At 39.9% G+C, this 115873-nt stretch overlaps 7 protein-coding genes across 13 annotated transcripts; 3 read left to right on the top strand and 4 right to left on the bottom strand.

The window, feature by feature from the left end:
- Positions 1 to 9167: 9167 nt before the first annotated feature.
- On the bottom strand, positions 9168 to 27650 carry LOC117305402 (sodium/hydrogen exchanger 10-like). Its single transcript, XM_033790272.1, has 20 exons — positions 27413 to 27650; positions 26522 to 26769; positions 24779 to 24944; positions 23773 to 23889; positions 23122 to 23392; positions 21142 to 21285; positions 19791 to 20044; positions 18786 to 18970; positions 18114 to 18257; positions 17553 to 17711; positions 16802 to 17068; positions 16396 to 16587; positions 15530 to 15731; positions 15072 to 15220; positions 14361 to 14486; positions 13787 to 13885; positions 12731 to 12907; positions 12048 to 12185; positions 11005 to 11121; positions 9168 to 9958 (listed from the first exon to the last, which is right to left on the bottom strand). Exons 1-20 carry the CDS (start codon positions 27648 to 27650, stop codon positions 9527 to 9529), a joined length of 3825 nt encoding a protein of 1274 aa, XP_033646163.1. The 3' UTR covers positions 9168 to 9526.
- An 8492-nt stretch (positions 27651 to 36142) lies between these two features.
- LOC117305196 (secretion-regulating guanine nucleotide exchange factor-like) lies at positions 36143 to 49949 on the bottom strand. The gene is made up of 10 exons (XM_033790011.1): positions 49847 to 49949; positions 48655 to 48784; positions 46886 to 47035; positions 45714 to 45793; positions 44624 to 44813; positions 42439 to 42510; positions 41060 to 41242; positions 39940 to 40124; positions 37330 to 37366; positions 36143 to 36695 (listed from the first exon to the last, which is right to left on the bottom strand). The coding sequence occupies exons 1-10, from the start codon at positions 49877 to 49879 to the stop codon at positions 36526 to 36528; spliced, it is 1230 nt and encodes a 409-aa protein (XP_033645902.1). The 5' UTR covers positions 49880 to 49949; the 3' UTR covers positions 36143 to 36525.
- Positions 49950 to 50240: 291 nt separating this feature from the next.
- On the top strand, positions 50241 to 64234 carry LOC117305473 (nuclear transcription factor Y subunit alpha-like). 5 transcript variants are annotated; one of them, XM_033790347.1, is made up of 8 exons: positions 50241 to 50319; positions 51735 to 51875; positions 52707 to 52859; positions 54552 to 54737; positions 55929 to 56081; positions 58687 to 58860; positions 59814 to 59987; positions 63298 to 64234. In XM_033790347.1, exons 2-8 carry the CDS (start codon positions 51768 to 51770, stop codon positions 63454 to 63456), a joined length of 1107 nt encoding a protein of 368 aa, XP_033646238.1. In that variant the 5' UTR covers positions 50241 to 50319; positions 51735 to 51767; the 3' UTR covers positions 63457 to 64234. The 5 variants fall into 5 exon arrangements, with proteins under 5 accessions (XP_033646238.1, XP_033646237.1, XP_033646235.1 ...); XM_033790346.1 differs by having other exon boundaries at positions 54546 to 54737; positions 55935 to 56081; XM_033790344.1 differs by having other exon boundaries at positions 54546 to 54737.
- Positions 64235 to 67631: 3397 nt separating this feature from the next.
- LOC117304930 (forkhead box protein M1-like) lies at positions 67632 to 75403 on the bottom strand. The gene is made up of 6 exons (XM_033789569.1): positions 75327 to 75403; positions 73246 to 74245; positions 72075 to 72166; positions 71601 to 71759; positions 70973 to 71315; positions 67632 to 70320 (listed from the first exon to the last, which is right to left on the bottom strand). Exons 2-6 carry the CDS (start codon positions 74210 to 74212, stop codon positions 69347 to 69349), a joined length of 2535 nt encoding a protein of 844 aa, XP_033645460.1. The 5' UTR covers positions 74213 to 74245; positions 75327 to 75403; the 3' UTR covers positions 67632 to 69346.
- A 236-nt stretch (positions 75404 to 75639) lies between these two features.
- LOC117305284 lies at positions 75640 to 82124 on the top strand. The gene is made up of 4 exons (XM_033790127.1): positions 75640 to 75738; positions 77393 to 77590; positions 78588 to 79565; positions 81965 to 82124. Exons 2-3 carry the CDS (start codon positions 77432 to 77434, stop codon positions 79515 to 79517), a joined length of 1089 nt encoding a protein of 362 aa, XP_033646018.1. The 5' UTR covers positions 75640 to 75738; positions 77393 to 77431; the 3' UTR covers positions 79518 to 79565; positions 81965 to 82124.
- An 837-nt stretch (positions 82125 to 82961) lies between these two features.
- LOC117305299 (transcription factor ETV6-like) lies at positions 82962 to 92119 on the bottom strand. 2 transcript variants are annotated; one of them, XM_033790149.1, is made up of 4 exons: positions 87538 to 87572; positions 86121 to 87249; positions 84897 to 85050; positions 82962 to 83604 (listed from the first exon to the last, which is right to left on the bottom strand). In XM_033790149.1, exons 2-4 carry the CDS (start codon positions 86160 to 86162, stop codon positions 83267 to 83269), a joined length of 534 nt encoding a protein of 177 aa, XP_033646040.1. In that variant the 5' UTR covers positions 86163 to 87249; positions 87538 to 87572; the 3' UTR covers positions 82962 to 83266. The 2 variants fall into 2 exon arrangements, with proteins under 2 accessions (XP_033646040.1, XP_033646039.1); XM_033790148.1 differs by lacking the exons at positions 86121 to 87249; positions 87538 to 87572 and adding an exon at positions 91570 to 92119.
- A 6594-nt stretch (positions 92120 to 98713) lies between these two features.
- LOC117305312 (twinkle protein, mitochondrial-like) lies at positions 98714 to 112650 on the top strand. Of its 2 annotated transcripts, none has more exons than XM_033790173.1 (13): positions 98714 to 98772; positions 100496 to 101184; positions 102205 to 102461; positions 102904 to 103070; positions 103686 to 103842; positions 104445 to 104566; positions 105216 to 105387; positions 105950 to 106084; positions 106933 to 107006; positions 107504 to 107618; positions 109386 to 109577; positions 110015 to 110143; positions 111881 to 112650. In XM_033790173.1, the coding sequence occupies exons 2-13, from the start codon at positions 100533 to 100535 to the stop codon at positions 112100 to 112102; spliced, it is 2394 nt and encodes a 797-aa protein (XP_033646064.1). In that variant the 5' UTR covers positions 98714 to 98772; positions 100496 to 100532; the 3' UTR covers positions 112103 to 112650. The 2 variants fall into 2 exon arrangements, with proteins under 2 accessions (XP_033646064.1, XP_033646065.1); XM_033790174.1 differs by having other exon boundaries at positions 98734 to 98772; positions 100513 to 101184.
- The last annotated feature ends 3223 nt before the right edge of the window (positions 112651 to 115873 follow it).

The raw sequence follows: 115873 nt of genomic DNA, 5'->3' as shown, positions 1-115873 counted from the left end.
ACAAGTTGTAGACAAATATTTCCCATGAGTTGTGACTCAGATACCACAAGTTGTGACTCAAACTTTACAATTCTTTGACTCAGAATCCACAAGCTTGAGATCACAATCCACCAAAAAAAAAAATTGACTTAAAATCATAAGTTCGTTGGGGTTCAGAATCAAAGCAGGCTTGTATGCTTCGTTTTTGAAAGGGCAAGGGCACCAAGGCATTTTCTCTTTGGCAAAGGGCACCCTATGAGGAAATTGTAAATTTCTACTGGAGCATTTCAAGGGCATCAAGGCAATGACAAGGGGCAACGGAGGCTCCGTGAAGTATCAGGCCTGTCAAATGATCTAGATCTTGGGTCTATCGACCGGTTGGGTGTCAACTAGATTTGCTGCTCATAATTGTTTTTCGGAGTCGGGGTCACAATATACCAGTGTTGTAGTCGAGTCTACACCTTTGAGGCCGAGTCCGAGTCATGGGTCTGCGAGGCCGAGTCCGAGTCATGGGTCTGCGAGGCCGAGTCCGAGTCATGGGTCTGCGAGGCCGAGTCCGAGTCATGGGTCTGCGAGGCCGAGTCCGAGTCATGGGTCTGCGAGGCCGAGTCCGAGTCATGGGTCTGCGAGGCCGAGTCCGAGTCATGGGTCTGTGAGGCCGAGGCCAAGACCGAGTCAAATAACTCGAGGGGGAGGGGGAGGCCGGCCTCGAGCCCCCGCAACGCTGCAGTAAACCGAATAGCTTTGACACCAAAAAAGCCAAACCAAACGAGATTTAACCATTATTTTGTTGACATGAAATAGTGTATTACTTTTTTTGTTGAGATACTTTTATTAATTTAAACTTTATATATAATTTTATGCAATGTATCCAATTTGTGGATATCACTTGTGTCAGCGACAATAATGATTAAGAAATCCCTATTGTGCATTAATTTTCAGAGTTCTTCAAAGTTTGTTTTAGATTTTATTTCTTTTTTGGAAAAACAAGGGGATGGCAACGAATACAAATTAATAATTGATTCTGAAATAGACTTTTCTGCATCCATGTAACTTTTTTCAACAACGGGTCCTTAGTTACGTTGCGTCTACCTGTGTGCAACTATGTGACGCACCACATAACTTCTTTCGTTTTCATTTCTTTTAACAATTTCATTTGAAAATAAGTATGACATAATAATGATACAAAATGAAATGATAATTGTGTTGTAAATATTATTTGGGAATCTAAAGGTTAAGCGAAATATATTGTAGCTTCTTACAAAACAAATTAAAAGTAGATGATATATCTAAGGTTTTATTACAATAGTAACATGATTTGAACAAGTGGTTTTCTTTTTACAATTTATAATCAGTTGTCAGTTTTCTTCTCAAAAACAGTTTGAAGCCATTTTGTTTACATAACGAATGGTTTTGAAGTCTTTGGTGTTGCACGTGGTTTGGGAAAGTGCACAAAATTGCAAATTACATTTTGTTTTTACTTTGGGTTTCTTATAGTGTAGTCTTAAACGTTTATTGTTCTGTGTATTCATTATAAGTTTGCCATTAGTGAGACGCGTACAACAACAATGAATAGCCAATTGAGTTTAACTAAGAAATTATGTGCAAATTATTGTGGGATTTGAGGCATTGCATGGTGAGGTATCAATGTACATTTGGTTTCTGGTAACACATGTATCTACTTGCTGTATAGTTTGTTCCATGTTTTGATTTTACAATCGCCGTTGCCCAGTGGTTAGACTGCAGGGCCCAATTTCATAGAGCTGCTTAAGCAAAAAATGTGCTTAAGCACGAAAATAGCTTGCTCATATTACACATGTTACTGGCAAAAAATCTCATGCCATGTACATTGCTTGTGACTTATATTTAGCTGTTGTTTACTTTACCATTACAAATGAGTGGAGTCCTAGCCGGTAATCTGATTTTACAAAGCAAAGATTTTTTTGCTTAAGCAAATTTTTTTTGCTTAAGCAGCTCTATGAAATTGGGCCCAGGACTTGCACGTACAGGATTCGAATACTATACCATTATAGCTAACTGTTGATTTCACTGTTGACTAGTCCTAGGAGTTATTAAAAACTTAAGGATAACAGACCTTTGTAATAATGTCACCCTCTTGGTCATGTTGCCTGTTTTCTATAACAGTAATGAGTGGTAACATTCATATCACATGGCACCTGACTATTATTTCGTCCAGCCTCATTTTGGTTACATGGGTTGGAGTGAAGTCAAGATGGCCACCCCGTGATAAGGGTCTATAGTTCTAAAGTTGAGACGATTAACTCGTGGTCTAATTTAAGATAAGACTAGTCTTAACTCTTTGTGAAATCCACCACAGAATAAGTATTTTCGTATATTGAGTCACAATTTCTTGATTTGTGCAATTCATAATCATAAACATTAAACCAATATTGTATAATTATGGGAGAGATTGGTTGTTGCCAGTTTGGTGTTAATCCTAATGTGGGAGTTTGTCTAGTTCTCTCTAAATTTAAAGACAGTGGACACTATTGGTAATGATCAAAGACTAGCCTTCACAGTTGGTGTATCTCAGCATATGCATACAAAAAAACTGTGAAAATTTGAGCTCAATCGGTCATCGAACTTGCGAGATAATAATGAAAGAAAAAAACACCCCTGTCACACGAAGTTGTGTGCGTTTAGATGGTTGATTTCGAGACCTCAAGTTCTAAATCTGAGGTCTCGAAATCAAATTTGTGGAAAATTACTTCTTTCTCGAAAACTACGGCACTTGAGAGGGAGCCGTTTCTCACGATGTTTTACACCATTACTTGTCACCAAGAAAGGTTTTTTGCTAATAATTATTTTGAGTTATTACCAATAGTGTACACTGCCTTTAAAAGAGTGAAAAATACCACTCTTTACATTTCGAGTTGTCCCAAAAATGGCTCTTTAAAAAGAGACGTGGTTATTTTACTCTTTTAGAGGGGTTTCACTCCAGGACAGAGTGAAAAATCATTCAAAAAGATGCAAACTTTAATCTAAAAGAGTGGAAGACCACTCAAAAAAAAAAGCTGCCCTCGTATATGGCTCTTCAAAGAGTACTTTTTCACTCTTTTGCATAAAGGATTTGGACGGGAGGATCATCTAATAAAAAAAATTAAAATATTTATGTACGCAATGGTAATCTGTGAGAAAATTTTCTGTGTAGACCTTTTCTTATCGATTTATTTTATTCACGATATATCGCCGACAATGTATCGCGATATTTGATATAATCGCGATTAATGAAATTTTAAATCAGTCTTAAAACTCCAAGTGAAAGTTGAAGAAGAGTCCTAGCATCAGAGAGGTGTTCTAATGACCTATTCTTCTGGTTTTACTCCAAACCTATGGGGTGCAAGATGTCTCAGCTAGCAAATACATCGCGATATTTAATCGATATATCGATATATCGCGATGGTTTGGAATCGTTTTACTGTTATAATCCCATATAAATGTAGATGAATACAATACAACTAACATGTAAACAATTTCATTTAAAAAGGTGGTTGCGTTTTTGAGATACCGCCGGAACTCCAGAGCGAATTATGTCCACGCAGAAAAGAAGGAATACACTATCGAACGCTTCTCAGATTCAAATGTTGGCCATACAAAAATGATGACTTTTTCAAAACCATATTATAATTTCTATGTGAACTATTTCTCAAAATGCTTGAGAAAACCATTACAAACTGTAAAATCTAGGCTTATAACCATTAGGTTTTTCTGCCACTAATTAAGAGTGATTAAGCCCCAACTAAAAGTATCTTCCCTTTCATTATATCTAGGGATGTAGATTGTCACATTGAAATCATGTTCCCCACCGAATTACAAAATGAAATATATTTAATACTAATAGGCATATTAAAGAAAAAATAGAGTGCAACAAATAGGGATTTATAAAAGTTGTGTGTAATTCACGCTATTATCTTGATTCGATTTTTTTCCCGGGGGGGGGGCAGGAGTTGGGTAAATGTTGTGTGTTTCTGCTTGACACATAAAAGTCTTAAAAAGTTAAAAACACAAGCATTGTGGACTGCCTCACGTTTCGATCAAGCACCTTTTTTGTTTTAAACAAAAAAAGCTAAACTGCTAAATAATATTTGGTTTAATACTATAACGCCATTACATGCATTATGGTAAAAACGTGAGACCAGTCGCAATTTGTTTGCGTTTTTGCAATTTGTCGGTAAACAGTTTTGCAACAGCAAAATTACATCATTCAAAAGTAAGATACCATGCCACTTATGATTATTTCATATTGCTGCATAGAACAGTTGTTGTAAATATTACCTTATTTGTGTGGGTATATTTAACGGGTTAAAACAAATTATGTTATGCTTTATGTTGCCTCATTTGATTTTGTTTTTATTTTGTACCGATATGATGATGTAGAAAAATTAAAATCATAAATAGTGACTGAAATATTGCGTTATTGACTCTTTTTTTCAGGCCTCCTTTGTTCGCTACCCTCATAAGAAATTAAAATATAGCTCATTACACTATAACCGTCTCATACATAAGTGACTTGCATCCGAATTAACGAAACGCTAGGATTTATCTTTCCCAGTTCTAGCTAGGACTGACTCTTGTTGGGTTATTCTGTCCGACGTGATAAAATAAGACTATGTCCGTAACAAAGAATGTGTCCCCAGGCCCCAGGAATTAGTGTTCACACAGACGGAACTTCAGTGGGACATTTTCGGTAGGTTCGATACACATTTTTCAGTTTTTTCGGCCTAAAAAAAATTACGCAGCAGTCTTTTTTTGTGGGGGCGACCTCTGTTATTTGCAACGACCTTTAATTTATGTTAATTTTGAGTAAATAAATCAAATGTAAATGTATAAATTCAACATGACAATTTGACTCCAGCTTCAAAAACCAAGGAAAAATAATGTTCAATGACTTGAACTTAAATTTGAATAGATATTAGAGAAAGCATCACTGGCTTCGACCATTATGCTACCACAGAAAACCCTTGAAAACTGTACTTCTTTTTGACCTGCAAAACTGGGCCCAATTTCATAGAGCTGCTTAAGCACAAAATTCTGCTGAAGCAAAATAATCAATGCTTAGTAAAATCAGAATACCGGCCAAGACTCCACTCAATTGTTATGCTAAGTAAACAACAGCTCAATACCAGTCACAAGCAATGTTTATGGCATGAAATTTGTAATGGTAACATGTGTAAAATAGGCGAGCTATTTTCGTGCTTAACCAAAATGTTTGCTTAAGCAGCTCTATGAAATTGGCCCCTGTTCTAGACACCATCAACATAACACTGAACATCCCTAAATTAAAATAAGAGCATTTGATAATCACTCATGTGGTTTCCGAGATGGCGGTCATGCTGTGACTGTCAACAGCATAAGTGAATAAGCATCATGTTTAAATATCACAGAACATTCTGCTGGTTTGGGGGAATAAAGCTTGATTAGGTCTTCGCTTACCGTTTGATGCCTTCAGCAACTGTTTACCTTTGACATCATAGATCCATAGACAAAACACACAATATTCCAAAGGCTGTTAACGTTAGTTCTGTGCAAAAAGTTTTCTTGAATTCAAAGTCAGCACGACGTTTCTTGAAATTCAGAGTCAGCTCAAAGTTCTGCGTTGTCGATTTTCCTCAAATCACAATCACATCCACAGACAAGTTGTTGAGCTTGAAACATCTCCAACTCCATGGAGCCATCCATTGGTTTGGCCCGAACTGGTGGTGCTCCCTCCCCGCTGGTAACGCCTGCTATAGTGTCCGCCCCCTCGACAATTTCGGTCCAAGTTCTCACGCATCAAGTTGTCAAAGTTTTGGCCGTGCATTTCCACTAACCCTCGGCCAAGGTTTGAAGGAAGCTTCACGCCAACCATCATGGAGTAAGCTCGAAGAAGGGATATTATTTGGCATTGTCAAGTATTTCCGAAAGTTCCGATTATCGAAGAAGAATATTATCCCTCGAAGCTATCAGCCGCTCGCAAACTCAACATAAAAGCTGTTGTTTTCAAACAAACTTCTTGTGTAATATCAACAAAGGCGAGGCTGTGAAGACATTTTGCTACTTCCATGGAAACCCATACAAGACAAGAAGCGTGGCAACGAAGTTTATCAGTTGCATATTTTGTTGAGTAGATAGACAATCCATGTGCACTCACGCAAAACACTAATCTAATTGAGTGCTATCGTCCCCTGGCCGGCAGCAAGCCACACAAAATCTCTGTTGACTGTGACTGTGCCAATGTAGGTAACAATGGTACTTATTTTGTCCGTCTTTCAGGTGGAAATACAACGCAGTTTATCCAGAACGCGACGTTAAAATCCGGCGACGAAAAGCCATTTTCCCTTCTCAAAGCACTGTACAACACTACATCACTGTGTTGCTGTTTATAGCTTTTAAAAAACGCGCGCGCGTTAAGACCTAATTTGCATAACAATGAAACTCGCTTTTAGGCAGCCTGGCATTTCGTCAAAGGAATGTGAAGGCTCTTCCAATGTACAAACCTAACCCCCTGCTTGGCTATATATAACCATGGAGCCATGAAGAGAAGGTGTGTACGTTTAGATGGTTGATTTCGAGACCTCAAGTTCTAAATCTGAGGTCTCGAAATCAAATTCGTGGAAAATTACTTCTTTCTCGAAAACTATGGCACTTTAGAGGGAGCCTTTTCTCACAATGTTTTATACCATCAACCTCTCCCCATTACTCGTCACCAAGAAAGGTTTTATGCTAATAATTATTTTGAGTAATTACCAATAGTGTCCACTGCCTTTAAGAAATATGAGAGGAGTGGGCCTGTTTTCCTTGTAAGGGCCAACAGTGGACAACCAATTTAACCCAAAACCTGGAGAGTAAAAACAGAATTTATGTTCAAATATCTGCTGTCCCTTTTCAAAATGTTCATCTGGGGTAGATTTCACACAAAAATTAGGACTAGTCTTATCTCGAGTTAGGACGAGTTACTCGTCCTTACCTAGGACTAGCCATACGTTTTTAATATCTCCTAGGACTAGTCCGAAGTTAGGACTAGTCCTTACACTTTGTGAAATAGACCCCTGCTATCAGAAATTTTGAATTTTACATTGCATCATACACTGGCGATCTGAAAGTGACCAAAGCAAATTAAAAAATTTCTACTAGCAGAAAATTTGGAACGAACATTTAAGACCAAACCAAATTTCAAAATTTCCTTAAACCGATGTGTGTTTAGCAGTGTATAATCAGTACTTTCCCGAGTTCTGTGAAAAAAATCACAGGCATATTACTCGGGTGGGATTCGAACCCACGACCTTAACAATTTTAGAGGGTGTCTTACCAAATAAACCACCGAGATTGCCCGGTAGCTAGAGGCAGTTCGAATCCTATATAGCAGCGTGCTGCGGGTATCGCAACGATTCATGTTCATTGGGGTTAAGAATATTAACTTTGGTTTTAACCGAAAATGTACAGAATTTGAAAACAGTTTTTCTTCACTGGAAATGTAGTTTTAGAGAGAGAGATTCAAAATCAATTCAGTTCCGAGTTCTGTAAAATAAATTACAGGCATATTACTTAAAGACACTGGACACTATTGGTAACTGTCAAAGACTAGTCTTCACAAACTAACACAAACCTGTGAAAGTTCGAGCTCAATCGGTCGTCAAAGCTGCGAGATATTAAGGAAAGAAAAAAAACTGTCGCACCATGGTAACAAGAAGTTGTGTGCCTTCAGATGCTTGATTTCAAATTCTAAATTTGAGATCTCGAAATCAAATTTGTGGACAATTACTTTCTCGAAAAAAAAAACGTCACTTCAGATGTAACTGTTTCTCGAATTGTTTCATATTACCAACCTCTCCCCATTACTCTTATTAAAGAAAGGTATTATGATATAATAATTATGTTGAGTAATGACCAATAGTGTCCACTGCTTTTAAATCTTACTGCATTTTCCCATTGCTTTATATCAAAGAGTGTGGTCAGTGACCTGCAATCCAATCTATTGATTACACAATAATGAGTGAATGTAAAAAAATAGTTTGTAAACTATAAATAATTTAAAAACACAACAAAACAAATTATGAATAAACTTTAGAAGCATTTCATTTCAGTCTGTACTTATTTATATAGCTCAAATCCTTTATTTACATTGTATTTTTTTTAAATTCATTTAACAAAAAAATCAATTATTGTGCATCAATTCTGGATTCCTCTGGTAATAAATAAAATAATAATATTTTGCAGCAAAAGTTACTTGGTAAACAATTGATGAAAAGATATCTTTCTATAGATTGTAGCTGTGAGAAATCAAAAAGTTTGAGGGGAATTTTCAAAATCCCCCAACCCCCCCAAGACGAAAACATTTACTTGATCTGATTGGCAACTGGTGGAAACTTAAATTACATTTTTTTGTATGACTAGCAGCCAATTTCACGAAACACTAGGGTTAATCCAATCTCGAGTTACGACGAGTAACCCGTCCTAACTTAGGACGGGTTCAGTGTGTCCTACGTCTTCGGATACGGAACTTAACTTGTCCTTAGTCCAAAGATTAGTCCTAAGTTAGGAAAAGTTTGGTGAAATCGACGGCTGACCTTATAACTTGACCACTCTAATAATGAACCAGATTAAGACTGTGGCACGCCTCATAGCAAAGTACTTTCCCCATGCTTGGGGACAACAAAAAAACAAAAATATTTCTTTTGTTGTACTTTCCAACATTATAAATTGAAGAAGAGATGTCCTGGCCAGATAGTGATACTTTGCCGTCATGCCCCCGGTCATTGCCTTCGTGCCCTTGAAGTGCTCCAATAGAAATTTACAATTTCCTCATAGTGTGCCTTTTCCTGGCGAGTTTAAAACAGGATACTGAAAATACACCATCTAGTCAACCAAGAATTTCCCATTTTATTCCGCCAGCGAGTTTAAAGGCACTGTACACGATTATCGAAGACCAGTGTTCTCACTTGGTGTATCTTATCATAAGTATAAAATAACAAGCTTGTGAAAATTTGGGCTCAATCGGTCATCGAACTTGCGAGAAAATGATGAAAGAAAAAACACTCTTGTTGGACCAATTTGTGTGCTTTCAGATGGAATAAAAGACTTCTAGTAATACTTTAGTAATACTTTAGTGAGAAATTACCTCAAGTCTTTCTAAAAAACTACGTTAATTCAGAGGGAGTTGTCTCCCACAATGTTTTATACTGTCAACATCTCTCCAATGCTTGATACCAAGTCAGTTTTTAAGTTAATATTTGTTTTGAGTATGCGGAGCCTCTAAAAATACACCCCAGTCAAAAAAGCATTGCCATGACTTCCTCCAGTACGTTTAAAACAGGCCGAGCCTCTGAAAATACACCCCAGTCAACAAATTTGCCCTACATATTCCTCCAGCAAGTTTAAAATAGCATGCTGAGCCTCTAAAATACACCCTAAAGTCAACCAAGAATCTGCTATATTTATTCCTTTCGTGATTCATTCAGTCAGGTTACCAATCCTTGACAGTAGACCCAAGAATATTCCATACATGTATGTATCCCTTTCAGTGTTTCACAAAATCAGGATACCACTCCTAGACAGACTCATCCACATACGTCATTCCACCTTGACCCGTCACCGGAGAGGGTTGCCTTTTAGGATCAATAGGTTCAAGAACTCTCATCTTGATGCCTTCTCTTGGAGGTGGCATGATTACTTTGACCCTCTCTCTTGAAGTATTCTTACTGATCCCACCGCTGCCACCGACTACGGTCCTGGAGTTTTGCAAGCGTTGCACAGACGTGTGTTGTAGACACACGTTGCTGCGCATACCGGCGATTGACATCATGGAGGCTTGAGCACTAATGATACCCTCTAGTGCTGGTAGTTGCATCGCACTGCTCGGGATCACCAGAATCTTTGGATCGTTCTTGTCATCTTTCTTGAAGGTCAAACGGTGAACAGATTTTGGAATGATGTGAGGAGCAACGATTTCGTCCCGAGTGTGTGCGTTTATGGCTTTACCCTACGAGGCAAAACAAACAAAACTTATTCAAAACTAATGTTCACCACTTTTTATGTTACTTATCAGTGAGGAAGGAAGAAGCCAATATAAAATAAAACATACTTTTGAATATTTCACCCCTGTTAGCCTTTTTTGGCTTGTTTATCCATACTGATAATTCCGATAAAAGACTCATTTAACTTGATTGCATCACATAATTTTGTTACTGATAAAATTATTATACCTTGGCCCAATTTCACAGAGCTGCACAAAAAGTAGCTAAGCACAAAAATAATATGCTCAGCATAATAAAGGTAGCCAGCCAAAATACCATTTCTCACCATATGTGACTGGTTTCCCGCTCATTTCTGCTCAGCAGGAACATGTTAAGCACTATTCTTTGCTTAAGTAGCTCTATACGCCTCTTTAAATACTTATGCATGACGTCATAATTCTTACCCAAAATGAGGCTATGGGTGCACGTTCCCCATCACTTGCAGTGGCTGCGCCCATCGCCTCGTTTTGAGTTAGCATTGTGACGTACCTCATGCATAAATATTAAGAGAGGCGTATACATACATACATACATGTACTGCGCCTTGAACACCCAGTTTGGTGGAAACGTGCGCATTACAAGTCTTATTATTATTATTATTATTATTGTTATTATTATTATTATTATTATTATTATTATTATTATTATTATTATTATTATTATTATTATTATTATTATTATTATTATTATTATTATTATTATTATTATTATTATTATTATTATTATTATTATTATTATTATTATTATTATTATTATTATTATTATTATTATTATTATTATTATTATTATTATTATTATTATTATTATTATTATTATTATTATTATTATTATTATTATTATTATTATTATTATTATTATTATTATTATTATTATTATTATTATTATTATTATTATTACTTATAGGGCATTTGTAGAGCGCCACTACGTCAAGAACGCAGCGCATTAAATTGGATACAGATAATGTTGCAGTAGTTGAAACTGGGTTAGAGAAATTGTATTGAAGAAAACTCACCTGAATCAAAACAATCTCATCCACGTTATCGTCAATATTGAAGTTGTATCCTTCTTCCTCAAGATCAGGTACGTACCCTCTCTCCAGATGAAGCTTCACCCTCTCCTGGGTCCAGCCCTGTCGGAAAACAACAGAAATAATCATGGTATTATTACAGCACTCTTACGAGTGAAGTCTTACCTCTCACTGGCGAACTTGTTGCCATCACACAAATCAGCCATTAACGACACTGGACCCTATTGGTAATTGTCTAAGACCAGTCTTCTGACTTGGTTTATCTCAACATATATGCATAAAATAACAAACCTGTCAAAATTTGGGCTCGATTGGTCGGTGGAGTTGCGAGATAACTATGAATGAAAAAACACCCTTGTCACACGAAGTTGTGTGCTTTCAGATGCTTGATTTCGAGACCTCAAATTCTAAACTTGAGGTCTCGAAATCAAATTCATGGAAAAGTACTTCTTTCTAGAAAACTGAGTCACTTCAGAGGGAGACACGTTTCTCACAATGTTTTATACCATCAGCCTCTCCCCAATACTCGTTACCAAGTGAGGTTTAATGCTGATAATTATTTTGAGCAATTACCAATAGTGTCCACTGCCTTTAAAAGCAATCCGGGGGCCTTTCTCAAACCTCAGCTCCGTCTTCAGCTTGTAGGCTCCGCGCACAGCGTACGCAGTGGAAATGCACAGGGTGGTTCAATTATCAGCAGAACAGAACGGAGCCTGAACCGAAGGCCAGGCCGAGGTGTGACAAACTCTGACAAACCTCGGGTCTGTACACACCGGTTTTGGACAAAGCAGTATTTAACACGATCTTTCCTATCTAATCAAAAGTTCATGAGGAAAAAACATGAGGCTTTGGGCGTCAGTGAGAGTTTACTGACACAAATATCAACAAAGTTTCAGAGGTTCTTGTTTATGATAACGAAGTATTGGTAAACAGCGTAAACTGTTACGCAATTTTGAATCATAAAAATGTCCAGTGTCTTTGACAAACGTTGTTATATAGGTGTCAGAATTAATATTGACTGTATATACCTGGAAAGCAATCTGTTCCAACATCAGCGGTGTTGCGATACGGATAGCAATGACTCTCCACAATCGATAGAGAAGAGACGGATGCAGGGTAAAAGTATCTAACGCAGTCTGCATGTCTTCAAGGTTGATGTAATATACCTGGATGTTAACAAAGCATAAACCAATACCTGTTAGTGCCAAAACCATCTCCTTTTTGTGTACAGCGGCCCCTCTTGACAAGAAGTAGTTCCAGGCTGCGGCCCTTGCGAAAAACAGCCTAACTTAAAAAATATATGTTTTACATTTAGATCATTTCTGGGTAAACTCGGAGCGTTTTTCAATTTCAAAGTTTTAAATGCATACTATGTATGGTTGTGACACTAACATGTCCTATCTCATCCTCTGTTTACACTATTGTCCCGTTTTTTTGTATACTCAGTACTTTCCTGAGTTCTGTGAAGAAAAAAAAAACAGAACAGAGACATATTATTCGGTTGGGATGCGAACCCACGACCTTTCACTGCTTTGTCTAATATGATTGACTTCATTTTGATGATCACTGTGTGAAATCGTAGATTTATACTGAACAATAATATCTTTATTACACATTATTGCCTGTATAAGATGTGTTAATGTGAAAACAAAATAACCCTCGAACCCTTTTGAAACCTTGAAACAAAGACAGCCAATCAATGATGACTCACCTGTACAGCTGTTTCGCAGACGACCGTAGCGTTGCGAGGCTTCAATGTCAGTACGCCCATCTCTCCAATGACATTCCCAACCGACAGATAGTCTTCAAACTGTCCTGGTCCCGAATTGACGGTGACTGAGTGGTGACTGGCTAGCTCATGGTCCAAGTATTCGCTATGACCAAACAGCTGTAGAAGTCAAATTGAAAATAATGATAATACACATTACAACAATAATAATAATAATAATAATAATTGTTTTTATTGCAAGGAAGGGACAAAGTTTCTGAGATATGAGACCTAATCATTAGCACCATTTAATGGTTCACAATACAAGGTGCTGTGGCGCAATATGCTGCCAATCCAGCCAGGAACACCGGGGCGAACCCCTTCTCTTTTCGATAAGTGCACTGGGTTCTTTTACATGCGTTTACACAACACATGGGACAACGACAATACGTCCCGCCCGAAGGACGAAGCAATGCGGCAAAGATCAGAGCTCTTTAAAGTATTTGTGGTGACAATGAATAAAAACCATCAATAAGTCTGCAACTGCTCTGAGCCAATATGGCTCATTAGAAAGGCCGGTGTTTATATCCGGTTTCATTAACATTAAATACTGAGAGTGTTTCTTATTTCCCCCTGGACACCAGTCCATTGCAGGTTACTCCCTATAGGGCCCAATTTCATAGGGTTGCTTAAGAACAAAAGTAGCTAAGCGCAACAAAACGTTGCTTACCAGAAAGAGGTTACCAGCCAAACTACCAAGTCTGTATAATTTGTAACTGGCATTCTGCTCATTTCTGCTGAGCAGATACTTGTTACGCAATATTTTCTGCTTAAGCAACTCTATGAAATTGGGCCCAGCTCTCACCGGTACCCATTTGTACTCCTAGGCGGAGAGGAACAATTAAGAGAAAGTGCATTGCTCAAAGAAACAAGTGGTGAACTGACGAGGCCAGAATTTGTACAGCTATCATTTTTAAGAAAAACTGAAAGTGTCGGGATATCAATTAAACAAATCCTGAAATTATAAAAAAAAATTCCTAAAAATATTATATTGCTTACCTTGACTAGTCCTGATACAATGAGGTAAATCCCATTTGGTACGTCACCCTCCTTCACAATGAAATCCCCGTAGTCAAAATGGAGGAGCTCAGCACATGACTGTTTGGATGTAAAGGAAAAGGTACTCAAGCAAGATACAGAATTAAACACCTAGGAAAAAATGAACCCAAATTCATGGCTCCACTTACCTAAATTCTTTTGCTTAAAGCAACGAAATTTGGCTTGCGGAAGCAGGGAATTTTGTGCTTACGTCAAGTGTATTTCACAGGTTAGCAAGGATTTGAACTGCCTCTAGCTATCAGGCTATCACGATGGTCTAGTTGGTAAGGCACTGCTCAGTTTCAAAAGTCGTTCGTTTGAATCCCACCTGAGTAATATACTTGTGATTTTGTTTTCACGGAACTTGGGAAAGTTTTGAGTGAAGAGTATTCGGTGCTAACGCACAGGAGTGTAAGGATAAAACCAAAATGAATACTCTCTAAGCATGTTTACGCAAGTAGGTGATGTACATTTCACAACATTGTAAAGTGCGCAATATAAACGACTAAAATCCTCTATTTATTTATTCTGTTACCTTGATGAAATCAATGAGTTTCTTATCTCCTTCGATCCACGGTACATTCTTAAGTAGATTTTCAGGAGGTGGAGGTGGGATGCTCGATGGTGCATTCATCAACTGCTTCATCTTTATCTCAACAACCTGTAAAGATTATACAGGAAAAATTAACTAAGTAATTTATTTATTTATTTGTTTTTTAATTAAAAGAAAACCCTGGACACTATTGGTAATTACTTGAAACAATTGTTCGCATAAAAACTTACTTGGTAACGAGCAATGGAGAGCTATAGATGTATTGCACTACGCGTCATTAACCACCATATTTGATGTATTTTATACAAGAAAAGTTCACGTGTGTACGCGCTGCACATGACACTTGTGCACTATTCACGAGTAAAATACATCAAAGATGGTGGTCAATGATGCGTATTACAAACCATAGTATAAATCATTGTGAAAATAGGCTCCCTCAGAAGTAACCTAGTTTTTTAGAGAGGTTTTCTCACTCAAATAATAAAAGGTTTATGTTTGTGAAAACGTTTGATACAACTGTCCCTAATACGTTTTTTTTAGATATGGCAGACACAATGCTACAACACGATAAGGTTCGGGTAAATTTGTGTGTATACACAAAAACCAAAAAGTACACTCCTATCAAGTCCGCCATACCTCAAAAAGACTATAATGTCTGGGTAAAGTCAGGTTAAACTGGGTTTTTTTATTTACCTTTTCCAGTTTGTGTGTCTCTGATTCATCAATGAGACCAGCTCCTTGCAGTTCTCTGATAGTATCTCGTGAATGGTTGAGAACGGTGCGAATGGCTTGCCTCGTTTTCACCGACACTGCTATTCCTGGATGAACACGCTGTAGCATTCCTGTGTACATTAAAGGCAATTTCCCCAAAAACATGGTAGGGTAAAAACAGAATATATGTTCAAATATCTGCAGTCCCTTTTCAAATTATTTTGTCATCATCTGCTATCAGAAATTTTGAATTTTACACTTGCATCACGACCCACACTGGAGATCTGAAAGTGACCAAAGCAAACTTAAAACTTCTACCAGCAGAAAATTTGAACGAACATGCCAGACCAAACCAAATTTTAAAATGTCCACTTTTGGTCACTCTATTTTTTTCCTCAAAATATTAAATTTGTGTCAGAGGGCTAGCTCTTACCACTTACCTAGCTCTCTGATGCATTCCAGTCTTGATGTTTCCGAGACGTTCTTGAGGTGACCTAAGATGTTCTCATTGTCCACAAGACGATCAATCAGCTTGCTGACTTCTTCCTCGCCGATAACGAAGCCTTTACCGACGTCGTAGCCGAGGGAAAGCTTCAGATTGATTCGGCCATTCACTATGTTGATCAGTTTAGGAATAAGAACCTGACATGGGGGGGCGGATTTAAATAGATTTTGTATTTTAAATTTTCGCAAATGATTCTTTGTTGGCAGGGGCCGTCCAAAAAGGCAAAAGTTAAAAAAACTGTCATCAGAGCGTTGTGCATCAAGACTTTACGAATACAGGCGCACTATAGTTGTTCTTATTGTTTGCGGAATCAACATATGTGTGTCTTGCCAGGTAGAGTTTGTTCTTTAGAGAACTATTTTGCTTTGTATTCTAATACCACAGAGTAGATTTTCAGAATTCGGGAGACTTCTCAGTTCTGAAACGAACTGCCATACTCTTAAAACTACTACCTGGGCAGAAGGTAGAAAATCGGCAGGGACTATACTTCTGGATCGTCAGTGGATCGTTATAGATAGTTCCCACATGACGTAAATCGGCCATCTTTACAGATATTTTGGAACACACAGCCTTGCGTTTTACGCGAGAACGGCGTGGAGCACGAGCACATACCACAAAACTCGTTGCCTGATTGGTTATAGTAACCAGCATGGTTGCGTTAATAAACTGAGCGTTTGACGCGCCTGCAAGCCAAAATGCAATTTTGCCAGTGAAGATGGTGTCTATTTCAACTTATCTATTAACTTCACTACTTTGTTTTTATTATTAGTAGTATTATTATTTTGTTATTGCCACATTTACCTTAAATAGGCGGAGCATTCTGAGACCCCGGAGTAGGCGGATGAGTTTGACGACCTTAAGGACGGCCGGATTGAATCCTTTGTTGTCTCCGATGACCTCATCCAGGATGATATCGATGAAGGACATAATGAGAATGAACAAATCAAACTTATTCCAGTTGCTGAATATGTAGTAACGACGCCAACCGATCACCTACATGTAGACAAAGTTATAATATTTATCGTTTCAAAAGCATATTTCTGATAATGAAACCAATGATGACTCAAAGTGTTGTAGCCACTGAAATGCCTGTCTGAGTTAGCATTGTGACATACCTCATGCATAAATATTAAGAGAGGCGTATACTGCCAGCAACTTTTTTGCTAGCAAAACCAATTCTGTAATGTTCCTTTGAATGCAATCTTACCTTTACAAATGCTTCTATGGTGTAGAAAGCCGTGAACACGTAGTTGCTGATCTTCAGCCCCGGCTTGTAGCTGGTGTACAACGGATGATCCTCTTGCACGACAAACGACATGATGATCGGGATCATGTTGAGAACGATGACGGCCATGATGGTCACCTCAAACACGACGTGACTGCTGAGTTTGAACATGAAACGTTGAATCCGGAAACGAGCCGCCGGAAGCTCCTCAACCTTCTTGACGTGGATCAACTCTTCCAGTTTGCGTTTCTGAAGACACCAAGTAATAATAGTTAAGGGATGTTGTGGCCGAGCGGATAAGACCACCGAATTCAAGCTCTGCTGATTCTGTTCAGCAGAAAGTGGGTTTGAATCCCCGGTGTGACACTTGTGTCCCTGAGCAAGACACTTAACAATAATTGCTTCTCTCCACCCAGGGGTATATGGGTACACTTGTACCTGTGAGGGCAGAGATGGTTCTTGTGATTGATTTAGCCCCGAGAATTTCATAGAGCTCCTAAGCAAAAGAAATCGCTTAGCATGAAATTTCCTCCTTGATAAAAACAGGATTACCAACCAAATTTCTATTTGTTGCATATTGCTTGTTACTGGTTTTCAGCTGTTGTTTGCTTATCCTGAAAATTGCGTGGAAATTTGGTTGGTAATCTTGTCTTTATCAAGGAGAACATTTCATGCTAAGCAAATTTTTGTACTTAGCAGCTCTATAAGAAATTGGGCCCAAATCGTTACTCACCAAATACGGATACACCCCCTTGATCTCCCAGTTTTTCTTGAGATCTTGTACGCTTACAAAGCCCTCTATCTGATCAGCTGCCGTCTCGGTGTACCCGACCAGGACTCGAACGGCCTCGCGAGAAAGCATGCCGTGTTCAAACTGCTTCCAATAGCTCACCTATTCACCGTTGGAAGGCAAAGTACACTATTGGTTATTACTCAAAATAATTATTAGCATAAAACATTACTTGGAAACGAGTAATGGGGAGAGGTTGATAGTATCAAACATTGTGAGAAACGGCTCCCTCTGAAGTGATATAGTTTTCGAAAGAGAAATAATTTTCAACAAATTTGATTTCACGACCTCAAAATAAGACTCGAAATCAAGCATCTGAAAGTACACAACTTTGTGTTACGAGGGTGTTTTTTCTTTCATTGTTTATCTCGCAACTTTGACGACCAATTGAGCTCAAAATTTCACAGGTTTGTTACTTTATGCATATTATGTTGAGATACACCAAGCGAGAAGACTGGTCTTTGACAATTACCAAAGGAAGATCAAATAAATTTGTCTAAGAACCTGTTCTGCTTTGAGCATGCGTAGTCTGGCTTCGTCCATCATTTCAGCATACTCTGTCGGTGACGGTTCATTGAGCACATCGGTGTGACACATAGGGCAGACACTTGACTGCGGGGCAAGACTTAATCCCTCCCTGCCTAGTTTCTAGTAAAATAATAAATGAAAAAAAATGAAACGCTCAGAAGGCAAAGGTCATAAAGGTGTTAAATTATTTGGCCTATTTCTTCAAATGAAGAGTGTGCACAAGGCTAATAAGATTGAAAGTGTGAAAAGTTTTATAAACAGATTTGCGAAAATGATTTTGGGGTTGCGTTGAACAAAGACAAATTTGAAACGCTTAGAAGGCAAAGGTCATAAAGGTGTTAAATTATTTGGCTTATTGCTTCAATGAAGAGTGGGCACAATGCTAATAAGATAAGTATAAAGGTTTTATAAACAGATTTGCACATAATGATCTTAGGGTTGAACAATAACATATTGTGCTCTCTCAAGGACCAGCTTGTTCGGGGATGAATAACATGAAAAAATTACCGTATGAAAATGACATCGAAAAACTACACTAGTAAACAAGCAAAATAGAATCAAAATCAAAGTGCAGTACGTATCTTGCCTGCCCGGAAATGCCATTGAATGCACAAGAGGTCACGTTTTCCATATTACTAGAATACTCACACCATCTTCGAGGTCGGTCTTGTACGGATCGTGAATATCAGCCGCCTTCACGGCGATCGTCCAATCAGCATCAGCCAAGAAGCGATCTGCCTTCAGCATCGCAAAAGTTCGAGCCTGACCCTCTTGGATCCGTTTGACGGCGTTCGCCATGGCCAACCGTTTCGGTATGGAAATGTCACTCATACCTTTAAAAAGAAAATGGAATTTTTAGATCGCAAACGTCCGAGCCTGACCCTCTTGGATCCGTTTGACGGCGTTCGCCATGGCCAACCGTTTCGGTATGGAGATGTCACTCATACCTTTAATAAGGAAAAATGGAATTTTCAGGGAAATATGATATTTGTGCTGGAGGTGAAACTGCTAAGTATAAGATACCATAGGGTGTGAGCTGGGCAATGATCGTACACATGCAGGAGGCACCGTGAGTTGATTTGGGTTAAAGCCATTGGACCCTTTCGCTACAGAAAAATAAATAAAAGTTCACAGATTTACAAATAACTTACATGGTTTACAGAAGGTAGTGGTGAAAGACTTCTCTTGAAATATTATTCCATGAAATGCTTTACTTTTTGAGAAAACAGTAAAACAATATAAATTCTCGTTAGCGAGAATTACGGATTTATTTTAAACACATGTCATGAACCGGCGAAACGCACGGATACAAGGGTGGGTTTTCCCGTTATTTTCTCCCGACTCCGATGACCGATTGAGCCTAAATGTTCACAGGTTTGTTATTTGATATAGAAGTTGTGATACACGAAGTGTGGGCCTTGGACAATACTGTTTACCGAAAGGGTCAAATGGCTTTAAACAGCTGAAACAAATGAAGTGATGTAGCCCTAACCTAGAGGTGGCCGTCTAGCTGGTCTTGTGATGAAAGGCAATTTATCAAAATAAAAAATGTTTTGCATATTTTGTCTGATATGAAATGTTTATAATAAGGTTATCTGAATGATTTATTAAAATCATGGAACATCCCTCTGCATTCCACAATAATGGACTCACCCAGCATCCTCAGCAGTAGATGAATGGTCGTAGCATTAATCAATAGGGTCAGTATCACTATTCCAGAGGTGTGAAACAACACCTTGCTGCCGATGGTCTGCGAGTCAAGCTCCTCAGATTGCGCGACGAGGAGAGCCATTGCTAGACCCACGGCACCTCGGAGGCCACCCCACGTCATGATGACGCCATTACGCCAGCTCAGTCCATAACCGATACGGGAGAGAATTGGGCTGAACATTGCAATCACCATTCCCCTGAGAAAATGAAAATAGTCACTTATTAAAAAATTTAAAAAACTAAAATGATTTGTAGCTTTACTTTAAAGGCAGTGGACACTATTGGTAATTACTCAAAATAATTATTAGCATAAAACCTTTCTTGGTGACGAGTAATGGAGAGAGGTTGATGGTATAAAACATTGTGTGAAACGGCTCCCTCTGAAGTGCCATAGTTTTCGAGAAAGAAATAATTTCCCACAAATTCTGATTTTGAGACCTCAGATTTAGAACTTGAGGTCTTGAAATCAACCATCTGAAAGCACACAACTTCGTGTGACAAGAGTGTTTTTTTTTCTTTCATTATTATCTCATAAGTTCGATGACCGATTGAGCTCAAATTTTCACAGGTTTGTTATTTTATGCATATGTTGAGATACACCAACTGTGAAGTACCAATAGTGTCCACTGCCTTTAAATATTTACAATAATTTCAGCCTTTCTCAAGCAATTAGATCAAGGAGCCTACAAACCAAACAGAAATGGAAATTTCAGGAGAATAATTTGAATGACTCAAATTTTCTTTTCAGTGTAATGCTTGCATGTCCATTCACATCTTCGAGGGGTTTCAGGCACTCAATAAACCCAGCTACAACCACTAGAAATAACATCTTATTTTTTTTAGTCCACTTGTATAGGCTGCCATTGCTCTGGTCAAACAATGAAAACAGGCAAGAACATACGCACCGCACAAAACATTTTGAAATAAAATGCACAAGTGTCATGACCGGGATTGGAACCCACACTCTGTTGCTGACAACACCCCTGGGCCCAATTTCATAGCGCTGCTAAGCAAACAAATTTCCTTGGCATGAAATTTCTCCCTCGATAAAAACAGGATTACCAACCAATTTTCCACGTGACTTTTAGGATAAGCAAACAACAGCTGAATACCAGTAACAAGCACCATGAAACAAATGGAAATTTTGTTGGGAATCCTGTTTTTTATCAAGGATGAAATTTCATGCTAAGCAAATTTGTGTGCTTAGCAGCTCTCTGAAATTAGGCCCAGAGCTTGGGTCCAGTGAACTAGACTGCTCGGCCTCGAGTGATGTTAGGAAACCATAGGAGCTCACCTTATGATGTTGATGCCAATATAGAGCGCAAAAACGTAAAACCAGTCGATGGGATCTACGTTGGCGAGGGCGTGCTTCGTGATGACGAGACCTACCAACATGAAGATTAACGTGTTGGCTAGGTAGGCAAGCATCTCCCAAAATCTAAACGATCAAGTATAATAAATGCAGTGTTAATGACAAGGAAAAAGATACAGGGCACAAGGCACAGGGTACAATTAGGCCATAAAGGCCCAGTCGGACAGCAGCGATAACGAGAATGATAACGATAACGATGCCAAGAGAACGCATTCTATTGGTTGAATGAGCATGTGCGAATTCTGCTTGGAGCAATTTAACCAATAGAACGCATTCTCTTTGCATCGTGATCGTTATCATTCTCGTTATCGCTGTAGTGGGACGGGGCCTTAAGGTACAAGGTACAAGACAGGCACAGCACAGGGCACAAAGCCACTGCACAAGGCACACAGTATTTGACACCTGGTAGAAGGCACACAGTATTCAACACATAGCACAAGGCACACAGCCAGAGCACAAGGCAAAAGAAACACAGCCCAAAGCACAAAACTCTTGGCACAAGACACAATCACACAGCATACGATGCACGGCACACGGCAGAAGCACATGGCACAAGGCACAAGGCATATGACACACGACACATGCACAAGCACACGGCACAAGGCACAACGCACGGCATATGACACAAGACACAAGACACAAGGCACAAGACGCAAGCACACAGCACAATCACATGGCAGATGACACACCACACATGGCAGAAGGCACTAGGCACAAGCAAACAGCATACGAAGCACGGCACAAGAAACAAGCGCACGGCACAAGCACATGGCAGATGACACACCACACATGGCACAAGGCACAAAGCACAAGACGCAAGCACACGGCACAAGCACACGGCACAAGGCACAAGCACACGGCACAAGGCACAAGCACAAGACGCAAGCACACGGCACAAGGCACAAGCACAAGGCACAAGCACACGGCACAAGCACACGACACAAGCACACGGCACAAGCACACGGCACAAGCACACGGCACAAGCACAAGCACACGGCACAAGCACACGGCACAAGCACACGGCACAAGCACACGGCACAAGCACACGGCACAAGCACACGGCACAAGCACACGGCACAAGCACACGGCACAAGCACACGGCACAGTCACACGGCACAAGGCACAAGCACAAGGCACAAGCACACGGCACAAGGCACAAGCACAAGGCACAAGCACACGGCACAAGCACACGGCACAATCACACGGCACAAGGCACAAGCACAAGGCACAAGCACACGGCACAAGGCACAAGCACAAGGCACAAGCACACGGCACAAGCACACGGCACAATCACACGGCACAAGGCACAAGCACAAGGCACAAGCACACGGCACAAGGCACAAGCACAAGGCACAAGCACACGGCACAAGCACAAGGCACAAGCACACGGCACAAGCACACGGCACAAGCACAAGGCACAAGCACAAGGCACAAGCACACGGCACAAGCACACGGCACAAGCACACGGCACAAGCACACGGCACAAGCACACGGCACAAGCACACGGCACAAGGCACAAGCACAAGGCACAAGCACACGGCACAAGCACACGGCACAAGCACACGGCACAAGGCACAAGCACAAGGCACAAGCACACGGCACAAGCACACGGCACAAGCACACGGCACAAGCACACGGCACAAGGCACAAGCACAAGGCACAAGCACAAGGCACAAGCACAAGGCGCACAAGGCTTGACTCTCATATGCAAGAACACCTTCACCTCCGTACTGATTGAGGTTCTCTCCACGTTCAAGATCAGCCCAAGGTACAAGGTACAGGGTACAGGGTACAAGGTACAGGGTACAGGGTACAGGGTACAGGGTACAGGGTACAAGGTACAAGAATTAGCGTAGGCCTACAAGGTACAAAACACAAGTAATTTGATCCAGACAAACTCACCTATGCAAGAACACCTCCACTTCCGGACTAATTGAAGTCCTCTCAGCATTCACGATCAGCCCTAGAACAACCACAGCAAGCACACCGGACACCCCGAGCACCGATTCTCCAAAGTAGAAAGTGAGGTACGTAGACGCCAGGGTGATGGAGATCTCTACCATCGCATCGTTGAAGATGTAGGAGAGCCACATGGTGGTGATCTTGGCCATGACTAAGCCGAATAGCGGACCGCCGAGTGCCACTCGAACAAAGTACAGAGTGATGCTGGCCGCTGAATCATGGTTGACAAAATATTAAGAAAAAACACGCTTGTCACACAAAGTTGTGTGCTTTCGAAGTTGTGTGCAAGAAGTTGTGTGCAAGAAGATCTCAAAATTAAATTTTGAGATCTAAAAATCAAATTTGACGAAAAAAAAATTACTTCTTTCTCGAAAACTACATTACTTATGAGGGAGCCGTTTCTCACAATGTTTTATACTATCAACGGCTCTCCATTGCTTGATCTAGTATGTTTTTTAATGCTAACAAGTATTTTGAGTAATTACCAATAGCGTCCACTGCCTTTAAAGGAGCTTTTTCCCGTCTCGACTTTGGCAAAGAACCTTTATGAAATTGGGTTCTGTGGTAGCAGAGAGGTAGAAACTGGCTTACCTGTTGCACCATGGTTTGGTACTGACATATCTTTGAAGACGTAGAAGAGAACGATGGAGCATCCGTCATTCAACAGCGATTCACCTTCTATCATGGTACCAAGTTGCTTAGAAGCACCTGTATTTTTAAATTTAAAGGAACATTACAGAATTAGTAGGAAAACAAAATCGTGAAGATCACAGATTTACATAAAACTTACACGGTCTAAAGATGATGATAGTAAAAAAACATCCCTTTAAATATTTGTGTCTGAAATTTCATATTTCATGAAAAATATATATAGTCTAACTTCGCGTTTGGAGTTTATCGTGCAGTGAAGGATAAGAATGAACTATAGTAAAATAATAGTAAACTTGGGGGAACAGCCACATTATAATTTTCTTTTTATGGAGCAGGCCTGTTATGGAGTGTTGGCTCTGAAAAGAACTGTTTTGGTCTAGACGTTTCCAAGAGTATTATAGTATCTGCAATCACCACATGATATCAGTTTGCAGGCTGGCATTACAAAACATATACATACATACTGCACTTTATTTTGTGCAACTTGTTTCTTCATGGTTGACTTTTGTTTGTGTTTACCTGTATAATGATAATTTTTGTAAACATGACAAGTTTGTTCATTAATTAAAGGCAGTGAACACTATTGGTAATTCTACGTAACGAGTAATGGGAGAGGTTGATAGTATTAAAACATTGTGAGAAACGGCTCCCTCTGAAGTAATGTAGTTTTCGAGAAAGAAGTAGTTTTCCATTAATTTGATTTCAAGACCTCAGAATTAGATTTTGAGGTCTCGAAATCAAGCATCTGAAAGCACACAACTTCGTGTGACAAGGGTGTTTTTTTCTTTCAGTATTATAGTATCTCGCAACTTCGATGACCGATTGAGCTCCAATTTTCACAGGTTTGTTATTTTATGCATATGTTGAGATACACCAACTGTGAAGGCTAGTCTTTGACAATTACCAATAGTTTCCAATATCTTTTTTAAAAAAGTGGTTGACTTACCAAGATCTTTCAGAAGTGCTACCACAGCTACTGGGTCTGTTGCACTCATGATAGCGCCAAACATCATGCTAACGCTGAACGACCAGTTGTACGAGAAGACGTACATAGCTAGCACTGCGGTAAGAGCTGACGCTACAATCAGACCTAGGATAGCCAAGATGCACACCTAGAAAGAAAGAGACAAAAAACAGACACCTTTTAAACCAACAAATTTGTGAAGCAGTTATTTATGCGGCACCGTTTGTCAATTAATTGTTTGACAAATCCTTGTTATGGTTTACATACCAGTAAAGTATTTTGAATGTTTAAGTTTATGGCTTTCAAACCATGAACATGCAATAATTATACACATTTCAAATCATAGTTTATAAACCCTGAACATTTAGGCATGTAAACCACGAAAATTAAAGCATCAAAATATCAGATGAACTTTCGAATAAAATGCAAGGAACGGTTCTATTACCAAATTTCATTATGGTTTTAAAATTATTGAAAAGATTATTAGATTAGATGTTTTCACAAGGAAGTTATACATTTGAATTTGTGACACTAAACGAAAAGATAACCGTCAACCGTCAGTGATAGAATTTGTCTTTGGTCTGGGAAGTCATAAAGTTGAATTTGAGACATTGAACGAAGAGACAGACACCCATCATCAAATGTTAGTGAAAGTAGTTCTTGTTTTCCATCGGTCAAAGAAGTTGTAAACTTTAATTTGAGACACTGATGAAAACGAAACACCGTCACCGGTTAAGTAAAACAGTTTACTTTTCAGTTAATGAAATTAAATTGAGACATTGAACGATGAGGTAACTGTAAACTATTAGTAATGTTGTTTTCATTTGGGCAAGGCTATCAACAACTGTTAATAAAACTATTTGTCTTTTGGCCAAGGAAGTATAAAGTAATGAACTTTAATTCGAACCAATTGAATATAAACGTAAAGGAAACGTCATCAACTGTTTCCCTTTGAAGAAAAAACAACAACCAAACAACAAGGAACAACAACATCTCGTTGAGTTGTCAACCACCAGTTCTTTTCAGAAGCAACACAACTTAAAAAGAGTTAATGGCCTGACGTTTCGACCCTAGCAGAGTCTTTTTCGAAGGCTAAATGACAACACAACAATTATGTTTGACAACACAACAAACATGTTTGGCCATTTTAGCCTTCGAGAAAGACTCTGCTAGGGTTGAAACGTCAGGCCGATAACCTTTTTTTGCATTTATACCCTGGGTCCATTTGGTTGGTAAGTTGTTTGCAACAGCTAATTCTATTTTCACAACTTAAAAAGCAAAGTTTAAAATCCTACTTCAATTCAATTCAATTCAATTTAATTCAATTCAATCAACACTTTTCCATAGTATTGGTAAAAATAAAAGAGAACAATAAACAAATAAGGTACAATTATTTTAGTCAAAGACGGTCAAGAACAGATCAAGAAAATAATTAATGAAAATGACATGAACAAAAACGTATGGATACGGATCAAACCAATTTGGAGGCATTAGGCCGAATAAAACTAAAGAAATATACAAAACTAAAGAAATGACAGCAAAAACAAAAGCAATCAAACAAACGTAAAAATTAACAATCTAGCTCAACGAGGACGAAATAAAAATGCTAATAAGACTAAAATGAAAAAAATAAAAATAAAATGAAAAACATTCCTATATAACAAACACTACTCAATAATATCAAGACCTTTGAACACTTTTTATTTCATTTCAAATCCAACTCACCTGTACAAAGCTCTTCATGAAGGTATGTACATCCATCGCAAAAGCAGACTCAAATATAAGTACAGGTAGAAAGATGTGCAGCAGAAGATGCGGGTCCATATGAGCAACTGATGAGGTGTAGTTGTTTATCTCAGGCACCTTCTCAGAGAGCAAGCCAAGACATACACCCAAGATGAGAAGGACCACTGTGTAAGGGATGGGTACCTTCTGAAGAAGTGTCCGCACAAGAGCTGCAAAGGTAATCAATAATAATCGGTATAATATTTGTTAAATTTGCATCGGGGGTAAAGAATATTAATTTTGTTTTCTTACCCATACACCGATGTGTGTTAGCACTGTATACTCGGTACTTTCCCGAATCCTGTGATATTTTTTCCCAATTCTGTAATGTTCCTTTTAAAAAGGGAACACGTTTAGCAAAAAAACAAGTTTTACAAAAATAGTAACGAAAACGTCCTGAAAAGCAGTTCCGGTTGTTATGCTAAAAAGACGCCAATTTATAGGCCTCTAACAAAGTTTTAATAATAATTATTTTTTTTCAAGAAAGAACCGAACAGTTTTGCGTTATTCTAGATAATTAAATTTTGCGTGAATTGTGTTCCCGGTTTCGTCCCGAACCTCTTACTTGTGCCTACCACGGCCTACCACCTACTACCGTGCGTGTTCATTTGGTTGTACATAGATAGGCCTATTCATCACTAGCTTTAAAAATGTCCTTTCTCTTTCAGGATTTTGCGCCTGAAATCAGATTTTTTTTTTATAAATTCCCTCAAAACCGCTTTCGATCCAAACAAGAAACAGTAGTTCTAAACGACTAAACTTTAAAAAATAGTTTCTCTTTTATGATTTTGCGCCTGCATGAAATCAGCATACTTTAATTATATAAATTACCTCCAAACACGCATGATCCAAACAGGAAACATATCTCATACGGTGGCGAATGTGCGTGCTGTTCTGACGGCTCGTGGTCGGTTGCGTTGGGGCTGCTATCATTGGACTCCCCCGGCGGGGCCGTCGTGACGGGATGCCCGGCGGCATCATGTTCAACCGAGCCCCCTACATCGTAAAAATAAATCGCCGCAACTCCTAAAACGGCCACGTAGAACGAAAGCCCCAAACTAACTGCCATTGGCAACACTTTTGGTTTATTCCTCCAAATATATTGAAGCCATTTTGCAAATCAAAATGTAGCTTTGGTTGTGTACTCTTTGGATTAAATGTTATTCAACGGGTCCCAAAACGGAGCGCGTATGTGTGTGTGTATCTATGAAGTATTTTTGTTTTGTTCCAACTTTCCATCAACCAAATTCTCTGAAAAGCACGTGCCAATAATGACAAGTTTAAAATGCGCGCGCTATTGTTCTATCTACGTGACATCACAATATGTTTACTGCGCTCTGTGTGGATACGCTCCGCGGTATGACATGCGCGCTCGATGATAAGAAAACTAGACTGTGCAAATCTCGAGCGTATTCAATCATGCGTTGAAGCAATGCACGTGGGACCAAAGAGGTCCCAAAAATATTTGAATGCTCACGAGACATGAACGGTTTATACACTCCGCACTTTTGCTTAAATTAGAAGTTAATGTGCGAGTGGTCGACCCACTCCCAGGACCATTAAATGGTTTGACGTCATGTGCAGGGCTCACCCTATTTGTTGAGTGGGTCACTTTTGGTTGACCGAGGTGCATGACGTCACGACGAAAAACTTTCTTAATGGCCACCAATTTGTTTGTAATTCGACTTTTTGAACTGTTAGTATTTTTGTAATGCGAAGATGGGTACTTTTGTATCACTGTGGGTTTGTACGCTATTATTTTACGATCTTTCGTGAATCCGAGCACAAAAAGAAAGTAGTTCCGGTCCCCCAAGATGCACTAGGGGAAGTTTGCGTTCGATTAGCTTATTTCAATGGTTCGCTTGGGTGAGCACCGGGGTCACCCGGGGAAGATAGTACATTGTGAGATTGCGAACGTGTGAGTGGGGTTGAAAAGTCTCCTAATCACCGCAGGGCAGTGCAACAGACACTGCTGACGTGGGAAGGATGTAGTTGGCAATGGTGCATGCTAGGCAATTATGTTTAAAAATTCTGTTTCAAGAACTTACGTACACTAGACTTGCGGTTGTCACAGTGATAGCGTAACACCTCTCCCGCGAATTTATACGCGATATTGCTGTTGTCAAGGGAGACTGCTCTCGCGAGACTCAGGCCGTGTCTGAAACGACGACTTCGGCTACAGCTACGTCTAGATCAGCGCTTTTACCAGTGTTGAAAAATAGCAGACGCGCGCGATCTATAGCTGTAGCCGAAGTTGCCGTTTCGGACACGGCCTCAGGCTCCCAAAACTGCCCGTATGCAATTAATGGCTGCACTATAGTGCTTAATTGTGCGATTTTGTTTTTCTAAATCATCGTTTCAAAAAGGCAATTAAGGAAGGCAATTCTATTAAAACTGCAGAAAACACATTGCGTCCCGTAGTCGCCAGAGGAGTAGTCTTGCGGGGAGCTAGTGTACGTATAATAGTCCCGCGTGAACATCACAAGTTTGGCGAGATAAGGAGTGATATCACAACATACAATTACCGACGTATCCACAAGTCTAACCCCGACAAAAAGAAAGACACACTTTCAACAAGTTGCTACTTTAATATACAGATTTATATTGAATTCATTACATGGAGATATTTCAAACATGTACATCTGGGCCCAACTTCATAAAGCCTGTAAGCACATAAAACTTGATAAGCACAGAAAAAGTATTGCTGAACAGAATCAGGTCACCAGCCAAAATTACAATAAGTTTCACTGCGACAACTGGTGCACCCACTCAATGTTTGCTTAGCAAAGAAAAGTGTTAAGCAGTATTTTCTGCTCAATCCAACAACTTTATGAAATTGGGCCCTGATTATTAGCTAGCCTGTGTTATATATTCTCTCCTTTTTTATTATAGTACAAAACCTTTTCAAGATTCCTTTGTAATTTTTAATAGTGATGATCTTTTATACAATATTTGACTGCACTGAGAGTGAACATTATTTTCATATCTGACGATCTTATAATAGACAAAATAATATTTGAGAAACTCACGCAAAAAATTAGAGTCTTTAAACGCAGTAAAGACTTCACATACAAAACCTTTAGTGTTTTTTTTGTCATGGGTGTCTTCGAAATCAAGGATTTTGCTATGTGTGCGTCAGCCATTTCAGAGCCTGTCTTTTAAGTATGTGGTTTTGAAATTGCAAAAGGAGCAAAATCCCGTGGTTTCGAAAATGTACGTTATGCACATGGTTTTTGAATTGGATAAAACATTGTATATATACAATATTGTTAGAAACGGCTTCCTCTGAAGTAACACAGTTTTTGAGAAAGGGGTAATTTCTCACTCATAAGATAAAAGACTAAAGCCTTTAATTAGGCACCTGAAAACACACACATTTTGTGCAACAAGGTTTTTTTTTTTTTCCATTATTCTCTTGCAACTTCGATGAACATTTTAGTCAAAATTTTCATGGATTTGTTATTTTACGCATATGCATATGAGAAGACTGGTCTTTGACATATACCAAAGGTGTCCAGTGCCTTTGAAAACGACGTCAAATGACGTCTGTGTTACATCAATTTTATCAGAATCTCAAGATCAAATCTTGTTTTCGGTCTTATGCTTATAACAATGCTCTGCAAAAAGTATGACTATGCAAACAATTATTTCATTAAAGCCAATTTCCATAAAGCTGTCAAGAGCACAAACTTGCATAGCAACGACACATTTTGCTGAGCAATAAATTTTACCAGCTTATGTCCAGTCGTGTAGACTTGCTACTGGCACCTAAGTTGATTTCGTTAAAGGCAGTGGACACTATTTGTAATTACTCAACATAATTATCAGCACAAAACCTTATTTGGTAACGAGTAATGGGGAGTTGTTGATAGTATAACACACTGTGAGAAATGGCTCCCTCTGAAGTATCATAGTTTTCGAGAAAAAAGTTATTTTCTACGAATATTGATTTCGAGACCTCAGATGTAGAATTTGAGGTCTTGAAATCAAGCATCTGAAAGCACACAACTTCGTGTGACAAGAGTGTTTTTTTTCTTTCATTATTGTCTCGGACGTAACTTCAACGACCAACGGATTTCAAATTTTCACAGGTTTGCTATTATATGCATATGTTGAAATACACCAAGTGAGAAGACTGGTCTTTGACAATAACCAATATTAATGTCCACTGCCTTTAAGCAAGTTCATCCGCTGAGCAACTTTATGAACTTGGTAATAATAATTATCTTACCCCTAATTTAATCGAATGCACTGTTCAGCTTTACATTGGCAGTGCTTGCACTTTTAAAACAGGTATACTGTGACTTATGCCTAGTCTTGCTTCTCGTGTCTAACATTGGCTTAAACACACAAATAGTTCATGCCTAATCAAGGCTTGAATAATATTTGTTTGACTTGTGCCTAGCCTATAGACCATGTGACCCTTGGTTACAATAAGTGTGACCTTGTACATTCTTTGGCTAGTCTGGCAGGCAAGATACTGCACTGGTCCTATGGGAAAGTTGACATTTTGTGTCATAATTTCCACATCAATCCAAGAGTTACAAAAGTCAAAGCTGGACAAGTTTTGAGATGTGCCCCCCTTTCATCATATCAAAAGTTGATACGAATTGGACAGTGCAATCTCCATAAAATATAGGATTTTATGTTTTCTTCCATTAGGCTCAGTACAAATCGTGCCAGCAGGAAGCGCAGGGTTCGATTTCACAAAGCAATAAAACCCATCGTAAGACAAACTTTCAGAATTACCATAGTGATTTTTATTGTGACATCACACTTTACTAAGCAACTACGATCGATTTGCAGTTACGACCAATTTGAGTTTTTGGTGAAATAAGGGTGGCTCTTTTGTAAACATGTAATGTCACAGGTCACATCGTCTATAGGCTTGGTATGCATCGTCTATAAGCTTGGTATGCATGGTCTATAGGCGTGGTATGCATCCGGGCCCAATTTCATGGCTCTGCTTACCACCGAATTCTGCGCTTACAATGACGATTCCCCGCTTACGTGCAAGCGCCGAGTTTCTGCACTAGCCTTGTAAGCGTAGAATGCCTAATAACGTGGAGAACGCACGCGCAGAAGCCCAAATTCGCCGTTAACCCGTGAAAAATGCTTGCCGTAAGCAGAGAATTCCTTGCTTCCGTAAGCGCCGATTCTGTGCTTACGGTAAGCAGAGCCATGAAATTGGGCCCAGCTGGTATGCATATAATCAAAACATGCACATATTCTGCAAAATGTTATTGGTTGTACAACCTGAATACTGATTCAAACAAAACACTGCAGGGATTATTTTGTAATTGATGAATTCTGATCAACGAAATGCCATCAATTTTCAAAACTCCCTTTTCAAACATTGAAAATAACAAGTAAACAAGAACAAGGTGTAGAGGAACATAAGTTGAAAATAAATGAAAACATTCTAAAATATTTTGTCAAAGGATGACAGGATTTCTTAAGTTCATATGAAAATAGGTGAGTTAAAAAAGTTGGAAGCAATGAAAAAGAATACAAAGCTGTTATAAGTACAACAAAGGGCAAGTTTGAGTGCACACATTTAGTTGACCCGTGATTGACAACTGACCAGCCACATACATGCGCAGTGACCATAGAAACATAACCCGGAGAAGGCCGAGTGTCTCATTGTGCGTGTGGTTTCATTGTGAGACCATTTTTATGGACGCGCATACGCCATTTTTGTTACGCGTGTGAATGGCAAAATATTTTGCCATACGATGACATCATTATTGACCAATGAACACACTAGAAACCGTCTATGTGCACTGACATCTTGCCATTTTGCCATACACGCGTCTTACACGGTGATCATTTTGCCATACATGCGTATCGCGCGGTATCGATGCGCCGCGTCCACAGACGACACAGAGGGTGGCCGAGCTCAGCATTCTCCGGGTTCTATTTCTATGGCAGTGACACACTCATTCATGTCATTCGAACAACTCATTTGGAAGTCTAGTCAACCATCGGTACCATGGTTTTAAAAATCCAATGCCCTCAGCCTGCACCTTAGTGCCACTGGCTGACACATGTTAGCATAGAACAGGCTATCGGAACCACGGAAGAAACCATGGGCTCGAGGCTGGTTCCAAATGGTCAACCACAGTAGTCGACCAATGGACGACTAGTCTGGGTCGAGTCAAAAAAGTCAACCTTTAGTTACATGTAATTTGAGATTCAGACATTATGGTTCCTAAATATCCTTTTTAGCAGTTCTATTTTCATAATACATCGGACTACAAAACAATATAATAAAGGGATAAAGAATAAACAAACAAATAATCAAAAAAAATTAAAACTTTGTAAATTTAAAGCGATAATTTCTCAAACCAATAGGTATGAGTTTTATATGTTACTATGATCATTAAAGATATAATTATAGATTGAGGAAAATACTTCGGCAAACATTTTATAATGGCAAAAAAAGGAGAGCTTCGAACCAAAAAAAAAAAGTAAAAAATTTAGAGATGTCAACGTTCCCTTAAAACTGGTCTTTGACATAAACCAATAGTGTCCAGTGCCTTTAAGCAAACTACTATATTATTAATGAATCTGTCACTCGGTGGTTTTATAACAGGACCAAAGATACAAGAAGCAGTTTGTTCACATGGTTCTCCCCGGGTTTTAAAACAACCGGTTGGGCATTCTGGATCCATATTTTAAGATGTTTTGCCGAAGCAGGGGTATGGGTTAGGAATGCTTCATAATGTCTTTCTACTTAGTGTTAACCAAACCTTACTGTGCAAACTGGAGAATTCTATATGGATTTCTTTGGGTTTAATTGATGAAAACAAGAAAACAAATAAATATCCTTTTGTTTAAATGTATCAGCCAAAATTTGCAGCATCTGCACTAGCCTTGCTCAAGGCAGTGGAGTTATCGCTCTGAAAAAAACCACGCTGCTCTTTACAAAACCCACCCGTATAACACATCGCACGACACGACGCCCCATACACATCCGCATGTGTCGACCGTTCTCCGCATGCGGTTAGTGGTACAAGTGCGGATGACTTGTGCACAGTAGTCGTACAACGGGTATTCAGCGATGTGACAGTGTGTATACGGTTGGGTCGTGCGGTGTGATTACACACACCACGCACAGTGTATACGGTTTGGTTTCAACACCGTCTTTTTTTAGAGTGATTAATGCGACTGCCTTGAGCAAGGCTAAATCTGCACGCAAATCACGCAATTAGACCAATATGGTAGCGTGTGGATGGACGGGGAGAACCTTGCATCATTAAACAAGCAGTGTTTTCTGCTAAACAGCTAAATAAATTGGACCCGTAGTGTTATAGACCCCATGCGGCCCTCCAAAAACGTGAAATATCAACCGCGGTTAAACCGCAGGCACGCCTCAAAATTTCCCTTTTCAATTTACCTTCATAAAACCGAACCTCACTACATTAACCTTCGCCAACACCAACTTCTTTCCTTGAATGTTGATGAATTTAGTGCAGCAGAACCAAATCATCCACTTTTAGCTTAGGGCCAGGGCAAACCAAACATTTGGATGTTGTGTTTACATTTTGATGGATTTGTAGCAGACACCTAGCCAGAATTGTCAGAATGCCAGAATTTTGCGACTGTTAGCATAAATTGCATCTGTACCCTTAGTTTACATGGTTTAGGGCCATGGCAAACAAAACATTTGGGCGTTGCATGTGCAGGCCCCATACTTCAAGGAGGCAATGAGGGGCGATTGCCTCCAACCCCACCCCCCTCCCCGGTCATTGCACTGGTGCCCTTGAAATGTTCCAGTAGAAAATTACTTCCTCATAGTGTGCCCTTATAACCAAGGAAAAAATGCCTTGGTGCCCTTGGCCTTTCAAAACTGAAGCATACAGGCCCGTTGTGTTTACCATGCTGGAGGAGTCTTATTAATTCGTGATAGACCCCTATCCAGAACGTCGGGCTCCATCACAAAAAATGTTGCTGCTGTTATTTAGCGAAACCTGCAGGAGTGCGATAATTGCCCAATGTGCCAAATTTGGTTGATTCAAAATGGCATCAATTTGTTCTTGTTAACATTGAACGTGCAATTACTTTGGCTAACGTCGCCATTTTCGTTGCTTCTGCATTATTTTCCAGGATTATATCCCACAATGCACCGTACTTCCTGGCTCCAGACCAGCCCATCTTCAGCCATGAATAATAGCCCTGGTAACCAGCCTCCTGCAGTCACAACTCTTATTGTTGTCCAGCAGGCGCCAGACTACTGCAGACTTCACCGCTGCTGTCTTAAACCTCGACTTATTAAAGTCCATTATGTTTTGAAAAAATCGTTAACAAAATTTAATCTATTAATACCAATAACAATTTAACAAAAGGATAAACATGAAAAATTCTGAATAAATGAATAGTACGAATAATGAATAAATGCAAAAAGATAAAAGTGAACAATAATAATGTCAAATGTTACCGACAATACTGCCATCGTTGTTATTTCTACTTACATACTTGTACTACTAGATAGTTTCTCCGTAGCTGTGAGCAAGGACGTGAGTTGTATCATAGATGGTTTATAAATTGTAAAAGTCTATAACGCCAACGTGACTGCAAGGACTTGGGTGCACTCCACAAAACGTTACATGTCTTTGATTGCCGAGCCGCGCCGTGTGTTTATGCGCATGCCCGACATGTTTTTGGCGAAAGGGAAGGAAATTTTGGTCTTGCCAAGGTCGGGTTATTCTATCATGTTTAAGGAATCTCCATGAGGTAAAAGTCTCTCCTCTGTGAACTGACTTTTACCAGAGTGGTTTAAAGGCAGTGGACACTATTGGTAATTACTCAAAATAATTATTAACATAAAACCTTACTTAGTAACAGCTGTTGATAGTATAAAACATTGTGAGAAACGGATCCCTCTGAAGTAATGTAGTTTTTGAGAGGGGAGTAATTTTCCACGAATTTGTTTTCGAGACCTCAGATTTAGAATTTGAGGTCTCGAAATCAAGAATATGAAAGCACCGACTTAGTGTGACAGGGGTGTTTTTTCTTTCATTATTATCTCGCAACTTTGACATCCGATTGAGCTCAAATTTTCACAGGTTTGTTATTTTATGCATATGTTGAGATACACCAAGTGAGAAGACAGGTCTTTGACAATTACCAATAGAGTCCAGTGTCTTTAAGTGCCTTGCCTCTTTATCAAGTTAGTTTTGTTTCAGTGCTTAGAGGTTAAGAGCACCAAATTCAAACTCTGATATTTCTGATTCAGAGTGTTGTTTCGAATCCCCAGCCGTGACACTTGTGTCTTTAAGCAAGACACTTAACTATTGCTTTGTCTTTCGGATGGGACGTAAAGCTGTTGGTCCCATGTGTTGTGTAACCAATGTAAAAGAACCCAGTGCACTTATCGAAAAGAGAAAGGGTTTGCCCTGGTGTTCCTGGCTGTGGCTACTGAATCCGCCGTAGCACCTTGTAAACCCTTATAAGGTGCTACATAGCTGGGTCTCAGAGTTCATCACTGCAATAACCTATCTTTCTGAAAGTTTGTATATACTTTTGCAAAGTTTGCCTTGAGTACCTTGTTTGGTAGACATGTGCACTATATAAGACTTTGATACTATTATTATCAGCAGAGTGTGAATTCGAGTCCCAGTCGTGACAAGCGTGTTCTTACCCTTGTTAGGTTGATACTATGTTGCGCTTTACAAGTATTATATTATTTTATTTAAGTCATTGGGGGTAAAATGGTGTTAAACGTTGCAGCTGCAACTGTCTTTAAACGGTTTAGAAGGAAAAAAAACATGGCTACCAAGTAGAGCCATGTTCAATTGGGTAACGTTTGTTAGTAGTACAAGCAGTAGTAGGAATAAAAAAATGTCACCATGCAGTACTCACAGAACCGCGGCCAGCAATTGTAGCATCAATGACCTATTCCCACCTAGGAATAGTAGAGATTCAGTCTGGTGCCAGTCTCTTTACTCACATCCTTGGCACAGGGCGAGGCAGTGGCCAGCCCCACAGCCTATTAGTACTGGCTTCCCGCCGAGGCGGGTGTCGACTTTCTTGGGGATGCGGAGGTCAATGACCCGCCCGTCACCACACATGCCGTGCTCGTTCCATCCCCACGCAAGAAGAACCTGGTCCTCTGAAATAGCGGAAAAGACAAGATTACTTACTTATTAAAGACACTGCCGTTGAAATCACAAAACTCTTCCTAACTTAAGACTAATCTTAGGACTTAGGACGAGTCCCAACCCTGCACTGTAGAATGCAGACCTAAAGATTAATCCTAAGTTAGGACGAGTTACTCGTCCTAACTCGAGATAAGACGAGTCCTAACTCTTTGTGAAATCAACGGCTGCACACTAACGGTAATTGTCAAAGACCAGTCTTCTTAATAAACACCCTTGTCATACGAAGTTGTGTGTTTTCAGATGCTTGTTCTGGGGGGTCCAAGAACAACAGGCTAGTTTTATTCTTATATGCCAAGTTCTTCTTGAGTTATTGCTCAAACAACATTTTAATTAGTATTGTAAGGGTCGTGGATTTGAATCCCACCCAAGTAATATGCCAGTAATTTGTTCACAGAACTCAGGAAAGTTCTGAATATACAGTGCTTTAAACACACATCGGTCAATATGGCTAAGATCAAAATGGGTATTCACGGTCAATATGGCTAAGATCAAAATGGGTATTCTTTATCCCCGATGCAAATTGAACATCCACAAAAAGAAAGATAAGCCCTTTTATGTTTCTCAAGAATCTTGATTTTTTTTTACCTGTAATTGCCAAGTTGTGCTCCGCTCCACATGCGACCTCAAACAAATCAAAACAAGATTGTATGATAAAATTTGCACTATACAAAAAAGGGTTGGTTCATGCAATATGCAAAAAGGAGGTGCAGGAGAAGCCGATGCATTTCTAGAGTTGTAAAATCAAACTGACTCATAGCTACCGCAGAATCTCAGTGTTCTAGTTGGTAAGACACTGCTCTAGAATTGCAAGGGTCGTGTGCTCGAATCCTACCCGAGTAACATGCCTGTGATTTTTAGTTTTCACATGATTCGGGAAAGTACTGAGTATACAGTGCTTTAAACACACATCGGTGTATGGGGTGGTAATACCAAAATTAATAGTCTTTATCCCTGATGCAAATTTAACATCCATAACGTTGCGGTACCCGCTGCTCAAAACATAAGATTCAAACTGCCTCTAGCTACCAGGCACTCTCGGTGGTCTAGTTGGTAAGACACTGCTCTAGAAAGTACTGAGTGTATAAGGGTAAACCCAAAATTAATAGTCTTTATCCCTGATGCAAATTTAACATCCATAACGTTGCGGTACCCGCTGCTAAAAACATAAGATTCTAACTGCCTCTAGCTACCAGGCACTCTCGGTGGTCTAGTTGGTAAGACACTGCTCTAGAAAGTACTGAGTGTATAAGGGTAAACCCAAAATTAATAGTCTTATCCCTGATGCAAATTTAACATCCATAACGTTGCGGTACCCGCTGCTAAAAACATAAGATTCTAACTGCCTCTAGCTACCAGGCACTCTCGGTGGTCTAGTTGGTAAGACACTGCTCTAGAAAGTACTGAGTGTATAAGGGTAAACCCAAAATTAATAGTCTTTATCCCCGATGCAAATTTAACATCCATAACGTTGCGGTACCCGCTGCTAAAAACATAGGATTCAAACTGCCTCTAGCTACCAGGCACTCTCGGTGGTCTAGTTGGTAAGACACTGCTCTAGAAAGTACTGAGTGTATAAGGGTAAACCCAAAATTAATAGTCTTTATCCCCGATGCAAATTTAACATCCATAACGTTGCGGTACCCGCTGCTAAAAACATAGGATTCAAACTGCCTCTAGCTACCAAGCAATCTCGGTGGTCTAGTTGGTAAGACACTGCTCTAGAAAGTATACAGTGCTAATACACACCAGTGTGTATGGGTCAAACCAAAATTAACAGTCTTATCCCCGATGCAAATTTAACATCCATAACGTTGCGGTACCCGCTGCTAAAAACATAAGATTCTAACTGCCTCTAGCTACCAGGCACTCTCGGTGGTCTAGTTGGTAAGACACTGCTCTAGAAGGTACTGAGTGTATAAGGGTAAAACCAAATTAATAGTCTTATCCCTGATGCAAATTTAACATCCATAACGTTGCGGTACCCGCTGCTAAAAACATAAGATTCTAACTGCCTCTAGCTACCAGGCACTCTCGGTGGTCTAGTTGGTAAGACACTGCTCTAGAAAGTACTGAGTGTATAAGGGTAAACCCAAAATTAATAGTCTTTATCCCTGATGCAAATTTAACATCCATAACGTTGCGGTACCCGCTGCTAAAAACATAAGATTCTAACTGCCTCTAGCTACCAGGCACTCTCGGTGGTCTAGTTGGTAAGACACTGCTCTAGAAAGTATACAGTGCTAATACACACCAGTGTGTATGGGTCAAACCAAAATTAACAGTCTTATCCCCGATGCAAATTTAACATCCATAACGTTGCGGTACCCGCTGCTCAAAACATAAGATTCTAACTGCCTCTAGCTACCAGGCACTCTCGGTGGTCTAGTTGGTAAGACACTGCTCTAGAAAGTATACAGTGCTAATACACACCAGTGTGTATGGGTCAAACCAAAATTAACAGTCTTATCCCCGATGCAAATTTAACATCCATAACGTTGCGGTACCCGCTGCTAAAAACATAAGATTCTAACTGCCTCTAGCTACCAGGCACTCTCGGTGGTCTAGTTGGTAAGACACTGCTCTAGAAAGTACTGAGTGTATAAGGGTAAACCCAAAATTAATAGTCTTTATCCCTGATGCAAATTTAACATCCATAACGTTGCGGTACCCGCTGCTAAAAACATAAGATTCTAACTGCCTCTAGCTACCAGGCACTCTCGGTGGTCTAGTTGGTAAGACACTGCTCTAGAAGGTACTGAGTGTATAAGGGTAAAACCAAAATTAATAGTCTTATCCCCGATGCAAATTTAACATCCATAACGTTGCGGTACCCGCTGCTAAAAACATAAGATTCTAACTGCCTCTAGCTACCAGGCACTCTCGGTGGTCTAGTTGGTAAGACACTGCTCTAGAAGGTACTGAGTGTATAAGGGTAAACCCAAAATTAATAGTCTTTATCCCTGATGCAAATTTAACATCCATAACGTTGCGGTACCCGCTGCTAAAAACATAAGATTCTAACTGCCTCTAGCTACCAGGCACTCTCGGTGGTCTAGTTGGTAAGACACTGCTCTAGAAAGTATACAGTGCTAATACACACCAGTGTGTATGGGTCAAACCAAAATTAAAATTCCTTATCCCCGATTCAAATTAAACATCTTTAATTGCAAATTACCAAATAAAATATTACAATACCTGAGTGCAATTCTTGAGTAGCGGCACTTCCTCCGGGACACAGCTATTCTTGCTGGTACTCCGCGCTGCACTGTCCCCGCTAGCGTCTACTTCCTCCTCTTCAGCTTCATCACTTCCCTCGGACTCGGTTAGCCGTCCGAGCTGGCCGTAATCATTACGCCCCCATGAGACCACGGTACGGTCATCTGTGTTTCACACAATGATACCAAATTAAAATCATTATGATGTCTGCTTGTGTGTGATGCTACGAGTGTTACATTTGAGTACTTTTCAGTTAAAGACAATAGTCACTATTGGTAATTGTCAAAGACCAGTCTTCTCACTTAGTGTCATTGTATCTCAACATATGCAAAAAATAAAACTCAATTTGAGCTTAATTGGTTGATGAAGTTGCGAGATAATATTGAAATAACAAACACCTTATCACACAAAATTGTGGGCTTTCAGATGCTTGAATTCGAGACCTCAAATTCAAAATCTGAGGTCTCAAAATCAAAATTTGCAGAAAATTATTTGTCTTTCTTGAACACTACCTCACTTCAGAAGGAGCCGTTTCTCACAATGTTTTATACTATCAACCTCTCCCCATTACTCGTTACCAAGTAAGGTTTTTTGCTAATGATTATTTTGAGTAATTACCAATAGTGTCCACTGCCTTTAAGTACCAAGTAATGTCGAGTACGAGGGTGACCGAAGAATACTACAATCCCAGCCATATCTCTTAAGGCAACAACCCCGTTCAATTGGCTCTCATTGCGCGGTCTGCGCTACGGCTCCGGTTAACAAAATTGTAGTCCAGTACTTTTGAGTGTGATGTATCAGGTCCTGACAAGTGATAGGGTGGCCGAGTGGTTCTTGGGTACAAGTACTCTGGCCATCTAGGACAAGTGCAAGTGTCTCAAAAACATTGATACCTCAAAGGGAGCCGAGGGAGCCGTTTCTCACAATGTTTTATACTATCAACAGCTCTCCATTGCTCGTTACCAACTTCGCCTTAATGCTAACAATTATTTTGAGTAATTACCAATAGCTGAATAGTGTCCAGTGCCTTTAAAACAATTGAACAGTTTCAAAAATCAAAGGTATATGTTCCCTTTAAGGCTCTACACTGTCAACTTACCTAAGATTGCTACCATATGCGTCCATCCGGAGTGAATCCTTGAGACCGATCTACCACCAAACAGCTCCCTACTTAAACACTTAGGCTTGGGTATGATGTCCTTCTTGCCTCCAGTCTCGCCAGAAGGCTCCACTCCGAGCTGCCCACGTTTGTTTTCTCCCCAGACATATAAAAGTCCTTCATCTACAGCAACAAAAACAAAAAAGTTCATGAGGGAAATTTTTCACGTACATAATAGTAATCAATTGAATCCGCCTCCAAAGTGCTAAGCAGCATGCAGCATAATAGTCCATCTTTCTCCAGAAGACGATCACAGCATACTGATCGAAACGTCGAGTTGAAACCAACCGTTCTTTTCAGAAACACACCAACTCATTTAGAGATACTCATTACATGGTGCTACTGCAAACCTTTCCATATCGTATTTCCACCATGCACAGTTTTAAATCCTACAAATCATTTTAATGTTTCCACGTTTGTTTAATAACTTCAACTACTTGAAATCTGAGGGAAAACGATTCAAAAAAAGAAAGCAAAACAAAATAGTCCACTAACTTCCCCACTCCTTTGTGCACTAATTTCCCAATAGGGTTTGTGTACAGGATTAAAGTTTTTACCCACAGAGGGCACTATTTTAATAATTTAAATAACTCACTAGTGTGCAAGGGTTGCCCTTGACGAATTACACATACATGTCAGGACTATCAGAAGTACATCTGGGCAATAATTCAGGAAGTTTCAGAGGGCAGAATACAACACTAAAAAACTAGCGCCCTTTGTGATGATTATCCCACACAAACAACATAACATGCCTGCACAATGGCATGCAACAAAATCCCTCGTTGTATTCTTTATCATTTGGCAAGGTGTGTGGAGGGACCAGAATGGGGGTTAGGGATTGGTTGGCAGGGTGTGTAGAGGGACCCGAATTGGGGTTAGGGAGTGTTTGGCAAGGTGTGTAGAGGGACCCGAATGGGGGTTAGGGAGTGTTTTGCAGGGTGTGTAGAGGGACCCGAATGGGGGTTAGGGAGTGTTTTGCAGGGTGTGTAGAGGGACCCGAATGGGGGTTAGGGAGTGTTTGGCAAGGTGTGTAGAGGGACCCGATGGGGGTTAGGGAGTGTTTGGCAAGGTGTGTAGAGGGACCCGAATGGGGGGTTAGGGAGTGTTTTGCAGGGTGTGTAGAGGGACCCGAATGGGGGTTAGGGAGTGTTTGGCAGGGTGTGTAGAGGGACCCGAATGGGGGTTAGGGAGTGTTTGGCAAGGTGTGTAGAGGGACCCAAATGGGGGTTAGGGAGTGACAACATGGATAAAGTAGTATGAAATCACGTGTTGAATGAATCGAAAGGTACTATAGCGATATACAGTACATAAACACTTACCTGATAATGCGACGCTGTGGTTTGCCCCAGCGGCAGCTTGCACAATCTTCACCTCTTCTTCACCAAAGTCCACTAAAAATCAAAATCAAAACTTAGTCAGACTTAGATATCAGTAAAACATTATTATGTAAATTGTGTCTTCGCAGTTTTTTGTTCCAAATATAAACGTTTTAAGGAGACACAATTTGCAAACTTCTGCATCAATGATGTATCAGGTCAGCTAACGGTTGATCAAACTCTGTGCCAACATATCTCACACTTTTCAGTCTCCCCAAGTAAGCTTGGGCGATATCACGATATTATCGAATATCGCGATATTAATTTGGAAACGATTTCGGTTCGATTTGCTTTAAATCGAAATATCGATATATTGCGATATATCGCGATATATCGTGATATCGATTAAGTATCGCAATATCGCGATGTATTTCCTAGCGGAGTAAAACCAGAAGAATAGGTCATTACATTGTATAACACCTCTCTTATGCTATGACTGTCTCTTCTACAACTTTCACTGGGAGTTTGAAGACTGATGATGTCAAATTTAATTAATCGCGATTATATCGAATATCGCGATATATTATCTGCGATATATCGTGAATAAAATAATTTGATATCGCCCAAGCTTATCCCTAAGTTTCAACTAGAGCAGGCCAGTCGTAACGTTGAGACCAATTAGGAACTCATTCTGCAACAGTGAAGGTAATACGCCTCTCTTAATATTTATGCATGAGGTACGTCACAATGCTAACTCAAAACGAGGCGATGGGCGCAGCCACTGCACGTGATGGGGAACGTGTGCCCATAGCCTCATTTTGGGTAAGAATTATGACGTCATGCATAATTAAGAGAGGAGTATAATGAGAAGTCCACGCGATCCACTAAAGCAAAAGTAGTAGCCCCGCAAATTGTCTACATTCCGCCCGGGTAGTACTTAAGGAACACTTTGCCTTGGAACAGTCGAGTTGGTCTTTGAAAAGCGTTTGTCTCCGTTTGTTATAAAATGCATGTGGTTAGAAAGATGTTGTATTTTAATACAATGATCCACACAAACATGCCTCAAAGTTGCACGGTTTTCCTTTTAACTCGTTTGACTAACACGGTCGGCCATTTATGCGAGTCAAATTTTTTACTCACATAAATGGCCGACCGTGTCAGTTCGCAAAGTATGAGGTAAACCACGCAATTTGGAAGCAAATTTGTGTGAATCATTGTATTCTACTTTTAAAACATCTTTACAATCTTATGCATTTTCTAACAAGCGGTTACAAATGCTTTTTATAGACCAACTCGTCCGATCCAAGGCAACGTGTTCCTTTAATAAGCAGGATAGTTCTTTTGCAGAACTGAGAAGTCTCTCCCTAATTCCGAAAAATCCATTCAGCAGCAGTAGAATATATAGCAAGTCAAGTTCTGTAAGGAACATAATCACCCCGCAAGTAGATACACATGGCGTTACCACAAGCTAAATATACATCAAACTTCATGTTGTCACCATTGTCACAAAGATCCACCCAACTTTTAAATGACAATTACTATTTTATAGGCAGGGGCCATTATCTTGATAGCTGCATTTTGCGTTTCACGTAATATACACGCCCTTTTCCAATGTAAAAACATGATATGCAGTAGGGTGTTTAAGCAGGACATCTCACTTTTAGGTTTTATGAAGAGACTGTTATCTTTGACTAATTACTATGGCAATTAGCCAATATAAAAGACACTAGTTAGTCAACGAACGATAGGTCTTTAAAATGAAAACCATAGCTTAAAGACACTGGACACTAGTTGTAATTGTCAAAGACCAGTCTTCTCACTTGGTGTATCTCAATATATGCACAAAATAACAAACCTGTGAAAATTTCAACTCAATTGGTCCTCGAATGCAAGATAAAAATGGAAGAAAAACACCCTTGTCACATGAAGTTGCAGATACTTGATTTCGGGACCTCAAAAGCAAATTTTGAGGTCTTGAAATCAAAATCAAATATTTAAGTGGAAAATGACATATCTTTCTCAAAAACTACGTGACTTCAGAGGGAGCCTTTCTTCACAAAGTTTTATACTATCAACAGCTCTCCATTGCAGTTTTACAGTTTTAAGCCAAGCACAATGAAAAAAGGTAAATCTCAATCAAGCAATTGGAAAATGTGGGTCTTCGTAAAAATGGTTTCCATGTGCTTACCTCTTTCAGGTTTATTTGACCTCTCTGGCGTCTGACCCACTGACCCTTGACCTCCTGTCTGGGTCTCGAGCCTTCCAAGTTGACCTTTGGATCCACTCCCCCACGACCAGACCTGGCCATTTTCCGTTACGGCCAGTGAATGCCTGAGACCAGCGGCAATATCTGTAATCTTATAACCTGGGGGAAATTCCTGCAAAATAATATGGAATTAGAATACTGTAAGAAACCTAAGTGGGGTAAAGTGTCGGACTTAAAGGCACTGGACACGTTTGGTAATTATCAACGACCAGTATTCTCACTTGGTGTATCCCAACATATCATATGCATACAAAAACAACTCTGTGAAAATTTTGACTCAATTTGTCATCAAAGTTGCAAGAGAATAATCAAAGAAAAAATATCCTTGTTGCACCACTTTGTGTGCTTTCAGATGCTTAGTAAAAGGCTGTAGGCTTGAAGTCTTTTATTATTTGGATAAGAAATTACCCCTTTCTCAAAAACTTTGTACTTCAGAGGGAGCCGTTTCTCATAATGTTTTATACTATCAACAGCTCCCCACTGCTTGTTTCCGAGTGTGTTTCTATGGCAACAAATTTCTTGAGTAAATTAGTTTCAGGCTTAGGAGATCTATCATTTAAACACAAAAGACACTATTGGTAATTGTCAAAGACAAGTCTTCTCCCATGGTGTATCTCAACATATGCATAAAATAACAAACCTGTGAAAATTTGAGCTCAATTGGTCATCAAAGTTGCAAGATAATAATGAAAGAAGAAACACCCTTGTCACACGAAGTTGTGTGCTTTCAGATGCTTGATTTTGAGACCTCAAATTCTAAACTTGAGGTCTCGAAATCAAATTCATGGAAAATTACTTATTTCTCGTAAACTACGTCACTTCAGAGGGAGCCGCTTCTCACAATGTTTTATACCATCAACCATTACTCATAATCAAGTAAGGTTTTAAATGCTAATAATTATTTTGATTGATTACCAATAGTGTCCACTGCCTTTAACATTTTAGACATCATTGTGTGGCATTAAAGAAAATTTGAAGGATGAAGGAAATTTTGAGGATTTGGAAAACTTACACCTATTCTGGCAGGACAATTTGTCGTGTGGGCAAGTTGACCAAACATATTGGAGCCCCAGGAGTACAAACTTCCTGCATCTGGAAAATCACAATATCAAATATTTTAGTAGAAAATTACTTCTTTCTCGAAAATTATGTTACTTCAGACGGAGCCAATTCTCACATTTTGATGTTAAATTTGCATCAGGGATAAAGAATATTAATTGTTTTTTTTACCCATGCACCGATGTGTGTTAGCACTGTATACTCAGTACTTTCCCGAGTCCTGTGAAAAAAAAACACCTTTGTCACACGGAGTTGTGTGCTTTCAGATGCTTGATTTCGAGACCTCAAAATCTAATTCTTAGGTTTCAAAATCGAATCCGTGGAAAATTACTTCTTTCTCGAAAACTACGTTACACCAGATGGAGCCGTTTCCCACAATGTTTTATACTATCAACCGCTCTCCATTGCTTGTTACCAAGTAAGCTTTTATGCTAACAATTATTTTGAGTAATTACCAATAGTGTCCAGTGCCTTTAAGTGCCTTGCTTAAAAACACGCTTGTCACGACTGCTGATTAGAAACACCACAGTTTGAATTTGGTGCTCTTAGGTAATGACACGCAACTAACTTGATAAAGAGGCACAGGCACTTATGGAAAAACACCCTGGGGTGGCTTCACAAAGAGTTAGGACTAGTCTTATCTCGAGTTAGGACCAGTTACTCCTCCTAACTTAGGACTATCCATGCAATTTGTGTATCTCCTAGGACTAGTCCTAAGTTCGAACTAGTCCTAACTCTTTGTGAAATCGACCCCTGGTCAAAGTCACTTCAAAGAGGAAAACATTTTCCCTCATAGAGATTCCTAAAACATGATAGATAATAGGAGACTTTCCAACGCTAGGTGGCAGCAGACATACCGGGTAAATTTCCATTGTTTACGTAGTTCTGAACATGCGCATAATTCTGAGAACAATGGATTTACCCGGTAAGTCTGCTGCCCTCTATCGTCCCAGAAAGTCTCCCATTACCCGACCCTAACAAGACCAAAATTTCCTTCCGCTTTGGCCAAAAACACGATGGGCATGCGCATAAACACACCAATAGTGTCCAGTGCCTTTAACTACTGTTGATAATTATCAATAAACAAATAAATAAATAAACAAACAAATCAATCAAAACCCTCACCTGTTATTGCTAGAGTGTGATCCCAGCCACACGCTATCTTAGTAACAAACGGAACCTCTGGCACCTCAACGAGTCTGTACATATTTTGCGTGTGGCCTAAACCAAGCTGGCCTTTGAAGTTACTGCCACACATGAAGACTTTACCTTTATCTGTCATGCAAAAAATTCAAAACAAGAAAATAGAATCAGCTTTTATAGAATCCAAGTCATGACATTATACCCTTTCGGTACAGGAAAAAAAAAAAAAGTTCACAGATTTACAAATAATTTAAAGGGTTTACAGAAGGTAATGGTGAAAGACTTCTCTTGAAATATTGTTCCATGAAATGCTTTACTTTTTGAGAAAACATTAAAACAATATAAATTCTCGTTAGCGAGAATTACGGATTTATTTTAAACACATGTCATGACACGGCAAAACGCGCGGAAACAAGAATGGGTTTTCCCGTTATTTTCTCCCGACTCCGATGACCGATTGAACCTAAATTCTCACAGGTTTGTTATTTTATATATTAGTTGTGATACACGAAGTGTGGGACTTGGACAATACTGTTTACCGAAAGTGTATAATGGCTTTAATCAAGACACTTAACCATTACATGTATGCTTCGTCCTGTGTGTTGTGTAACGCACTTAAAATAACCCAGTGCCCTTATCGACAAGAGAAGGGGTTCACCCACGTGTTCATGGTTTGATTGGCTGCATATTGTGCCACAGCAACTCGTAAACCATAACAGGATACTCTGAAAAGGAGTAGGTCGTATAATACAAACATAGCCCCGCACATGCGTTGCAGGAGTACACTGAATGTTGAAGTGCCTTGAGCGCCACTGAGTGACGGATATAAGAGGTGGAAACCAGATATAGGATGCGTTAGCTTTCCTGGTTCGACCCCGGTCTGCCACGGTACGTTCGATCAGCTTTAAACCTCATTACAGGGGCTCACTCGGGTCAGCCCCAAGTTCCCTGCTTGCGGAGTGGGTCACTTGGGTCTGGCCCCAGGTGCACGACTACACCACGAGAGGGTGAGTTTTCGTTCGATTAGCTCTTGTCAGGGGCTCACCCAAGTGAGCATCGTGGGGTCGACCCGGGGGAAGCTAATTGAAGTCACCCATTAACACCAGCCTGATTAGCCATATTGGAATGATGTTGACTACCTACAGCAGTTGAAGCGCCTCGAGTGTCACTGAGTGACAGAAAGGAGCGCTATCATGTAATAAGAAGCCACTAATATTACTATAAGTATTATTTGGCCAAGGAAAAACCAGATATAAACACCAGCCTGATGAGTCAATATAGACGATGTGACCTCTGGCGTCACGCAAAAACCATAACACGATTTGTGCGCATACCGCCAGGCAGAACCTCTGTGTTTTGGCAGCCAGCTAGAAAGTGTAGGCAATCCTTTTTGCCCAGCGAAACATGACGTATACAGTGTTTTGTCAACGGAGGGCAGTTTGAATGTATGTAAACATAGGTCACATCGTCTATTGGAATGAGGTTGGATACCTGCAGGGCCCAATTTCATAGAGCTGCTAAGCACAAAAATATGCTTAGCATGAAATTTTTGCCTTGATAAAAAACAGGATTACCAATCAAATTTTCACATGATTTTCAGAATACGCAAACATCAGGTGAATAGCAGTAACGAGCAATTAATGCGCCAAATGGAAATTTGGCTGGTAATCCTGTTTTTATCAGCGAAGAAATTTCATGCTAAGCAAATTTTTGTGCTTAGCAGCTCTATGAAATTGTGCTTGTTAACTCACTCGTCAATAAGGCAGTGTGTCCTGCTCCTCCAGCGACTGCTGTTACACCCTCTGGGGGATGCACAATGACTTCTGGAATGAGGCAGTCCCTGTTATGACCCAATGCCAACTGCCCAAAGCTATTTGCCCCCTGTAAAAACAAATAACAATCAAAACATATAACTTATAATTTGCTCTGGATAACTAGTTAGTAGTAGTAGTAGAGACGTCTCCAGTTTGCTGGCCACTGTTTGCATACAGCTTATCAACCTATATGTGGTCCAGTGGTTAGACTGCTTGACTTGCAATTACAAGGTCATGGGTTTGAATCCTACCAAGCTAACCACTGTTTTTGCAATAATCGACAAGACTAGTTAGAAATAGAATATGAACTTTATGAGATTACATCTACTCTATCCTATAAAAGACAGTCTGACTGAGGTCAATTTATTGATTTGTGAAAATCATAACAATACTATTATATTACAATTAAATAACATTAACAAACCAATGTTTGTGTATGGAATTTGGAAATGAGAGAGATTGGCTGCTAGTGCAACTGCTAGTGCTAGTGTTACTAGCTCAATATTTGTATCCCCAGTTTGGCGGGTTCTGACCATGGCTAATTCTACCTCCATGTTCTGTATAATGTTCTGACCATCGCCCGATTTGTTTTTATTAAAAAATATGTGTATACTTGTGTGATGGAGGGGGCGGGGCTAGAGAGGGGCATCTTGCTTGTTTAGTTTTCTATTGTAAAAATTGTATTACTATTTTGTACACACAAAAAATCATCCAATATTAATATTATGCAAATTTTAGCAAGCAACATAAAATAATACATGCTATATAAACACTGTTCAAATGTCACAAATAAGAAAACGTCATTGATTTTTACTATTGTATTGTTCGAAATACGGTTGCACAGTTGGCACAAAAGCTGTCAAAAAATATGGCTTGTTGTTTTTGTTGAACAGCTCAGCAGCTCAGCTGCTCAGCATGCGCGTATAATACTTAGTACAGCAAATTACAGCTGCTCACTTTTTGAGTTACAAAAACAGCCAATTACTCAGTTATGCTTGCTGATAATCGTACTGTTATCAGCAAATATTAATTAATGGTTAATAATCAGCAGTACCTCCAGCCAACTGACAAATTGCGACTTGAAGTAGAGACATTTAAGGATTGTTTTAAAGATTTTATTTCAACTTACCCAGGACAACAAATTTCTACTGGAGGCAGCCATGTTGACATCCCACAGTCCCTTTCGTTTCGGGATTTCACGATATGCAAATATGGACTGATCACGTGTACGGATGATCGTTCTGTGATTGGTTAGACTAACTGATGGCTCATTTTGTCAGTGTGGAAACATCATTCATCTCATGGAAATAATTTACTAAAATCATCAATTTCTCAACGATTTAATTATAAAGACTTCATTTATATTATTTTCTATCTCACAGACAAAAATCCCGAGGAAAATGTAGCGGAACACTTCGATTTTTATAGTAAAAGGGTTAAGGGTCACCCATTTGTCGTCCATTTAATTTGAATATTTATGAGATGTTAATTTTTAGCTGAGCTGATTTTTCAGTGGAGGGAACGTTATATCTGCCTTTCTTCCTATTCGTTGGACGTGGACACTACGCTCTCTACAGCCAATCAAAAACTCCAGGTGCACCTGTAAGTCTAAGATTCCCTAAATCCGCTAAAACTATGGACCACATACCGTCCAGGACACCCTGGCGATGGGTTTTGACGATTTCAAGACAGTTTGGGTCTGATTTATTGGAGAATTTACCCCGAAATGTTGGGCAGTTTTACGGGGCTTGGGTTGCCCTTTGTGGCTCGCTGTCATGGCGTACAGCGACTAATCTCTTGTGCCCGTGTGTAGCGGCGTGCATGTTTGTGGTGTTCATGATCATGCACACGAACTCATGCAAAAGTGGTGTGGTGCACTGTGCGGTTTTTTGTGTTTAATTTCTTACTCATTATATAATTGATTGGGTAGCATGCAAAATGCAGCACTCATTGCTCTATGACATACACAATTAATGGTGTTTTAAGTGTTGGGGTATTTTTTCTATTTCGTTGTCATTGATTGTGATAAACGTCTACCTCGGTGTGGGCTCAGTTAGTTTTGTTCACGTTTTTCTCATCCACCAAAAAATAGAGCAAGGACCTCAAATCAATCATATTAAAAGTTATTCACATGGTTGGACCATGGAGGTAGAATTAATTCTACCTCCATGGTTGGACCCTAAAAGAGTAGAAGTGCATTTGTTTACATCTTATTTAAAGAATTATTGTTACCTGTGATTGTTGTTATATTTCTAATCATTTTGTGCCTGCTACCTTTTTGTCTGTGTCTAAAACAAAATAACAACATTGTTATTTTTTTTTTACTTTGTCTGTGTACTTTTTGGGCTGCTTCAAAAGTGATTCTGTACAATAATTGTAATGCCCCGGCAAGGGTTGAAGAGCTCTGGTAATTCGACGGAGCATTAGAATTATTATAACTAGATTATGTCCTGCATTCAATTGAAAACATAGTCCAATAAACGTCACCAATTCGCAATGAATAATTCGCGTCAGTCGATTTGGGCGTAGCTCCTCCGAATCATTCTCTTCGAAAACAGCCCCATCAGACATCAAAATTTGTATCTCATGAAGTGTTAACCGGGCTTTACTTAGTTCTTTTTCTAGTGGGTATCCAATCTTCATCCTCACGAAGTTCGTAGACTGGAGTAGTTGCGATGATCAGAACCCTCCATCATAGTCGGAGACCCTGACTTTCGGGAGGATGGATGGTCACAATCATCGCAACTAAGGCCAGAGAGACATTGCAAACCATATTGGCAAATTTATCAACTGTTTTCAACATGTGAAATGTACACAAAAGACCGATCCATTAGGCTCCGCCCACGACGCATGTGCGAGCTTTTTACAATAAACACATCGACTTGTTAAATGAATAAGGATGGTGGAATGATACTTCTGGAGCGCCGTAAAATAAACTAAAAGTATATATTTTCTGTTTACTTTTTTCAAATGGTTCTCTATAAACATCTGTTACATTTGTCTAATATTTTTTTCAGATTGTGATATAAGTTTGCAGCGGTTACAACAAAATGGAAGCCACAACTGCAGTTGTTCAGCCAGAGCAACTGACTACGGTCCAAAGTATAGCAACCGCCAGTCAACCCATGCAGCTACAAGTACAGCAAGCTGGACAACAGGTAAATGGGCTGTCAGTTTGTCTGTAGTTTATGTATACAGGAATTGCAACTCTTTCGCGGAATTCCGCATTTTTTTGTTTGTTTTTTTTTACAAGAAAAAAACAAAAACGTAAAAAGAATAATTTGTTTTTACTGTCTTAAGCCCAGTTCTTACTTCCTGCGAAGGCGAGGCGAATTTTGGCGTCACAGCTCTGTTGTCACGGTGAATGTTGCAGGAGTTAAGCACATTTCAACTGTTTCAAATTATTCATGGCAACGTTGTGACATCAAAATTAAAATCGCATCGCAAGAAGTATGGACTGGGCTTGTATTATCATCCCCGCAGGAGAGCTCGGCAAACTCCCACAAGGGGATTTTAACACCAAGCTGGCAACAGTCATTAACGTCTTAGTTCAGACTTTTGGCTGAAATCATACCTTTTATGCCTGGCCTGGTGAAAAAATTCAGACAATATTTGTTTCCACAATTGAAGAAATCCTGCTCATTGTTCTACTTCTCTAGTACTTTGGATACTGTTTCGAAAGGCTCCTTGGAGTCTGTAACCCCAGGGGTTACCAAATGGTACAAATGGCATAATTTCAACATACCTTTGAATTTGTATCCAATTTCAGACTTTTTCGTTAGTAATGACTCTCACCCCTGTTGATTATGAACTGCACAAATCAAATTGTGATTCCGAAACCAGACGAAAACACTTGTTCTATTCATTGTGAAATCACGGTTAGCTTGGTAGGATTCAAACCCACAACCTTGTGATTGCAAGTCTTGCAGCTCCACAGTGACTTCCTCAACTTGAATACTAAAAGCTCAGAACCCTTTTGTCATTCACAGGCACAAGTAGTTCAAGTTGGTGGGTCGGGTCAGGTGATGTCCTCTGGCCAGCCAATCACCATCCAGCTCGCAGGTGGTCAGGGAGGAACCGTCCAATTACAGCAAGTTGGTCAGATGTTGCAGGTTACCGGCCAAAATGGACAGGTCCAACAAGTAAGTTGTTGATCACATGGTTATCGCGATTCTGAACGGCAATGCGTTGTGGGTAGGTAGATATGCGGTGTATGCTGTCATGCATGACTCACACACGCATCGCCTATATCTTTGTGTTGGTTCAACAGCGCCCTCTCTTGAAATTTTGCTATTTGCGATAAACCTTGCTCTTAAAGATTTAACGAAAGAGAAAGGATTACTGAAGGAGTGAGCCCGAAAACCCACAGACCATCGCCCCAAGGTTGTCGCTTAGAAAATGCATTGTTGTCGCCAGCTGTTCTTCCGTGGGCTGTCTGCCTCCTTATATAATGGTCGTGGCGGCCATGGTAACCGACCGCCTGGTTGATGACAATGTCGCTGCTGTCAAACCTTGAGTAACCATAAAATAGAATGTTTATAGGATTTGAGGCATTGCACGGTCAGGTATCAATACATATTTGGTTTTCAGTAACGCCATGTGTGTATCTACTTGCCAGGTAGAGTTTGTTCAAGATAAGAGAACTGTCTTGCTTGAATTGAATGTTCATTTCATAAAACCATTTCCTATAGATCCCTACACTCGGAAATAAGTTGTATAAAGATTTCTAGTAAAAGATGAACCATCCCATACCGATGGCTAGCTTTGGCCAACGGAGAAATTTATTCAAATACTTGACGTTTTTTCCTTTTCAGAACTGGTTTGGAAAGTGGTACTATTAATAACTTTCAAAAGTGTTTCATACTAAATAAAAACTGTGTGGCTGTTAAAGGAAGACTTGACCTTGGATCGGTCGAGTTGGTCTTTGAAAAGCGTTTGTAACTATTTGTATTAAAATGCAAAATGGTTAGAAAGATGTTTTAAAGTAGAATACAATGATCCACGCAGATTTGCCTCAAAATTGCGTGGTTTTCCTTTTACTTTGCGAACTAACACGGTCGGCCATTTATGGGAGTCAAAATATTGACTCCCGTAAATGGCCGACCGTGTTAGTCGACGAGGTAAAAGGAAAATTGTGCAATTGCGAGTGATACTTGTGTGGATCATTGTATTCTACTTTTAAAACATCTTTCTAATCATGGATTTTATAACAAACGTTTACAAACGGTTTTTTTAAGACCAACTCGTCCGATCCAAGGCAACATGCTCCTTTAAATCACTGGGGCTGACAGAAGGGGTCAGTGTTCATTTGATGCTGAGACTGTCAAACTCCTACCGTGGTCCTTTCTCTATAGTGATGTGTACATTTAAAAGATTGTAAGCTGAAATGTAAAATATACTAACAATAACAATTTTCCTTTAAAGGCACTGTACACTATTGGTAATTTCTCAAAACAATTTGTTTGCATAAAAACGTACTTGGTAACAAGCAATGGAGAGCTGTTGATAGTATAAAAACATTGTGAGAAACGGCTCCCTCTGAAGTAACGTAGCTTTTGATAAAGCTGTAATTTTTTTCTCAAATAATAAAAGACTTCAGTTGAAGCCTTTTATTATGCATCTGAAAGCACACAGAGTAATGCAACAACGGTGTTTTTCTTTGTTTAATCTTTTGCAACTTCAATGACCAATTGAGTCAAAATGTTCACAGGTTGGTCATTTTATGCATATGTTGGGATACACCAAGTGAGGATACTGGTCTTTGACAATTACCAAAGGTGTCCAGTGCCTTTAAATTTTTTTGAAAAGTGTTTTGTTTCATTTTGTAGATTCAGTTAGTTCAGCAACCTCAGCAAGTACAGCAGGCACAACAAACACAGCAGCAGCAACAACCACAACAACAACAACAACAACAGCAAATAACAGTACAGCAACCACCACAGACACAACAGGTCATTCAGTTACAGCAGAATGCAACAGGTCAACAGCAGGTCGCAGGTCAAGCTGCAGGTCAACTACAGGTAAAGTTATTAGTTTTTAGCACCCCGCTGTCTCCCAACTTCTTCACTGGTTAGCAGGGAATTTTAACGTGTGCGCATGTGTACTCCATGTTCAGATCTAGCTACTGTTAAATGAAAACTGCATTCAGTTGCAACAGCTAAATGAAGACGATCAGAGCATACTGATCGAAACGTCGAGTTGAAGCCAACAGTTCTATTCATAACCACCCCAACTCATTAGTATACACATAATGAATGTTTATGAGTGCAATGGTGCGAATATGTTCATGAGTTGAAAGATGGAATGTTCTATTCAACGAGGCGGAGCCGAGTTGAATGGAACATTCCAGCTTTCAACGAATGAACATATTCGCACCATTGCACGAATGAAAAACATTCATTATTTGTTTTATATAACATCCAAGTAGATCTTTGTCATTTTGATTGAAAGATACAACTTTCAAAACAAACAATTTCAACTGTAGAAGCTGAATGCTAGTAATTTTACTATGCCTTCTTGCAGTAACACCTGCTGCGTTACCAAAGACACGCGCACGCAGTGATGTTTTTACTCAGCTTTTTCGTTCCATCCGAAAAGTACCATTGCACGCTGCCAGCGTGCAATGGTACTTTTCGGATGGAACGAAAAAGCACGGTGAGTGACTCAGCGTGCAATGGTACTTTTATTTGCTATCACGTGACGGACAATCCTCCAATCAAATGGCAAGGATCTGCTTGGGTGTTATATAAAGATAGTTATTACATGGTAAACTTTTCCATATCGATGATGATGATGTTGTAACCCATGAATAGGCCTATCATTAGATATCCAGTGCTCTTTACCAAATACATTTTTATGGTTGTTCATTTTGTGGAGTAACTAACAAAAGGACACCATGCCTTTAGTAAACTAAACTTGTGGACAGGTCATTAAATGTCTGTCGAGGTTATAGTGTTCCGCCTCTCCCAGCGATTCCTGCGACACTGGCTTCGCGCGAGAGCAGTGATCTCTCTATTCGATCGTGGAGACTTTAATCATTACATCACCACCACAACTTGACTATCACCGCGACAGACATTACGACTTGTCCACCAGTCTATTCACAAGCCTGTTTTTTAATTTTTTTCGGTCGTTAACTTGTGAAGTAATTACCAAAAGTACACCCTGTTCAGTGAGCTTGTGTGTTAATCTATCGTCATGTTTTTTGTCAGCTACAGCAGTTTGTGACATCAGATGGTCAGACAATCCTGTATCAGCCCGTCGCTAACGCAGATGGAAGCGTTGGGTTACAACAGACCAATCAGAATGCTGCCAACAACCTCATGGCTGCGATGCCAGTTAACTCTGACGGCGGAATCGTAATGGTAAGTATCCATATATAGTGGCTTCTTATTAGGGTTATAGATGGACTGACTATTTAAAAGATTTGGGTACCTTTTCAAAATGTCCATAGATTTACATTAAACTTACAGGGTTTGAAGATAATGATAGTGGAAAGCTTCCCTTCAAATATTACTTACTGAGCAGAGCCTGATCCCTCCACCTTCCCATCCTCAAGATCAGAGGATCCCTCGCAGGCACTTCGCAAGCGACGTGTCAACGCTACTAGCCCGCCACCCTTACCAGCCCTCCTGGACAAGAGACAGATGGACCGATCAGTGGGACGCATCAACATCACCGCTCCGACAGTTCATTAACATTCCTTCAAATAAACCACATGATTGTGTTCTCCCCCCAATTCTTGGGTTAATCTCAACAGACTACGCTCAGGTGTCGGCCGTACCAAGCATTTCCTACACAAAATAGGAGCTGAGCCATCCGACTCTTGTGAATGCGGTGAAGCACAAACCATCAAGCATATTGTCTCCGACTGCAATATTTACCAGGCTCCACATGGTTTTGAAGGCATCATGCAGCTAGACGATGACACGGTAGACTGGCTTTCTTCCAGTCTGCCCGTATAAATCACCTATCTTGAACCTGTTGGCTACCACACGCACAAACAAACAAACAAAACTTACTGAGGTGCTGTAGTTTTTGAGAAATGAGTAAAACAATGTCATGAAAATACGTTTGTAAATGATTAAAATAATTTTCGCCTCATGAGATGAAAATTATTTTCATGACATTGTTTTACTCATTTCCCAAAAACTACAGCACCTCAGCACATAATATTTTCAGGGAAGCTTTCTGCTATCATTATCTTCAAACTGTGTTAGTTTAGTGTAAATCTGTGGACATTGTGTTTTTTGTCCTACAAAAGTTACATAAGACCCTTAACCCTTTGGTGGGCAATATCCAATTTTTTGGAAATCCAACAGGGGGGGGGGGGGGGGGGGCGGATTAACAGTGTATTCGCAAGCTTGTTCTTTGTTGGTCTGTCCAGTTGTTTCCCTCAGTTGATTGCTCTTCTAGTTGCCCTCCTGTTATGTTCTGTTATGTTTTTTAAAGGCAGTGGACACTATTGGTAATTACTCAAAATAATTATCATCTCAAAACCTTTCTTTATTACCAGTAATGGGGAGAGGTTGATAGTATAAAACGTTGTGAGAAACAGCTCCCTCTGAAGTGCCATAGTTTTCGAGAAAGAAGTAATTTTCCACAAATTTGATTTCAAGACCTCAAGTTTAGAACTTGAGGTCTCGAAATCAAGCATCAGAAAGCACACAACTTCGTGTGACAAGGGTGTTTTATTCTTTCATTATTATCTCGCAACTTCTACAACCGATTTAGCTCAAATTTTCACATATGTTGAGATACACCAAGTGAGAAGACTGGTCTTTGACAATTACCAATAGTGTCCACTCTCTTTAATATTCTTGTGTGCTTTTTTCTTTCATTATTATTTTGATTGTTTTGTTGTGTTATCGTTTCACTTTTGCTGTGCTTTTTGATGTACTTGTACGTTGAGGTCAAATAAATAATAATAAATATTAATAACAAAATTTCTTGTTTAATTATGGGGCAAATTTTGCTTCAGGCATTATGCTATGTTTCCAAATTGTTTGTGTGATGGGGGCACGCAAGTTGAATGGCCTTTTGACATGCTCTTTCTCTGTGACATTTGATACTCCTTATTAAAGGAACACGTTGCCTTGGATCGGACGCGTTGGTCATTGAAAAGCATTTGAAACCCTTTGTGATGAAATGCATATGTGGTTAGATAGATAATTCAGAAGTAGAATATAATGTTCCCCACATATTTAGCTCGAAATTGCACGGTTGTCCTTTTACTTTGCAAAATAACACGGTCGGCCATTTATGGGAGTAAAAAATTTGACTCTCATAAATGGCCGACCTTGTTAGTCGCTGAGGTAAAAGGAAAACCACGCAATCTCGAGGCGTTTTTTCAGATCATTGTAATCTACTTTTACATCATCTTTCTAGCCATATACAGTTTGTATCAAACGGTTATAAACGCTTTTTATTGACCAACTCGACCGATCCAAGGCAATGTGCTCCTTTAACCTGTTAACTATCATTAGCTGTGTCTCAGACCAATGCACAGTGGCGGTATTTTGACCTATTCTAGGGGAATATTGAGCTATGCGGCACAATGTTTTTTGCTGGGCAAAAGTTGTGAGTCCTGGGTAGGCCTGCCCAGCACCGCCTACCGTGGCTACAAAACTGCTTCTTATAATAAAGTGTCATTTTGGTTTATCCGTAAATGTGAATTCATTTATCATTCTTATTATAAACAAATCCAATGGGATACTTTGAGGCGCTAGGTGGCGGCAGACTTACCGGGTAAATTTCCATTGTTTGCGTAGCTCTGAGCATGCGCACATTATCGAGAACAATGAATTTTACCTGGTAAGTCTGCTGCCACCAAGCGTCCTGAAAATCTCCCATTCCAGTTAACATTTTTAGCTAACAAAAGCCCAATGGTCTCGTGATTTCTTACCAATGCTTTTGGTCAGGACTGTGAAAATGAAATTTAATTTCAAAACTGATTTTGTTTTGTTCAAGATGGTCCCAGGAAGTGGTGGAATCCCAACCATGCAGAGAATACCCCTACCGGGGGCGGAGCTACTGGAGGAAGAGCCTTTGTATGTCAATGCTAAACAGTACCATAGGATACTTAAGAGGCGGCAGGCAAGAGCCAGGCTAGAGGCGGAAGGAAGAATTCCAAAGGAAAGGAGGGTGAGTAGAATGATGATGTTACTCGCTCAGGGTTTTTCACAAGCGGTTTTGGACGATCGTGCAGGATTGGTTTGCGACCGAACAAAGTTTAACCCTGTGGACAACCCTGCCGTATACAAATATACGTAGGTCTATAGGTCAGTTGGTATGGCTTCTGATTTTAGAGTGTCATGGCTGAGTGTCTGGCTTTAGAGTGTCATGGCCGAGTGGTTAAGAGCATCAAATTCAAATTCTGGTGCAGTCACCAGAATGTGGGTTCGAATCCCGGTCGTGACACTTGTGTCCTTGAGCAAGATAATTTACAAATTTTGTAAATATGTTGTATAAAAGGCCATAATGAATTTCCCATCGTGGATAATAAAGTGATTTGAATTTGAATTGAATTGAATTGACTATAATTGCTTCTCTTCACCCAGGGGTAAATGGGTACCTGCGAGGGTAGAGGTTGATATTGTGTATGAAAAAGCCACAAGCGCCTTACAGGCAGCTCAGGGCTGTATACTCCCAAGGGAGCTGAGAAACATTACAGGGATGTTATTGGCCCTATGACCAGGGCACTAATGTACAGCGCATTGATACGGTTATTGTGAAATGCGCCATATAAGAATTTGTTATTATTATTATTATTATTATTATTATTATTATATACACATATTAACATGGATAGAGGTGAGGCCCCTTCGTTATTACAGAATTGTGATGTCAAAGAGTAGGATCCATACTGAATGGCCAGACATTTGTTTTTCTGATGCTTATAGTTTAACAAAAAAAGAAGCTTAATAAAGAATAAAAGTTCATTACAAACTTTTACTTTTTTTTTTTTCTAAAACTGAAATCCCTTTTTTCATTTCAAATGTGGATTTACTGAACTCCGTCAGTTTTCCGCCATCGTGGAAAATCATTGGCCCTACTAAAACCCTTTCAAACTTTTTTCGCTTTTCATGGTTCCACAGAAATACCTTCACGAGTCGAGACACGCCCACGCGATGAACAGAGTACGAGGCGACGGAGGGAGATTCAACCACGGCGCCGGCGGGTCCATGGGGGACTCGTTCGATGCAGATTCACCGACGATGGTCCCAAGGTCAAAGTTCACTCACAATGAAAATGCACCACAACAGGCACAGGTAGGTCGATTCTAGAGCTGTGCAGAAACAAAAATCAAAAATCCCTCAAAGATATATTGGAATCTTCTGTCGATGCATCTAAATTGCAAACCATGCCAGAAATTCACTTGGGCAAATCCATTCTCTTAACGATATGTGTGCTGGGTTTTTTCACACAATACTCAAGAACTGTGGTTTTACACTCCATCAGAAACATAACAATCACGCTAAAGTAGTAGTCCCAGCCAATTTTCTATACCTTCTGCCCAGGTAGTAGTCATTAAAGCAGGACAGTTCTTTTCAGAATTGAGAAGTCTTCCGAACAATCTACTCCGCGGTACTAGAATAAAGAAAGACAGTTCTCTAAAGAACAAACTCTACCTGGCAAGTAGATACACACATGGTGTTACTGCAAAACAAATACAAAGCAAGACAGTTCTCTAAAGAACAAACTCTACCCGGCAAGTAGATACACACATGGTGTTACTGGAAACCAAATATAAAGCAAGACAGTTCTCTAAAGAACCAACTCTACCTGGCAAGTAGATACACACATGGTGTTACTGGAAACCAAATACAAAGCAAGACAGTTCTCTTAACAGCAAACTCTACCTGGCAACTAGATACACATGGTGTTACCGCAAAACAAATACATAACAATCATGGTCTTGCTCTAGGACAACAGTGCAATGGCCGAGACCAAGGCAACATCCGAACTTGAGCTCGATAACGCTAGAACTTGATTACGGTGCTCTAGACTTGCTCAACCACCGCTGTAAATTATTTGGTAACAGTACATGTGTCCTCAATGTTAAACGGCATACCAATAAATTGAAAAATTTTGACTGGTTTTCCAACGTCCAAAAATGTTACAATTCGACTGAATTTCAAAAGACAAAATTCCTCCGATTGTTTTGGAAAAATGCACAGCACTAGTCGACACTCAATCTGTGGTCTTCTATGTTGAAATATTAATATACTAATACAAAATAATACCTTATTTTTAAAATATTTAAAAAAAAAAACTTTTTGTTCTAACATACTAACATGGGCATGATATTCTTCTACACTGGACACTATTGGTAATTGTCAAAATCCAGTCTTCTCACTTGGTGTATCTTATGCATAAAACAACAAACCTGTGAAAATTTGAGCTCGATTGGTTGTCGGAGTGGCGAGATAACTATGAAAGAGTTGCAAGATAACTATGAAAGAAAAAAACACCCTTGTCACACGAAGTTGTGTGCTTTCAGATGCTTGATTTCGAGACCTCAAATTCTAAACTTGAGGTCTCAAAATCAAAATCGTGGAAAATTACTTCTTTTTTTAAAACTACGTCACTTCAGAGGGAGCCGTCTCTCACAATGTTTTATACTATCTCCTCCCCATTACTTGTTACCAAGTGAGATTTTATGTTGATAATTATTTTGAGTAATCACCCATATTGTCCACTGCCTTTAAGGCTGATTTTGTTTTAAAAAGGCTTTTTGTTTGCCCTTGGGAAAAAATCTGAAAAATTGTGCTTGAATTAGCCTGAAAAGTCTATAAGAGCCTACACCCAAAAGTTTCCCAAGGTTTTTTCTGTGACCAACTATCATGCCTGCTATAACTAACTCACGACCGGACAAGTTCAGTTGTCTTGTTGTTAATCCAATTGAAAAGCAGCTCCTCACTGTGTAATGACATTGAAAGGGACACGTTGCCTTGGATCGTGCGAGTTGGTCATTGAAAAGTGTTTGAAACCGGTATGAAAAGTGTTTGAAACCATTTGTTATAAAAAACATGGGTTAGAAAGATGTCTTAAAAGTTATATATGTTTTGAAATTGCATGCTTTTCCTTTTACTTTGCAAAGTAATGCGTTTGGCCATTTTTGTTTGACTCCACAAATTGGCGTGCCGTGTTAATTCACAACGTATAAGGAAAATCATGCAATTTCGAGGCATATTTTTGCGGATTGTTATATTCTACTTGTAAAACATCTTTCTAACCCATGTTTTTTATAACAAATGGTTACAAACACTTTTCATAGACCAGGGGTTGATTTCACAAAGAGTTAGTACTAGTCCTAACTTACATGTAGGACTAGTCCTAACTTACATGTAGGACTAGTCCTAACTTACATGTAGGATTAGTCCTAACTTACATGTAGGACTAGTCCTAACTTACATGTAGGACTAGTCCTAACTTACATGTAGGACTAGTCCTAACTTACATGTAGGACTAGTCCTAACTTACATGTAGGACTAGTCCTAACTTACATGTAGGACTAGTCCTAACTTACATGTAGGACTAGTCCTAACTTACATGTAGGACTAGTCCTAGGAGATATTAAAAACGTACGACTAGTCCTAACCCCTGATCGCCTGATCCAATGCCACATGTCCCTTTAACTTTTTTAACGAAAAATGGACTTCAAATATTATTTTTGAATTAATATCTCTCAATTTGTTGATTTCAAAGCATACTTGATACCAAGACAAATGAGATACTCTCTCTTATGGCTTGTTCAAATAAAACCGTATTGTGCAGAATGTTCTTTTTCTAATTACATTCTGGGGTCGATTTCACAAAGAGCTAGGACTAGTCCTAACCTAGGACTAAGTAATCAAAACGTTTAGCTAGCTAGTGCTAAACTAGTCCTAAGTTAGGACAAGTGACTCCCCCTATAGGCTAGTCTTAACTCTTTGTGAAGTTGACCCCTGGGGTGGATTTCACAAAGAGTTAAGACTCGTCTTTTCTCGACTAAGAACGAGTTACTCGTCCTAACTTAGGACTAGCCATACGTTTTCAATATCTCCTAGGACTAGTCCTAAGTTAAGACTAGTCCTAACTTTTTGTGAAATCGTCCCCTGGTCTTGTAAAATAAATTCTGATCAAGTAGAATATTTGTGCAACAGGCCCTGTGGTCTTTTGGTCCCCCCCCCTATAATTTAAGCTATGGGAAACTTTTGGAGAGGTACCAAGGCAAAGACCAGGGCCCAAATTGATTTTTCGAGTCCTCACGCGTGAGGTCTTGAAATCAAGTATCTGAAAGGACACAACTTTGTGTGACAAGGGTGTTTCTTCTTCCATGAGTATCTCGTAACTTCGACAGGTTTGTTATTTGTGCATATGTTGAGATACACCAAGTGAAAAGACTGGTCTTTGACAATTACCAAAGGTGCCTAGTGTCTTTAAACAGCTCTTAGAAATTTGGCTATGGGTAATGAAGGCCGTGGTCTGTGTTGGCCTCCGTGCCAGGGCTGCCTGTGTTAATGAAAACATCAACAAGAAAATGCCATTTAGCGTTTTAGGAAATTGTCCTTATGATTTTTGTTTTTCCCCTTACAGTATGTAGTGACGGGACAGGCCGTTAACTCGGATTCCGACGGCTCATTAAACATCAACCTTGAAATGCTCAGCGGTGCCCCGCAAATGGCGACCAGCAACCAATCGCTTCTGGAACAACCTCCGAACATCACGACCAATGGGGCAACAACCACTGCGTAAAGAAAACCATCATTCAGTAAGGAGTAATGAAATACCGTTTACTACAAGATTTGTGTAAGTTTTTGTAAAGTTTTTGATAATGTACTTACAAAATAACCTCTATTGCTAGCCCATTCTGTTGTGCATAAATAGGCCTAAAGAATTTATCTTTATATGTTGCTTCTCAATATCCAAGCTAGTGTAGGAAACACCTTTTTGCAGCTAAACTACACAGATTTTACTCCCGAGTATAGGTTTACTTCCTCGGCACCGATTCACGCCACTTCCATAACACGCATTTGATCGTTCACTCAACACAAAGCACGAACTCTATTAGGAAAATGTAAATTTGTATTGAAACTTCGCAAAGTGCTCCACAGCACCTGCTGTGGGTTATTACGTGGTTTAGACCGTATTCAATAACCTTTTTTTTTGCTATGAAAGTCGCCATCTTGTAGGGCAAACTGTATGCTTGTTCTAACGGACACATCAATGAAGCACGCAGCCTTCCCGGTTAGATTTCTACGGCTCATGCACTAACACAGACGCCATGTTGTAGGGCGGATATTTGAATGGTGACGTCGTATTCAATAAGGTCTATTTTCAAAATCCAGCAAAACTCACATTGAAATATTTCAATTTAGAGCTGACAAATGATTTCTCACCTAGTGAAATATCTTTACTCTACTGTTTCAAAAATCATTGAGATCATTCAACATAAAATTGACGGGGTCCATGGCGTTTTGTACACCCGAGGGGGGAAATGGCACCCCAGGCAAAGCCGAGGGTGCCATTTTCCCCGAGGGTGTACAAAACCCATGGACCCCGTCACAGCGTGCAACAATTGTTGTGTTATACCTTGGTAACATGAATATTCCTTGGCATCCTTAGCCATGGTACATGCGTTTTTGTTGCACGTTATGTGATTGGTTCTGGACCAATCAGACTTGACAGTTTGTTACCGAGGTATAACAATAAGATTTGTATATTGTAGATTGTCACTTCACAGGCACTGGACTTGTTTGGTATTCTCAAAATATGTAATAGCATAAAAACTTACTTGGTAATGATCAAGGGAAGTATAAAAACTTTTTGAGAATGAGAGTCCCGTCAACACATTTAAAGGTAGTGGACACTATCGGTTATTACTCAAAATAATTATTAGCATAAAACCTTACTTGGTAACGAGTAATTGGGAGAGGTTGTAATGATAGTATAACACATTATGAGAAACGGCTCCCTCTGAAGTGACATAGTTTTCGAGAAACAAGTAACTTTACACGAATTTGATTTCGAGATTTTGAGGTCTCAAAATCCACCATCTAAAAGCACACAACTTCGTGTGAGAAGGGTGTTTTTTCTGACATTATTGACTCGCAACTCCGACGACCATTTGAGCTCAAATTTTCACAGGTTTGTTATTTTATGCATATGTTGAGATACACCAAGTGAGAAGACTGGTCTTCGACAATTACCAATAGTGTCCAGTGTCTTTAAAGGATTTGGATACCTTTTCAAAACGTCCATAGATTAACATTAAACTTACAGGGTTTGAAAATAATGATAGTGGAAAGCTTCCCTTCAAATCTTACTTACTGAGGTGCTGTAGTTTTTGAGAAATGAATAAAAAAAAATGTCATGAAAATACATTTGTAAATGATCAAATAATTTTCATGACATTGTTTTACTCATTTCCCAAAAACTACAGCACCTAAGCACTTAATATTTTCAGGGAAGCTTTCTACTATCATTATCTTCAAACTGTGTAAGTTTAGTAAGTTTAGTGTAAATCTGTGGACATTGTGTTTTTTTGTCCTACAAAAGTTACATAGACCCTTTAAAGTGAGAAAAACACCCCTTGCTGAAAACCCTCCATTAATTTCAGTACCCACCTCACTTTGTCACTAGTAAAATTTCACATCTCACTGAGTTGCCTTTATTATGTGAAATCCAATCTAAATATAGGGGCTTTGAAAGTCCTTTTTTTTTGCACTGAATCTTGTACTTTTAGTTTTTAGTTTTTTAGTTTGGGCTTTTGTTCTTGTTTTCCTTTTTTTTGTTTTTTTTTTTTTTTGCTTTCATAGATTAAATCTATTCTTGTAAATATTTCTACCTCTATGCCCTTAGTTTTTAATGTAAAAATGAAATCATTAATTTATATCCTGATTTAGTAGAAATTAAATTGTGTAGGGGAGATTGATATAAATTTGCAGTTTCTGTGTATATTTCTTCCAAACGCCGTACATGTAGTTATTTTTGTAATGTTGAAGGCATTGGACACTATTGGTAATTACTCAAAATAATTATGAGCTTAAAACCTTTCTTTTCTCGAATTTGATTTCGAGACCTCAGATTTAGAGTTTGAGGTCTTGAAATCAAGCATCTGAAAGCACACAACTTCGTGTGACCATGGTGCTTCGAGGGTGTTTTTTTCTTTCATTAATATCTTGCAACTTCGACGACCGATTGAGCTCAAATTTTCACAAGTTTGTTATTTAATGCAAATTGATACACCAAATGAGAAGACTGGTCTTTGACAATTACCAATAGTGTCCAGTGTATCAAAGACTAAATGTCTAGAGCAGGACTTGAATTTGCGATCTCTGGATTACGTGCTGGCGCTCTACACACTGAGCTACCAAGCTCCTATGTCGGCAGTCTCCCTCTTTGTCATTACCTCTGTTCGGGTTGCCAGTTTGAAGCCATACAACCTGTTACTCTTAAAGACACTGGACACTATTGGTAAAGACTTGTTGTCACAGTTGGTGTATCTCAACATATGTTCATAAAATAACAAACCTGTGAAAATTTGAGCTCAATAGGTCGTCGAAGTTGTGAGATATTAATTAAAGAAAAAACACCCTTGTCGCACCATGGTCGCGTGGAAAATTACTTCTTTCTTGAAAACTATGTCACTTCAGAGGGAGCTGTTTCTCACAATGTTTTATACTATCAACCTCTCCCAATTACTCGTAATCAAGAAAGGTTTTATGATAATAATCATTTTGAGTAATTACCAATAGTCTCCACTGTCTTTAAATTGTTGCGGTACCCATTGTTAAAATACAAGATTCAAACAGCCTCTAGCTACCGGGCAATCTCAGTAGTCTAGTCAGTATTAAAGACACTGCTCTAGAATTGCAAAGGTTGTGGCGGGTTTGAAGTTCTACTAGAAGTATATGCCTGTGATTGTTTGTTCACAGAAAGAACTCAAGGTAAATAACTGAGTATGCAGTGCTAAGACACATCAGTATACTGTATAAGGGTAAAACCAAAATTAATATTCTTTAAAAAAACAAGTAAGCCTTTTGATAAAAGTTCTTCGGGGTTGTGGTTAGTATTTGACCCTACCTTTAACAACAGCCAAAAAAGTCAGTCAAGTCTTCAATCAATTATGGGAATTCATTTTGCCATATTTTATTGATACTTTACAGCGTCATGTGTATCCTATTGAAATAGCAAGAAGTACATCTCTGTTTCACAGTCAAATAAATGATCATTCCCCAAATGATAAAAAAAATGGATGTTTGATTTACAGATGACTTTATCGATTACTTAATCAATAAATCATACAGTGTGTAAAGGATAGCAGTGACTAGTAAATACAAAAATAATTCCTGTCTCTTTAGCACAAATCAAATAAAAACTTAAATGTACACACCTCAAACTCGGGGGGGGGGGGATAAATACTTTTTATACAAAGACGCTCATGAAATCTGTGACTATTTTTATATTATATTAGTATATTTTATTTATTTACAAAACATATTTAGCAAACTATGTTGATAACACCAACAGCTTTGGCCCTTGGGTTCGGGTTCAAAACTGCTTTGTTGTATTTTTATTTTACAAACATTTTCAAACTATATTTAAGCCTTTTTGAGGTATGGCGGACGTGATACGCGCGCGTCACACGCCGCGACTGATGCCATGCTCACCATGTTGGTGTTCATTAGGTTTACGTGTAAACGCCGCGTCCCCTAAAATGCGCACTTCACTGAATAACATACAATCTATTTCTATGGTCAATACGCACAAATTTACCACAACTTTACAGTGTGTCCGCCGTACCTCAAAAAGGCTTATAAGACCAGGGGTCGATTTCACAAAGAGTTGGGACCAGTCCTAATTTAGAACAAGTCCTAGGAGATATAAACGTATGGCTAGTCCTAAGTTAGGCGAGACTCGCCCCTAACTCGAGATAAGACTAGACTAGTCTTAACTCTTTATGAAATCCACCCGTGGGCCCCAATTCAAAGAGCTCCTTGAAAGCACACAAGCTAAGAAAAGCAAAGATATGCTATACCAGAAAAAGGTTATCAGCTAAAACACCATTTCACATGTAGCATCTGAGACTGGTATCTTGCTTATTGATGCTTAGCACAACATTTTTAAGCAATATGAAATTTGGCCCAGGCTTATGAATTGATTTTAAGACCTTAAAACTACTGTATTACTATTATATTCCCATCGGGTTATGATCCAAACATTATTATGGTATTTTGTATCTTTCTTGGCGAATACTCGTATCGAACCCGACGACGGGGAGCAATTTCAAATAAGAGTTGTTTTTACCATATGAGGGCATGAGTGACTAAATGGGTACATTAATACATGTAAACCTTTTCGCAAATACCCCCATTGCGCAAGCGCTAACTGTTGAGTTCTAACTGTTTAATTTCCTAGCTAGACCAAATTGCACCTCATTCTACGCATAAACCCAATGTTTACTACACAATCCGATCAACTGTTATACAGATTGGAATATTTTTTTGTGTTGCTCTCTAAAACCACATCCCTTTGAAGGGAATTGTTTCTCAAAATTGTTACATCATTTAAAATCAACAGCTGCAAGTAAGTTTTATGCTCATTAAGTTTTAGCATAACAACCAAAGGAAATTTTCCAGTATAAAAACATGACAGGATATCGTAGGCCTATCCTCTCATGTTTTCTGGAAAATTTCTGGCCTACATTGGCCAACATGTTAGGCCACCTAAATCTCTCACCAATCATAAATAAAATTCCAAAAATAAAAAGATCATTAAAATTTGACGAGAAGGCCCTATACCAAGATTAATTACAAAGCACACAAACTCGTAAAAAATTTACAAAATTACATTTTTCACCCCTTTATCATGTAACCATTTACCGCTACTATTCAAATCACTGATATCTTTCAACATTGACACAAATCATGGGTCAAGTTGCATTCTTGTTGGTCTGTCAATAGATTCAATTAATACTTTCTCATATTGACACGGGCCCAATTTCATAGAGCTGCTTTTCAAAACAGAAGTATATTGCTTAGTGATTTCCTGCTTAGCACATAGCAGAAAAAAGCACTGCAGGATACCAGTCACAAATGCCATTGATGATACACGTGACATGGTATTTTAGCTGGTAACCTTATTCTGGGCCCAATTTCATAGAGCTTGCACTTTTCAAAACAGAAAGTATTGCTTAGTGATTTCCTGCTTAGTACATAGCAGAAATGAGCACTGCAGGATACCAGTCACAAATGCCATTTTGCTAAGCATGGGTACATGTTTGTAATACACTTGACATAATATTTTTGCTGGTAACCTTATTCTGGTAAGCATAATTTTGTTATGCTTTGCTACTTTTGGTGCTTACTCCATGAAATTTGGCACTGGTACATGAAGACCGTGTGGTACTTGTCATTGTGACTAAGCAAGTCTATGTACCAAAAATTCAAATCCAAGTAATTTGCAAATGACTTATTGCCATTTAACTCCCCTAAAATGCTGCTTACAAAACAAGAAATTCCGTGCAATGAATGGTCATCATGAATACAAAATACTGCTCTCAAGGTGGGCCATTTAAATTGTATTCAAAACATGGCAAGTTAAAAGGGAAATGCGTGAAAACACGTTCAAAGAATTTGACAACTCATGTAACTTGCTGCTTGTTGGGGGAGAAGACTGACCAGTTCAACTCTCCAATGTCCAGCCCTTGATTTCCCATATCCAAGCTGACGTTCAGATCACCAAATATATGACCAAAACTCTGGTTGTGGTCACCCTCACTGTTCGGATTTTTCTCTGGGGTCAGTCCAGGTAAACCAAAGTCCCCGAGAGACCCCAGATTTGACCTCGGACCTCTCGTTGCACTTCCCCCTCGTAGACGACCTTTGAAGTTTGGGGTCAGACCGGTCTGGATCGAGTTCAGGGAAAGGTCGTCCTGCAGGTCCTGGAAGATAGCACTGTCGCCGTCGAGAGGGGAGTTCTTAAATGGTGTGAAGCTGCGCAGGGGTGAGAGCCAGGTCTGAAGATCGGCCGACTTGCAGGGTGTCGAGACGACAGGCATGCCCTTGGGACGAGGCTCTTGTTTGGGCGAAGAGCAGAGCTCCTGTTCAAAGAAGGCCGTGAAAGAATCCTCTGCTTCCGTCTCTTCAATGTCCTCCCAAATCTTGGGCATGGATTTCCTCTTCTGGCCTTTCTTCTTTGAGAACGGTAGCTCCCTGTTCGGGGTGGACTCGGTCTTAGCGAAACTGGTGTGCCCGGACGTTGATCCTAGACCGGGTGTCAAGCTCTGATTGCTGAGATCTATTCCTGAGTCGGACCCCGAGCTGGTGTTACTCATGGATAGATGGCCGCTGTGGTTCATCATAGGCACTGACGAGACGTCGTTCGGGTTAATCTTTGGAGCGATCGGGACCACCTTGCGTCCCCCGACCATTTGTCGTGGCGGTGCGAAACGTCGGACTCCGCCCATGATAACCGGGGAGAGAATGTGCGGGAGGTTTGTCGGTCGATCCCCTGAGGTTTGGCCAGGGGGAAGTAGTAGGGGGACGGGGACCAAAGCGTAGGGCTGGCTTCCCCTGGGAAGGATCAGTGGTGGTTTCTTTGCCTTGGATGCAAAGGCTGCGATAAAATAGAAAACAAGGGCAAATGTTACAAAATGCTCTAGCATGGCAAAGGTCAGGGGTTCAAATTACACTGTTTCAGTTAACCCAAAACATGTTACATGAAACCTTGCATCTGTATTTATAAAATAAGTACCGGTACTCAAAATTTAACTAGTACAATTTTACAGTTTCTTTCATAAATCCTCAAACAAAAATGTCGCCGCTGGTCCCACAAAGTGACATACGGTAATAATGACAACAAATCACATTATTTAGCAAATTCGTTTAGGCACAATTAATTTTTTACTCTTTACTATTAACATATTTTCAGCATTTTCAGCACCTAAAATATTATGCAGTTTTAAAAGTAATTAACTTGTACTGAATCGGCTGGCGAGTCAAAACAAACAATTTAGAGAAGCTCTGACCAATTTTGGTCAGGGCCCAATTTCATGGCTCTGTTTACGGAAGCAAAGAATCGGCGCTTACGGAAGGAGCAAATTCTGTGCTTAATGCAAGCGTATTTCAAAGGTTAGCAAGAAATTTTGGCTTGTGCGCGTGCGTACTCCACGTTACTAGGCATTCTACGCCTACACAGCTATTGCAGAAAAATGGCGCCTGCTGTGCGCGGAGAACAGTGATCGTGAGCCGGGTATGGAGTAGCCTACCTGAAGATGCTTTCATTTTGGTCCCTTCATTGTTGCCGACCACACCACCTGGGGGCGGGACCATCACAATCTGTGGCATGGCCCCGCCCTGAAAGAACCCACCCTGCTGAGATTGAGTAGCTGGATGAGGACCCATCATCACATTGGGTTGCATCATCGACGGGGGCGGGGCGATCTCCTGCAGCAGGGTGCCTCCATGCTCCAGGTCAGCGACGTACATCCTTTGTTCGGGGAGGCGGACAACGGTTCCGGATCGGAGGGTCCAGAACGCCGGCTGGCCGTGGTTAATCGGTGGCTCCCTGATGAAGATCTTGTGGAGCGACAGATTGTGTCGGATGGAATTCTAAAAAATGGATCAGCAAAAACAGAAATTAACACAATACTTTAAATCAAGAGATACCCATCACCAAGCCAGGGCGACTAGTGAAATTTACTACTTGACTAGTCGCGCCTCAAAAAAAGCGCCCCAAATATTTGTGACTCATACACTAGAGGCGACTAATGTTTAATTCCCATGGTGCATTGTGGCATATTGTTTGCCGAAGGTGCAATGTAGTAACATTTGTGCTGAAAGGATTGAGGGGTTGTAAAATCAACTCTACTTGAGCCGACGTAAATTCAAGCTTACCCTCCAACCCGCCTTTGCTGATTTGAAGTATGGGAAGGTCTCTTCTATCCAGGCGTAGATTTCTCGCAGCGTCATCTTACCGACACGTGAGCTACTGATTGCAAACTGGATCAGTGTGCTGTACGAATAGGGCGGACGCTCGTACCTCGGATCGGCCATCTAATTGCAAAGAAATCAAAAATTTCAGTTTAACAAACTATAGTCTAATTGCAAAGATATCAAAAATTTGAAAATTTTGTTTAACAACTTTAGTGCAACTATACAGGCCTGTATACAAGGGCACTGTCAAGGCGTTTCCTCCTGGAGCATTTCAAGGGCACAAAGGCAATGTTCAGGGGGCCTGGAGGCAATGGCCTTTGTTTTCTGTTTTCTCCAATCAAATACTGCTCAAGATTGCAAGATCATCACCACGACAGACATTTAACGCAATCCTAGGGCACTGGTTGCTTTGTGTTTGTTTTTTCTTGTACTGACCTGAGTGGATTGGAGAGAGTTAGGGTCGAGGTCCGGAGCCGACATTCTCTTCAGCCATGTGATGTTGGTAAGGCTATCATCTGCACTTGTCCCTACACAAAGTCAAGAAAGAAAGATATCCGATTATTACTAATTTAAGAGAATATTTTCTGGTATTTTTTTATTTTAAATTTGTTCAAATGCAGTTGAGCGATTTGTGCCATTGTAGATATTTTTATATTTTGGATTAGCCCAATAGTACTACATGTATTGTAAGGTAAGCCTGGGTGACTATGTACGTCGAAGTCGTGACTCACGACTATTGATTGCTTAGTCGAGTCGAAACTGCTGTTTTTCTACTACGATAAAATAGTCCGGACTACCAGCTTACATGTAGGTGAATCAATTGTGTCGCTTACAGAAGCAGGGAATAATGCATTACAAGCGTATTTAAAAGGTTTGTAGGGAACTTTTGCTTAGGTGCGTGTGCACACTCCTCATTACACTAGGCACTCTTTGCTTACACAGCTAGCGCAGAAATTTGGCGCTTGCACAGCAGTAAGCAGAGAATGGTGATCGTAAGCGCAGAATTCAACGATAAGCAGAGCCATGAAATTGGACCAGTGGGTCGATTTCTAAAAGAGCTTAGATTGATCTTAACTGCAAACCAATCGTAGTTGCCTCAAGTTAAAGGAACACGTTGCCTTGGATCGGTCGAGTTGGTCCTTGAAAAGCGTCCTGTAACAGTTTTTTATAAAGTCGGTATGGTTAGAAAGATGTAAAAGTAGAATACAATGATCTACACAAATATCCCTAGAAATTGCGTGGTTTTCTTTTTACCTCGTCCAGTAACACGGTCGGCCATTTATGGGAGTCAAATTTTTTACTCCCATAAATGGCCGACCGTTTTAGTTCGCGACGTATAATAAAAACCGTGCAATTTTGAGTGATACTTGTGTGGATAATTATATTCTACTTTGTAAACATCTTTCTAACCATATGCATTTCATAACAAACGGTTTCAAACGCTTTTTATAGACCAACTCGTCCAATCCAAGGCAACGTGTTCCTTTAAGTGTGATGTCACAATACAAATCACTATGGTAATACTGACAAAGTGTCTTGTGTTGAATTTTTTTGCTTTGAGAAATAGGCCCAAGGCCTGTTTTCGTAAATGACATCGGGGGCTTACCTCGTGTTATCCATCTCCCGTTTGGAAAGACCCCTTGCAAGAACTGCTCCCCGTTGCTATAAAACAGTTTCCCTCCCAGTTGTATCAGCTGCTGATTGGCTGCTATCTGGAGAGCCTCCTCTTGATTGGATGGCCACGCGGCGACCCCATTTTCATCCTCCAACGTCGATAGTTCAGAATACAGTTGCCGTTGGTTGCTGTCTGTGAAGTGACAGAGTGGTGACGCTGTTGGGTCAAGTCCGTCGAGCATCGGGAGGCCGGACTCAATCTCCTCCTCTGTTAGTTCCATTTTAATCTGGGACTCTATCGCCGCTTCAAGACACTTCTCAGATGAGCTCGGTGTAGCGAAGGCAGATAATCTCGGGGGTGTGGTGAGCATGACATTTCTAGATGCAGGAGGGGGCTGCATGATTGGAGACGAGAAAGGTGTTTTAGTTAAATCGACTTCTTCTTGCTCAGGTGGAGATGTTGCTGTGCCTGTTTCTAATTCCACAGTAAACTCTCTTTTTATTCCCTGCGTTTTGGACCTGTCCAAACTCAAATCCGATCTGCCACCAGTGTTTGTTTGTGCGATAGTACTTGTCGATGGTTTGGGGCTTGGTTTCGACTGTCTGTGATGTCTCCTCGGCTGCCGCAGAATGATGACTTGGTTGGCATGGCGACGCTTCTTCGGCGGGGATTGGACAATCTCAAACCCAACTGACCTCCGTTTCTCAACATTGTTGTTAATATTTTGTGTTCTGGATGGCGTAAGAACAGATTTTGGCCGCCCAGATGCGCTGTTCTTCTTCATGATGGGTGTGCTGGCGTAGGATCGTACATGTGGGAGTGGTGATGTAATCTTTGGTGATGGTGAAAGCATGCTGGCCATGTTGATGTTCTCCTTCTCATCATTGTCAGAATCATCTAAGATGCTCCGCAGAGCCTCGGAGAGCTCTACTCTGTCTGTCATGCTGTATTTACTCATTTTGACACAAGACTCATGGATTGTGAACTTCTTCTGAAGGAAAACAAAAACAGCCAGGAGGATTGAGAGTTTTTCTGTGACACTGACTGAAAGGGTTTGACTAGTCTACGTCGGATCAGGTTGATTCAGTGATTTATTTCTCAGCTTTTCTTGTTCCAAAAATCAAAAGTCAGACTGGAGCATTGACATTTGATTGTAAATTAAATTTAATTTGTTCAGTTATTTTTCTTGCTTTAAAATCAAAGTTCAAATTTATCTGAAGTGATCAATTCAAATAGGAACTAAAAACTTAAAATCTGCCTGACTGATGACGATGTGAAATCGGATTAGACCCAGTAACTGGGGCGCTGTACTCCTGTTTCGAATTGTGATATTATCGGTCGTACGACAGAAAATGTCAACATTTCAAAAAAGGAATACAGCGCCCCAGTTACTGGGTCTAAAATCGGATGAATTTTTTAATAATTGATTAACACAGCACATGGGCCATGTAGCAGCAGAAATATTTTTAAGGAAAGTTTGGGTGGACTGGGTGGGTGGGTGTGTTTTTATAAAAATATAACAAAAATCTTCTGGCTGGGATGTTTTCATAAAAATTGATGTACCAGCATGACCAATCAATGTTCAAAGCAAAGCACTTACTAGCTTAAAAATAAAGCATGTTTTTGTTAAAGGGTAAATCAAATACTTGTTAAAAAAATCAGTACAATTTAGAAACAAAATCTGTCTGTGAAGTGAAAATGCCAAAAAAGTGACTGACAAGTGACTGAAGTGACATTGAAATTGTAACCACCCTGACCACCCTCCCCCTAACTTCTTAAATTAAAGAATAATGAACAATAAAAACAGTATGCAAGCAAGAAAAAGAAAAGAAAAATGCAATGTGTACTCAAAACCCAAGTATTTACCGTTTCATTTTTTAGTTAGGAACTAGCTGCAGCGCAACCACCACCACACAGACACACAATCATCAAGTGTCGTGAATGTGAAACGTCAAAACAGGTCTGCAACAAAATATAAGCCACTAAAAAACTGCTTTCTTTGTGAAATATACCATTTTTAACCTCTAAAACAGCCCAATTGTATCTACACATACAGACGATTACTATCTTACCTTTCTGACTCTAATAAATGTTTACACATAGACAAGAATAACGAGGAATCTCACAGGTTCTCGGTGTTGGTTTTCACATTCACAGACAATCTCATAATCTATGCAAAGGTGTCTATTTAAACTTCCCTGTGGTCTTGCCGACCAATCAGAATAGAGAATTCTAAACCTCGCTCTTTCTCGCGCGAGCTCGTTGACGTTTTTTAACGGGCTGATACACAACACTTGATTGGTTGATCTTGAGCACTGCCGCGTAGTACGATAAATTTGACCAATTAAATAAGCCGTTGTAAAAGCAACTGTATGTGCGGGAAGATTAAACGATACAAAAATGTCATCTGCACACAAAATTAAATCGTCTGTTTCAAAAAGTAGGCTATTTTACAGTCTTTGGCAATGTAGACATTAATGAAAGGTAAGTAATTACTACAGTTCTAGGTACAGTTTCAATGAGGTATGTTAATTTTGTGGGGTGTTGCTTTACTTTGTCAGTGGACAGTTGGTTTTGTTTTATAAAAGTAATCCACACTTGACGACATGCACTGACTGCACCGTACTGCATGCTTGCACCCCGCTCACTCATTGTCACGTCTGTAGTCGTCGGTGTATTTATATGCAGGTACGCTCGAAACGCTCCGGCGGCGGCGCGGCCGGGTCGAGGATCGAGCTCAAAAGAAATAGGTCAAAAGAATTCTACCTCCATGGGTCAACCATGATGGAGGAGGAAAGTGAAAGGGGGGGGGTCAACTTGTCTTGGTTCATTCATTTGGAGGTAGACATTAGCCAGCATGGCCAGAGATGACTTTCATTTACTTTGGACATTTTCTTTGCACCTTTTTAGTTTTAGTTATAATTTAAATTGAGATAATTATTAAAGTTTAGTTTAATAAACTCCCAATCCCATCTCCCCATCTCTCTCTGTCTGTTAAAGTGTTGAGTGTTTACTGTTGTGTGTGGTAACTAATGATATTGTTGTTTTAGTAGGGGGGCCTTAAAATTACACTAACTAACAGTAACACTACTTACTATATACAGCCACAAAAATGTCAGTATGGTGCCAACACTTTTTCATTCAATATGAAAAAATATAGTACCTAATTTACCTCACAATGAAATCATTTTTGTGATGGCACCATAGGGAATGAATGTAAATACATTAATTTTTCTTCAAAAAAACAAACAATAATAGCAAATAGTTTTTGGAAAATAAAAATTTTAAATTTTTTTTAAATTACCGCTCACAAACTAACTAAAATTTTAACAAGAAGATGGAAGGTCTCTTACTTTACTTAAACCGAGTTGACTTAATTAGGTCGGAATCGAGTTGACCTTTTATAGGACCGGATAGGACCTGTCCCAGTTGTGAGGTTTATATGCTTGTTTAAGGGGTCATGTCAATTGTCATAAGCTCATACTCTTCAGAGTCATAGGCCTTTTTCGAAACCATGGGTTCGGCTTTGGATTCGGCTTCAGGCTCTGTCCTTTCGTCTGAAACCAGCATGCGCAACACTGTCACAAAACAGCTAGCCTGAGACGAATCCAAAGCTGAAGTGGTGGTTTAGAAAAACATAAGAGCACTTATTAGTAAGCTTGGGCGATATCGATTTATTTTATTCACGATATATCGCCGACAATATATCGCGATATTCGTTATAATCGCGATTAATGAAATTTGACATCATCAGTCTTAAAACTCCAAGTGAAAGTTGTAGAAGAGACAGTCTTGGCATAAGAGAGGTGTTCTAATGACCTATTCGTCTGGTTTTACTCCAAACCTATGGTGTGCAAGATGTCTCAGCTAGCAAATACATCGCGATATTTAATCGATATATCGATATATCGCGATATATCGATATTTCGATTAAATTCAAATCCATCCGATATCAAAATCGTGTCCAAATTAATATCGCGATATTCGATAATATCGTGATATCGCCCAAGCTTACTCATTAGTCTGATGATTAGTGATTATATACAATGTAGTCATTACAACTGGGTGTTTTTTCTCCCAAACTCTATTTAACACTGCACTTCTGTATGTGTCTTATTTATATTTTGTACATTTGTAGGTAACTCAATTGTCAAACAAAGCAGCTTGGAAAATTGAGATGGCTAGGCGGAAAAAGAAAGGAAACTCAAGAAAGCGCCCTCTTGTGTTCACAGAGAGTCCAGTTGAAGCAAGTCGTCATTACCCAAGTCCTGTTTTTTCAGCGAGAAACCCAGTTGGAGCAGAGCTTGTTCCGGTGACAGAAAAATTGCAATCTTGGGTAAATAATAATTTATTATGATCATACTGGTTAATTATACTAAAATAGTAATACCTGAAAAGATTGTAATAATAATAATAAAAACTTTTAATGTGCACATCACCCTGCCGGGTGTAAAACAAAAACCAAAAGAAAACAGACACAACAAAGTTAGATCTTGAAAACCTGTGACATAAGATAAGTTTTGATCAGAGATTCAAATTTTGTGGTTCAAAGACAATATCTAAGATTAAGTGGTAGAGTGTTCCAGATGTGTGGCAAAACATTTTTAAAATAATAAGCGTAAGGCCTAATTATCATATTCCTCAGTTCATTATTATATGGTGCCATCTTGAAATCACTCGTTGCTTCGTGTGTGACTTGGCGCTCAAATTTCCACAAATCTTCCACTTCCAGTTGTAGACCTTTAAACAATATGGCACATTTTAAAGGAACACGTTGCCTTGGATCGGTCGAGTTGGTCTTTGAAAAGTGTTTGTAACCGTTTGATATAAAATGCATATGGTTAGAAAGATGATTCAAAAGTACAATACAATGATCCACACAAATTTCCCTCGGAATTGAGTGGTTTTCCTTTTACTTTGCGAACTAACACGGTCGGCTATTTATGGGAGTCAAACATTTGACTCCCATAAATGGCCGACTTTGTTAGTTGACAAGGTAAAAGGAAAACCACGCAATTTCGAGTGAAACTTGTGTGGATCATTATATTCTACTTTTAAAATATCTTTCTAATCATATGCATTTTATAGCAAACAGTTACAAACGCTTTTCAAAGACCAACTCGACCGATCCAAGGCAACGTGTTCCTTTAAGATCTACATGTACATGTATTTTCAAAGTATACAAATTAATACATTTTAAGTTTCTATTTGCTGATCTGTATTAAGTGTTAGAGTTACTGATTTCCTTTGTTATAATTTACAAAATTAGTATCTATCCTGATAGAGTGATGGTGGATGTTTCTTACTAGTTGCTTTTGTTTGTATAAAAATAGGTGTCACCACAGTTAGATCCAAATGCACCATACACCCCACCAAGACGCCAAAGACGCTGCAGAGCAGCCTGCACCCTGGACCCAACTCAGACCCAGAGACGGGAGATTACAAGGAAAGACGCTGCGGGTCACTACACAAGTTTACAGTTCATCAAGAAGGCTGCGGACAAGAGAGGAAAGATTGCCAATGGTGGAGAATTAACAAGTTCATCAGATTCATCAGTTACCTTGACTGAGTATGATTTGGAATCATCCCCAACATCTAATCCCTTGGGATTACTATCAGGTTGTGAATCTAAATCAGCTGAAAAGCAGAGGCCTCGAGTTGGTGAGCTTGGCCGCACCCGTGCCCAACGAAGACGGTCACGATCTGAGAACCTGATCCACCAAACTTGGAAGAATCCGTCACGAACAAACAAAGATGTTGATGTTCCTCTAGAAGCTAGTTCAATCAGAACTGGCCAGAAAGAAAACAATCAAAGGAAATTTAACAATCCAGGACATCAGCCAAAAGAAATTTCATCTGATGACATAAATGAAGAAAGTGACTGCTTTCCATCCACCGGCAAAAATGTGATGAATTCAAGACGGGTTTTAAGAACACGCTTTAACATCGAAAACACTCATGCCACTGACAGTGCTGAACAGAAATCAATCAAGAGTTCTTCACTTGAATGTAGAGACTCCATGTCACCTGAAAAAAATTGTAGGCGCAGATCAATGAGACAGAAATTGAACGCTTCATATTCTAGCGATTTAGACCATGGTAAGAAGAAAAGCTATTGGCCAAAGACGAAGAAGTCAACGAGCAGAGGTTGTGTTCTTGCATATGACACACCAGAAGCAGATTACGGGGTTGGTGTAAGTCTCCGCCGGCGGAGAAACCTACTACCTACTCCGGCTAAAAACAAACTCATGATGGGACTGTGATGTCGTGATGGGATTGTCTTCATGCCAAAGATAGAGATAATTGCAAAGGTACCGCCCCAATTTAATTTCTCTAGGGCCTGCCCACGGTGGTTGGTGCCAGAAAACTCCCCGGTGTGGCTAGAGATTCTGTCCCCCCCGGAGATTCCGTCCCCCCAATATGGCAAACTGTGTACAAACTTCTTGTGATAGCGCCCTCGTTGGAATCCTCCTACAGCCCATGTTAATTTCCCATATAGGGGACAGAATCTCTGGCGAATAGAATTCCCTGGGACACTGGAATACCCGCCCAGCCCTCCAGATTCTCAAACCACCACTGGCAGAATATTCCTCTGTTTCTGACCACCCCACACATTTTCAAAAACTTTATGAATTAAACTTTAAATTTCATTTTCAAAAGTTCCCAACAAAATGTAATATTTAATATTTACCAGTAAAAAACAATGGTATTCAAAGCCATAATTTAAGTACTTATTTGGTTTGAGACTATTTTTATCATCTAGGGAAAATGTTTTTCCAGCAGAGCACTTCAAGAACTCAAAATTAGCCTTAGTATCCATCATTTTCGGAATCAGCACCCCCCCCCCCCAATTAGGTTTACTTTTAATCAAAAATGTTGCTCCAAGTTTTTTGTTTTCAAATCTGGTCTAAAGTAGACCGGAAGTACCGGTAGCCTTGTCCAAGGCTCTTTACGCTAGCACCGGCCCATTCTTTTGGACGACGAACTGCATAGTGCATACAATGTAGATACTAGGTATTTGATACCATGGGGTCGAAGCATGGTTTTTCCTTTTCAAGGTTTTTCAACCTCGTACAAAGAAGTCTGTTGCGGCTTCATTTGTACGAGGTTGAAAAACCTCAAAAAATCATACATTTTCTGAAGGTAACAAGTACATACTGTATATCAAATACCCAGTACCGTGCCAGTACATGTTTCTTTGCAGCTGGTCAACACTACGTGGTAAATTTAGAGCAGCCAGGTGCTTGCGTAAAGAGCCTTGGACAAGGCTAGACCAGAAACTGAATAATGCGTGGAGATCCGAAAATACATGCACAATGCACTGCTGGAACCACTGCCAATGCTATACTCAGTCGTTGATCAGGGCCCAATTTCTTAGAGCTGCTTAGCACAAAAAAAATTGCTTAGCATGAAATTGTTGCCTCGATAAAAACAGGATTACCAACCAATTTCCACGTGATTTTCAGGATAAGCAAACAACAACTAAATACCAGTAACAAGCAACTTGCAACAAATAGAAATTTGGTTGGGTAATCCTGTTTTTATCAAGGAAGCAATTTCATGCTAAGCAAATTTTTGTGCTTATCAGCTCTATGAAATATTGGTCCCTGGGGAACTCAAAGACATGTTGTTCAATGGGAGGCTGTTCCACTCTCTGATTTTAGTAAAGAAACTGTTTTCGATGACTGCTTCTGAATTCAGAGAATGGCTCCAGAGCGAGAATCATTTTCAAATCTGAATTTCTACACACGCACTTTGATAGGTTGTTGCCCTTCAGCTTTTAAAAAGGGTCATTCTGTGTCGTGTCTTCCGATTTCAATAAATAAATAAAACGCTGTGTGTGCTGGAATGAGCAATGAATGCACACCAATTTATTACCCGATCCGACTTCCCATGTGGTCGGGGCGGAAACCACTAAAGTCCACTAAGAACGGCTAAGGACAATGAGCATTGCATGCTCAAATCAACATTTGTGTCAAAAATAAATTTTGTTGAAAGTAGGTCACCGTGACCTGTAATATGTTTTCATGACCTTTGACCCAGTTTGGTTAATAATGTATCTTTCCCCAAGGACATTATGATAAGAACTGTTTTATATATTTTGACTAGAAGCACTGGGTTGGTAGAGGGCGCACGCCGCACACACAGGTCTATGGGATGCCCCACCAGACATAAAGACGCCACGCTGTATTCAAACATACTCAACATGAATATGTCAAAGTATCTCAGTCGCTTGAAATAACAATTTACACGCTACATTTGATTTCTTGAAAATATGTTATTGTTTTATTATATTAAAGTTCACCTTTTTTTTCTTTTTTTTTAAAGTCATTTTACACTTTTGGAACAGAAAAAAAAATACAAGTTCACAGATTTACAAATAACCATGAAATGCTTTACTTTTTGAGAAAACATGAAAACAATTATCAATTCTCGATATCGGAAATTACGGCTTTATTTCAAACACATGTCATGGCACGGCGAAACGTGCGAAAGCAAGGGTGGGTTTTCCTCGTTATTTTCTCCCGACTCCGATGACTGATTGAGCCTAAATTTTCACAGGTTTGTTATTTTATATATCAGTTGTGATACACAAAGTGTGGGCCTTTGGACAATACTGTTTACCGAAAGTTTCCAATGGCTTTAAAGGCTTCAGGCCTGAAGTCTTTCAATATTTGACTGAGAAATTACCTATTTCTTGTTACTTCAGAGGAGCCGTTTCTCACAATCACAATGTTGTATACATGTACTATCAACAGCTCTTCATTGCTCTTTCTTTCATCTTCCATGGTTCAGGTAAGTTTTTATTCTAACAATTATTTTAAAGGGAAGGTACACGTTTGGTAATTGTCAAAGACCATTCTTCTCACTTGGTGTATCCCAACCCAACATAAGCATAAAATAACAAACATGTGAAAAATTGAACTCATTTGGTCGTAAAAGTTGCAAGAAAATTAGGAAAGAAAAAACACCCTTGTTGGACGAATTTGTGTGCTTTCAGATAGGAATAAAAGACTTAGAAGTCTTTTTTTATTTTAGTGAGAAATTACCTCTTTCTCAAAATCTATGCTACTTCAGAGGGAGCCGTTTCTCACAATGTTTTATAATATCAACAGCTCTCCAATGCTTGTTACCAAGTCAGTTTTTAAGTTAATATTTGTTTTGAGTAATTACCAAACGTGTACTTTCCCTTTAAGTAATTATCAATAGTGTCCAGTGCCTCAACAAGCGACTTCTTTTGAAATAAACCAGCTGCATTATTAATATGTACAAATAAGTCTATTCGATCAAAATGTTCAATATGCTGCTAATCAAACCAGAAATACCGGGCAGACCCCCTTCTCTTTTCGATAAGTGCACTTGGTTCTCTTACGTACGTTACACAACACACAGGACCTACGGCTTTACGTCCCATCCGAAGGACCAAGCAATAATGGTTAAGTATCTTGCTTAAGGACACAAGTTTCACGACCTGGACTCGAACCCACACTCGTTGATCAGAAACATCGTAGCTTGGGGGCGAGGCGAAAAATATGACCAGCATAAACACACATTCAGTTATTCATTCAGTTGAGTAGCCTATGCCTGGAATTTCATCTTTGAGAGGGCAAGGCCATTTTAATTTTGAAAAGGGGCACTTCCATTGTAAAATCTGAAAGTCTACCATGGGATACTTTTGAAGGGGGCACCAAGGCCAAGACCAGCCGTCGATTTCACAAAGAGTTAGGACTCGTCTTATCTCGAGTTAGGACGAGTAACCCGTCCTAACTTAGGATGGGTCCAATGCGTCCCATGTCTTCGGATACGTAACTGAACTCGTCCTAAAGTCCTAAGGTCAATCCTAAGTTAGGAAGAGTTTTGTGAAATCGACGGCAGGAGAGGGCAACCGAAGCCATGGCCTCCATGACCTGTGTGTAATTCCACTCCTTAAAGGGCATTTTTTTCTTTTACATCTCAGCTGCATCGTAAATATTTACATAGAAGTCAATTAAATCACATGGTCCTTATACTCTCATAATGTCTGGTACACGAACGTACGACTTGTCCCCTCCTCGCCAACACGAACAGTCGACGTTCTCTGATTGGCAGCTTCTTGGTGACACAGTTTTTGATTGGTGGGTTTGATAGTCTCCTTTCTAGTCGCCAGGAGGCATATTTTCAGCCGCTCTCTGAAGTCGTCGTACAGAAGCTTCCCTTGAACTGGAACTCTGAATTGGAATCCTTTGAGCGACATGAGGCAGAGACCACGACCGTTCATTTGAAAGAAACTTGGATCGGCTTGTATGCTGTGTGTTTCTGTCATGTGACTCAGCCAGATTCTCACGTCAGTCGGGGTCCATAATCTCGGATCTGTAATGTATGAAATAAATGCTTTAATAGAGGGAGATAAATAATTTGTATATTACCCATATACAATGACAAGTGTAGCACTGTATACTCAGTACTTTCCTTGAGCTCTGTGAAAACAAAATCACCGGCATTACTTGGGTGGGATTCGAACCCACGACCCTTGCAACCCCAATGCAAACAGATAGGACTGGTCATAAGTTAGGACTAGTAACTCATCCTAACTAAGGACTGGTCCTATCTCTTAGCATTGCCTAGGACTAGTCCTAAGTTGGGATTAAAGGGAACTGGGGTGGATTTCACAAAGGTAGTCCCCCAATGCAAACAGATAGGACTGGTCATAAGTTAGGACCAGTAACTCATCCTAACTAAGGACTGGTCCTATCTCTTAGCATTGCCTAGGACTAGTCCTAAGTTGGGACTACCTTTGTGAAATCCACTCCTGGACACACTTGGTAAAAGTCATAGACCAGTATTCCCACTTGGTGTATCCCATGCATAAAATAAGAAGTATGTAAAAAGTATCATTGGTCATCGAAGTTACAAAAGAATAATGAAAGAAAAAACACCCTTGTTGCATGACTTTGTTTGCTTTCAGATGCATATCTATTGCGAGTGAGAGATTACCTCTTTCTCAAAAAAATACGTTATTTCAGAGGGAGCCGTTTCTCTCTATCTAAAGCTCTCCATTGCTCGTCACCAAGTAAGTTTTTTGCTAAAAATTATTTTGAGTATTATTTTTAGTTTTAATCAGTGCCTTCAACAAATAATTTAAAACAAAGCGAAATCGAAATATGAGGTTGGGTAACTTGGGTTGTATGTTTTTGTTTTATTTATTTGTTGGTGTGAGGTAGGGTTAGGGTTAGGGTTAGGCAGTGGACACTATTGGTAAGTGCCAAAGACTAGCCTTCACAGTTGGTGTATCTCAACATATGCATAGAATAACAAACCTGTGAAAATCTGAGCTCAATCGGTCATCGAACTTGCGAGATAGTAATGAAAAAAAAAACGCCCTTGTCACACGAAGTTTTGTGCGTTTGGATTGTCGATTCGAAACCTCAATTTCTAAATCTGAGGTCTCGAAATCAAATTCGTAGAAAAAAATACTTCTTTCTCGAATTTGTGGCACTTCAGAGGGAGCCGTTTCTCGCAATGTTTTATACCACCAACCTCGCCCCATTACTCGTAACCAAGAAAAGGTTTTCTGCTAATAATTATTTTGAGTAACTACCAATAGTGTCCACTGCCGTTAATAGAAAACAAAGATTCTTCGTTCTGTTAATATAATTACATACCCATGGGTATATGGCGCTCGACTGCAGTTGGGTTGTCTTGCAGTGCAGCTGCAGTAGATTTATAAACTTTGTAGGGTTGATCGACGGGGAAAGTTCCTTCGTTCAATCCTGTCGATAAAGATACGCATTTATTGAGCTCCAACCACTTCTGTACCTGTATAAGTAAAATAAGATTTAATATTATGCCAAATCTAATTTTAAAAACATGCTTCCTTTTTTTTCTTTTTTTTTACAAAAATGAAAGGATACATTTGACTATCTCCCCAAAAATGTTTTTTATAAACATGGACTCGCGAGATATTTGTAGCTCATTTTTCAACGATAGCATTCTAAAATTAATGTTCTTTCGAAAGAAGTTTTCCACATATTGAAAATGTGTGAAACACCATTGTGCAAATCTGTGGACTTCAAATTTTACAAACGTCAGTGACGCAATGATTTCTTAATTGTTTATATTAACAACCGAAACTGTGAAAGCCTTAAAAATATCTTCAAGGTTTTCTATATCGTTAATTTGTTACAACAAATATTGTTCATAATATATTATTTCATGGCTGAAAATTTACTTTCGCAACAATTTAATAAATATGAATACTTTTTTATAGATAAAAGATTCGGTAAACAAAAGTAGTGAAGAAATCACGCGCACGTAAAACTCCATAATGGTTTGGACCATAGAGCAAGTTGGACCAACTTGTTCTGATCCGTTCGAACATTTGAGAGACTTGCACACTCGTCTATATACATCTACGTAATAAATACTTGTCAAAGCCATTTCAGCATCTGGACAAGGTGAAAAGACAATGAGGAAATTTAGATGTGGGAGGAAAACCCCAGAAAATTATACCATCAGGGGAAATCCACGCAGTCAGGTAGGGACTGGAAAACCCAATCCACATTGGGGGCGTTCGTTTAGCTTCCCTGGGTCGACCCCGGTCTGCCCCGGTACGTTCGAATAGCGACGGGGCTCACCCGGGTCAGCCCCCCCCCCCCCCCCAGGGTGACCTGAGGTACATGCCGTCACCACCAGAGGGCGAGTGTGATCGTTCGATTAGCTCTTCAGGGGCTCACCCGAGCACCGCCGGGGTAGAGACCTAGGGAAGCTAAACGAAAGCACCCATATAGTGCCCAGGGTGTGATTCGAACCGGGGTCCCATAGATGGAAGGCGTGGCAAGACACCACTATACGCCAGCATGACTCTACCGTGACCATGATGGTCGTACCTTGTGGTCGGACTCGCGTTGTGCTAAGAGCTTCACCGACATGATCTCAAAACAGCTTAGGATGAAATTGATGACCGGTCTGCAATATCAGTTTATCGTTGTGGATACGGTGCTCAGTACACACCGAGCCAATATAGTGGTTCAATGCCAGATGAGTTTTGGTGACTATAAAGAAGTTTCGGTAGTAGTACAACCTGTCGACAACTTGACTTCAGAGGCAGGTTTCGGCAGTTAGTAGTACAACTTGTCGACAACTTGACTAAAGAGGCGAGTTTCGGTAGCTGTATACGGTAGTGAAGTTTTCGACAACTTGACTTCAGAGGCAAGTTTCAGGAGTAGTAGTAAAACTTGTCGAAAACTTGACTTTAGAGGCAGGTTTCGGTCGCTATAGTAGTGCAATTTGTCGACAACTTGACTAAAGAGGCGAGTTTCGGCAGCTACAGCAATACAACTTGTTGAAAACTTGACTTCAGAGGCAAGTTTCGGTAGCTAGTATAGTACATCTTGTCGACAGCTCGTCTTCAAAGACGAGTTTCGGTAGCTATAGTACTACAGCTTGTCGACAACTTGACTTAAGAGTCGATGAGTTTCGGTGGTGTAGGAAATTACAATTTGTCAACAACTTGACTTAACGGGCGAGTTTCGGTAGCGTGTAGTAGTACAGGTTGTCGACAACTTTACCTCAGCTTTCGGTATTTATAGTACTATACAGCTTGTCGACAACTTGACTTAAGAGGCGAGTCACGGTAGCTAGTAGTATACAACTTGACTTCAAAAGAACTCTGAACGTTCGTCCACTGGCTTTTTAAACGTTTTCTGAGTGGTGCACCCCGCCAAGCCTATTCCGCCAACTAATAACACATGTAATGGCATACCCCCTCTGAGCACTGTCATTGAGTGATTTCCTCTTCTCAGCTTTAAATCTCAATACACTTTCCTGGCAACTGGCGCTCGAAGAAAAGTTCAGGATTTCCTGCAAAATGTGACTTTTGGAAATCACAATCATCTAATTGATTGGAAGTTACAGTTGGTGTCGCTTAAACTCATTTGCATGCTTGAAGGTACGACGGTGTATTATAGGCAGCAGATCTTCGATGTATTATACTAAAGTACCAAAGTTTATTATCACCTGTATATACACGTGGAAAGTCAGCTTGCAATGAAGAACCTTTACGGGTTAACTGTTTATCCGTCAATGAGAAAAGGGTAAACTGTCAAATTTGAAACGAATCTTTCTTTTAGAAACAGAAGCTAATAGTATTTATCTAATTCCCAACAGAAGAAAGCAAACCACCTACGCGTTGAAAATACTGACTTCTAAATGTGGATAATCCATTAGGCCTATGCACAAACAACTGTGTCACTCGTTGACAAGTATTTTTTTTATACTATTTTTAGCTTCTTCCTGTGCACCAACCTGATGTAAAGACATAAGTTTCGCAAATTCATCTATACTTGGAACTTGGAAGTAATGGGTTCAACAGGGAAAACAAACCGCAGCATCAAGGCCGTCTAGATCTAGTCCGGGTTCGGGGAACAGTAGCCACGAATAACGCAACAGACCGTGGGCGTTCTGTGACCCAAACCCCCGAGGAAGATTTCTGTTACAAACGGTAGCGACATAACAAGTACGGAGTTCTTTTGCAGTTGAGGTATTCGCACCGGGTGGCCGTGTACTGACTCCCTATGAAGTAATGACAGACTTCAAATCAACAGAGACGATGGGCGCACTGTGGCCCAACAAAAAACTGAGGAAGATGTCTGTAAGACGGTAGCGAAATAACAAGTACGGAGTTCTTTTGAAGTTGAGGTATTCGCCCCGGGTGGCCGTGTACTGACTCCCTATGAAGTAATGTCAGGATTCAAAGCAACAGAGACGGTGTGCGCACTGTGGCCCAACAAAAACCGAGGGTGACACGGTAGCGAAATTCCAAGTACCCCGAGTTCTTTTTGCAGAACACAGGGTGGACGTGTATACTGCAGCACGGGCTTCAAATCAACAGAGACGGTGGGCGCACTGTGGCTAATAAAAAACCTTCCAGTAAAAGCTTTCTGTTGCACGGTAGCGGAATAATAACAAGAACAGATTTCAGGGAGTTGCACGTCAAGTAAACCCGAATAAAAAACCGACCCCCTTTCGAAGTATATGAAGCTTTCAAGCACAGACACAGACTGCCGTATATACTCTGACCCAAAACCACCCGATAAAGCTTTCTGTTGCACGGTAGCGTACTTACAAGTACGGAGTTCAGTTGCAGTTCAGGAAAAACAGTGGGGTGTAATAATAATAATTGAATTCTTTGGAGTATTGTGTGGCTTCATACACGCTCCCGTAGGCCGTTTCAATAACTTTACAGCATATCAACAATAACGTTCTCCCGACGAAGAGTTGAGCAAGCTGGTCGAAATGTTGAGACCAAAGAAATCACTCCGCAGTCGTGAAGTGAATAGCGGTCCCAAAGCTAAAAGTAGTCCCGGCCGAATTGCTATAAACTTCTTTAGTGGTTAAAAAGCAGGCAGTTCTTTTCAGAACTGTGAAGTCTCCCGAATTAAAAAAAAAATGTACTCCGTGGTAGTAGAATATAAATAAAACAGTTCCGTACAGTACAAAACTTGGCAAGGTATACACATGGTGTTGCCGCAAACCAAAAAGACCTACTTTTTGTATATTGTAACAATTGGTGACATAACGGTAATTTTCCATACCACTGTCCCGTTGTGTGTTGACGTCACGGTGTAGTGGACTTACGTCACATTTCTACGTAAAGACTATTTTGTTATGGTACGCCAGTCACGACCAATGGGTGGTTTGTTCCGATCGTGCTCTGGAGTATAGTTCCATGACAGAGTATAGATTTTGGTGGGTCATTGAATTAACTGAGCTTTACTTTTGTAGTGTCTCGTTCATTTTTTAATAAGGAGCACGGAGCTGTTTTCATTACTCCATATAAAGGTGGTTAAAGGCAGTGGACACTATTGGTAATTGCCAAAGACTAGTCTTTCCACTTGGTGTATTCTCAACAAATACATAAAATAACAAACCTGTGAAAATTTGAGCTCAATCGGTCATCGAACTTGCGAGATATAAATGAAAGAAGAAAAAAAAACTTGTTACGCGAAGTTGTGTGCGTTTAGATGGTTGATTTCGAGACCTCAAGTTCTAAACCCGAGGTCTCGAAATCAAATTTGTGGAAAATTACTTCTTTCTCGAAAACTATGGCATTTCAGAGGGAGCCGTTTCTCACAGTGTTTTATACCATCAACCTCTGCCCATTTCTCGTCACCAAGTAAGGTTTTATGCTAATATTTATTTTGAGTAATTACCAATAGTGTCCACTGCCTTTAAGTGAACATTCAAATGTGAACGGTTTCTCTTCTTTTCTGAACTGTTTGCCTTACAACTCCGTGAACCCGTTTCGAAACAGTTTTCAATCCCAACCGAATTGCGTGGTTTTCCTCCCACATCTAAAACTGTAACGTCCTTTGTCTTCTCTCCATTACACGTGTTATAACATGGCTATAATGCAGTGATTAAGTTCGCCGACTTCACAGCCAGAATCAATAAATGAAGAGTAATTAAAGGGGTATGTTGCATTGTTGGGCGAGTTGTTATATGGCTAGAAAGACGTTTTAAAGGAACACGTTGCCTTGAATCGGTCGAGTTGGTAGTTGAAAAGCGTGTGTAACCTTTTGTGTAAAAAGATGCTGTAAAAGTAGAATACAATGATCCACACAAACATGCCTTAAAATTGCACGGTTTTCCTTTTACCTCGTCGACTAACACGTTGGTTTAGCACAGTAAAAGGAAAACCACGCACTTTTGAGGCATTTGTGTGGATCATTATATTCTACTTTTAAAACATCTTTCTGACCATGCATTTGATAACAAACGGTTTTAAACGCCTTTGATAGACCAACTCGCCCGATCCAAGGCAATGTGTCCCTTCAAAGCCATTGGACACTTTCGGTTCAGAAAGAAAATAAAATCACAGATTTACAAACAATTTACAGGGTTTACAGAAGGTATTAAATGGCGAAAGACTTCTCTTGAAATATTTGTCCATGAAATGCTTTACTTTTTGAGAAAACATTAAAACAATATCAATTCTCGATAGCAAGAATTACGGATTTATTTGAAACACATGTCATGACACGGCGAAACGTGGGGAAACAAGAGTGGGTTTTCCCGTTATTTTCTCCCGACTCCGATGACCGATTGAGCCTAAATTTTCACAGGTTTGTTATTTTATATATAAGTTGTGATACACGAAATGTGGGCCGTGGATGGACAATACTGTTTACCGAAAGTGTCCAATGGCTTTAAAGTTGCCTGTCATTGCCCACTCGAACTTTGCCTGGCTTGAGTGCACTGTCATTTTGGCGCTTGCATTATTGCACACAAACAATCAGAACAGAGATCAATGCGTGCATGAGTCTACACGATGATTCAGATTGCATTACGTCACCACAAATTCATCATTTTCAGCTGGATGGGTTGCCGTAGCGATTGTCGCAAATGATCACTTGCTCTCGTGTGCCGTTTCTCCTATATGACCACGCAGATGACGTCAGATAACGGTCCGTGTGACGTAATCACGCAGGCACTATGATGTAATACGGTGGTGTGTCGTGATGAGTAGCATATTGCTATGGCAACGTATGGTAATCAATAATGTACTTGTCAGTGTTAGTCTGTTGCTCTACGCCCCCCCCCCACTTCTTTTGACACATCCCACCCCATCCTTCCAAACATAATAGGTCTTTTACCTCTATGCTCCAAAGTGGAAGCTGGTCACTCGTTTCTTCTTAGCATAGATTTACTATGCTTAGCAAGTTACTGTGAGCTGAGAAGATTTACCAAGTTAGAATAGACCACTGTGATCTGGGATCAATTTCAATAAGGCATGTTGACACAAAAACTTGCTAAGCACACAAAACATATTGCTCACTTAAAGACAATGGACACGATTGGTAGTTGTCAAAGACCAGTCTTCTCACTTGGTGTATCTCAACATATTATGCATAAAATAACAAACATGTGAACATTTCAGATGCTTGATTTCGAGACCTCAAATTCTAAATCTGAGGTCTCGAAATCAAATTCGTGATTAACAAAAAACAGTATTGATAAACCACGGGCGTCACAGTCATGTGATCCGGTTGGCTATTTAAAGGTTGAATTATGCTTTCAATAAAACCATTGCCAACGTTGGAAGAAATAATAATGCTTTTGGATAGTAAAAAGGCTGGCTATAAAGTTTTAGATTAAAATTCACTCTTTTTTGTTTTGCTAAACGATTTGACCCTATAGCAGATCGAGTCGTTTAGAGGTGAAATAATTCTTAAAAACTGTAATAAGAAAAAAAAAACATGTAAAACCCGGTCGTGTTCTATTACGTAACCCTAAACATGAACAATTGCAAGTGCAATTGCCTCAAGTACAACTTACCAGTCTAGCTTGATACTTTCTTTGTGAGTCTCTTGTCGTTTTATTCACACCTGCATAGACTTTCTTCAAGTGGTCACTGTATCTTTTCTTCGTAATGTCCACACAACATTTTAATTGTTTATCTGGTGATTGGACGAGTGCCTTCATCTTTGAAATATACAATACCGTCTTGAGAGAAGACTATGATCCAGTACACAAGGCCGCAGTTATACCGTAGTTCCAAGTGAGGACGTTCTGAGTGACGTAAATTCCACGCGTCTTTTACGTAACTATACCACTTTATACGATAACCCCAAAAGCCCCCCTTCACACGGACGAGAGCAATTTTAACAAGGGTCCCGTGTTAATGTTGCCAGTGTCAATTCCAAATCCACGGGAAAACCAGCGACTCAGAAAGACCAGCAGGGAATAACAGTGACCAAAAGAGCAATGAGAGTGGGAATGACCGTGGAGCAACTTATACTATAATAGAAGTGCCTACGGAATACACGTGATGCTCCCGGCTCTTCCGGCGGTATGCGCTTTGAAAATCAACATACCTTTGCGAATGAGCAGAAAGTTGCCATCCAATAGCAGGTTATGAATAATTGTGAAAACACAATGACCACGTCACAATCACACGTAGCCTTACAGTTAGAAAAGAAACTAAAGCCGGATGTAGATATGGATTGTTGACGATGGCAACCCCACGCACGAACTATAGTTCCGGTATCCGTACCTATACGTTCCACTAAGGTCAAACCAAGGTCATACCAACATTGTCATCAAAATACTAGACTTGCCAAGGCGTTCCTGGGCTTGATTCCACTAAAAACATAGTTAATAATTATTTGGTTATTACTCCCCAAATTAATTGACAATACAAAGATGGGATTTGAGGCATTGCATGATGAGGTATCAAAGATTGGTTTGCGGTAACACCATGTGTATTATCTATAATTGCCGGGTAGATCACGTTCTTTAGAGAATGGCTTGCCTGTAGGCCTATACATGCGCGGAGTTCGGAAATCGGGACACAGTCCTAAAGACAATGCAAAAGGCCTATTATTGGTAATAATTGTCAAGGACCAGTCTCCTCACTTGGTGTATTTTTACATATTATGGGGCCTATGCACACAATAGCAAACCTGTGAAAATTTTAACTCGACGTCAAAGTTGCGAGATAATAAAAATGGAAGAAAAAACACCCTTGTCACACGAAACTGCTTTCGCAGACTTCGATTTCGGGACCTTAAAATCTAATTCTGAAGTCTCGCAAAATTGCTTATTTCTAGAAAACTACTTCACTTCATTCAGAGGTAGCCGTTTCTCACAATGTTTTATACTATCAATAGCTCCCCATTGCTCGTATATACCGAGTAAGTTTTTATGCTAACCATTTTTCTTGTGAGTAATTACCAATAGTGTCCACTGCCTTTATTAAAAAGTTAAGTTGCAGACTTACTAATGGTAAGAAGCATTGCAGCTGTTGGACACGTACAACACAACATTTTCATACACGGAATTAGACAATTATTTCAACTTATGAAATGTTTTTACACGGGAAAGTTTCTCAGATTTTGCCTTCCCCGAATTCTTCTTGAGGGGACAATCGCGCTCCAGATTATTGGCAAACTTTTGAGCTAATTGTTATTTTCACATGTTATTTTTTTTATTGTATAGATATTTAAAAAGCCAGACCAATGCAGTTGGTTCCCACTTGAAGTTGCCGTTTTAAGCCTATAGTCGAAACACCTTTTTAAGACCTAAAAACTCACTCCGCGTTGTGAAGCTATGATAACGATCCTTTATGGCGTTAGCTAAAGTAGTAGTCCGCCGATGTTTTACCTTCCGCATGGGGTAGTTAAAAGGGCAAGACAGTTCTTTTCAGAACTGAGAAGTCTCCCGACCGAAAACTATGACTCCGCAGTGCAGTATAGTTCCACAGACTATAAGAGCAAGAAAGTTCTCCGAGAGCATGAATCTACCTTTCTGACAAAAAAATGGTGTTAAAACCGCAAACTACATAGAGGTGGGGTGCAGTGCTTTTAAGTTATTGAGTGTTAGTGATAATTTCGTCAATCAGCCATAATTATATACGTTGGCAAAAACCAATCCTGCGACCATACCTTTAGGTTGATACGGTGAATTTTGATGTAATTCGGTTTCATTATGAGTCGAATGTACGTAAGTTTGTAAATTGTGATGAAATAGTATGAATTGGGCGAAACTATTGTGTAATTGTATATTTCTCTTAATATTTTTATATGGAGCTGGTCTGCTATTGTAATTGCCTGCAAAGGATGATTGAAGTTTTTTGAATTGAATTGAATTTAATTGTGAGAGAAAAAAAGCGAAATAATATATTTAAAGGACTATAGGCTAGTCCATGCTATTGTTCCATACTGTGCGGTTATTTTGTAGAATATTAATACCTGACAATTTTCCCTAAACATCCTGGGCTGCGGTTTGAACTTTATGACTCATGCCAGACTGCCACGGCCCCCGGGGTATTAAACTTTTAATATCGGGGTAGGCAAGTACAAAGTCCACCTCATGGAAATTAGACTTGACTCAAGTCCCAATTCCGTGCCACCCCATGAAACTACTGCTTTGTGATGCTCTGCATCATTCCCCAACCTGTTCCGCATTATCGGGACCATTTTGACGGCGAGCGCGCACTCTACTGTGTACTCTACGTTGTTTGATAGTAAATTGCAGTGATATGCAGAGGGATATCTCACACGAGAATGGGACTTGAATCAAGTCTACATGGAAATAGACTAAGTCCATAACTCGCGTGGTCTCCCGTTCCAGTCGCTCCGCTGTTTCCGCCACGAACGCCTTGACAGAAGACTACTGGGTTCTTGGCTATAGTGTTCTGGGAGACCTTGTTGGCTTCACAGCAGCAAGAGTTAACAAAAAAATGCAAAATGAAACTCTCTTTTCTTTTGCCATTACTATCGCTGTAGATAAAAACTAATAACAATTTGAAACAAAACTAACATTTAGAAACATAATCATGACACACGGATGTGATTTGAACAGGACTTACAGAAAAACAAAAGTATTGTCATCTGCTGCTCCCAACTAGGATTGAGAATCGAAACTCGTTGTTTATAGCCTTCTATCCTTCCCCCCATCAAAAACAACAATTAAAACCGGACTCTTTGTGTAACACCTGACAACATGACACGGATGCTATACGATTAAAAAATAATAATAGTAATAATGGAGTCTTATATAGCGCCGGTATCCGCCACAAAAGAGGCGCCCATGGCGCTCGCCCATGATACAAAACAAACAAATGTATTGTTCATTGTTGATTTTTTCTATCATCCAATGTGTGGTTGTTTCACTTATGATAATAATAGAAGCAATCCCTCGATGTCGAGGAAGATGTCCTCCACAGAATAAACTAAGTTATTAGGGTTGAGGTAACTGGTGCCTATAGGTTGTAGTTATCGACGGAGTCACCCTATATTATAGGGTGACTCCGTCGATAACTACAACCTGTGACATCTGCCTGAGAGTAAGGCCGGATCCGAATTGGCGGCTACGGCTACGGCTAAGGCTACGGCCGGATCGCCGCGTCGTAGCCACCAATTTGGACACGGCCTTACTCTCAGGCAGATGTCACAGGTTGTAGTTATAGGGAGGGTTGGACCACGGATATGTCTTTCTTCCCTCTCCTTTCTCTGCTGACGCCTAGCTGTTGCCTGAGCTAGTCGATTCATTTCAACTACAGCCGTGCCTCTGTGCAACAGTTGCCTCCATGATGCTCGATCAGCTACCAGGTCCTCAACTATTTCATCATAATAATTTATGGTGACTAGGCATGTTAGTGCATGTGTAAGTCCATCAGGATATAGATTAGACTGGTCCCCTGTCTTCTTTTTATATCCGCAAGGATAAAGACAGATAGAACCAGTTGATACAATTTTATTTGATATTACACGTGCAGTGACGTAAGCTTTACATAATCGGTTTTCATTTGTCTGGGCTAATGTGAGGTCAGCTGACAAATTTCACCACGGACCAATCAAAACACAGATATGGAAAGTTTCATGTTATGTATTGTTATGTGTATGTGCTGCGTATCCTCAATCATGCAAAAATGAATGATAGGTTGAACTTAAAGGTTATGGGAGTGACCTATAGACCCTTTTCGAAACCTTCGGCTTTGGATTCGGCTCCAGTTGTTTTGACAACTTACTGCGCCGTCCATTTGCCAAAGCGCTCGGGGCTTGAGGCGAGAGGACGGAGCCCGGAAGCCGAACCAAAATCCGAAGCCGTGGTTTCGAAAAGGGCCCTATTTATGGCGTAACTTCACACTGTCCATTTAACGCCTCTCTTCGTATTTATGCATGAGGTACGTCACAATGCTAACCCAAAACGAGGCGATGGGCGCAGCCACTGCAAGTGATGGGGGACTTGCGCCCGCCCGTAGCCTCATTTTGGGTAAGAATTATGACGTCATGCATAAATATTAAGAGAGGCGTATGGACTGTGTGAAGGATGATAATTCGTAAGAGAGGGCGCTATCATAAGAATGTTTACTCAGTTCGCTATGAGGGACAGTACCTCTGGGGAAGGGAAGGGGGAAGAATCTTCTGCCACACCGGCTATAGCCTTTGGTCAAGGCGCACGCGGCACCCCAAGATGTCAAGCGCGACCCAGATATCACGCACGAAAAAAAAAGACCAGCGCGAGCGGCGGAGCCGCAAAGCGCTTTTAGCAACTCTGATGAAGAATGATGAAGATCGAAGCCCCTGCCCACCAATGTATAGATATAAAGGCAGTGGACACTACTGGTAATTACTCAAAATAATTATTATCATAAAACCTTACTTGGTGACGAGTAATGGGGAGAGGTTCGTAGTATAAAACATTGTTAGAAACGGCTACCTCTGAAATGACGTAGTTTTCAAGAAAGAATTAATTTTCCACGAATTTGATTTCGAGACCTCAAGTTTAGAATTTGAGGTCTCGAGCATCTGAACGCGCACAACTTCGTATGACAAGGGTGTTTTTTTCTTTTCTTTCATAGTTATCTCGCAACTCCGACGACCAATCGAGCTCAAATTTTCACAGGTTTGTTATTTTATGCATGTAGAGATACACCAAGTGAGAAGACTGGTCTTTGACAATATTTACCAATTACAGTGTCCAGTGTTAATGAATTATATAAATTTTGTTTTTTACCCACATACACCTATATGTTAACACTGTATCACGGGCATAGTTTTACTCGCGTGAGATTCGAACCCACGACCTTTGTAATTCCTTTTTTTTCCACATAACTCGGGTAAGTCTTGATTAAGTGCGAACACACATCGGTGTATTATGGGTAAAACCAATGTAGATTTGTTTATAGTCGTGACTCACGGACTCGGAGTCGCCAATTTCGTGACTTTGTGAATTGACTTTAAACTTGGTGAAAATTGACTTGTGATGGACTTGACTTGCGGAAAATTAATTTGCAAAGCCAAATGACTCGAGAGTTGAGAAATGACTTGAATAATAAAATTGATTAATTTGTACACTCACCTTGAATTGGTTTTCAATTGCAATTCTGCTGATGGCCGTTTTGACGATCAGGACTTTCTTCTCACACAATCTCAGACTAGTGTGACGGCGAAGCAGCGGGTCTGCTAAAGCAGGACTGAAACGTGCTCTCGAAATTAATAATGTGTTGCCAACTCTTATAGTTCTTTCCCAATCCCCAACACTCATGTAGGTCGCGCCTTAGACTTGATTCAAGTCTTAGATCGCGGTTATTCTTCTGCATCTCAGCCACGAAAACGCCCAGACATTATTAGCTATCACGCGCCCTACTAACTCGTAGGCTAAATGACTAAGAAAGATCACAAGAGGGCGCTGTTTGTAGCGGCTATCAGCAGAACAACTAAAAAGCCACGATCGAAGACTTGGAACCAAGTCTAGTCGCGCCTATGATAGTGACACGAAGTTGTGATAATTATCTTTTATTGTGCTCACATTGTTGGCGCAAAGCTTGGAAATCCGGGATTGAGATCCGCATTGGAACAGTTTGAGTGACATTAGTAAGGGACAATCCAGGATTCCCGCTGGCAACTGTTTTTTTCTGTAGTATAGAATTACCATCTACAATAAATGTCCTGATTCTTTCAAGGACTCCCTTTTTCGAATCGATTTAGAAAAACAAAATTAATTTCTCATGGCAAAGCCCTACGACACTGGCAATTTTGTAGAACACAAGTTTGTGTATGTACAAAGCCAGTGGTAGCATCAGCTATTAAGTGGGTTGCAAAAAAAAAACTTCAATAAAGCACAAAAATAATTGCAAAAACTGTATACATAAAAATTATAAACAGAGTGTATTAGGCCCTGTGGTCTGATTTCGTTTTGTGTGCGTTACTTTTACCACTATACTGCTTGTCAACCTTTGGGTGATTAGTCGATAAGGTAGCCCCCCCCCCCCCCCCCGTAAAAAGAGGGAAGGGAAAATTAACTTGGGCAAATACTTGCATTATATTAACTGAAGACAACACCAAATTCACACTCAAGCGTAATTTTGTGCTCATTCATAACAATAATAATATTGTTTTTAGTTCTCCAGGCACCGATTATAATGTGTGTAAGCACTGTTTACTAAGTTAAGTACTTTCCCGAGTCCCGTGAAAAATCACAGGCATATAAATCGAGTGGGATTCGAACCCACGACACCCTTGCGATTCTAGAGCAGTGTCTTACCAACTAGACCACGGAGATTGCCCGATAGCTATACAGACAGTTCGAATCCTAAGTTTTGGCAGCGGGTACTGCAACATTTTAACAGATAATAATAGAGATAGGCTATACCAGCAAAATTATTTTTCCCCGATGCAAATTTAAAATCTCTACTATTGTATTCATTTCGATTGGCAATACGGAAGTGTTGTTATAGAAAAGAATTGATGGGTAACTGGTTATCTTAATAATGATCCGTCAGCATAAGAGCGGACACTGGTGTTGTTTATGGCCTTCCAAAAAAACGGGGGGGGGGGGGGGAAACATTATTGACAATGATGTTGCCGTTGAGGTCGCCCTTCATCATAAGTAGCACGTGTTGTGAAATAATTAGTCTGTGCCCTGTCACTGACTAATCTTCTATAGCGTGTTGGACGTTTGGTTACCGATCGAGCTCTCAAGTTTCACGTTTGTTTTGGTTTTTTGCCGCGCCTCCTCTGCAAACTCAAGTTGGTAAGTAACATTTTTAATCACTGTTCACGTTTTTATTTTGTGACAAAACACTTGTACAAGTAAACTATTAAACTAAATATCTGTTTCCAGGAAGTAAACTGCCATGTGCAGTCGTTAGTCTGAGATGTCGTGTTGACGTGTTCTCAAAAATACGTGTTTTGTAAATTAAATTGTGTATTTTTTTAGATGCAATTCAATTTTTCCTATCATTCAGTTCAATTTATAAATCATGATCAACTTAAACTTACTTGAAATTACTTACTTGAAACCACCGACACCATCACACAACTGGGGAGGGGGAGACGGTGGTTCTGGTTACTGGGGCAGACAGCTTAGACGTTCTTTAGGAATTTGTCCACATGTCACTTGAAAGTGTTCACACTTGACACTTAAGCTTTCAATTGCCTCTCCAGGGAGAATGTTCCAGTAGTTGACCACTCTCTCTGGCTAAACCAGAACTTCCTGAGGTTAAGGTTGGATCTTGATTTGTACAGTTTAAGTGGGTGAACCCTGTGCTGTACGGTTGACAAATCAAAGAAGTGTTCAGGGTTCAAGCCCTCGAGGCCCCTGAGTATCTTAAAGGTATCGATAAGATCTCCTCACAGCCTCCTGCACTCCAGGGTGGTAAATTTCACTTCCCTGAGTCTGTTTCCATTCAACCAGTAACCATGGGAATTGTAATGTTTATTCCAGTGTAGGCCCCATTGCCACTTAATCCTAGAACTATATGAGGTTCGTTCGAAACTCATAGTTGTGGAGACGATAGCACTTAGAGCGAACCTCATATATAGTTAGGAGTAATATTGCCATATCTTCTGAATAGATTCAGAAGAGTGTGTTCCCAGACACGTGTCCATATGTTTTGTACACAAAGCACGGATTGGGTATTTTTTCTTTTTAGGACGAACGTGTGTAGATAATTCTCCACGTTTGTCCTGGGAAAAAAATACGTGCACGGTCGGGGACAATTGGCATTTGTTGTGTTGTGGTAAAACGGAGTAGTTGGGGACTGAGTTACGGTTTATTTTGAAGAATTTAAAATTTTTAACAATTTTTGAGATTGCAGAGTGGATTTTCTGGTCCCCCCCATCAGGGTCAATGAGAGTTCAAAGGTCACAAAGAGCCTAATTTTGGCGAGATAAACAAAAAAAGAGAAAATAGAGATTTGCGTTGCCAAAATAAAAGCAAACTCGTTATTGTTGAGATAGATGTATGTCTATGAGTCATGACTATGACGTTACGGGAGACGATAGCAGAACGAAACCGCATCGTCCAACTCATTGTTATTGTCACCAAACTGAGGCGGGATGACAGAATAGTCTGGTGCCATGGGCAATGAATGTTAGCACTCATTACTGTAATTGGAAGTTGGGAACATGACTAAGATGGTGACAGCATGATATAGGTCTATGGCTTTCTGGCACTGGTAATGTATGGCATGCGGGGCATTATTCTATCAACCCCGCACGATTATGGCCCCTGCATGCCATGCATTTACGAATTAAAACTCCTCAGACCGCCAGCTTTTTCAATATTCAACATCGTTTGGAATAAGTGATCATTTTCAACACAGAACTCTCCAGACGGACTACTTGCAATGCATTTTTACTGATCCTCGGGTATTTTTACTGGCCAGCAGACCACTGTTCAGGCAGGGAGAACGATGTTCAGCTTTTATTAAAAAAATCTCAGCAACTTAATTTTATACTTTTTACCTCACCAGGTATTATTTCATTACAGGAGATCAGAAGAATGTCACCATGCAGCAGCTCGCCAAACTTAAGGCAGCTGCTTGTCATCTTCAACAAACAACATGCGTCACAAAGATCAACGATTGGACACGGACTGCAGTCGCCGTGGCAACCTCAACAGACTGTCAACAACAGACCTCAACAAGTTTCCCTTTTACAACTCGACCCACCAATAGAGGAACGGCAACATATAATTCATCATGTAACATAGTATCAGAAAACTCAAAATGGACGAACTACTCGAAACGGATAAGTCGACTCTATGACAAACATAAATACTTAGATTTCTTGTCTGCTGCAGGGGTTAATTCAACAGGCCAATCATTTCCAATTTCTATCCCAAATATAACAAAGCACTCAACTAACCCGCCGAGAAAAAATGTATTCCAATCAAATGTAACACACTGTCAGAGACAGCGAAGGTTGTTGAACTTTGACATACTGAAAAGAATGTTGACAACGTCGAGTGTCGTGAGCTTCAACTCCGTGGATGATTCGCAGGTGCCGTCGTTGACCGAAATGAAGCGTCATCTCGGGACTGAAGGGATGGAGTTTGAGATGGGGCACGCTTGTCTGGTCGGAGAGTGCCCCTTTTGTGGTCACAAGGATAAACAGAGAATGAGTAAATATGTGAAGAAGATGTTTGTCAACATGACCACTGGTATGTTAATAATAATAATAATATTTGTTTTGGAATATAAAGGAACTTACGGAAGGACTGTCGTCATCAGGCCTGCTACTTCACGGAGGCAACAGAGGCGATTGCATCCATGCCCCTGGTCATTGCCTTGGTGCCCTTGAAATGCTCCAGTAGAAATGTACAGTTTCCTCATAGGGTGCCCTTTATCAAGGAGAAAACGCCTTGATGCCCGTGCCCTTTCAATAATGAAGCATACGGCCTGCGTCATGATCGTAACAGGGCCCAGATTCATAGAGTTGCTTAATGGCCGATTTTGTGCTAAATGAGCAACACATTTTTATGTATTGTTCTTGGGATCCCCAAGAAGCCTATTGTTTTAGGACCCCCAAGTCAAATGTAAAGGAGTTTTCCTGGCTGTGGCTGCTGTATGCGCCATAGCACCTTTTAACCCTTATGAGGTGCTGGGTCTCAGAATTCATCACTGCAATAACCTATCTTTCTGAAAGTTTGTATATACTCAGCGCCTTTAGTACCTTGTTTGGTAGATACGTGCGCTATATAAGACTTTGATATTATTATGGCTAAAACAAAAAGAAGTTTTGTCTGAGCGATAGCTCCAGATGGATTTGGCATAAATAGCTCAACTTGCTCTGTGGTAGTGGTGCATAGTATTGGTTTTGAAAGAGGGGTGTATCGGCATTTTTTTAACACCCTGTTTTAAATTTGGACTCCCTGTTTTAAATTTGGACTCCCTGTTTTATCTGCTGTTTACATATCTAAATGTATTGTTAGTGAACACCTTGGACAACCCCGTTTGAAAATTTCCAGCATATTTGGACACCCTTCTACCGAATCATGGCTAAAACGTTGCTGTGGATGGGGCTCAGTTAGGATTCCTGAGAAGCCTCTTATTTTTCGACCATTTCTCGGTAAAATGCCAAGAAAAGTACAGGCTTGCAGAGAATTTGTGTCTACTATTATAACTTTTCTTGTTTGTTCTAAGTTTGTGCTTGTCTTAAGAAGACTATTTAATTCTTACAGGGCATTGTGTTTGTCAATGTGCCGAAATATGCGGTAGCTGGGAAAATCTACACAACAGCATGGCCATCGCTAAGCAACAGAGCATCACCGACCCATCCTCATTCATCAATCCCACCGCTGCCACCATTGATGAAGATGAGGTCAAAGGTCAGATGTCAGCCATGGAGAAGGTCAATGAACTTTGGGAGAATGCTGTTGAGTTGCCTAAATGCAGGGAGTACATGGTGGATCGATTAAAAGCGTCATTAGGGATTGAGGTTGGTGTGTTGTTTGTTAGTTTGTTTATTTGTTTGTTTGTTTGTTTTGTTTTGATGATCTTCCCGTAAGGGGAACTCGGCAAACTCCCACAAGGGGATACAACACCAGGCTGACAACAGCCAATCTCTCTCATACAAACATTGGTTTAGACGTCTATGATTATTAACTGAACAACTCAAGAAATTGTTATTCAGTTACCAGATGACAGTAGTCATTGTGAAATCAGCGGTTAGCTTGGTAAGAATCGAGAGTTAGTCAGCTGCTCTCATTAGCCAGACCAACACAGGTCTTTCAAAATAATACTTTCACAGACAACTTTTGCTTCATTATATGACGAATCCCCCCCCCCCAAAAAAAAAAAGGGAAGGCCAAATTCTTTCTCTGTTATTTTCCCCTACACTAAATTAGTCACTGTTTACTTCTTTTTTCTTCTAATGTCAGCAAATCACAACGAAAACACTTGAGAAGTTCAACATCAGATACATCCATGATCAGAGAGCCTTTGTCTTGCCCTTATATGGGTTCAACGACCTCCTTCAAGGAGTCAAGCTACTAGAGGTCAAAAAGGTCGAGGAAGGTCATGAGGTCATTCAGACTCTGTACACGAGGTTAGTCATACCTTTGTTAACTCATTCACGAGTTGACTGGTCGCTTGCGATCGGTTTAAACCCCTTCAGAAAACAAGCTGTACAACAAAAATGTGAAGGCCGCACGAATGGGAAACAGGACTCTTGAGGGTGCTATTGTGGCTTGTTTTGGGGTTTTTTTTTTTTTGGGGGGGGGGGAGAGGGGGGGGGGGGTTGCCATTTGCAAAAGAAACAACTTAAATAGTAATGTGTACATGGTCAATTTATCTCTAAATAAATGTTAAGAGCACCGGACTCATACTCTGTTGTTTCTGATCAGCAGAGTGTGGGTTCGATTCCTAGTCGTTACACCTTTGCCCTTTAGCAAGACACTTAACCATGATGCTTCGTCCTTTGGATGGGACATAAAGCCGTTTGTCCTGTGTGTTGTGTAAGGCATGTAAAAGAACCCTGTTTTGGGGGGTTTTTTTTGGGAGGGGGAGAGGGGGGGTTGCCATTTGCAAAAGAAACAACTTAAATAGCAATGTGTACATGGTCAATTTATCTCTAAATAAATGGTACATGAAAGGGTTAAAGAGACATTTATTTGATGTGTCACTGTTTTTTCATGTTTTTTTTTTTTATTGTCTTTTCCAGACATGTACAGACTGGTTTGTTTGGATTTCATCTCATTGGCCATAGGGATGCAGAGATAGTTCTCGTGTCAAACGTCTTGGATGCTCTTGCTGTGTATCAGACGACGGGGCAGACTGTCTTGGCCCTGCCAAATGGTAGTGCGTCACTCCCACAAGAGGTAAGGTCATCTCACAATAAAAGTTCAGCCCCGATACTTCGCGGAGGCAACAAAGGAAATTGCCTCTGTTGCCCCTTGCCGTGGCCTTGGTGAATTGAAATGCTCCACTAGAAATTTACATTTTCCTCATAGGGTGCCCTTTGTCAAAGAGAAAATGCCTTGGTGCCCTTGCCCTTTCAAAAACGTTTGTGTACGGGAACATTACAGAATTGGTTTTTGCTTACAAAACAGTTGCTGGCAGTGTAAGCACTTTATGTAATCCACCATATACATAAACTGAGAAACCTGTTGAAGTTTGAGATTGACCGGCCATCTTCGTCGCAAGAAAGTAGCGAATTACACATTTGTGCATGACATCGATTTAAAAAAACAAAAAAAAACCGCTCACTGAGCAATGAACTCCAAATGGGAAATTAGCTTTATTTATTTCTCATCAAATATGAATGAATAGCAAGTTCTCAAAGAACAAATCTACTTAGCTAAAAAGATACACACACAGTGTTTCTGCAAACCGAATAAACAATTCAGTTTTCCTTTTCCATTTTTAAGAATTGTGTAAAAATTTGTGGTTTCAATTTCGTATTTACTTATTCCTTATTCAGACCCTGCCTCTGCTAGAACAGTTGAATCAGATCACATTATGGTTTGGAAATGATATGAGATCTTGGGAGGCTGCTAAGCAGTTTGCAAGAAAGCTTAACACCAAACGCTGTCACTTCATCAGGTGAGGTTCATCTTGAGATGGTACGATCAATAAGTTTCGGTTGACCTTTTGACCTAGATCGTGAATACAACCTAGTCCTGCTCTAGGCAACCTTTCTGTATTCAATTTTACCCAGTCTGTTTCCCTTGTTGGCGTGTTGTGGCCTAGCAGTTAAGAGCACCGGACTCATACTCTGTTGTTTCTGATCAGCAGAGTGTGGGTTCGATTCCTAGTCGTGACACCTGTGCCCTTTAGCAAGACACTTAACCATGATGCTTCGTCCTTTGGATGGGACGTACAACCGTTGGTCCCGTGTGTTGTGTAAAAAAGAGATGGACCTACGGCTTAATGTCCAGTCCGAAGGAAGAAGCAATTATGGTGAAGTATCTCTTTCAAAGAGACACGAGCAGGGTTCGAACCCACACTCTGCTGATCAGAAACACCAGAGCTTGAGTTCGGTTTGCTTGACAGCTCGGACACGCCATGCAACAAAATGAGTCTTTTAACAGGCTTAAGATTGACAAGTATTTAAACTCAACAAGTCAACCTCATTTTTATCCATGTTCTTACATACCCATGGATGGCCATCTCCCACCGCAGTTGGCCCTGCATCATGGATAAGTCCGAAAAACATTAATCACACACCTAATTATTATCCATGTTCCCAAAGACCCCTGGATGGCCATCCGCCAGCACTCGTGGCCCTGCAACAAGGATTAAGCCTCGGCAGCATTTTGAAGCAGGCGAGCCCTATCAGCCACAAAGCCATCGTTTCGTTCCGGTCGTTACGAGAGGAGGTGCTGGGAGAATTGTCTCACGCTGAGCAGGTCGCTGGGGTCAAGGTCAGTTTCAAGTTCCTCAAGAAATATCTTTTACCAGGCATGCCAGCCAGGGCCCGACTTCATAGAACTGCTTTAAAGACACTGGACACCATTTAGTAATTGTCCAAGACCAGTCTTCTCACTTGGTGTATCTCAACATATGCATAAAATAACAAACCTGTGAAAATTTGAGCTCAATCGGTCATCAAAGTTGCGAGATAATATTGAAAGAAAAAACACCCTTGTCACACAAAGTTGTGTGCTTTCAGATGCTTGATTTCGAGACCTCAAATTCTAATTTTGAGATTTCGAAATCAAAATTGTTGGAGAAAAACTTCGTTCGCAAAAACTATGTTACTTCTGAGGGAGCTGTTTCTCACAATGTTTTATACGATCAACATCTCTCCATTGCTTATTACAAAAGTAAGTTTTTATGCTAGCAATTATTTTGAGTAAGAAAAACTAGTGTCCACTGCCTTTAGATATAAATGGTTTGACTTCTTCACCTCGTGCTCTTGTCATGCCTCATATGAATAAAGAGAGAATGATTCAATTTTTTCTTTTTCAAATTTTGTTTCTTCAGTGGAAAAGATTCCCCCTTCTCAACAAGATGCTGAAGGGTCATCGCCGCGGTGAGCTCTCGGTCTTCACTGGGCCGACTGGATCCGGAAAGACAACATTTATGGCCGAGTATTCACTCGATCTATGCACTCAAGGGGTGTGTTATATTCAGAAGTTTTTTCTCATAAAAGTTGGAAATTTTTCTTCATAGGTATCCATGGGTGGATTTCCTTACTTGTCTTAACTTTCGGACTAGCCTTAAAGGCAGTGGACACTATTTGTAATTACTCAAAATAATTATCAGCATAAAACCTCACTTGGTAACGAGTAATGGGGAGAGATTAATAGTATAAAACAATTTGAGAAACGGCTCCCTCTGAAGTGACTGAGTTTTCGAGAAAGAAGTAATTTACCACGAATTTGATTTCGAGACCTCAGATTTAGAATTTGAGGTCTCGAAATCAAGCATCTAAAAGCACACAACTTCATGTGACAAGGGTGTTTTTTCTTTCATAGTTTTCTCACAACTCTGACGACCAATCAAGCTCAAATTTTCACAGGTTTGTTATTTTATGCATATGTTGAGATACACCAAGTGAGAAGACTGGCCTTTGACAATATACCAATAGTGTCCCTGTGTTTTTAATATCTCCTAGGACTAGTCCTGAGTTAGGACTTTCTTTGTTAAATTGACCCCCAGGGGCCGATTTCACAAAAAGCTAAGATCAGGGTAGACTGGTCCCCTGTCTTAATCTGCAAGGATAAAGACAGGTGTTGGTTTTTACAGGCACCAGAGATTTCATTGGACACAATGATTTCATTGGATAAGCGTGCAGTGTAAGCTTTCCTATTTTCTACTCACTGTTTATCTTAGTTTTAAAAGCCATACTTTGCAATCTCGAGCAATCTATTTGGTTTTCTCTTGAATATTAAAAACACTTTCTCGTTCCAACCACAAGAGGGCAGTAGAGGTATTTTCTTCAATCTTGTCTCCTTTATTAACAGGTCAACACACTTTGGGGAAGCTTTGAAATTCAAAACATTCGTCTTGCTAAGGTTATGCTGACTCAGTTTGCTCAGTAAGTAGCGTTCAATATAACAATAATTATATCAAAGTCTTATATAGCACATGTATCTACCAACAAGGTACTCAAGGCGCTTAGTAATACATTTTATACAGCAAGAGGTTATTGAAGTTATGAATTCTGAGACCCAATATATGACACTCAGTAAATGTATTCAAAGGTAAAGAATACCTTTAGTTTTTGGAACTGTTGGGTTGTTTTAAAGCCATTTGACCCTTTCGGTACAGAAACAACAACAAAAATTCGCAGATTTACAAACAACTTACAGGGTTTACAGAAGGTAATGGTGAAAGACTTCTCTTGAAATATTATTCCATGAAATGCTTTACTTTTTGAGAAAACAGTAAAACGAACAGGTTTGTTATTTTATATACAAGTTGTGATACACAAAGTGTGGGCCTTTGTTGGACACTACTGTTTACCGAAAGTGTCCAATGGCTTTAATTGAATGAATTCTCCAGCCACAGTCCTTTGGTTTTTGTTTTCTGCAGGTTAAATCTTGAAAAGAATATTGAGAAGTTCGACAAGTGGGCCGACAAGTTTGAGAGACTTCCGTTATTTTTCATGACATTCCACGGTCAGCATACACTCAAGACGGTTATAGAGGTAGGTACATGACAATATTGTTCCTAAAGCCCCCATCGTTCTGAGTTTTTTTTGGCCAAACAGGCTTTAACTGTGTGCAAATGGAGTGGACATAGTAACAACTTGGTGCCCCAATAGAATTTTCCTCATAAAGGTACCCTTTACAAAGGAGAAAAATGCCTTGATGCCCTTGCCCCCTCAACAACCATAGAGCAAGCTATGCAGAAACCAAGCATCAGGTCTGAGTTGCGTCAAGCATCATTCCTGATACTTCACGGAGGCAGCAAAGGCGTTTGCCTCAATGCCCCCTGGTCATTGCCTTGGTGCCCTTGAAATGCCCCAGTAGAAGTGTTCTCTGTACCAAGGAGAAAATGCCTTGGTGCCCTTTTAGAAACCTAGCATCAGAGCCCAATTCATAAAGCATGTAAGCACCAAAACATTGCTAAGCACAGACAAGCATTGCTAAACAAAAAACTGGTTACCAGCTAAAGGTACTTAAAGTTTACATTGTTGTGACTGGTGGTGCCCCATTCATATTTTGCTTAGCATAGAATTTTGCTAAGCAGTATTTTTCTGCTTAACAGCTTTATGAAAATGGGCCATGGTCTGAGTTGTGTAACACTAGTTGGCATTGACTAGAAGTGAGCACTGACTCCTTGCTCCACTTTTGTATTAAGATCTTGAAGCAATTTAACTTTCACAGGAAATCCTGTATTTCCTCCCTCCCGGCAGAAATGGAATAATCCCCAAATCTCCCTGCACCAGTTTGTGTTTACGAGACAGCCCCGCATCAACATCTTCCTGTTTTTATCGGAAGCTGACTTAATCGGAACCGCGTTGGGATACGCTAGATTATTGAATATCATTCTTTAATCCCTCGATGGTTGGTGGCTTAAGTCCATGGGATTAAAGGGGATTTAGAATTCCAATTGAGTTGTCCCGAGTGCTAGATCGCGTTAGAATCGGTCTAAAAGGGAGAGAGAGCCAACTTGGCAGTCATGCCCGCAATTCAACAGGATTTAATTGAATCGTAGTTTCTTCTGTTATCAAATAATAAAACCACTACGGAAACTTACTGAAAAAGTATTAAAATAATTTTGGTTTGAGAAAAGAAACATTACTATTGTTATGCAATATCTGAAAGCACACAAATTTGTGCAACAAGGGTGTTTTTTCTTTCATTATTTTCTTGAAACTTCAATGACTGATTGAGCTCAAACTTTCACAGGTTTGTTATTTTATGCATTATGTTGAGATACACCAAGTAAAGTGAGAATACAGGTCTTTGACAATTTCTAAATGAGTCAGTGCCTTTAAGACATTTTCATTGTCCTTTTCTTATTCACGTTTGTTATCTTCTCATTATATTGCGCCTACTGACGTTTTTAAAGACAGTGGACACTATTGGTAATTGTCAAAGACTAGCCTTCACAGTTTGTGTATCTTAACATATGCAAAAAATAACAAACCTGTGAAAATTTGAGCTCAATCGGTCATCGAACTTGCGAGATAATAATGAAAGAAAAAAATACCCTTGTCACACGAAGTTGTGTGCGTTTAGATGGTGGTTGATTTCGAGACCTCAAGTTCTAAATATGAGGTCTCAAAATCAAATTCTTTCTCGAAAACTATGGCACTTCAGAGGGAGCTGTTTCTTACAATGTTTTATACCATCAACCTCTCCCCATTACTCGTCGCCAAGAAAGGTTTTATGCTAATAATTATCTTGAGTACATGTAGTTACCAATAGTGTCCACTGCCTTTAATTTTTCATTTTATAAATTGTAGGCCATGTCGCACGCGGTGTATGTCCATGACATTGAGCACATAGTTATAGACAACTTGCAGTTCATGGTGGGCTACTCTGAGAAGCAGTTCATGATGGAGCGCTTTGCCATGTATGATAACATCATCGCTGCGTTCCGCAAGTTTGCGACCGCCAACAACTGTCATGTGACTGTTGTGATTCACCCACGGAAGGTAAGTAACGAGACATAAATGCTTAAAGACAATCAGGCATGGGTGACTAGTGACAATTACTACGCAAACAGTTGCGACTACGACACTAGTCTCGAGTAATTTTTAATTCTCAAGATGCACTGTGGCAATGTGTGCCGCAAGCGCAATAAAGTAAAATTCAAGCTGAAAGAATTGAAGGATTGTGTCACTGATGTCTGAATGTGTTTTGTAAGTAAATTACTTTGTCTTGATAAGTCATGACTGGTACAATTGGTTCACCAAGCAGCTAGTCGGGACTATTTTCGTAGTAGTTGTGGCAGCACGTTTAACCGAGTAGACGAAAAACAGTAGTCGCTACGCGACTCGACTCAGCAATCAGTAGCTGGTTGCCCAGGCTGAAGTATTATTATTGTGTGTCAGTTGTATCGAACAAGAGAATAATTTTGCCCATCTTTTAGGAAAATGCTTCTGAGGAGTTGCAGACAGCGTCCATCTTCGGGAGCGCCAAAGCATCACAAGAAGCGGATAATGTCTTGATTCTGCAGGATCAGAGACTGACGGCTCTCAGGGGACGAAAATACATCCAGGTATGCCTTGGAAATAGGATCAAGTTCCCTGAAAATAACATTTTGTTACATGTCGTGGTCAAGCGGTCTACCACATTTCACAATATCCATCTCAATGCACTTGACATTAGTGCCCTGGTTATTGGGCCAACAACATTCCTTTAATCTTTCTCAGCTCCCTGGGCAATGTTAGCACTCCAAAGGCTTTTTCATAAACAATAACAACCTCTACCCTAGCTGGTACCCATTTATACCCCATGGCTGAAGAGAAGCAATTATAGTAAAAAATCTTGCTCGAGAGCATAAGTGTCTTGACTGGGATTCGAACCCATACTCCGATGACTTAACCACCAGAATCTGAATTTGATGCTCTTAACCACTCTGCCATGACACCCTACGTGTACATAGTCTTCTAATCTTGTATTTCACCTACAATTGTAAGCGTATGTATCCAAAACCTATTGAGTGCATTATTTGTCCCAAGAAGGGCCAGGAATTTGTAACCCATGACAACCAGTCTTTGCTTGTAAACATTTGGCCCAGAATTTCCTGCCCAAATATGGCGGTGCCTGGTAGTGCCATGTATACACCATATGGTATCATACGTGTTTACGTGTCGAAGGAATAAACAATTTAAAATTTCAGGACATGCTGAAAAGTTGGATGAATCAGATCGTAGTTTTTTTCCAAAGTATTTGTTGGATTAAGGTGACATAACAATTCAGTGCTATTTTAAGAAGTTTGGGCAGAGAAGGCCTTAAAGGCACTGGACACTATTAGTAATTACTAAAAAAATAATTATTAGCATAAAACCTTACTTGGTAACGAGTAATGGGGAGCTGTTGATAGTATAAAACATTGTGAGAAACGGCTCCCTCTGAAGTAACGTAGTTTTTGAAAAAGGAGTAATTTTCCGCGAATTTGATTTTGAGACCTGAACATTTAATTTTTTATGTCTCAAGCTCAAGCATCTGAAAGCACACAACTTCGTGTGACAAGGGTGTTTATTCTTTCATTATTATCTCGCAACTTCGACAACCAATTGAGCTTAATTAATTTTCACAGGTTTGTTATTTGATGCATTTGTTGAGATACGCCAAGTGAGAAGATTGGTCTTTGACAACTATTACCAATAGTGTCCAGTGTCTTAAAGATTAAAGGTACTATCATGGTTTGGTAAATACTCCATTATTAAGTACCATAACAACTTACTTGGTGAGATGCACTGCATCTGTAACAGGTTTGGTTATTGCCGAAGACCAGTGTTCTCACTTGGTGTGTCCCAACTCATGCGTTTTTAGGGTGTCTTTAAAGCCATTGGACCCTTTCGGCACAGAAAGAAAAAAAAAGTTCACAGATTTACAAATAACTTACAGGGTTTACAGAAGGTAGTGGTGAAAGACTTCCCTTGAAATATTATTCCATGAAATGCTTTACTTTTTGAGAAAACAGTAAAACAATATCAATTCTCGTTAGCGAGAATTACGGATTTATTTTAAACACATGTCATGACACGGCGAAACGTGCGGATACACGGGTGGGTTTTCCCGTTATTTTCTCCAGACTCCGATGACCGATTGAGCCTAAATTTTCACAGGTTTGTTATTTGATATAGAAGTTGTGATACACGAAGTGTGGGACTTGGACAATACTGTTTACAGAAAGTGTATAATGGCTTTAAAAGCAATTTTCTTGACTACATAAGTCTTCATTTTAAATTCTTTCTTGACATTATCTTTTGTGATAAACTCTTTTCAGGTTGTGAAGAACCGGTTTGATGGAGACCTTGGTATAATGCCATTGCACTTCAACAAAGAATCACTGACAATGTCTGCACCGTCTAAACTGCGAAGCAGAAAAACGGCTGGTGGGAAGACTAGTAAGCCTGGCGAAGCCGGCCAATCCGACGAGTCGTATGAATTGTTTGAGGAGTTTGTGCTGGACAGCAGGCAGGAGGATGAACTCGGAAGAGGAGAATGAACCAATTAGATGAGGCCTTACTGAGAGTTGCTGCAGAGGAGTTGGAGGTTGACCAATCACATGAGGCCTTACTTGGGGTTTGCTGATCAGAAGATGAAGGCTGACCAATCACGTTTGGTGTTTCACTTGAAGAGGAGAATGAACCAATCAGAAGAGGCCTTACTGAGTCTTGCTGTAAATTGTCCAATCACTTGAGGCCTAACTTGGGGTTGCTGATCTGAAGATGAAGGTTGACCAATCATGGCTGGGGTTTCACGGCCATCTTGGACCAATTAATCTCATAAAATATAAGCATAACAATTTGAACCATCATGTTTTACAGATAATTATTTCTGAATTTTGTAAAGTCCTTTCATGTTTTGATAAATTAACAATCTTGAGTGGCTATTTCGCCAAAGCTCGAAGATTTTGTTTGTCTCCTGAATTCATCCACAGGGAGACAAAGTTGTAAAGTCTTTTTATATTGAAAATAATTACCTGCAATTGACAACTAAGCGAAAAAAACAGAATAGTTATTGAAGAGCCATGCCATGATGGGTTCAAATTTGTCAACAAATGTGACCATCCACCACCAATGGGCTGTAAAGTTGACACTTTTACTGTTATGGGCTCAATGCATTTTTGGAGAGAGTGTGTAATCAGCTTCAAAATGATACCATCCACATTTAAATCAGACTTTTCTTGACGAAGTGATGATTTCTCAAGGCCACCTACTTTTTTATTCAGATTTCTCAAAGATTTCTTGAAAACCCAAACAATTTAATAGGCTCTGCAATGTGCAAGCGCAACTTTACAGCCTATTGGTGGTGGATGGTCACAAATTGTTTATTGATTTCTAATCAATGGAGGCAGTTCAAACAAAATAATATTGCAGGATGCTTACTACCATTTTTTTTACACAAGTAAGCGTTCGGATAAAATTACACAATTCAGGGTCATTAACTAAGCATGACCATACCTTTAAGGGTAATACAGACCTTTTTGCAAATACCCATTGCACAAACGTTAACTGTTTAATAAGGTGCATGATGGTCCAACTAAAATGGTTAAGGCATGTAATGAATTTTTGTTCAGAACCGAATTGCGCTGCATTTAAAAAAGTGGCATAAAGCGTGTAAGCTGTTTCTCATTAATTTTGTGGTCTAAAGTTTTGTTAAAGGCAGTGGACACTATTGGTAATTACTTTAAAATAATTATAAGCATACCACCTTACTGGGGAGTAATGGGGAGAGTCCTTTCTGCTCTGAGCCGACTGGGTCTTTCTAGGTCTGAAAGTTTATTCTGCTCTGAGCCGACTGGGTCTTTCTAGGTCTGAAAGTTTATTCTGATCTTAGCTGACTGGGTCTTTCTAGGTCTGAAAGTTTATTCTGCTCTGAGCCGACTGGGTCTTTCTAGGTCTGAAAGTTTATTCTGCTCTGAGCCGACTGGGTCTTTCTAGGTCTGAAAGTTTATTCTGCTCTGAGCCGACTTAGTCTTTCTGGGTCTGAAAGTTTATTCTAGTCTTAGCTGACTGGGTCTTTCTGGGTCTAATGACTCCTGTCTGCTCTGAGCCGACGAAATGCCAAATAATTAGCGGCATAGTCCGATGCATCTCTGTGTAGTAATTAAACAAGATGATTGGACGCATCCATTCCATATAAACAACTAAAGAACTGGTAAACATTATTTTAGCGTTTGTCGATTTTGAAAGAGAAATTTACCTGCTGTTATGAAATAACTTCCAAATTATGTAAACTAAAAGAAACGCTGCAAACAATTTAACTTGTACTTTTTGTATAAAAAAAGTCCCACTATAAACAAGGACATTGCTTAGCTTCTGAAATAAAGAAATGCTAGTAAATAATATACATATTTGTTTTCGAGTTGTTAATTTTAAGAAGTCGCAGGACTTCACAAAATACATTTGGGTGCAAGTTTTACTGGATGGACCCACAAAATATTGAACTGTTCAAACATTAGTTATTTTTTTCACTATAACCCCAGAAGGAGAATAAACTCGTCCACGGGACTCATAGAGTAGGTACTTCCAGTTCCTCTCCGATTGTTAGAGATAACAATAACAGAAGCAAAGGGGTACACACAATTAAGAACTCACTCCGTGGTAGTGCAGTTAATAACGATTCTATATAAGCTGAAGTAGTAGTCCCGGCTGATTTTCCACCTTCCGCCCAGGGTGGCACGGTTGGCTTGTGCGTAAGCGCTCGCCTCTCACCAAGGTGACCCGGTTCGATAACCGGTCGGGGCCATATGTGAGTTGACTTGTGCGTTGGTTCTCTGCCGTGCCACAAGGGTTTTCAAGACTATCCGGTTTTCCTCCCTCGGGAAAAAATCAAACACTTTCGATCTTGGCTGTGCTCCGTGGTCATAATGGGTTGATGTGGCTGGCAGCTGAATGCGCCCTTGCATTGCCTGCTTCTCGAACACGTTGTAGCCGCGTCCTTCGCAATTCAGCTCTTAGCTGCGAGTAAGGAAGATTAGCCCCCCCAAATTATTATTATTATTATTATTATTATTATTATTATTATTATTATTATTATAGTATATTAAAAGCAGGACAGTTCTTTTCAGAACTGAGAAGTCTCCCGAAAAAAAACCCGATCAAAGTAGCAAAACACAATCTTTGTTTTTTGGCTTATAATTCGTTTATCGTCTACGCGCGTTCCAGGAACTGTATCAGATAAGATTCGTTATAAGTATGGTCGTCAATTTATAAAAAATCTAGGCCTATATGTCTACATTAATAATGTGGTGTACAGACTATGGCATACGCCCCTCCCCCTCCCCGCCCGATGATCAATAATCAACGGGACAGAAACCTTCTTGCATAAAAGGCTTCTAAGTTCTAGCGATCTCGGCAGGTGCCCACTCAACTTTCTGACTCTTGTATCCCCCAGTAAATCAACACGCAGTTACCATCCACTGATAAATACCTGATCTTTTTTTTTGCAAGTGTGCATGTCTCCTGAAACATTCTTAAACAACATATCCAAAAAAAGTAGTAAACAAATTAAGCAGGGGAAATAAAATTTCTACTTTGTATAGGGTGTGCATATTTAAGGGGGGAAACGGTAATTTTTAATTTATGCAAATTATGCATATTTCCCCTGCTTACCTGTTTCTACTTTTCGGATATGTTGTAAGCCATTGGACCCTTTCGGTAAACACTATTGTCCAAGGCCCAGCCTTCGTGTATCACAACTTCTATATCAAATAACAAACCTGTGAAAATTTAGGCTCAATCGGTCATTGGAGTCTGGCGAAAATAACGGGAAAACCCACCCGTGTATCCGCGCGTTTGGCAGTGTCATGACATGTGTTTAAAATAAATCCGTAATTCTCGCTAACGAGAATTGATAATTGTTTTACTGTTTTCTCAAAAAGTAAAGCATTTAATGGAATATGATTTCAAGGGAAGTCTTTCACCACTACCTTCTGTAAATCCTGTAAGTTGTTTGTAAATCTGTGAACCTTTTTTTCTTTCTGTACCGAAAGGACCCAATGGCTTTAAGAGGGTTTCAGGAGACACTTGCAAAAAAACCATTTATGTTGCAATTTTGTCTAGGTCAAGCCATATTATCTTTTGGCTTAGATTGACTAGACTTATTACCCCTGTATGGAACAATCTTCCTCCGCCAGTTGCCACTGCCCCGTTCTCCCATTATCTACCCGAGTTGCTTCGGTCAATCTCGGCGCGTGCGTAATCTTGGCCGTGATATCAAAACATGGGACTTTGCCGAGTAGAGAAGTAGAAACGTAGAAGTACTTGGTACT

This window comes from Asterias rubens, chromosome 22 (assembly GCF_902459465.1).
Source record: "Asterias rubens chromosome 22, eAstRub1.3, whole genome shotgun sequence".
Taxonomy (NCBI): Eukaryota; Metazoa; Echinodermata; class Asteroidea; order Forcipulatida; family Asteriidae; genus Asterias; species Asterias rubens.
Note: the sequence above shows the minus strand (reverse complement) of the source record. Positions and strands in the feature narration are given on the sequence as shown.

Excerpts from the sequence above, each read along its gene's own strand:
- LOC117305402 (XM_033790272.1), bottom strand. The coding sequence starts at position 27,650 with ATGGCAGTTAGTTTGGGGCTTTCGTTCTACGTGGCCGTTTTAGGAGTT. Across the intron at positions 17,069-17,552 it reads AGGGGGTGTATCCGTATTTG|AAACGCAAACTGGAAGAGTT; the intron begins GTGAGTAACGAT and ends TGGTGTCTTCAG. Across the intron at positions 11,122-12,047 it reads TGGAACAGATTGCTTTCCAG|GGCTGGACCCAGGAGAGGGT; the intron begins GTATATACAGTC and ends GTTTTCCGACAG.
- LOC117305196 (XM_033790011.1), bottom strand. The coding sequence starts at position 49,879 with ATGGCTGCCTCCAGTAGAAATTTGTTGTCCTGG. Across the intron at positions 41,243-42,438 it reads CCACAGCGTCGCATTATCAG|ATGAAGGACTTTTATATGTC; the intron begins GTAAGTGTTTAT and ends TTGTTGCTGTAG. Across the intron at positions 40,125-41,059 it reads GCATATGGTAGCAATCTTAG|ATGACCGTACCGTGGTCTCA; the intron begins GTAAGTTGACAG and ends TGTGAAACACAG.
- LOC117305473 (XM_033790344.1), top strand. The coding sequence starts at position 51,768 with ATGGAAGCCACAACTGCAGTTGTTCAGCCAGAGCAACTGACTACGGTC. Across the intron at positions 58,861-59,813 it reads GAATTCCAAAGGAAAGGAGG|AAATACCTTCACGAGTCGAG; the intron begins GTGAGTAGAATG and ends ATGGTTCCACAG. Across the intron at positions 59,988-63,297 it reads ATGCACCACAACAGGCACAG|TATGTAGTGACGGGACAGGC; the intron begins GTAGGTCGATTC and ends TTCCCCTTACAG.
- LOC117304930 (XM_033789569.1), bottom strand. The coding sequence starts at position 74,212 with ATGAGTAAATACAGCATGACAGACAGAGTAGAGCTCTCCGAGGCTCTG. Across the intron at positions 72,167-73,245 it reads CGGGAGATGGATAACACGAG|GGACAAGTGCAGATGATAGC; the intron begins GTAAGCCCCCGA and ends GACTTTGTGTAG. Across the intron at positions 71,316-71,600 it reads CAGCAAAGGCGGGTTGGAGG|AATTCCATCCGACACAATCT; the intron begins GTAAGCTTGAAT and ends TCCATTTTTTAG.
- LOC117305284 (XM_033790127.1), top strand. The coding sequence starts at position 77,432 with ATGGCTAGGCGGAAAAAGAAAGGAAACTCAAGAAAGCGCCCTCTTGTG. Across the intron at positions 77,591-78,587 it reads CAGAAAAATTGCAATCTTGG|GTGTCACCACAGTTAGATCC; the intron begins GTAAATAATAAT and ends GTATAAAAATAG.
- LOC117305299 (XM_033790148.1), bottom strand. The coding sequence starts at position 91,716 with ATGAAGGCACTCGTCCAATCACCAGATAAACAATTAAAATGTTGTGTG. Across the intron at positions 85,051-91,569 it reads GAAAGTATCAAGCTAGACTG|GTACAGAAGTGGTTGGAGCT; the intron begins GTAAGTTGTACT and ends TTACTTATACAG. Across the intron at positions 83,605-84,896 it reads CGAGCGCCATATACCCATGG|ATCCGAGATTATGGACCCCG; the intron begins GTATGTAATTAT and ends CATACATTACAG.
- LOC117305312 (XM_033790173.1), top strand. The coding sequence starts at position 100,533 with ATGCAGCAGCTCGCCAAACTTAAGGCAGCTGCTTGTCATCTTCAACAA. Across the intron at positions 102,462-102,903 it reads AAGCGTCATTAGGGATTGAG|CAAATCACAACGAAAACACT; the intron begins GTTGGTGTGTTG and ends TTCTAATGTCAG. Across the intron at positions 103,071-103,685 it reads ATTCAGACTCTGTACACGAG|ACATGTACAGACTGGTTTGT; the intron begins GTTAGTCATACC and ends TGTCTTTTCCAG.